General features: G+C 43.5%; 1 protein-coding gene and 1 long non-coding RNA gene across 3 annotated transcripts; both read right to left on the bottom strand.

Annotated features, from left to right (window-relative positions):
- Positions 1-12,582: 12,582 nt before the first annotated feature.
- On the bottom strand, positions 12,583-27,327 carry BMP3 (bone morphogenetic protein 3). The gene is made up of 3 exons (XM_061348286.1): positions 26,803-27,327; positions 17,412-18,322; positions 12,583-15,838 (listed from the first exon to the last, which is right to left on the bottom strand). Exons 1-3 carry the CDS (start codon positions 27,134-27,136, stop codon positions 15,647-15,649), a joined length of 1,437 nt encoding a protein of 478 aa, XP_061204270.1. The 5' UTR covers positions 27,137-27,327; the 3' UTR covers positions 12,583-15,646.
- Positions 27,328-40,586: 13,259 nt separating this feature from the next.
- LOC133209588 (uncharacterized) lies at positions 40,587-94,311 on the bottom strand. Of its 2 annotated transcripts, XR_009724685.1 has the most exons (5): positions 94,256-94,311; positions 65,504-65,599; positions 60,207-60,306; positions 50,477-50,577; positions 40,587-40,996 (listed from the first exon to the last, which is right to left on the bottom strand). It is a non-coding gene; the product is annotated as an uncharacterized LOC133209588 (long non-coding RNA). The 2 variants fall into 2 exon arrangements; XR_009724686.1 differs by lacking the exon at positions 50,477-50,577.
- Positions 94,312-126,791: the final 32,480 nt, after the last annotated feature.

Below are 126,791 nucleotides of genomic sequence, written 5' to 3'. Positions count from 1 at the left end.
TGAGATCGACCGTCAAGAAGCGCTACGGCGACAAGATACTGAAATGCTGCGCGGCGGAGCCCAGGGGGTGCTGCCGTGTTAGCGGTGCGGGTAGCGCGCGGCGGCGGCGGGCTCGGAGCGGGAACCCCTCTCGGCCCTGCCGTGCCCTCTCCGGGGCCTCCGGGCTGCCAGACCAGGGGCGTGCGCTTTGAGTGCCCGGCAGCGGTTTCTTGGGGGGGTGCCCGTAGGGGCAGCACTGACCGGGTGTGTTGTCCGCGCTGCCTGGCTGGGGTGGGGGAGCCACTGCTGCCGTGCCCGGGCCGAAGGAGTGAGCTGCCGCCTCGGGGCCCTGCCGGGGACCCAGCTATGCAGGGATTAACCTTCCCTCTCTGCAGAGAGCCGGCCAGGCAGAGAACCCGTGAGCCGTGTCTATGTGTTTTCTAGACGTGATCGTGTTTGCCCAGACCCGGCTTGCACGAATCTGTGGAAGGGTTGCCATGCGGAGCTGTGCTGAGGCTGAAGCTCTCCCCATCTCAGCCTTCCAGCTGCACCGGCAACAGTGGGAAAACCTCCGGAAAGGTGTCCCGATTGTCAGTGCTTCCCGGGGAACATAGGGGTGAACCTCGTTAGCGGGTCCCGCCCAGATCCTGCCTCCGAAACGGGTTTTTCTGCCTACAGGGACTTAACGAGGAAGGAGCGCAGAAGTCCCAGCTGCCGACAACAGCCTCTGCGCAGCCAAGGTTGAGGATGGCCAGGGGGCCAGAGTGGGGATGTCGCCGAACATCAGGAGAATAAAACTCCTTAACACCAATGTAACTTTAACAAGCAGGCACTTCCTTATTGCAGCACCAGATGGCTAGGTGGAATTTCCAAAAATCAATGCCGATTTCATTCTTACATTTATATGCAAAATTTACAAGGTAGTACACTCCCAGTTACAATGATTGGTTAGTGATTTGCACATAATTATATCTGCAGTGATACTCTCTTCTGCTATTATGCTTGCATGGGTCTTCACTTGGTCAAGAGTCTTCTTGATCTGTGGGTGTTTTTTTTTTTTTGTATTATAATGAAGGCAGTTTACTTCAGGTCACCTTAAAAGTAAGTTTTGCCAAGTTGGCCAGCTAGATTTCTACCTTGCCGGGTTATCAAATAACTCATCCTATATATAATAGACCCTAGATGCTTTGGTTATGCTCTAGAGAGTAAGGACTAAGGTTAGCATGTCACAGAGAACAGGGGTTTCAAGTAACACAGCATCCTGTGCTCGCATTAAGGCAAACTTCTTAGACCAAGATATTCCTATAGATAACTTCCACAAACACAAAAGGGAAAGATTCAGTAAAACTTCAGATAATCTTCAACAGCGATACACTGACTGGGCTCCTCGCCCTTCCAATCCCTGCAGTGATTCAAGGGCATTCACACCAGGCTTTCCTGGCAACAGGGCAAACCAAGAGGCTGTCTGCCTCTTGGCTGTGGTGTGGGCTGGGAGCCCCTGCTCTAAGCCTCCTCTTGGCCTGTGACACTGCGGCCACTTCCTCATGATGGGCTTTGCAGTGCAGGCAATGGCACAGGGGAGGAGCAGAGCAGCAGAAGGGCTCAGCCTGGGCTAAGGCGAGGAGCCACGGCCCTGACATGGGCAGCACCAGGGAACACCGATATGGCAGGAAGTGTGTGGTGAGTGCTCTGAAGCAGGTGGCTGGCCATGCTGTGCTCTGGGGGCATCTGTCAGGGTCAGGCAGGTGGGAACATCCCAAACACAGGTAAGCCCAAGATGTGCCTGGCAGTGCTTTAGGAGGAAAACGTGCTATGCTTGTGGCTACTGGCATTGGTACCATCCTGTTGTAGGCAGTCTGGGAGCAGCAGGGTCGGGCCTGTGAGTGCATCCCATATCTCTGCTGTGCCTGGCGGTTGCCTGGGATAATGTGTTGTTTCTGGTTGTGTTGAGTGCACTGCAGGTTACCTGACATTAGCAGGATGTGAAGCACAGCCTGCAGATGCTTCAGCCCCACTCCAGGGCAGGGTGGCAGGGGAATGCTATGTCAGCGAGACCTCAGGCATTGATTGCTCAATGGTGTTTGGTGCCTGAAATGCTCCTCCCTGAGCAGAGGGGTTTGGGCAAGCTGTGCATTCTCACCTGCTGTATGGGGGAGAAATGTGTTTTTTCCAGGTGAGCCTTGAGCTCTTCCGTTGCTGCTTCTGCCTCCCCATGTCAGTGCTGTGCAGCCTCTGCCAAAAGCAAGGGGCAGGAGGGAGGGAACGGTTGCCCTTGCCCTGGACAGGGGTAGGTATCTCCCATGGGTTATGTGGGGCCATGCTGTGCACCCCAGGAGCTCTGAGCAGTTTTGCTCACCTTTCACAGGTACAGAGAAGATGGCCACACTGCCATGCCCATACCCACCTGCCTGCTGCAGATCTGTCCTTGGGAATGAAACTAGAAAAGAGCTCTCTGCAGAGAGAGGCACTTGGCATGGATTTAATCCCTGAGGGAAGAGAGAGGGCTCCCTGCTGCTCAGAGCTCCTTGTTGAGGACAGTTCTGCCTGCAACTGCCTTGGAGTACAGGTCTGGCAGATGGACACCTCAGCTCCTTACAGTTCCAGGTAATTTCAACTCCAGCCATGGGATGTTCCTGCTAATAGTCACTCCTTCCTGTTACAGGTCAGCTTGGCTCTCCCTCGTGGAGGCTACATAGAGCAGATGCTGTCCTGTTCAACCTGTGCTAGGTGTGCACTCCTGGCTGACGGTTATCACAACCCCAGCTGTAGGGCTGGTCCAATGACTGAGCACTCCAGATAAGAGATGTTCCTCCTTTCTTACAGCTCCAGCTGACAGGCTGTCCAGCATGTTACTGCTCAGGGGATTTGAAGCCCCAGGTAAAAGCAATTCCTGCTGCTTGTTCTGGTACAGCTTTTTGAAACTCCTTTTCTGGCTACACAATGCTCCTGCTGATGGACACTCCCACTGGGGAAATGAAACTGCTTCTTGTTGCCAGCTTTGACTTAATAAATTCACCTTCTTGTTACAAGCCAGTTAAAGCTCCAGCTGATTGCAGCAATCTGGGCTCTTGGCCAGGTTGTAAATCAGTCACTATCATAACTTGTATATGACTGTAAACTGTCATACTTGTATGTTGTCTATTATTGAGTAACTGTTCTAGTGGTTGTACATGCCTTGAATAAAGAGTTGGGCATGTGAAGTGAGGGAGAAAAGGTGCTTTTACCTCAAAGACTATCTGTCTTGGACATTGAATTCGGTCTGGTGCATGCCAGTGTCCGCAACTTTGGGAGCCAGTGTGACCAGACCCCCACTAGATGTGAGGGTCCATGCACCTGCCTACACCCTTCCCAAATACACAGATCCATATACCCTCCCTCCACCCCTTTTTTCCCCACCTACCCAAAATTTCCACTGAGCTTCTGTTTTGGAGGTTGAAAACAGCCAACAGCCTCTGTTTTCAAGTCCCAAAAACGCAGCACTTAAGCACCACAAGGATTTAGCCTGCATTTTTGAATGCTGAAAACGCATGACTGACTTAGGTGTGGGTTTTGTTGTTTTGGGTTGCTTGGGGTTTTTTTTGGGTTTGTTTGGTTGTTTTTTGTTTGTTTGTTTTTTGGGTTTTTTTTTTTTTGGTAGGTTTTTTTATTCCTCTGACCTGCAGAAACACAGGGCTCTGCTGCGGAGGCCCAAAACTGCATCACTCAGTCCATTCTCCAAAGATGAAAACATGGGACTTAGACACCGTTTTCAACTACTGAAAATGCATAACTTTGAAGACCTTCAACCCCTGAGAGCCTGAATGCTGCACTTTGGAGCTCATAAAAGGACTGTTTTCTGTTCCCCTATGTGATGTGACGGGGAGATGGAGAGTGTAGCCCACCCCCAGCCCGGGGGCCCCAGCTGCAATTTTGGGAAGTGCTTGGGAACTGGGGTGAAGGCACCCTCCTTGCCGGGAGGGTCCCATCCTGTGTCCCTGTAGGGCAGCATCAGCAGATATAGGGATTCACTTTACTGTGCTTTATTTCACCAGGAACACCGGCCCTGCTCCGTGGGGCACAGCAGCTGGCAGACCCCGCATGGAGCCTTGCCCGGGCATGCCGGGAGCACAGCCCGGCCAGACTGGGAAGGATACAGCCCCTTCCAGAGGAACGTACCCCCCTCACCTCCTCCAGGGGGAACCTACTCCCGGGGAACCCCCAGCGGCAGCAGCCGGAGCCCTTTCCCGCCCTTGCGGGCTCCGGGACCGCCCGGCGCCGCAGGAGCCCCCACAGGCCGCAGCTGCTTGAAACACGGCGGAGCGTCAGCGACCGCTCGGCCGCAGCAGAGGGCAACCGGGGAAGGGACGGGGCTGCTTCGCTCCTCCCGCGACTCCCTCGGGTCAGTGCTCCGTCCGGAGCCTCTACGGTCTCCACCGCCCGGGGAGGCTCCGACCACCGGACGAGGCCCCTGCCCAGGAACATGCTCGCAGCCCCTCACCGGCGCGGAGCTGAACACAGACACACGTGCGGCCGCTGCCGCTGCTCCTCCGGCCTCGCGCAGGAGCCCCCGTCCCGGTACCGACACCGCCCTCGCACTGGCACGGTACCGGTGCCATAGCAGTCAGCCCTGCTCCCCCAGCTGGGACGCTGTAGGGGCGCCTGAGCCCGGCCCCTCCGGTGGCTTCCGCAGCCGATCCCGCTCCAGGCACCCCAGATGGGACCCTGACCCTCCCCACGGAAGCGCACAGCCCAGAGTCCTGAACCTGCACCGCCCTTAGCCCTCCCTCCCTGCCGCACAAAAAAAAGGGGGCCGGCAGCCTCGTCCCGAAGCCGCCTCCTGGGGCTCGTACACAGTCGGGATGCGCACAGCCCTGAGGGGAGCCTGGGGGTCACCCGCGGCAGTCCTGGCTGCCGTGTCTTCTGCAGCCCCGGCCGCTGCCCACCAACGCGTGTGCACAGCACCAGCTCCAGTGTTCCCGTGGAAACTCGGCAGGGCAGGGAGAGAACAAAGTGAGAGAAGGCGTTAATTAGGTATTCAGAGGAAGATGCATCTTAGCTAGAACTGGGAAAGCTCAGCCAGTTGGGGAATGTTCATTCACAATCTCACCCAGGGAGTAGCCAGGTCCCTCTGAAATGGCACAGCCCTGGCCTCATGCCTGAGGACAAGCAAACTGGCTTTCCCACCCGTTTTCAAGCCTCACACTTGCTGGCTACACTAGCAAGATTGTGATAAGAGTGGTCAGAGGCCACCCCCAGGTCTTCTCCCTGAGAAATGGTGCTTCAGCAGGGTTATCAATAAGAGCCAATCTCATTTTAAAACGTAAATCTATAAATTTGCTAAATCGAGCAAGCGATAGCAGATAAAAAAACCAGTGCTGGGTGCACCGAGGAGCCCAAGACGTGCAAGTGGGGTCCTTGGGAGGCTGTCCTTTATATTTTTCGGTTCAAGGCTTCAGCCAATCCCGCTGCTTCTTTTCGCTGGGATGCTGATGTGGCTCTTTTCCATTGCTTCCCTTTGGTGCTGGGGTCTCATCGTCGAGAAGTTTCAAAAAGTTTCCAGAGATTTTGAGAAACGCCCATTACCAGTGCTTCAGCATCTTTTTTCCCGCCCCTTTTTCTTCTCATAATCTTGTGTAATAATGCAACTGACTTCCCTTTATAACTCACTAAGTACAATAGTTACGAAAAAGGAATATATTTCCAGTTACAGAGAGTTTATTAGAGTGTAGCAAGCAATATTTCCCTTTAAACCTTTTGATGAACAAACCCCACACATTACAAGCAGGGCAAGAGTCCTGGAGAAAGCCATGTGAAGGGGTGTCCCCTATGCTAGTCACAGGCAGCCAGAGCAGGAATCACCTCACAGTGGTCAGAGCACCCTGCAGGTCCTCTGTACTAGGCCCACATGTGAGAAAGACTGGCACTCATGCCTTGTGAGGCTGAGAATGACCTGGGCAGTCTCTCCTCATCACAGCCCAGGGATGAGGGAGCTCGACCACAGCACATCTGGGGACATAGTGATGCGGAGAAAACTCCAGGAACAAACTCGCCAACAGAGTTTCAAGTTGACAAGCAGGTATTCTTTATTGCAGCGCAGGCAGACACTGAAGATAGCTCCTCCTAACGTGTGTCTTCGTACTGCTACACAAGCCATCCTTTTATAATTACTGGACATAGGTATTCATTACGTAGATACATGCATATTCATGAGGCTGCATATGAATTACATTATTTTCCAGAAAGTTTCCCCACATGCATACAAAAATGTGGTGATGGTCTCTGAGGATCGTTTACTTCTTCCAACAGTCTTCATCACTTCTGGCAGCCTTCGAAGCACACACAGCAGATAATGCTTACACAAGCTTAATTGGTTTGGTAACACTGCAGACATAGCAATCAAACTGTCCTTCTACTTATCAGTTAGTTTAGCTGCAGGCCGTCCTGGACACCTGCTAATCCCAGATACAACCCATCCACAAATCCTGTTTTTCTATCCTGTTTTTCTTACACTTATTTTTGTACTAAGGTCATAAGGACCTAAAACTATGTCAGCTACAAGGGCTTATCTTATACAAGAATTCTCGGTGTTTTCTCTAGCTGCGAAACATGCACCTCAGTTAGGCTCAACAAGCCATCAAACTTAATGTTACTTAAAATTGATTCTACTTACTTACAAAGGTTTGTATTTCATTTTGTGATTTTATTCCTTCTTGTCTCAACAGGGCTGGTCCGCAACACCTAAAATCCTGAAACTGGGATCTCCTAGAGACCCATGAGCAACAGAAACCAAAGCAACCATCAAGCTAACACTAACAAAAGAAGACATACAAACAGACAGATACAAACCACAGTAAACAAAGGCTAGAAGTAAAAACATCTCTTCAGACTAAACAAATCAGTGTTTGGCCCCATGGAAATACTGCCTTCCCAGTGCCTCAGCTGCACCAGTTGAATTACCTCAGCCTCATGAGCAGTCCACAGCTGCCTCCATGTTAAGGGAGCATGGCAGGGCCACCTGCAAGGGCCTTCTGCAGTGGGCACCAGGAGGGGCAGGCAGGGTACCTGGCAGAGAGGAGACATGGGAGGCAAGGCCACAGCAGGTAACAGTTGCGATCTGGGCAACTACATCCTCCTGGAGGAACAAAGTTTCTCCATGAAAAAAATAGAAGTAAACCCAACCAGAGCATTCTGTCCCTCCAGGAGATGAAAGACAGAATGAGGGAAATGAGGAGGCTGAAGAGCTGCCTCAGTACCATAAGCAAATGTGACCTGGGCCTGGGCAATGAGGCGCAGAGCAGGTGCCCATGCTGTTTGCTCCACCTGCAGGGATGTCTGTCACTTGTGTGTCCCTCAAGAAAACAGCTTTCCCCAGGGCTGAGATGGAGGACTGGTAGCCAATCAAAGACTGACAGCCTCCAGACTCTGCTCCGTGAACACCACCGCCAAGGTGGCACAGGTGACCTAAAGAAAACACTCGGTAAAAACTGTCAGTGAAACTAAGGCCTTTCACACCAGCTCCTCTCTGCCTGTGTGGCTTTTGCTGTTTGCTGTTCATTCTTGTGCAACAGCCCGGCAGGCTACGAGCTACAAACTGGCTTAGAGGGAAGGAAAATAAAATCAGGTTTTGGCTAAGTGGGTGAAGAGGAGCATAAGACTTTGAAAACTTTTTCCTTTTTCACAATCCTGAGTTTGTCATTACAAAACCTTCAGATATCCACATCCTCAGATGGAAAAACAATGCCTTCCATTGTAACATACAAATTTCATTTTCAAATTAGTTTTCTGCTTCTAAACATTATTGGAGTAATCAGTCAGCCAAAACCTGAAGTCATAATTTTGTCTAGGATTTGGATAAACATAAAAAATGTCCCTTACAGTTGGCATATTAGAAATGTAAAGACAGTCTGAGTTTTGAAATTGCTATATTTATTGAACTAACCTCCCACTGTTAAACTAAGCTGATCAGTTATGTCATCAGATTTCTACATAGGGCCCTTCAGGCTAGAATATCACGGAATGAAAATATTTTGAACATGTTTCTGTTATTACTTCTTTCTCTTCCATCCATTAGGTGTTAAAATGAGACTTCTTAGCTGGTTTAAGCAGGCAGTTATGCTGCAAGATGATCTGCTTGGCTGGCCACAGGGATTCTACCAGGAAGGATCCTACTCCAGCTACAGAAAAGACCAGTGATCTGTTAGAGTGCATCACTGGTGAGACAAGATGTAAAAACCTGTTGAGCCTTATTAACATATTTTATCCTTTGAAGTCTTAGCAAGCATGCTGTGACATTTTGTGCCTTACAGGTATGGCTCTCAACAACAAACTTGGTTCTTTAATTGACAGAACTGTTTCTCACAGCAATTACCGTTTCTATTTTCTCCCTTTTCAGATGGCTGTGTTGATGAGTATCATAGGCTGACACAGGTTATTTTTCAAAGACTTCACAACTGCCATGCTATTTTGACATGATTCCCACCTATCTTTTATGATACCAAACTTCTAAGTTTACCCATGTAATATTATACACTTCGACCTAAATGACTGGCACTTTGGGTCAGAAAGGTATGTCTTAATAGTATTAAAAAACATTCTGAACTTCGTACCATCATAGACTTATTCAGGCTCAACTACCACTGACTTCTCATATAAGCTGTAACTCGAATGTAGTCGCTACTATACTGTCTTTAGATGTGTCTTTAGAGGCATCTCTGTAGAGTTCCAAGAGCTAAGCTATCTACTACAGTACTGGCATGGAGCTATGAAAGGCTCACGTCCTGCATGGCAGAGGCTGTAAGGTGCATACCTCCTAACGAGGGACTACCACTGTCACACTGAAATGTACAATAACTGCTGCTACTCAGAAACGATGACACAAGCCTGTCTGCATTTATTTTTTATATTTCAAAATAATTTCTTGCTTTACATTTATTTGACCAAGTGTTTTGTTTATAAATATTGATTAAATACCAATTTTGAAAAAATAATTGGTTTTAGGTTCTCACTCATATTGATTTCCCTAACTTGTCTCCCTGACAGTCTTCCCATCCAGAACCACAATATATTGCATATGAACTAAGCTTCACATTGCTTAGCAGGTCTAAAGTATTGCCATAAAACAACATTTTCTGTCTTCAGTCACTGAACAAGCAAACAAACATTTCTATATTGTATCCTGTAAAAGTTTTGCAGAAAACGCCTCTTAGGAATAAAGAGAGCTACTAAAGAATAAGCAAATGGCTTCAGAACAAGTCTGAATGTGTCTTATTTCTTCACAGGCTAAGTCTGCAGGGTTTGTTTTATTTTTAAAGGCATAGTCATTTAAGTAATGTATTTTATAGGCTTTTATACTTATTGCCTTTCCCTTGCAAATAGACTTCTCCTGTCTATGGTCTTCTTGATCACTATAGGGGTGAATTAGTTTCTCCCATTTTGGAAGAAAATCCTGCAACTTTGAAACCAGCTACTCCAACAACTCACTTGTATCTCTAAAATCCAAGTATTACACAGTGTCATACCAACACCTTCTCGTGTTGTTCAGACTACTGTATAGGTTGGTGTGGCACAAGGAAGATCTGTGTTGCCAAGTGCTGCCTACTGCCTAATTTCATGAACGCTGACAATTTACCAGGTGAGAGAGAGCTGGCTGGGAAGCTGTTCTTAAAAACGGTGCTATAGGCAGAATAATAAAACATCTTTTGGGGACTGAAGCTGAAATACAATTATCTCTGAGGAAGTGAAATACAGAAGAACATCTTCCAAATATTTAAATAAGTTAGAAAATTTTGAGATCTAACTAGAGAGCTCGGAATTCATTGTCATTTACTTATCATTATGTCAAAGATCTGTGTACGTTAAAGACTGACACACTTTTTGTCTTTTTTTTTTCATGAAAAAGGTTAAAGTTGAATGGTGGTCTCCTGAGTGCCACTTTTGTGAATATGCAATGTTTAACAGAGTTTAACAATATGGCACACACAGACATTTGAAATGTAATTAATCTCTTGACATTTGACTTATAGTCAAAGCAGTGGACCACAAGATGAGTAAGGATACTTCATCCATGCAGGCTGATCTGTCTTTCATGAGGTGCAAAGGAGTTATCATCTCACTACAAAATTTATTGCAGATCTCTTCCTTTTTAATAACTGCCCCTGCTTTAAGCACCTAGCATGCCTTCTTAATATGACATTGAATATAACAACTGCTGTCGCTCACATTCTACATTTCCATCAAACTTCCTTCCTTAGCAACCTCAGTTTTCACACAATCTACTTGAGTCTCATGCACTATTAATAGCTATTGTGTTTTTACACAATTCCAAGACTATTTTATTTTTATTGTTCTAAACTCCACAATTTCACTTCTACTTTAGCTCCTGAGATTTCAATCGCACTAACCAAAAGGTATAAAGTTTGGGATTTGCTGTACCATACAATGGAAACTGGGTTTAAAACATTCAGATAAGCATCTCTGCTTACACTGCTAGTGGTGGTTACTTCAGGACAGTAGCCAAAACCAGGAATGCAGCAGTAAAGCCTGAAAAAGGTCATTTAGTGCATAGAATCATAAAATGGTTAGGGCTGGAAAGGATCTTAAGACCAACTAGTTCCAACCCCCCCTGCCATGGGCAGGGACACCTCACACTAGACCATGTCGCCCAAGGCTCCGTCCAGCGTGGACTTTAACATGGACAGGGATGGAGCATTCACCACTTCTTTGGACAACCTGTTCCAACACTGAACTTTATATATAAATAATCTCCTCAGAAAATTATTTCCATTATGAAAAGAAAGGAACTGATAAACAATTTAAGAAGTATATAATAAGATTTTAAAAAAGCTGAAAATGTAAACTCATTTGTAAGTAATGCTAGGCAACAAGTTAATAGATTAGTTTTGAATTACAGTGAATATCTTTCCTAAAGACAGAATTACTGGGAGTTACTTTTTATACATACTTAAGATAGCTAGCAGGCACAAAATGAAACAATGACTAGGGTCTCTTAATAATCTGTCTGCAAAAAAACCTGCTTCCTGGCAGTTGAAGAGAGGTGGGAAGAAATCCTCCCTGCTAACATCTGGACTCTTGGAAAAAAAACAAACCTTGACAGTACTGACCCCCTAATCTGGATTCCTTATAACGTTTAGTAAGCATTTAAAGTTTAATTTTTAAAGCTCCATATATACATGAATTATCACACTATAATGGAAAAATATGATGAATTGATGACCCATAATATTCTGTCTTTAGCCTTTTGTTTTTAAGACAGTGTAATAGTTCATGAATATGTAATGCTTTCGTTAACAGTATGGACAGAGAGTGTTAACAGGATGGAATAAGATGCACCTTCAGCAAGTTTCCAGCTGACACTAAAATGAGGCAAGCAGTTGATGTGGTGAAGGTCTGAGCTAACATTCAGAAAGAGCTCAAGAAGCAGAAGAGCTAAACATAATGGGTTGCCACAAACCTTTTCTAGTCTGACAAAGGCAAATATAAAGTTCTGCACTTGGGAAGAGATAAATTGATGAAATAGTATAGGCAGAGGCTAAAAATATACACACCATGTGGTTCAGCCTCCTAAACATCTTGGCTGCCCTCCTCTGGACTTGTTCCTGTCTGTCAATGTCTATGTTATAGTTTGAAGCTCTGAACTAGGCATTGTACTCTAGATGAAATCTCACAAGTGCCCAGTAGAGAAGAATAATCACTTTTCTCCCTATTCCTGTCACTTTTTCTTATTGCAGCCTTCTTTGCGTTTATTCCTGCAAGGGCACACTGCTGTCTCATGTTCAACATTTCTATTTGGACTTCAGGATTCTTTTCCGCAAAATGAAGCTTACTTTCCACTTCAGTAGATCATGTTCTTCTCCATCACACAAAAATTATCCAGAAAGGACAAGGTGAATATCAAAGACAGTGGCAGAGGAGGTTTAAGCTATGGTGTAATGAACACCATAGATTTATGTTGGCAATGGAAAGGATAAAATGCCCTTTATTTTGTATGGAACAACTTTTCTCCCTGTTCATTAAAAGAAAAGCTTACCGTCTATAATTACAAGATTACAGTTACAACACCTTCATAACAATTCCTGCAAACCAAACTTCAGAAGTTCTTAACTTGACACTTGAGCCCTTAATCAACAAACCACTGGCCAAAATCCAGGTTTCCAGTACTCTGAAGATTAGCCAAGGGGAAAAACGGATGAGAGTCTTACTTGAGATTTATTTTCGGCTGTTTACTCTTTTTCCTAGTCATGATACTGAAGTTCTATGAGCCCAAGTCTGTGTTACTTAATCACTAACAGTCTGACAATATTATTGGAGCGATATATAAAATAGCACAACCTTTATAAAAATTAACAAACTTGAATAATGTTTATAACCCATTTCCTTAATTTGGAAACTAGGATGATAGAAGTAGCACACACATCTAAACTGCAAGAACTCTCAAGCAGTTCTAAGTGTGATAGGCAGTTTGCTGAGAAATAATCAAAGAATCAGAATCCTGTGAACCATCCCTTGCCAATTCAGACATATTTCCTCTTTTTTCTTTTCTTCTGGCCCTATTCTCATACCACTAATTTCAGAGTGAATCTGTTTGAAACCGAGGAGAGGTTTCCATTAGATTCCAAATTCAGCCTCCAAGGGTGGGATTTTCAAGAGCTTTCTGCAGCAGCCTCCTATGGTCTGATCCTCATTGGGGACTTCGCTCCCCAAAGAGCCTATCTGAAGAGAGACCATGCATAGTTCGAGACATTCTCCTGCCCATCTTATGAGCCAGCCATTAAAATAACATGCAGGCATCAGATACCATGTAATTAGATGGGAAGCAGAGCCATTTATTGAGGAACAGTATTTCAAACAGCAGAACATGTGGGAAAAGCTTCCCCCACCCCCTGTGCTGATTTGAGATGAAAATGGTGATTAACAACACGAGTTGGGAATTGTTTTGAAGTCCCTACTAGTATAAAGTTGCATACACTACCTGTATTTAGTTAGTGCCTCTGCTCCAGAGATCAGAAGTTGGGAAGCTTGGTTGAAAACACCCTGTTCTGGTCTGAGGAACTCCACTACTATCCAAGCGGTGGGCCAGGGCACATCTGAACTCCACATTTTCCTCTGAGGAGCTCTGTTCCTGGCACTGCTCATGCCAGACAGCATTCACGGACTGAGGTGGGCTTGGCTCAATACCCATCTTCTGCTCAAGAGCCAGCTGCTCCAATTCATCCACAGCGAGTGGGAAGCTCCTTACCTTGCAGGGTCCATGTTCCCCAGCTTTTTCCTGGGGGGCCAACTATCCTTCTCTGAAGCACCATTGTCATCTGCAGTGATGAGGTGTCTGAAGCCCTCCCATGGGGAGTCACAAAGCCACCTTCTCTGGCTGTGCTGCACTGGTGAAGGTGGAGTCCGGTGCTACTCTAAAGGAAGGACCATTTTGTAATCCTAGCACTGGGTGATGCGGGGAGAAATCCAGACCTTGAGGGCTACCAAGCAGTTCCCACGTTTCTACTCAGGACACCTCAGGAGCCTCAAAAACACTGAAGGAAACGATTTTGGCAGTAACAGCTACTTACCACCAACCAGCCAGCTCACCATGAGCAAAGAAACACAACATATTGCACAAAGGTGAGGTTGCCTTGTCAAGCTCTGTAAAACCTGGTTTGCCACAAGCTCTCTACAAACTGAAAATTAGGCTTAGCTGGTTTACTGTTGAAGCTTCTGTGTTTTAAAAGCAGCCATTCTCATGCTGAACTGTTAAAAATGATGGACTTATCTGTGTATCTCTCACAAAGAACAGCTATTGGAAACTGCTGCCTCTGGTTTTGCTTGCAAGGCCTAATGACTATTGAAAATCCTGTCCTGCTTCCAGGTTAGCCAGTGGCACAGGGTAGCCCATGGTGTGCATCACTTCTTTTGCCTGTTGTTAAAGACAGCGGCTCACGTAGCCCTGCACCAGATAGGCAAGCAGGTTCTTTTCCATTACCAAGACACAGCTATGAAAAGCTCGTGGTTGTCTGCAACTGCCTGCTTAGCCAGGAGAAAAACACAGATTTTTTTTCCCTCCTGTTTTTAAGTCTATTTGCAAAGATTTAAGTCAATTTGCACAGAGAATATGACTCTTCTCCTGCATATGGAAGTGGATCAAATGAACCTACACAGCTTCACACTTAGTGCTTGGTTTTGCACATGCCTATTATATTACTCAGGTTGGTAAACACGACAACACCAGTGACCACATACAGAAATCAATGACCAAGTGCTTAAGCCAGCCTCCAATAGCAGTGAAGATGCAAAAAGGTATTTCCTGTTGTCATTTTCAATCTACTGAGGAATTGCTCACTCCCAAGTAGAGAATTTAACTCTCGTGGTGATGGAGAATTAATTTATTCCCTTTGAATATTTGCCCTCTAAACACACTATTTCAGAGAGTCCATTATGATGGTAACTTAAGAAAACGTTGGTTAACATTTACTCATTGCAAACTGAAACATTGCTCTCACCAGCCAAAAGTGCTTTCAAAAGCAGATCTTGCTGCTGGAAAGAGAACTGGGGTTCTGTCTAAAGTACTTCTGTGAGCATTTACTCTGCAACAGAACAAACTCTTTGCAGCAGTGCCTGAGATCGATTAGATGTTTTCATTCCTGGTTGTAGTTTCTCAAATGAAGTTTTAGAAGAAAACCTTAAATTGACAGTATAAGTATGTACCATTTGATTTTCAGAGAAGTGAACTGAGATAAGGAAAAAAGAAAAAAAAAGATTACTGATTCATATAACCATCAAAACAGAGGCAATTTTGGTCAAATAACCGTAGCTAAGGCCTACAGATAAGAATTACTGACCAAATAATTTCACATCAGGAATTGCCTGCTGTGATTTACTGAATGATTATTTGCAACTGTGTTCTAGAACAAGTCCCTTGGCCACTTCACTGAGTGGGATATATTCACACCCTTGGCATGCTGCTTCCACAGCAGCATGGAAGACAATTCTGGTTTCTGGAAGATGTGGTGCTTTTGAGATACCCCAATTCTGCAGGCAGCCATAATGCATTTTATGTTCTTCCGACCAGGGCCAACGAGATCTAACAGGCTGAACTAGGAAAATGAATACACACATTTAGTCAGTGTATATTCATTCGAATACATGTCTTAAGCTGTATACCTAAGGCTCTTAGGATATCGGATTTGTTTTTCCTCCTTGCTGCACTACTCAATAACCTAAGGCAGAAAGCTTAGCTTTAAAATGCATACCAGTGTATTTTGAATTTCCCTCCCATTTAGTCATCGTAAGAACAGAGACAAAAATCAACAGCTACTGCTGCTGCTTCCAGCACCTTGTATAAAAATAAATCAAGATGTCTTTCTGACAGTCTCAAAAATCTTGAAGAGTCTTCTGCAAATTCCTTTTCCATCTTTTGATTTCAACAGAAACAGTAAGTTCCCATTCCCAAAACTCGTGTCTTGGTCAAATTCAAGATGAATGAAGTCTGTGTTCTCTTTCCTGGGAACTGCCATTCCATTTCCATCCTCAGTGTCTGGATTTCCTTACATTGTTTTTCTCTTTGTCCAAACAAAATGCACTGGCAGCAAACAAAAAGTACATACTGCGAAACACTTCCCAGCACATCCTGCCCTCCCCAACAGCAAGTGATCCTCCCAGCATTTCAAAAGAGTCTCCTGAGGTGTTATCTGCATGCACAGGACTCCACTGTCATGTTGGGGTACACCTTAAGAACCACATTTTTATTTTCATCAAAGAATAAGATACTAAGAGAAGACATTTTGTCGGGAATGCAGCAAGGCTCAGGAATGCCTGGGATGACACCAACGGCTCTCACTATGCTCTGGATGGTGGCATGGTTGGATGGCTTCAAGGCCTGCAAGAGAAAAATAGGACAGAAAATGTAACTACTACAGCCACAGGCTTAGTTTATAGCAATCGCACCTCCTGCTTCATGTCAAAGTCATTTAAATTCTGCACTGTATTTGCTGCTGTTTATTTGCTGTTTATTTCTCACCTTTTTTCTACTATCAGCTTTTTCCAGAGCAGAGACCACTTCTGGTAGCATGTACATGCCTACCCCAGGCAGAGCAGAGGGATGAAGAAGGAGGAAGAGCACTCCTTTGGGACTGCCAGACTTAGCTACCATAAGAGTAGCCAATAGCACAGGTGTACTTATCTGAGAAACTGGAGCTAAATCGCAGTATCTTGGGCACTGAGATACTTTACCTGCAGGAAAGCAGAACCCAAATTTGGCAGAACGTAAATTGGTCTTTTCCAAACTAGTTCATTCTATGATTCTACGAACTAAACTTTAGTTTGCCTCTTCAGAACCACCGGTACTAAACTCATCTCAGAACTTTTTACTCACAGGAACATTTGCATCACTCATTGTGCTTTTCTCCAGAGGTTTGACGGAAGTCTGGGAGTTAGGCCATGACGTTGTGGAGCACACTACCAGTGGAATCATAGAATCAACTATGTTGGAAGAGACCATTACCCCAGGACTGCCAAGTCCACCACAAAGCCATGTCACTACCTAGGAATGGTAGGCTTGCAAAGCCTCTGTGAAAGGAATAGCAACCTTGTTATCACAGTGCTTTTTCATCATTACTTTAGGTTTCTGAAAGCTTCTTTATCTCCACAAAGATACATGATGCTTTTTGCTGCTGGAGAAGCTGTGTTCTCAAAGTCTCACCTGGACTCTCGAAGAGAGACTTGCTTTCTGACTAAAGTTTGTTCTCTCCTATTTTGACAGGATTAGATCGCAGTCGAAGCAAGGGCTTCTAAAACCACTACACCCAAAACTGCTTTTGAGAAACCCTTGTTTGCTCTCGAGCATGCTCGTTATTGAGCAACCAGTCTGCATCAGGTACTGGTTAACCCTGCAGATACATGCTATGTATTGCCTATTAAAAGAGAACTTTTCTGCCTCAGGAGCACATCACCCCCTTTCTTTACCCACATGTAACCACCTAACACTCACAGGGTATTTCACAAGTCAGCTGGCCAGCATCCACTGCTTTTGGAGCCACTTGTTCCATCAAAGAAGCAATTCATCATTGGAGTCTTTTGCTTACATTTGAGCATCCCAGATGACCGCTCGCTATTCAGGAAGTATTTTTGGCAATTTTGAATCATAGACTCCTAGAATAGCTAGGATTGGAAAGGACCTTAAGACCATCTAGTTCTAACCCCAATGGCATCGACGGGGACACCCTAAATTTGGGGACTGGACAAAAAAAATAACATGCAATATTTTTGTTTTAATTACCTTTACAAGTCTGTCTTTTTACTAGCTCTTCTAACCACTACTCCTTGCAGCATGACACAAAGATACCACTTACTACATTTGAACATGTAATGCGTGACCAACCACCTTCTACTGACCCAAGAAAGAAAATGCACAGTTTGTGGTAACAGCGCAAATGAAGCAATAAAGATCATACCTTTGGAATTGGGAACTGGCATTCCCCTGAGCAGTAATAGGCATCAAACGATTTGGGGGAAATAATCCACTCGTTCCAGCCAATGTCTGCAAAATCCACATTGAGATAACGCCGGGTGCAATACCGGGGCTCATTCCACTGCTTCCTCCTCGCCTTCTTCAGCGTTTGCTCATTGAATTGAAGCGCCTGGCTCTTCTGGTGAGGATTCTTCCTCTGCTTTTTCTTCCTCTTAGCCCTGTCTGACAGCCGTGGCTGGAGGCTTTTGTAGGGTTTTCTATCCTCCCATCTCTCATCTTCGTTGTACTGGTACTCGGCTCCTGGAAGCTCATTATTCTGCAACGGCAAGAGGATGTTTGTGGAGCGTTTTTGCCGCCGCTTCCCGAGGCTGCTCCTCACGTGGTTTTCTGGCCTGGGAAGGACCCTTGCCAGAGGATGACGGTGCCCTTGCAAATTAGAGATGACACTCTCTGGCTCTGAAATTGCAGAATCGTTGGCATAAATCAGAATGTAGGGTTCATAGAGAGAAGGCGCTCGTTCCCAGGGGCGATGGCTGCTCAGATCCATTTTGACACCTATCAGTAGTTCATTGTTTTGTTTTGCTCCATGCAGGAACTGAGTGATATCCTTCCTCTGCCAGGAAAGGGTGTCCTGGTGACCTATGGAGACATTGATGAGGAAATGTCCTAGGGTCCAAGTCCTGTTCCCCACAGAAGGTAAGGTCCAGACTGAAAGATGTATCTGAATTTCAGGTTTCCTGTGCCTGTGATGAGAACAGTCTCTGGACTCAGAACAGTTCCACTTCATGTGCAGCAAATCACCAATATAATAATATACTGAAGCTGACAAGATGTTTTCAGACTCTGTGAGGGATGTCAAGTTAAAAACATACATCTTCTGGCTTTCAGGGCTCCCTAAAAGGGGAAATACTTGTATAAGAATATAGGCATTTCACAACATTACAGTGGAGAAAGGACTGTGAAGTTCACAGCACATTTTCACACAGTGCTGGGGGAATGGGTTTAGGCTGTTATTCAGAAAAATAACCAAGCTGGTAAACTGGTGACTGTAAATAAAGCACTTTCCATCCAATTTCCTTGCAATACTTATCTCCATCCAGAAATGCTCACACATTTCCTACTGGTCCTCTGACTTCAGGAAACCAAGTTGGCCACAGATCTAGAAAAGTGTCATTTAAGTACAGATCTTTCAAAGAGTTTGACAGCTTCATGTTCTGGGTGACATTCTGTGCTTCCAGCCTGTGACATCCCAACTGTTAACACCAGTAAAGTCCAGCAAAAGAGTATATTCTCCCTCTACCTCTCCATCCTCACCCCAGCAATCAAGAGTAGCCTCTTATAAATATTTTTTTCTAACAGATACATTAAAAAGACAGGAATCATCTCTGGAACGACAGCACCCTTCCCAGCAGATCACATGCACTGCTTCATGAAATTAGGGAACATTAGGGAACAACATATACTTTCGTCAGCCAAACAGGCAAAAAAAAAAAAAAAAAGGCCAAATAATTTACAGATGACACCCTCATTCACACATTCAGCCCAACCTATATGAGTGGATCATATAGGTAAGTTCCCAATAGCTGAAAGCTATGGTACCACACCCACCTAATTTCTATCTATTACTTATGCCTGGGGAACTAGATTCCCTTTGAATTCGATCCTGCTTTCAATTCCTTAAGCCAAAATCAGCTGTTTATTACATTTGTACTAAGGACACACGAGGACTTGACCTCTGCTTGGTTTGTAATTGCTAATATAATAAAGTTAATATGTAATTTGGCAGAGCACTAAGTACATCAGACTTAGGAATCAGAATTTATGCCATCTCATGAATGCCTGTTAAAGAAATTATTATGTGAATCACTGTTGTATGTTAAAATACAAGTTTGGATTTTATTTTTTAATAAGAATTGCACTTAACAAATACTGCCTGTTCTAAATTGGCATATTGTAGTGGAACAGAAAACAAGCTGTTTTGGTTTATAAAGAAACCCTAGATGGTGTGAAGCGGGGGGAATATATAGTTTTGAATGAAAGCAAAACTCAAAAAGCCACCCTTGGCATTTAACTCTACACCCAAACCTAAGAACTTGCAGCAGGTGGTGCTATTTTCTCACTAAATTATCACACTCAACCATCTCTCAAGTTTTCACATCATTCAAGCTGCAAAATCAGCTTGAAACCAGTGACTAGTGGCTGGCACAGATGTCTACAGATTTGCTAACTTCCGGCTTGGAAAAACCCAACTGTGTGGCCTGGGTTTGTGTCACAGCTTAGGAACACTGTGTCAAACACATCTATTGTGTGACAGTAATACCTGACTCCCAGATGTGAGCAATGCACTGAAATAAGTGTTCCTGCAGCATAAGCATTAAAAATGACAGACACAAAGCTTTAAAATACCTACAAATGCACCTTTTCCTCAGGAAAATTTAACTCCCCTTAAATTAAACTTTGTCCTTAAACCCAGAGGACAGAAACTGCTGAAAACCTGTCTCCACTATAATGCCATTAAGCTGTTAGCCCAGGTTAGGAGCAGAGTTGAAACTTCTCACCATTGCCAGGAGGTATCCAGTGGCATCTAAATAAATTTCCTTATTATGTGGGAAACTTTCAGTGAATCTCATCCAGCTACTGACACCAGTGAAGTTTTACTGAGTGATGTGAGATGAGGCTTTAGTCTTTAAAATTACTTTAATAATTCCTCTCATACAGACTGTTCCATTGATTGATTCCCCCCCCCCTCTAATCCCAAAGAACCCTAAACAAAACCCCAAGTCAAGTCTAAGTGGGGCTTTAATTCCAACACCTTGTCAATGTTCAGTAAATGGTATTCCTAGGATGCTGCCATCACTAGCTCCATGTTCAGTGGAAAGGAAGAGGTATGCAAACTGCAGGGTCAAGTCCATCAACAACTGCTCATTAGCCAGTAGGAAGAGGCAGACTGACTAAGCACAGACAAGGCCTCTGGCCAGGTTGCCCTCTAAGCCAAGACCACCTGTAGGGTCTTAAAGGCAACCAGACCTCCTTGCAAGAAAGTCCTCTATTGATCTAGAAGGTCAAAATCAACGTTGCAGGTGAAACACAAGCTCAGAAACTGACACCCTAGAAGATCACTTTATCAGAATAGCTTTTTTTCTTAAGTTTTCAATATCAAACCAACTCAGTGAAGACAGCAGCTTTGCAGCAGCTTTCTTGATGCTGTCTTTCAGAGGGGTGCTGGACAGAAGGTCCCTATCTGCCGGGGCTGGCTCTTATGATGCAGCAGCGGTGGGAAGACCAGAGGAGCCCTGGGTGTCCCTGCACTGCAGGCAACTCATAGCCAGGTGGAACACCTTGTCAATGTTCAGCAAATGGTATTCCTAGGATGCTGCTATCACCTTGCTGTCTGGCAAGATTCTGTCTGCAACCTGTGAGCAGCTGTGCTTAGTAAACCTTGCACTCATCTGCAGCAGTATACAATGCATTTCAGTGACAACTTAGTATTATATGAGCAGCAGTAACTTCCCTAGCCCATTTCCTACACTTTCCAAAACTGCAAGCAGCAGACCGCTATCAGAGTAGCCCTACTTGAGCTATGTCTTTTAGTTCTTCCTTTAATGAGTTCTGCTATCTCAGTTTTGATCTTTTGTAGTACAGAATAGGAAGCACAGAAGACTTCTCAACAACAAAGTGTGAGAGAAGACTGAAGGGGAAATGAGCAAAGGAAATATATGTGTAACAGAGCTATATGCAAGTAATACCTTCCACATACTCTGAGCCTGGATTTCAACAGCAACCTCTGCTTCCCTTTGAGAAAGCACTGTATGTTGCTGCCAGCCCAATGAGGAATTTTACAGACCAAACTCTGTACACAAGAGCTCTTTTGAATTGCAGTGGGGAAGACATCACATCACTACACTATCAGTATCACTTGCTCCTACAGACTAGAGCTTTGGAGGTACATGCAGTTGAAAGCATAAGCTAGATATTTATTGGCCTCCTTGGCCCATATGCAAGTCATTATTCAGCTGCCTTCACTCTCTCATGTGAATGGAACCCAGATCCCAGTAGCACCATAGCAAAGTTTACCATGTTGTCTATGAGAGATGCCAGCTCATTTACTGATAGCTCAGACCAGAAAGCCACTCAGCTCATAGCTCTACAGCCAAAGTACTTGTACCCACTGAATGTCTTCAGAGGCATGACCTGTGCTTCCTCACCTCCCTGCAATAGCCCACAGCTGCATGGAATGCCTGTTATGGCATTAAAAAGGTATTTGAAGAAAAAGCATTAAGTCTGTGGAGACTGGCATCACCAGCGTAAACATATTCATGTTACAAGGGGCAATTCCAGGCATCAATAAGCTAGAACAAGTCTGCTAACAAGTGGTATGTTTACCTTTATAGAGGATGCACTGACTTTTTTATGGACTGCCAAATCTATCCCATGGGTGAAAAAGGATGCAATAACGAGGACTGTATAACTGTTTAGTTATACAGTCGTCATTAGTCATAATTTAAATGAGACATTTAATATTTTATAAACTGTGCCCTTGTGCCAGTGCACAGTTAAGAATGTATCAGTGTTTCCATTGTAAAACTTGTTTGCATGGGTTCATAGCCCAGCTACAGAAGTTTGCTCAGACCGGGAAATTTGAACAAGTTCCAGAACAGGAACACAAATTTGGAAATCAGATTTCTTGTTTTCTCCTACCTTTGCTCAAAACTGATTGCTGCTTTCCCCTTATCAATTTGAGTATTTTGCAAAAGGAAAATACAGGATCTGGTTCTCTCTTTTTAAAGAGCCATAGGACATGATGTCAAATTGGGTTTATTAATTATTTAGCAAAGCAGATAAGGTTACACCAGCTAGTAATTTGATATAAAAAAGTAAAAAGTACACTAAGCTGCTTAAAGCTATCAGTTACTAAAATAATTTCAAGAAGCAGCAATTAGTGCATGCTTAGGATCGAATCTATATGTGGATTTTATGATATAAAAACCATAAATATGCACACTGCATATCATAAATGTGGCTGCACACTGGGAAAAATATCTCTTTTCTATATATTTTAAGCAGAAAGACCATAGCAGGTCTGAAAACTAAACATAATATTGAACTTGAAGTTAGCATAAGTTAAGCAGCTAAAGTACACAATAAATCAATAAAGCGCATCAATAAAGTACACAAATCCAGGAAGGAGAAAACAAAAAGCCAACTCTAGTCCTTCTCACCATCCTCGTGAATTCCACTTCAGCTAGTGGCAGTAGGTCACACTGTGCAGTGTGTCCCCTTCAGGTCAGAACACTTCACATGTAAAGTGCCATGCTCTAGACACTGCGTGGGGACTGTGAGCACTGATCACTCACATGCGTGACAGAACAGTGAAGCAGGGAATAACACAAGCCAGAAAATCCAGATTCTGGATTGGGTCCTGAGGGGCCAAACCTACAGATCCTGCCAATTTTCCTTAGAGGAGGCTTGCAGATTCGGGCCTAGGCTACACAAATTCCAGCTTAATGCTTTACAAGTTCCCTTTGCCTAAAAATTACCAGGATGCTGCCTGCATTTTATTTCTAAGGGTACAGCAACAAAAAAAAAAAAAAACAAACCCAAACCCCAAAAGCCACAAAATCTTCCTGTCTCCTGCCTGTATGTTTTTAAGTCTTGTTACAGAAGACCCTTAATGTTACCAGAGCTTAGAGAGGCTAGAACACAGCCCATACTGGTTTTTGCAGGCCGGTGACAAGCTTTCCTTCTGCAGAGCTCAGTTTCCCCTGTTTGGGTAGGCACTTAATACCACAACAAAGGAAAGTAAGTCGTTTTGAAAAGGAGGAGAGCATAGTTCTGAAACCACAAGAATCGGCCTAGGGGCAGGTGTAATACCTGAAATTACTTGAAATTCAGTCAATTAAAAAAGAGTTTAAAGTAATTTCTAACTGTATAGCTTTACTATAATATCATTAGAGGGACCCTCCAATTAAAGTGGATTTTTTTTTAAATGACTCATTTGCAAGACATGTTCTATGATTAAAAGCACTTTCAAAAGCAAACTGAAAGTCTTGCATTTGAGGCTTTTAACTTTCTGCTCTTTCTGATTTATTCCATGCTGTATCTTTCCTCCAGCTCCTGAGCCTCAGAAGTTGCAGATCAGCACACCTCTAGGGGAAGCACTCAAAGCAAACAGATTCCTGACATCTGGACATCTGGTCATTCAGTGGTTCTGCTAACTGGCAGGAGATAAAATGTTTGTGTGCAGAAGGTGAAGCACAGACTCAACCACAGCTTAAGAGAAAGTGTTCAGTTCTAACTTGCAAATCACCCAGCTTCTCTCCCAGCTATGTTTGTAGAGTCCCAAGGGATGGAAAACCATTCACTGTTGTGGTACCCACAGGTAAAGATCCAGAAAAGGCTTTGTCTTGAGATTTTTCCTAAAGCAGAGCCTGGCCCGACTAAGACCTGGCCTGAGTAAGACAAAGGCTGCTGGTGCCACCTCAGAAATCTGAGAAAACCGCCACAGAAATCACAGGTTGAACATCCTTTGATCCAAATACGTAGGCATAAAATAAGAGCAGTGAAGTCAACAAGAGAGAATGGTGCAGGAATGTCACTTGATCCACTGTGAATGACAGACATCCTTACCTCACTGAAACGGATCTGGGGCTGACGTTTCTTTTGGCTTTGTCATGGGCATCACAGGTTCCTTTTTTGAGTGACTCAAACCGAACAACTATATTTTGAGATAATTTAGCAAGATTAACGGAAAAGAGATTTGCCTGAATATAAGATCAGATGAACATTCATCAAAACTAATGACCAACCCCCCCCATCCCAATTAACAAACCATTAATAATCCATCCTACTTGTGGAATCTGGTGTGCAAGAGAATTCAGGGCAGCACAGGATGGGAACTTCAGAGGTAGCCACACAGGGCTGAAGCTCTCATCCTAGCCCCTCAGAGAACTGAGCCACAGAAAGAGAAACTTGCATTTAACAGATGGTAGGATGTTTCTTTTGATTAATCACATCTTAGTTCTTTCTTCTTGGCTGTCAAGCACAAGACCACAGCTGCTACGTGGAACAACACTTTTCTTCCACTAGAAATGAGGACAAGTCTCAACAAATGCTACCAGTTGTTGGTCTCATCACACAACCTGTCTTAAAGAGTCTCAATGATTTGTCTGGCAGGTTACCAGTGAAATCTCTGAGAGGCCTTTCCTGTGTACCACGGAAAAGCCAGAGCCCGCCAGGGGAAAAGTGAGGACTGAAAGGATTCACAGCCTCCCTGAGAGCTGTGTTTCAGAAAATAAACTGTTCTTTCTCCTGAAAATGTACAATTAAATTGAAAAATATATGGTTAAACTGAAAATCAAATCACTAAAGATTGTCTTCAAGACCTTTTGCTGTAGATGTAGGAAAACAGGCAGATTTTTAGGGGAAGTTCTGCTCATCACAAACAAAAAGCTGTCTCCTGAAGGGGCTGCCAGCAAGGATGGTAAAATCTGCTCAAGAAGAAACAACAGAAACAGTAATTTAACTAATGCAGCCACATTATAAGGACTACAGGAAGCCTGTGGGAGACTGAAATGTGCAGTCAAGGAAGGCAACAGTTGGAGCAGAGGATTTGGAAACAAACTACCTCGAAAGGGAGATGCTGTGGATGTACCATTTCCTTCAAAGTGCTGGCCGGGCAGTTGGGCACAGGGAAAATGACAGAAAGGAGAAAAAGCCTTTTTGCTCCCCCCATTGCCCCAAGGAAAATTTGACCTGAGGTTTTTCTGGAAAATTGCTTTACTGCCATCAGTAACTATACAACATGAGCTGCTGCTACGTGTGGTGAGAAAGAGACAATGGCTAACCGGTTAAAGGGTTTGCATTAATACTTATAAAAGTGTCAAAAACCTTACAATTACATCCAATTTATTGCTTTGGCACTTGAACCGGGGAAGTATTGGAGGAGGCAGAAAGAGATTACTCAATAGTGTGTTTATAGGACTGCTGCCACCCAATGTCAAGTGAGAGTATAAATATAATCAGAAAGACCAGACAGATGGGATTTCAACCAAAGGCCTTCTAAGGTTTAGAACAATAAATATATTTAATCAGATAGGTTTAAAGGAGCAAATATCACTCTGCTGGGATTATATACCCTCCCCCTTTTTTAGTATTATACCTTTCCCTCTTTCAGCAAGGGAACTGTTATTTTAGAGCAAAGCAATATACATTAGACATTACCTTGCAAAAAGTGGTCATGTCAGAAAAACAAGAGAGTTCCTCTGCAGGAATGACAGCTCAGGAGTCCCAGCCCTCTGTCCTCCAAACCCAGGGTATTTATACCTCTAAAACCTCTCCTGTGGACAGAAATACTTGCAGCAACATATGATGGAGAGCATTTATAGAGCTGAATCCTAAAACACCAAAAGCCATTCAATTATTTATAGTACTTGATCTCTGTGCAGAGGTATCCCATAAGAGACACTGTTGCTTTTGAAGAATCAGAAGTAATGACTTCCAAAGAAACCTAAGGCAAATCTGGCACCCAGCTCTCAGTTTTCTGGGAGAGGAAAGAATCAGTGTGGGTCCCTGAAACTCTCAGATAACACTGACTTTTACCAATAGATGCTTGCCCATGAAAAAGATGGTGGGTCAATCCACTAGTGCAATGAAAAATAGGAGACTGGCAAATTGGGCCGCTATGTACAGCATGACAGTTATCATACAAACAGCCAGTCTGGGGGATGCTGTGGATTTAAGAAGCATATCCAATGAGGGTCAGAGCCAAGATAGCGCCATCCTCCATTTTTGCTGGGATGCTGCAATGTTATATTCGTATCTCTCCTTATGAAAAATGACTTTACATTTTCATAAATCTACCTGTGCATGACAGTCTGTAATCTCAGAGACAGCTAAGCTCCACTGCCAAAGATGTTGAGATGCAGTATTCACCATGCGCAAATGATGCTTCAACTAAACTCATTTGATACTGCCCCTAATTGCCAGTACTGTCACCAGTGTCAACAAATGAGGACACTGTAGATGGTATAAAGGATCACCTAACCACATTTCTGCTCTACCACATGCAACTCAGACCTTGGTTTCAGCAGAAGCTATACGTGCAAAACACTGATAAGAAAAGGCTCCAGAGAGGATATGTTAATGACTCCACTTCCCTCATGGTGCTCAGCTATCGTATGGCAGACATGGCATATGGAGTTGAAGAGATAAACCAGTGATTAAAATATATGAGGCAATATAAACATTATATAAACATAAAATACACGACTGTGGCTGCAGGAAGCGTAACTTTGCCAATCCGTTTCTCATCTCCTTCCCTACATCCAGTTCCCCGGCGCTAAAGCGGACACACTCATTCCAACAGCTGGACTTACCTGCGGGCAGCGGGCGGAAGCCTCGTACCGTGTTGCCGTGGCGGAGGGGAAGACCCAGCATGTGCTGGGGCTGCTCCACCGCCCGTCCTGCGCTGTACTGGTGGTAGAGCCTCAGCATGTGCTCCGAGACCTTGTCCCGCGGCTGCAGCTGCTCCTCTGCGTGCCGTGGGCCACAGTCACCTGCAGCGGCTCTGGCCCGGCCGCGCCGCACAGCTCCCAGGGCTGTGCGCCGCCTCAGCCCGACCCAGCGATCCTTCAGGGCATCCCCCAGCGCCAGGCACAGGCAGCCCCAGCCCAGGCACAGGCACAGCACCCAGCGGATAGACGCCTCCATCCTGCCCCTCCGAGCTGGCCAGGTAGGCTCCGGCGTCCCCTGAGTCCTGGCCAGCAGGCAGGAATAAGACAGGGACCCCAGCGCAGCTTGCTTCGGCCAGGAGAGACTCCGGCAGCAAGGCGTGCAGACTAGGCTGTGCTAAAGAAACACAGGAGGGCTTTCCTCTTTCTGGGGGGCAAAATAAAGAAGGGAAAAAAGAAAATAAAAAGGAAAAAAAAAGTGAGGCGGAGGAAATTAACCGTCCGTTCTCCCCGGCGCTGGCACTGAAGGCGTTTATTCCCCTTGCTGCGCAGGTTGGTTCTTGACGAGAAGCGAAGGTGCTGCTCCCGATGCTCAGTCCTCGCCTGGACTGGTGCAGGCGCAGCGCGGGTGAAGTTTTTTGTGGGGTGTGCGTGTGCGAGTGAGTGCGAGACCCGGCGCTGGGGCTGATCTGTGCAATCTGTAGCCAATCACACCACCCGCTGCTCGCTCGCCTGCGAACAAGAGGAAAGGCAAAGGGGAAACCACGACCCGAAGGAAAGCGCACACAGAGGCAGACGCAGAGGGAGACTCAGATACGGAAATCCAATCACTGGCACTGACTGCGTCCCTGAGGGCAGCCGGGAAATAGGGTGGTCCCCTTCCCACCTCCACCCCGCCTCTTCCAAAGGCAGTAAAATATAACATGACTGCAATAAAACACGAATAACAAGTCAAACCGCACTCAGCTTGCTCCCCGGGGAAGCCTCGAGGCTTGGCTGGACTCAGAGCACAGCCCATGGCAGGCAGGTGAAAGGGACGCTGTCCAGGTTGTGCTGGGTTCAGGGCATCTCTCCCAAAGAGCTTCCATGCTCGGTGGCACTTCGCTCCCTCCTCTATCAACCTGCAACCCTACCAGGGCTGGCAGCAGTGTCCCCCAGGCAGCCCAGAGCCCATGGGAAGGGAAGTGCACTGTGCCCAGGTAAAAGGAAGAGAAGCCGTCTCAGGCAACAGCCCTTCAACATAGTGAGCTGCATGGCATCCACCAGGGAAATCCTGCACCTCAGGACTCCTCCACCCACGGCAGGGCACAGCAAGGTACTTCTTGCTTGACTGAGAGCATTTCATGAGCCTCCTGACTTTGCTGTTTTTCACTACCAAAAGGATAGAAATGTCTCGGCCTCCTTGCTAGCACCACAGCACCAGACAATGTGTCCCTTCCACAATATACTTTGCAACATAAAGAGAGGTGGAAGAGAAGCCTCTGCTCTGTTTTCAGAATTTATAAAGACACTGATTCCCAAACTTCATTCCTAACCTGAAGGGGGGAAATTAGAAAGTTGGCTTGCAGATTAGTATGTGGAGCTTAGCACACATCATTTCCCTCATGCGGAATTCACATTTTTCAACAGGCTAGAGGAACTGTATCATTATCAAACACTAAATATAACACTAAAATACATCATGTATTGGAGGGTGAACTTGCCTTTCAAATCCTATGGAGTTTGGGATCAGTAACAAATGTTGTATGCAGTTTTAATAAGTTCATCAGCAACTACAAGAGGCCAGTGTCTGCTGGCAAGGTAGGAAGCAAAGAGAACCTTTTCAAAGGCAGAATAATGATTTCTATTTGCTTCTCTATCTGAGTGCTCAAATACAACCCATGCCAGTGTCTCGGTTTCAAACAGTTCTGAGGCATCATCACATTTGCAATACACAACTCAAAATGTTATCCATAGATGTACAAACACACCCCATTCCAATATTAATGCCAATAGTAACATTAGCTATACTTTTCACTTCTCTAGGTAAGAAACTTACATTACTGCAATAAAATATGAACTGTACCAATAAACGTACATAATTAAAACATTAAGGCATGATCAAGGTTTTAGACACAAATAATAAAACCAGTGAAGGAAGAAAACACAACGATTTGAACTGATAGCTAGAAAGTTCAGCACAAGCAGCTATCTCTGGCTTACATCGACAGCAGAACTGTCAATCCCAGAGAAGGATCTCTGGGCAACTGGAATACTGGAATTGTCATTTCAACTTCAGTCATGTTACTGGCGAGAAATTTGATCTAAAAAGCAAAAGCCAGCAACGCACCACAGCTCTTTAAATAAAACAAACCTAAAAGAATCCTCTTTTAAACCTACAGTGTGCAATAACTGCCTGTAAGAATGTGATGCTTTGCATAGCCAACACATCTTCCAAACTACGGCCTGATTCTTGAGATTGGACCACTCTACATTGGGAATGACTTCAGTAAAAGAAAGGTAATTAAAATACTCAGAGACATCTAACACCATACTCAAGCAAAGGAGGATTAGACTAGAACTAACTGAAGTTCAACATAGAAGCTCATGCACCCTATTGCTAAGCTTTTATCTTAAACCTTTTACGTGTTGGCAAAAAGCCCTGTTTATGCAAAATCAATTCAGAATTTGGCTCCCAAAGCCTTGCCCTACCACTTGGCTATGGTTATTCAAGTTAAGTGTCTAGAAAGTTCGCCCTACACAATCCTGTTACAGCCAGGAAGAAAAAAGAAGACACTCAGTGTGAGGAAGGAGAAAGTGACTTCTTGGGGCATTAGGTGCCTTCTCTGAACCCCCCTATTAGGCAGGTGCTGCAGTTCTTTTAAGGGTGCTGCAGAAGAATATGCTGGGTTTCAAATACACCCTCCTTTATGGATTGTCCCTGTGACATGGTGGGATGCTTGTTACATGCACTTCTGCAGTTCCAAATATCCATAGCTCGAACTGGGCATAAGACTTTCAAACTCCAGAGCACTGTGACTATACAAACCAAACCAGCACATACAAGGAGTTACTCCTCATTAGTAAATAATACCTGTAAAGATCTCAGACCCGACTTCTAAGATAACAGTGCTTTTGCACTTCCCTATTCTTTCATTTCCATTTCTTCCATTCAAGTGCTACAAATCACTAGCAAGTTAAGCACTGTTCAGAAAACCCAACTTCGACCATGCCCCAGAGAGCTGATAATTTAACCCATGGGTTTCAGAAGATTTGCACTGATTCCCAAGAGAAGAAAGAGGTACCAGGCACAATGGTGAAGCTGTGAGTCTAGCCTGGATGGAGGGGCACGGTGCTTCCATTATAAATACCATGGAGGCAGAGGTACCCACAGGCTCACCCTCAAAACAACCATTCGAACAGATAGCCTTGCTAACTGCAAGCATCACTGACTGCCACTGAAATTGCCCCTTCGTCTTCCAGATGCAGTTATTTCCAACCAGGAGGCATGCTCTGTTTTTGGCTTTGGTAAAAGAATCTGAAAGAGCAAGTTCAATGGATTATTTAGGTAACAGCCAGATTCCAGCTGCTTCTATAGGCCTATAATAATGTGTTGGCATGCAGTATTCATGGGACAGGACAGAAAGTAGAAAGAAGTAATTCACAAGTGGACTGGGACAGCAATGTAATGTGAAAAGGACATGCTGTGATAAATGTCCACACTGCCTAGCTCACACTGCATGGTGACCTAGGGACCCAATGCCCAACTGAAAGGCCTGTGCCACCAGTACTGCCAAATGTGAGTTTGTTACATCAGTGCCCTACCCAATCTCAGTACGAATGAGAGTGAAAAGGACCAAAACCACTCAAAACAGAATCACAGAATGGTTTGGGTTGGAAGTGACCTTAAGATCATCCAGTTCCAACCCCCTGCCATGAGCAGGGACACCTCACACTAGACCATGTTGCCCAATGCTCTGTCCAGCCTGGCCTTGAACACTGGCAGGGATGGATCAAGAACATCAAGAATGAGACAATGACTTCCATTTAATCTTTCTCTAAATGCTCTGTTTATGAGTGACATCTTAATGACTTGTTATCTCTGCACTTTTTTGGTGGGGATCCAAGCACATGTGACATTGCTTTGTCTCCTGCAGTGATGTACCACTCCTAGCTTGCAGTGAGACAGGCCCTGAGTCAGTGTTAGCTTGCTGGGACCACAGTAGAAGGGAAGTGGTCTATAAACTCTTCAGCTTCCCACAGCCACCCCAGGGAACCATGCAGACAGCAGGAAAGTTCCTTTTGGTACCCTGCAAACAGGGCCAGGGCTGCTCCCTCCACGTTTGCGGCACAGAGCTCTGCCCCTGCAGGTAATCCTCCACCTCTTGACATTGCCTTGGGACACTGAGGGGCAGAGGATCTGAGGAATCTGCCCTTATTCTGCTCTTCAGTGATTGTTTTCACAGCAGATGAGATACACCCTTGTGCAATGATGATAAGGATGATAAGGGGGCTGGAGTACCTCCTGTATGAAGACAGGCTGAGAAAATTGGAGCTGTTCATCCTGGAGAAGAGAAGCTGCATGGAGACCTCAGAGCAGCCTTCCAGTGTCTGAAGGGGGCCTACAGGGATGCCAGAGAGGGACTTTTCATCAGGGACTGTAGCAACAGGACAAGAGGTAATGGGTTGAAACTGAAACAGAGGAAGTTCAGGTGAGAGATAAGAAAGAAGTTCCTTACTGCGAGGGGGTGAGGCACTGGAACAGGCTGCCCAGAGAAGTGGTGAATGCTCCATCCCTGGCAGTGTTCAAGGCCAGGTTGGACAGAGCCTTGGGTGACATGGTCCAGTGTGAGCCATCCCTGCCCATGGAAAGAGGTTGGAACTAGATCATCTTAAGGATCTTTCCAACCCAAACCATTCTATGATTCTATGATAATATTCCTGTCCCATGAAACCCAGTAGGGTGGTTTAACACATCAGTATAAACAAAGTCCAAGCTTGTAATTCCATTCTGATACCTCACACATGCTAAAATTACTCCACAATTCTACTACTGCTAAATATCAGGCTTACCATGCAGCACTTCAGCAATGTGTTACGCAAAACCAGAGCTTACCCTAAATTGAAAGGGCTATGCATCTTTTTTGATGATTTAATCTTCATGACCCCTCTTTTTTGTAAAAGATTTCTGCTGTGGCTGACCAAAAAGAAGCCAGTTTACCCCAGCTGTTGTGGTCACTGTGCTGGTATGACTGTCACAGAACAAGTGAACCTAATTTTGGCAGGGAAAAATTGTGCTTAATTGAAACTAAGCAGATGAAACTCTCCAGATTAGCACCTGCTTTTGAAAATATAGATCTTGGCACACAAACAGCAGTCTGCATTTGAAAGCAGGATCTGAATTTGCCCTTTGTGGGGAGAAAAATCTTCTTTCATCAACTGATGAATATTCATCGCTACTGGTTGCACACTTAATGTCCTTTGCTGAGTTGGCAGAAGCAACTCTGCTATCCTGTCAGCCTTGATTTGTTTTCTTTCTATCTATCAATGTTTATTGCTGAGATAGGGATATATTAAAACACTGAGAGGGAAGGCAAGGGGATTTGGCAAAGGGAGAAAATGGTTTCATTTTAAATGAAATATTCTGATTGAAATACATTGTGGTTGGTTAGTTTGCATTCTGACTACAACCCCATCTGAAATTCTCCATGGGCATCTTTTCAGCTCAGTCTTTTTAACATTTTACAAATAGCAGTGAGAGCTATGGAAAGAACCTGTGGTTTGGTTTTCAGCAGATATTTTGACACTGGCACTACTTCCAAAATGGAAATGTAGTTCTGCAGGGTTTTTTAATATACTTTGTGGCCCAAGTCCTGCTCCAAGCAAAGCAGATGGGTGTTTTAGCCTGGTTGCATTGGATGGCCATATTTCATACGGCCAATATAGTTAACAAAATGAGGGCAGCGTTTGCTGACATATTTTAGTGCTGCACTTCATTTTCTGACAAAACTAATATGAAACTTTAACTGAGGCAGCAGTTTCATGTCTAGATCTTGGTTAAAAAAGTAAATTAGTATTACATCAGTGATTTAAGCTGACTTTCTTCATGTAAGCTTTTGACCTAGGAAAAAAATTGTTAGTAACAGTTCTGAAATCTAACATCTCAGCTTTCCGGCTGTCAGTAGAAGAGATCCCAATTCTGCCTAAAGAGAAATTCAAAGGAATGAAACACCTGAACTCCTTCCTGAATGTGTGTCCCTCTGGTGACAGTGGCCTGCAGGAAGATTGGATTCATAAGTCTTCTACTGCTAAAAGAAGAACAACTCATTTAAAAGGCTGAGAAGGATTAAAGAATGTGTCGAGCACTAATATTGATGCAACAGCAGTACAAATTATTTCTGCGGGATGAGATCTAGCCTGAACTTGGTTAAGAAACAATCTACATATTTTACATTTTTAATGGAGATGATTAAATGTGGCATTCATTTCTTATTATTATTCTCCCTGCCCCTTTTTTCTGTCTTGGTTTGCTAAACGTAGCAGCTCAATGGCATAACTATCAAAGTGAACATGGAGTAAAAGCTTACCTGTCTTTTCTGTGTTTATAAAAACAAGGCAAACATTTCAGGATGATATACTGACAGGCTCCGCATCTCAAAACACTGTCCAACTTCCTAAATAATTTCTTTGGAAGATCCATATAAACTCATCTGCCTTTCATGCAGCATACAAATCACACTGGTCCACATGTACGAATCAGGTCTTGGTCAGTTTGGAGGGCAGGTCTCTGCACAAAACAGCTGCAGGGTCATGAAAAGCTCCAAAACACAAAGACCAACAAAAAGAATCATCACCACCACCACCATATGAGACTGCCTGTGTGCACACCAGTGCGATTATGGAGCAACTCCTTCCTATCCAGTGCAGTAAGCCTAGATTTCCATTTGCAGAGCTGAGAAAACAATTTGGATTGCTACAGACTAAGCTGTAATTTTTAACTTTTATTTTCTCCCTGCCCTCCCCTCCCCTTCTGTTTAGAAACAAGAAAAATGCAAAGTCAAACAATGCTGCTTTAGAAGCAGGCACAAAACTTCAGCTGGTGCATGCTTGCCAATATGTGTGTGTCTACAGATGCTCTTGCAAGTATTTGAAGCAAAACCAAACTACCTCACATTCTGGCTATGTGTAAGACAGCCCAACTGTCTTTCTCCCCTTTAATAACACAAAAGTTACTTGCCTTACCATTGGCCAGGCCTGGACTTTCCAAGCTGATCACCCACCTATTCTTATTCTACCACAGTACTATAGAAAGAGGGTCAGCAAGAATAGGTGATCCACAAACACCATCCCTCTGAGCTACAGCCAGCAAAGTTTCAGGCAGGTCTGCAGGTCCTGCTGAGTCCCAGCAGATCCTTGCTAGTTCAACTCCATCCTAATCCACCACAGAGACTCTGGTTTGTGAAGCAACCTAGCCTTTTTATTCATTAGCCCCGGGCACATAGGAAGCTTCAATCTTAATTAAGTTTATTTAAATGATGAACAATTCCTGTGCCATTGTGAGAGACAGATTTACTACCTTCTAGCAGCCCCTTTCCAAAGTGCTAACTAACGCCTTCACCAAAAACTTCCAAGTTTCCACTTTTTCTGAGCGTTGTCATGTAATGCACATACCTGGTAAACTTCACAGTTATTTGTTCCCTTCATGCAGGCATTTGGAAGTCCTGGGTAAGAGGAAACCACAAACACTCCTCTGGGGGATATGAAATAATTACATATTTGCATAACAAAGTGATATTAGTAAAATCTGTTCAGCATGTGAAGGCCAATCCCACACTTGTGCTTATTTAGCTGCTCAGGCATTCCAAGATTTACTTACAAAAGCAATCTCTGCTGTGGTGGCTCCTACATCCCACTCTCCTTGCTGTCATCTGGCAAACCCTGTCCTCCAGCCCAGCCTCACCTCGGCTGGCTCACACCAGCCCTCTGCACCATCTGTCTGCCCGTCTCATGTGGGCTTCTGTGTATTTTGCTCTGAACAGCCAGTGACACCGGCTTTGCTCCCAGCAGCACATTTCCAACAACACCGTCACCCCTACTCATACGAGACCCATAATCTCTGGCTAAGGTGTGCCATTACCCTCTGCAGAAGCCGTTGATCCAGAGAAACCTTGTCTCTCCTCACAGGATTTGGTCTCATGACCCTGTCAGCAGAATGGTAGAATGGTTTGGGTTGGAAAGGATCTTAAGATCATCCAGTTGCAATCCCCTGCCATGGGCAGGGACACCTCACACTAAACCATGTTGCCCAAGGCTCTGTCCAGCCTGGCCTTGAACACTGCCAGGGATGGAGCATTCACCACTTCTTTGGGCACCCCACTCCAGTGCCTCACCACCCTCACAGTAAGGAACTTCTTCCTTGTATCTAACCCGAACTTCCCCTGTTTCAGTTTCAACCTCTTGTCCTGTTGCTACAGTCCCTGATGAAGAGTCCCTCTCTGGCATTCCTGTAGGCCCCCTTCAGATACTGGAAGGCTGCTCTGAGGTCTCCACACAGCTTCTCTTCTCCAGGCTGACCAGCCCCAACTTTCTCAGCCTGTCTTCATACAGGAGGTGCTCCAGCCCATGATCATCCCTGTAGCCTCCTCTGGACTTGCTCCAACAGCTCCATGTCCTTATGTTGAGGATATGCTTGATGAAAACACACACAACCTGGGGTACTGGGGATCCTTTGCAAGGATGCTCTTCCCCATTACTGCCTACCTGACAGCAGTGTGTAAACCTGTACTTGCAGTCAATGTCACAAGCAGCGAAGACACTAGAGCCTTTCTTCTGAACAGAATGAAAAAATTCCCTTTCACCTTCTGTTTCTAGCAGGCAATTATTTCTGGCTGGCCAGTTTGCATTTGGTTCTGCTAAAAAGTCCCAGAGCCCAAGAACACCCACAGAAAGCTTTCATGAGGTTATCAGTCCTTGGAAAACCTCCATTCTGATCATCACTTGTTTTGCACATTCACTTCACCTTGTGTCTACCCAGGGCTAAATAGCAACAAGATGTTGGTAAAAACCAGCGGTGGTATTTTAGAAAAATTCAGTGTAATAGCACTTACTTGGTTTTAGGCACTATCCTGTTCATCTAAGCAAATTACTCTTTTCTTTAAAATGCAAGATTACAGGAGTGTTTGGAGACAGATTTTCACTCACAGCAGAGGCTAGAGTTTCTTTCAACTAGGATTGTCAAAAACTGTAACATGTTAACTTGGGAGCTTTCATTTATGAAAAGGCTCTGGGGTCCTAGGTTTTGAATGTCAAAACAGTCAGAACACCAGACTGGCTCCCAGGCAAGCATGGGTGAGAAGGAATCAGATGAGTTTACCATGCAGCCAGTAATTCTGTGACTTACTCAGTGAATACCATACTTTCCATCACAGATTCTGTCACAAATGATGTTTATCGCCCAAGTCAGAAACAGCATGAAATGACAGTTCCATAGGAGGTCAGCATCAATTGCAAAAGATGAGGCTTCCTACATTTACAGCCTGTCAGTTACCTGTCTTTAGAGATACACAGTGCACTGATCTGAAAGCACATAAAGACCACTTAGATCCAAATTTCCTGTTGTTTTCCTGCAGATGCAGACACAGGATTCTCCTAGACTTCCTGCTGTTCTTTCCAATCAAGGTTGTTCATTAATAAGATGAAAACAAATGAAGCTGAATTAATGGAAATAACTTCTAACATTGAAAATTTACTTCTACTAAATTCTACTTCATGATATTTATTACAGTTCTGAGATAACATTCTTCAAATTCAAGGGACCTCTTTCCAACTTTGTTTTTTTTTTTTTAAACATTACTATAAAATCTGATTGAGAAAGAAAAATGACTATTCATTTGCTGAGAGAAATGAAAAATATAATTCATACCCTTTCCATCAGATTTCCTTCCTACCAGCCTTCACAATGAGGATTTCTCCCTCTCCAGTGCCTGAGAGAGGCAAAACCTAACGTTTGTAAAACGGCTCAGGAGCTTAGATTTTTCTGTGGGTAAAAATGTATCCTAAAGGCTAAGTTTCACTATAAAGGCAATTCTGCTTTAAGGCCATAAAAATCCTTGTCAGACAGTATCTAGCCCTTGATCGGTGCTCTTGCCGGCATCTGCTCCGTCCACACTAGAGGGCTCTGCCTACCCGGCTATTGTGGGGACTAGGCCCCAGACCTTGAGCAGCATGGCTATGCTCTGGGTGCTTCCTCCACAACCTGGCTGCCCATCAGGGACCCACCACCCGACCTCCAGCTTGCCAACCTGCTGCAGAAGTGTCAGGGTGCTTGGGGACCAAGTGCTCGATATAAAAGCAAGATGTCACAGCAAAAGATTTTATTGTATTTTGGAAATGGCAGAACTTCACAACAATGAAATGTTTTATGGGAAAGAAAGCAAGGCTTCTCTCCCAAATTACTGCAGCTTTGAAGTAACAACTTTCACGTTGTGATTGTTGGAACACCCCCAGCTTCTTGCAGTAAAGGGATCTTTAATGCGCCAACTGCTAAGGTCAAGGATATTGGGCCTTTCCAAAGGGAACATGCTTGTGATGAGGCTGGCAGATAAACCCCACCCTATGGTGAGCCCAGCAGCGCTGCTACCATTGTTTCTCTTGTCTGAGTTGCCTTACTTGTCCTTTTCGCAAATGCATGGTACCGAGTCCAGAAAAGATCATTTAATATCACCCCATTCCTTCAAAAAACAAGGTCCAAGAAATTTTATCCAGGCCCTTTCTGCCTATGCTTCCTCCGCCTTCATCTTCACGCCCTTTACCTTTCCTTTGTAATGACTGCTTCTGTTTCCTGCTGGTTTTTCTGCTGCATAGTTTTGTATGGCTTTCCAGTTCTCCAGTCAGTAGACAGCTCCACTGGTGGTTATACTGGCTGGGTCATGTAGGTACAGGCAAATCCCCCAGCGGCCTCAGGAACAGAAGGAAGTCCCTTGGGCCATTTCGTTGCTTGCCTGAATTTCTGGCAAGTTGCTACCAGAACAGCATCAAGAGCGGGAATGGATGAAAAGTGGCCTTCAAGGAACCACTCATGCAATTGAAATGCTGCAGACTGCTTTACATTTACTGGTCTATTTGGTACAACTTCTTCCTGATACCCTGTGAATGGCTTGGTCCATCTTACCTGGTGTTAGCTGCTCAACAGAGGTCCAGGCCTACCTGAAAAAAAATCTCCCAGGAAGATTTTAGAACATCGTGTTGCTGAGGAACTATGTGACAGTAGTTTCTTTACTCTGGGAAAGAAAGCAGCACCTCTGTCCCAGCCGCCCTGATGCCCAAGGAGTAGTGGGAAAAGATGAGTCCAAACTTCCCATCTTCTCTTTAGGCACTGTGGCAAATCCCATAACATATAGACTTTAAAAAGGACAGACAAAGCCCCAGATACACGGACTCTACAGCTAGCGTGGGGTCTTCTTTCCACTTCCCTCAAGGAGAGAGGCACAACTAACTCTAAACCAGTATATAAATCTCCGTTCTTACCACTGAACACAAGGTAAAGATCTTCCAACTGTTTATTTTTCTTCCAGAAGACTTTAAAATAGCTGAAGAAATCACTGGGAGAAGAGCCACATAGATATACCCTAGGTCCCGCTTCTGATGACACAGTCATAAGTAACAACAAAGATCTGTTCCAACATGTTGTGTTGTTCCCTGGCTAGGCCTGAAACATAGAATATTACAGATACCCAGTCAGGAGAAAGAAAAGACATGGGTTTTAATGTCACAAATTTTCTTCTTCTTCTTCACATGGAACATAAAGTGACAAATGCAATTACCTCTGAGGGTAGGAATTTTTCAGTACAGATTCGTGTCCTGGCACCAGGCAGTTTCTTTCTCCTGCAATGCTTTTAGGAGATGCAAGGACAGCGATTGAGTTCTTTTAGCTAAGTACAGCTGGAAACCAGTAGACTGGATGATCATGTGGCTGTGACTAAGTCCTCTCAAGCTGAACTGCATGAGAAAGAACTTAGGCCAATTTCAGTTCGGGCTACAGTAAGCACTTCTCAAAAGCTGCTTCTCTATGAGTGGGTGTTACAGAAGACAAAGACAGATGGATCTCATGGGGCTCTACCCTGCAACTTGTGGAGGGACTCAACGTACACGCACAAATGCTTGTTGGTGTGGCTTTTGACACATGAGGATCTTTCACATAGTGGCTCAAGGGCTGGTTATTTGTAGCAGATGCTGTGCAGCAGCAGGAAGTTGGACTGGTGGCCTACTTTCAGTGCAACCAAACACAATTTTAGGTATGCATTTTTGAATTTCCAATAAACCAATGCCCTTATTTTGAAATGCATATAATTTGATATTTTGTACTACTACTATTAATATGCAACCATCTTTTCTTGGGAAGCACATCAAACAAACCATCATCCTAGATCAGTTCTGTACAAACCCAAAGAAATTATTGCCCAGCTTAGTTCATGTTGGTTTTGAGAGTAACCAAAGCCTGGGTGTGTTTGTCACATCCAATCTATAGTCCAAGGACTTCAGTTGTAAAGTTTAGGGATGTGCGTTTGGCACCAGAGGAGCACCAGAGATTGGTTTATTACAGAGGGAAGCTGCCTGTAATGTTATTACCCATTCAGCTCTCAACATAAATGAGAAAATACGCATGGCAATTTAATCAGGTTTCATCTATGGCTGAAAACGGGATGCCTGGGTATGAGTTGAGCATTTACTCTCTTTGGCTTTAACTGCTACAATGTAAAGAAATGATAGAGACTGATCAATGTGAGCAAGGATAGGATTAGAGCCATTTTCAGGTGAAGCAAGCATACATTTGGGCTCTTAATCATTTATGAGAGAAACAGAGTCCACGAAATTCATCCACTTCATAACACTGCTGAGGCACAAGCATTTTCTTTTCTTTTATTTCATTGTAAATCCTTCTGAACCATTTACTGTGTCCTGTAGAAACACACACTAGAAGATGCATGTAGCGTCAAATGTCTCTTTTGAGAGGGGTCAGGTTAAAATTCAACCTGTCTGGCACTGACAATCACAACCTGCTACAAGAACTAGACGACCTTCATGGAGCAGCCTTCCTCAGAACCTCTCAAATCTTTTGTATTCAGGAGGAATAATAAGGATTGCATATGGCTGGGAAAGGAATTCTGCCAGTTCCAGTTCACTGCTGATGAAGTGCTGGGGTAGAAGATGGCTTATGCTTCACATGCAGGAACTGATTCTGCTTTGTGGATTTCCTGGTGTTCAACAGGCCATGCCAGGATTTGAGACATTACAGTTCCTGCAAGTTGCAGCTCTTATTTCAAAGAAGCTTAATAGTTATTTATTTTAATCCAATATTTATTTCTTTTTATCCACCTGCAGGCATGTTTCATCATAATAATTTGATTTTTAAGAATACAGGGATCAGACCACCATCCCCGGGATGTGTGGCCATCAGTTTACCAATTCTTCCTTTTAGCTAGAGGCACATACGTTATCCTCTGAGTAAAACACGGTGTCTTTCCAAACTAGATGTACTTCTCCCATGCTTCACTCATCACATCTTGAAGTAAGTCCTGCTTTCCCACTCGGCCCATATCCTCTCCCAAGCTTCCCTTTCCTTAGCACTTCTCAGCAAACCAATTAATAGGACAGAGCTTAGCCTGTAGCCTATCTTGGCAGGAACAGCACCAGTTGGAATAAAGAAAGGCAAGGAAAGTGTTAGGGTTAGAAGTGAAACCCTGCTTTGGAAATCTTTCAGGTTCATCAGTCAGTTCAGCTTCTGATTTTTCTCACCACAAGGGAAAGGCCTTGACACACTCAGTCATAAACAAGGTAGGCTAAGTTTATCCTGACAGCTGTGTGAACAAGGGGAATAGCACATCTGAGTAAGCCTGAAATGTTAGGTGTGTACTGGTAAAGACAATGCTTACAATTGGACTCAACAGTTTAGCAGTCAAGCTCTGTTGCATAAAGGCAATTCAGAATTTTGAAAAAACTCTCCACATTTAGCTTGGAATCCACATTTACTATTTTCCTATGACTTTTGCTCTTGAAGAATAGTCCACAGGCATTTTCTGCAATCACTTGGCAATTTGGGCTGGAATTTGAGGTGCTCACATTTATGTTCCAGTTGTAAAAGCTGTGAAAACGTGAAACAGAAATGCTTTATTTTTAATAGATGTTATTCTTTCAGCTTAGAGGGCAGATTCTGACTTCCTGATTAATGCTGAGTAGTTCCCAATTCCACAACAGCCCCTCTGAAAACCATACATATTCACTGAGGTGCAGAAGTCTACTAAATATCAGAAAATCTGGCTAAATGTGGTCCTACATAGCTCATGTCTGTCAAACCAAAACCGAGGCCTCAAGCCATCTCCCCATCCATTCAGTACTTAACACAGAGCCCAGGTTATAACTAGGGGTAAGTGATAGTGCTCAAGAACTACTTAGCCCTGTGATGGAAAGAGCTCTGAAGACCACCTGGAAGTGCTTACTGGACCACCATAGATCTGCAAACCAGATGTGGGAATAAACAGTTTTCCCCTAGGATCTCACCGGAACTCTCTTACTGCCTTACTGTTTTCCTTGCTCTTGTTTTTAATACAATACTGGTAGTAAGGAGTTTGTGGATGTCTGCCCATGGGCAAGATACAGCAGGGGGGGCTGAACTCCCTAAAGGAAAATCCCAGCTCTCTGGGGAGCTGTAGGCATCAGCCTGGGATTCATTCTGGAGCAAACCATTGGATTGGGCTAACTGTATTTGCTAGTTTCCACAGTGTCCAGTGCTAAACAAATGCCAGAATGAATCAGCCAGCTAGCTGAAATACAGAATGGCCACAGAAGTGTTTCTGTAGATGATCATCCTAACCCATAGGATGGTTAGGGCTGGAAAGGACTTTAAGATAATCTCAGTCTTTCTCCCAGATTAGAGGTGCTGGAACTCCCCGAGCCTTCTCACACTTCTCACACTTCTGGTTTTTAACTTCCCAAACCTTTTATCACCTGACCTCATCCCTTTTGGGCTTTTTACTTGCCATGCAACCAACTAAACAGGCTGTCATTTGAATGCTCATTGCTAGTACTTGTTCAGAAACCTTTTCAGCTCAGATGTAACTATATTTTGCACAATGCCATTTGAAGACAGGCTGAGAAAACTGTGGCTCTTCAGCCTTAAGAAGAGAAGCTGCATGGAGACCTCATAGCAGCCTTCCAGCGTCTGAAGAGCCCTACAAGGATGTCAGAGAGGGACTTTTCATCAGGGACAAGATGACAAGATGACAAGCAAGAGGACAAGGGGTGATGGATTCAAACTTAGACAGGGGAAGTTCAGGTTAGATATAAGGATGAAGTTCTTTACTGTTAGGGTAGTGAGGCACTGGCACAGGTTGCCCAGAGAAGTGGTAAATGCACCATGCCTGGCAGTGTTCAAGGCCAGGTTGGACAGAACCTTTGGGCTTCTTCCTTAAGGTCCTTTCCAACCCAAACCATTCTGTGATTCTATGATTCTCTGTGTTTTAAAGTGCCTTGAGTTCTTCCTCACTTTGAAAGAGTTAAAAAAAAAATCAACCAGGCCTCACTGTTATGTACTTTAAACCTCCTGAATCACTCTGGTAGGAATGGAGCAACATGTAATGACTTGGAGACCAATTTACAATGTGCTTACACAATTCATCTTGGCATCACTGAAGTCAGTGGATGATTTGCCACTGAGGCCTACAGCCTTCAGTTACAGCCACCTACTGTACAATGCTGTGTTCATCATAAAGTGACATCTTCAAGCGAGTTGGCACAAGTAGAAGCTGCCCTCTTCCTAGTGCTTACATGCCTGTGGGCAATGAATGAAAGGCGGGTGGACACCATGCATCTGGCCTAGTAGTAATGACTGCTTTGCTTTGATATAATTACTGGTCACATTAATTTGTTGTCTACGGAACTATTTAATGCTTCTGAGTACCCACCTTAAGTAGTAACCAGAACATTTTTTCATTCACTATTTAAATCTAAGAAGATGGAAAACTTATATGCAAATTAAATACACAGATTCTTTTAGCTCTCTACTCAGTAATCTTGTTTCATCCATACAGCTTTTCCCTGCCTCCCAGGACACAACTCGGTTAATGAGGCCAACTGCACAGACATGTTTTCTCCTGGAAAACCACTACTGGTTTAGGAAGAAATTACTCAACTTTATCTTGGGAGGGGGAGCAAGTCTCTTTGCAAAGACTTCCCCACACTCATTAAAGAGAAATTAAACATCTAAAGGTAGAAATAGTCAATTAACTGTCAGATAATAACTTTCTGCATTTTGCCAAGTTCCCAAACCCACTTCTACCATATGGCCCCATTTGAGCCAACAAAAATGAAGGTCACAGTCCAGCCAGCCTTTCTGCTGGGAAATCAAAGTCTAGAGCAAACAGCTTTGCTATGGACTCTTTCACTCCATGACAGACTAGATTCCATCATGTGTGAGATACGATCTCCAAGTCCACCAGCAAAACAAAGTGAGTCTCTTTGAACCCTGTACTGAGGGCTAAGAGACACCCCCCCCCTCGGCACTCTCCAGCTGCCTTTCCCACATATAAGCTTCAAGCTTCTTGGCATTCCTGTGTTCTGTAAAACAAAGACCAGCAGACAGCGGACACTTTGAGGAAGCCTAGATGTCTGGCCATGGAAGAAATTTTCCCCTGCATACCTTTATTCATGTTCATCACTGAAAACTGATGATCTAAGGAGATTTAAGTAAGCCTCATGCTCACCTTCAGCAGGTACAATGAGAAGGGCTGCTGCAGCTAGACCCCAGTGTTAGTGGAAGGACAAAGTAATATATGATTGCAGGAAAGAATTTTAATACTGCCTAAACAGGCAAGAGGTCAGAAGAGATTCAGAGCAGCCCTGTGGAGAAGGACTTGGGTGTGTTTGTTGATTAGAAAATGAACATGAGCCAGCAGTGTACGCTCACAGCCCAGAAAGCCAACTGTATGCTGGGCTGCATCAAAAGGAGTGTGACCAGCAGGTCGAAGGAGGTGATCCTGCCCCTCTACTCTGCTCTTGTGAGACCTCACTTGGAGTATTGTGTGCAGTTCTGGTGTCCTCAGCATAAAAAGGAACATGGAACTGTTGGAACAAGTCCAGAGAAGGGCCACGAGGATGATGAGGGGACTGGAGCACCTCCCATATGAAGATAGGCTAGAAAGTTAGGGCTGGTCAGCCTGGAGAAGAGAAGCTGCGTGGAGACCTCATGGCAGCCTTCCAGTATCTGAAGGGGGCCTATAGGGATGATGGGGAGGGACTCTTCATCAGGGAATGTAGTGATAAGACAAGGGATAATGGGTTCAAACTTAAATAAAGGAAATTTAGATTAGACATAAGGAAGAAGTTCTTTACTGTCAGGGTGGTGAGGCACTGGAATGGGTTGCCCAAGGAAGTGGTGGATGCTCCATCCCTGGCGATGTTCAAGGCTGGGCTGGACAGAGCCTTGGGTGACATGGTTTAGTGCACGGTTTCCCTGCCCATGGCAGGGGGTTGGAACTAGATGGTCTTAAGGTCCTTTCCAACCCTAACTATTCTATCATTCTATGATCCTAAGAACATTTCAGCATTGCAGAAGAAAACTGAATTGGAGCAACAGGCTGGAGCAAGCTTCTCTGGAGCAGTGTCTCCCCTGCCTTTTAATGTCAAGGTGAAACTTCCTTGCTGTCATCACGGCATTTTACCACAAGGCTGCTGCAAGAAAAGGGGGCTGGACATCAGGACCTAGGGAATCCCATCAAATCTGTGTTTATTTCTCTACAAGAAATACTAAACTACACTTCAGCAGTAAACGCTATTCAGGATTTACTACAATCCCAACCTAATCTAATACATTTTTGTCAGCAGAATTCTGTGTGGCTTTAAATATTTAAATTATCCTGAGAGTGTTCAAGGCCAGGCTGAATAGAGCCTCAGGTGATATGGTCTAGTGTGAGGTGTCCCTGCCTATGGCAGGGGGCTGGAAGTGGATGATCTTAAGGTTCTTTCTAACTCTAACTATTCTATATTTCTATGAGATGAAAACATGCTCTCAGATAAACATGATCAAATGCTAAAAAATAAAAATTCAGTTTACTTTTTTCTATTATTATTTTGCTTCATTACCATGTGCTTTGGAATAAATTTAACATCTTTCAGCACTACACTTAAGAATGTGCAGTACGAAAGACTGAGCAGTGCCCACAGGCCAGCCGTAGAGAAGAACACATATTGCTGTTTTTTTATTAAGGTAATGACTTGTTGGTGGAGTGCTATATAACAAGTAGCACAATGTGTTTGGGAATACAGCCTAAAACATGTGAGACAGGGTGTTTTTCTCATTCATCAGCTAATTCTGGTCTGAGCAGGTTTTTATTCTGCAGGCAGGCAGATGCCCTCCCAGAACTCAGGAGTCTGAATACAGGGTTTGGTTCCTTAAAGTTATCCTTTGGGTACCAAGATGGCAGCACATCAAACCACATGGTGCTTACAGAATGTCTAATTCCAAAATCTCTGGATCCTTTTGTAAACATGCATTAAACCACTTGACATTCTTGTGAGATGTAAGGCAGATGTTATTCCAGCTCATCAGTGGCTGGGGAAGCCAGGACACAAAAAATGTTGGAGATTTTTCCCTAGGATATGTGGGCTGGTGACAGAGAAGCAAAGAGTCCCAACTGCTGGCCCCAGCCTTTGGTTGGAGTCCTGTGGCCACTCGCATCTCAAATTCAGGGAGTTGGATAACCATTTTCCCAGAGTGAAATTCCATGGCTTGGTTACGCGCTGGATTTTGATGCCTCAGTATGTGATTGTCCCCATTTCTCCCGTAATCTGCTGTGGAATGAGCTGTGATGACGAACTTCTGACACAGCTTGTTGCGGTGGTTGAAATGCCACAGTGCATCAGGCCCAGGACAGCGCTTCAGACATGGAACAACCTGAGGGTTGCCAATCAACATCTGACCATCTGAGAAGAAGGCATGCATCTGCAGGCTAAAAGTTTTGCTGCCCCAACTTACTATTTACTATTTAAATAAGCAAACTCAGGGAGACAGAACATCCTGTAAAGGTGTTTACGTCTGTGTTGGCCCCACCTTTGATCCCATGGGGTTAGAGTATACTACCCTATTCTTTCTTCCCCTCAGGATAAGGATTGGTTCCCTGATGCAGTTCTCTACTTTTCTCTTCCCACCCACACATACACAGAGATAAAACCATTCCCTATAGCAGACTGGGACTTCAGTCAAAACCTAATTATAAACAATGATGGCTCAACGGCTTTTTTCAGTTTGTGGTTCTATGGATTTGCTATGCAAACTATCTGGCTTCAGACACCCACCCCCCCACCACCCCCCCCCCCCCCCACCCCCCGGAATTTACACACCAGCTTGCCTCAGTTGGGAAGTAGCAGAAGGTAGCAGACAAGGGGTACATGGGCATGCAGTACAACAAAGGGGACTAGAACCGAGAAATAAAAAGCAGCCCCAGCTCCTTTATGCTGGTGTTCTCCTTCTTTCTGCCCTCTGGTAGGAGTGTGCTGGCAGTCGTTCTAATGGGAGAGAGAAAATTGGCATTCTGCATGTGCTTGTCAAATATGATGAAGGAGCGACATACTTGGATGGGATTTGGCCTGTCAGTCCCTCCACAGCCTTCTGGTGTAAACCTCAGTGGGACAGGACACAAGGTAATGCAGCATATGTGTCTGACTCCACACCAGCCACTGCTTCACAATGAGGTGTATGTCAGGCACCTCTGGTTAAACAAGAACAGGCTACTTTTTCCACATAAGAAACTTAAAGATGCTGAGTTTTGCTGTTTGTTTTAATTTTGACTGGAATAATTATATCAAATGATTGCCAGGGTAGGGCAAGATATATTACAGTATTTCAGAAAACAAGGCAATTTGATTTGTCCACAGCTACTGTGCACAGTAGCTGTTTTGGTGATATCTTCCTCTTTACTGGTGCTACATTGTCACTGCTGGATTAAACCCTTACAGCATTTAGCTAAACTCACTGATTATCTTGCAAAGCAGTTGTAAATCAGGAGTAACTCCAATGAAGTCTTGTATAAAAGTGGTAGAAATTAGTTTCTAGCTAATACGATCAGTTCCTGACTTGGTTTCCTAGCAGTGGTGGAAGATCTCAGCCCTGCCTGCTGCACATGCAGTTACAAAGCAGGAGTCACCGCAGCAGACAGCGTCTGACACATCCTCTTTATATTACTTTAGTGGCACTTTGAGCAATGGGGATCTCTGCCTCTGATCTGTGGCCACGCTGCTGTCCTCAGAACTAGCATGGATGGGAAAATACAGCACTACAGGCAAAGATAATCTTTAAGACTGTTTTGGCAGTGCCTTTGCCATTCAGCTCACGTGTGCTTTACTGCCTCTTATTACTGACCATGGGAAGCAGCTCCACCAGCACTGGGTGCAGTGGTGCCATTTCATCGTATTTCAAGACACTTTGAGGGATGACCCTGCAGTCAGAATGCTGCAGTGATTCAGCTTCTCCCTCATTCTCACATCTGGACAGCTCCTGCAGCAGCACCAGCACCTTCACTGTGCAGCTCCTGAACATAGTCTTTCCTCTGTATCTCTCCCAAGCAACAGCAGAACCCCTGAAATTTGGCTCTAAACTGAACAGTGACAAAGCTGCTACTACAAGAAAGACACTGAGGTACTGGAGCAGGTGTAGTGAAGAGCAACAGAGCTGTTGAAGGCTCTGGAGCACAAGTCTGATGGGGAACAGCTGAGGGACCTGTGGGGGTTAGTCTGGAGAAGACTGGGGGGGACCTTATCTCTCTCTCCAACTACCTGAAAGGAGGCTGTAGTGAGGTGGGGTCGGTCTCTTCTGCCAAGTAACAAACCATAGGACAGGAGGTAATTACCTCAAGCTGCACCAGGGGAGGTTTAGACTGGAGATTAGAAACCATTTCTTCCCCAAGGGGATGATCAGGCATTGATTGGAACAGGCTGCCCAGGGAAGGGTGGAATCATTGTCCTTGGAAGTGTTCACAAACCATGTAGATGAGGCCCTTATGAGATGGTTTAATGGTCTTGGCAATGCTGGGGGAATGGTTGGACTTGATGATTTTAAAGGTGTTTACCCAGCAGAGTGTATGATTCTATGGTTGCAGGAGGGCTGACACACAATATGTTCAACAAGCACACAGCAAGAACTAACACATCACTGCTAGGCATTGGGACTAACAGCTGCTCCATGAAAATGAAGCTTATGAACAGCAAGAATTTGAAATACCTCCCCGAGCTGTTGCCTCCCTGCCTTTTTGCATGGCTTTAAAAACAAATACTTTTTTTTTCTTTCCCCTTCCTTTGTCTTTTTCTGTTAAAAAAACACAGGCCTCTAAGTCAGGTCTTGTGATTTTCTGATGACTGTGAGAGTGGTGAGGCACTGGAACAGGTTGCCCAAAGAAGTGATAAATGCTCCATCCCTGGCAGTGTGCAAGGCCAGGTTGAACAGAGCCTTGGGTGACATGGTCTAGTGTGAGGCATTCCTGCCTATGGCAGGGGGGTTGGAACTGGATGATCTTAAGGTCCTTTCTATGATTCTATAGCATGAAGGGCAACAAACTGAAAGGAGGTGAAGATACATGCAAGGTGCCTGATGGAGTGGTATGCTAGCAATGAGCTTCACTGAACTGTAAACCCACAGTGTCTGGGAAACATACATCTAGACTGGACAAGAGCATAATCCAAACCTCAGTCCTATGATGTAGGCTGGAAGTGCTTCAAGACGCTGGATGTCTAAAGCTTTTCTATGATACACAGCTCTTAGCAGAGCATGAACTAAATGGTGCATTTGAAGTTTCTCATGACTTGGAATACTTCTCAGTCAGAACAGAAGCAACACAAAAAGGACTTGGAGAGCAATTCTGTTACACAAGAGAGCTCTGGAATTCACGCAGCCAAAAGATGCTTATCATCTTGCGATTCTCTTTTTCAGCCTTTTTTCTTGGCAGAAAAATAAGAATCTCTAATCTTCATATAAAATAGTCATTTTTATACTGGAAAAACTGAGTTCTGTGTTCTTGGGTACTGCCATTGCACACCTCTCCTGCCTGTCCCCATGACGAGCTGCTATGTCGTTCATATTACTCTGTCTAAATCTAACCATCTAAAATGGTTAATTTTCTTCCTCTGTTTCACACGTATGCACAGAGAACCGTTGAACAACTTTTTTCAACAGAGCTTACTCACCAAATAATTGCCATGAATTATCTATGATTCAAAGATGACTTCAAATGCATGTAACACAAGCACACATTATATATCTATCTACATACACACCCCCACATGGCTATTCTGCAGGCAGCAGTGGAAACCAGATGATCACCCTAAACATCTCTGTGCTATCTCACCAACTGGCCACTCTCCTGTCTCACCATCCTGTTATATCACAAGCCATTGCACCCTGTCTTTTGTCAAAGCTGAAGGACTTCAGTTGTATGTGTTTCAGTCCTCATAACCTAAGTGTGTGCCTGAAGTTTGCTGTCTTAGAAGGATGTCATTAAAATCACCAAACCTGTTACTGCTACATTAAGTTTCCCTTTTCGCTTGCAAAGTCTAGGATTCTTCCTTCTTTGGGTAATGGGGACTGTGGTCAGTTCATCAGATGCTCTTTCTGCTGCTCCTTCCTCCTCAGGGGAGGACTCCTCACACTTCCCTGCTCCAAAGAGGGGTACCCCCAAAAGAACTGAGTCAGACAATAGGATTAATGAATGGACTGTTAAAGACACTGTTGAGAGCATTGGGAAATGGGTCATGAAAGTGCTGGGACACCAGAGGATCTTCTCACTCTCCTGGTCCTGACCAAATGAAACCCCTAAAAACTGTGGGAGAAGAGCCCTGTAGTGCATATAAGAGACAGGCTGGGGAAGTGATGTGGATTGCTCTTCCCATGGGAAAGGCTTCCTTCACACAAGGACCTGGTTGTACTCGGTGGGTAATGTGCAAGGATGAGGACATCTGGTTTGTGCCTTAGGGAGATTTAACTCTGGGAGGGAAATCATCTGTGATGCCAGTTGTATGTTGTAGGAAAAAAACCCCTACAAATCCTTCTGCAACATGCCATCATGGAGAGACTATGTCACTGCCTGTCTGTGATGGCCCATGTAATTCAGGTGCTTCAGAATTCAGGAACTGTGGTTTCTTCAAACTCTGGCAGAACTTTCTATGATAACTGCTGCTGCCTAAATTTCTACCAGATCTCCAGACACTAGACTGCTGCTGTCCACACTGTCCACTGGAGTTTAAAACTGCTGTTTACCCCTGCTATATACTGCTGTGTGCTTCTATGGAAATAGGTAGAGAATCACAGACTCACAGTCTGGTTTGGGCTGAAAAGGACCTTAAGATCATTTAGTTCCAACCCCCTGCCATGGGCAGGGACACCTCACACTAGACCACAACACTCAAGGCTCTGTCCAACCTGGCCTTGAATACTGCCAGGGATGGAGCATTCACCAATTCTTTGGGCAGCCTGTTTCAGTGACTGGAATTATCTGGGGGTCATTCCTAGCAAGGCCAACCTAGAAATGAAGAAAGGCGCCACAGTAGAGCATTTTTCTGGTTGTCGCATAGGTTCACTTACTGGTTTTCATCTTCCATTAACGAAAAGCCAGACCTCTGCTCAGTACGCCCAGCATTGTTTGAACTTCGGTAGGGTGCCTTTTTTGCATTTCAGGATAAAGTCTAAGATTAATAAGAAAAAGAGAAGAAATTAAAGCAATAAAAGGAAAAGAAATAAAGTCCTCAGGGTTGATCCCAAGAAATTACGAAACTGTCAGGCTCCACAAGTTGTGCAGTAATCACTCAGAATGGATTATCTTATTAGTTGTCTACATCATTAAAGTATAAAACAACCCAACACATCAGGATTTATGGCCAATGAGAAGGAAAAGGTTTGTCTTGAAGCTACAAAGAAAAAGATAAAAGAGAGGCATATAATTGTTGAATGAACAACAGGATGAGCAGCTTATACATATTGTGCAATTAATAATCACTGAAGGCCTGTTGGGAGTTGCATATATCTGATAGATCAACCTACAAACCCAGAGTCCTGTTCTTTTGTGCAAAGGTATGCGGTCATTGCAGAGCAGTCAGCCAAGCAAGCAAGTAATTTTTTTTCCCTAATATGCCTTAAAAAAATGTTTTCAGATGGAAGCCTCCCCCAGAATCACCCTATAAAACTAAAAGTCTCAGTCATTAAAACTTCCTTCCTAGATAGGCCTCGGATGTTGACACAAAGCAAACCCAACCAACCAAAGCATTTACAAGAACATGCATACAGTGTCCCTCTGTCCCTGCTCCACATCAAGTGGTGTGGCCAGCTAAGGTTCTGAACAATGGTCTCTGCAGAACAGGGCACCTCAAGTTCATTCACTGTGGATTTACTGAAACCAGTTCCTCATCACAGCAGACAAAGGAGTATATAATGATCAGCAGTGAGACGGGAGATGAGATCACTGAATCTTCCTCGAAAATAATCAAGTATTAGGGAAAGATTTATTAACTGTTTATAGAATCACAGAATGGTTTGGGTTGGAAAGGACCTTAAGATCACCCAGTTCCAACCCCATGCCATGGGCAGGGACACCTCACACTCGACCATTTTGCCCAAGGCTCTGTCCAACCTGGCCTTGAAGACTGCCAGGGATGGAGCATTCACCACTTCTTTGGGCAACCTGTTTCAGTGACTGGAATTATCTGGGGGGAATTTCTAGCAAAGGCCAACCTAGAAATGAAGAAAGGCGCCACAGTAGAGCATTCTTCTGGTTGTCACATAGGTTCACTTACTAGCTTTACTCTTACATTCACGAAAAGCCAGACGATGATGAACAACTGCAGCCCTAATTGCTTCAGGTGCCAAAGAGAGAGGTTAAGTGAAAAGACACATTTCCAAAGCCTGATGGCTTCTTGTAGTAGGTGGGATGCATTGCAAGGAGCTTTCAAAATCCTCCTGGGCACATGCTTAAACCTTTATCACTTTTTTAAAACGTAACCTTTGGATGTGCAGAACTAGCATCGAAAACAACACTTATGTGCTTTGATGGATTGGAGTCACAGAAAGACATGATGATCAGGAAGACCTGGAGGAACTACAAGTCAACTGACAAGTAGGCAACCTAGTACAGGAAATGTCAAACTATTGTTGCATATCCATTTGGATGTGTGTGTTTGTGTGGCTGGGCCAGCTTCTCCGACATCTTCCCTTCTGAAGGAAGTGGGGTTAGCATCTATGAATAAATTAGCCTCTTGATCAAAGTTTGATTAAAGATCTGAGATGAAACGATGGATTGTTAAGGCATGTGTTCAAAGCATGCTTAATGTATGCATGGATCTCTCTGTTTTTCTTCCTGTGGTTTCTTTCAAAGGGTCTTCTTCCTTTCCAACTGTAATCTCTTTACAGCAAAGACTGGAGTCCAGAAAGGATTAATCTATAAAGCCATGTGCTAGAATGTTCCAATTATCAGCTGAACTGATGAAAAAGAATACTTCTATGAAAAATGAACACTTCTTTTCCTCATTATTTTAGTTAAGTTGTGTGAGGTAAAAACAGGGGAGACATAACCGTCAAGGTTTCTTTCCTTCTTCCCAAACCTCAATTAATGCAAATCCTTTGAGATCCTAACAGCTGAGGCACTGAGGGAATCCTCACAGTAACCAATGTGCTATATGAATAAGGCTGCAATTTCCAAGCAACCTGGTGATATTTAGATACATCTTTCCCACTGGAAATGGGAAAAGGTATGTCATTCCCCTTATACCTTAGCCTAGGGGCGCTGGCCTGCTTTGTTGTTTTCAGCAAACTGCATTTTCAGTAAGCTGCATTAGCAAGTCTTATATTCTCCAAGCTTTGCCAGCTATACAAACATTTAGAAATAACATCTTAAATACTTAGGCACTGTTGTGGTTTAACCCCAACCGGTAACTCAGAACCATGCACCGCGTGCTCACTCCCCTTCTTCGCCCCTGCTCCCAGGGGGATGGGGAGGAGAATTGAAAGAATGCAACTCCCATGGGTTGAGGTAAGAACAGTCCAGTAACTAAGGTATAAAACAAACCCCTGCTGCTACCACCAATAATACTAATGATAAGGGAAATAACAAGGGAAGAGAATACAATTGCTAACCACCTGTTGACCAACAACCCGAGCAGAGATCTGGGCCTTCCAGGTTTATACAGTGGGCATGATGTGCTGTGGTATGGAATACCTGTTTGGCTAGGTTGGGTCAGGTGTCCTGTCTCTGCTTCCTCCCAGCTTCCCCTCTTCCCTGGCAGAGCATGAGACTCAGAAAGTCCTTGGTCAAAGTAAACATTACTGAGCAACAACTAAAAACACCAGAGTGTCATTAGCACTGTTCTCAGACTAAAGTCAAAGACATAGCAGTGCACCAGCTACTAAGAAGGAGAAAAATGACTGCTACTGCTGAACACAGGGCAGGCACATATTCAAAATATTGGTCTAAAACTCCCTCCTGCCTCCCTCTAATTCCCCATTTCTGCAATATGTTCAAGATCTTATCTATATCACAGTGACCTCAGCTCTTAAATACACAGGAGCAGAAGAGATGAGGGTGCATAATGAGTTCCCATCTCAAACAACTTAACTGCCCTTCAAGTGGCAAAAATACCAGCTATTTAGGAAAGGACTACCTTGTCTTGATGTCCTGGGTTCAGCAGTAGCAGTCATTTTTCTCCTTCTTAGCAGCTGGTGCAGTGCTTTTTGTCTTTCAGCCTGGGAACAACGCTGGTAACACCGATGTTTTCAGTTGTTGCTAAGTAACATTGACTCTGACCAAGGACTTTCTGAGTCTCATGCTCTGCCAGGGAGGAGGGGAAGCCAGGAAGAAGCACAGGACACCTGACCCAAACTGACCAGAGAGGTATTTCATACTACAGCATGCCATGCCCATTATATAAACTGGGGCAGTTACCCAGAAGGGCTACACTGCTGCTCAGGTCAGGCTAGGTATCGGTCTGCAGGTGGTAAGCGGTTGTATTCTCTTCTCTTGCTATTTACCTTATCATTAGTATTATTGGTGGCAGCAGTACTGATTTGTGTTATACCTTAGCTACTGAACTGCTCTTATCTCAGTCTGTGGGAGTTACATTCTTTTGATTCTCCTCCCCATCTCTCCAGGTGCAGAGTGAGGGAGGAGGCGGTGGGCGTGAGCAAACGGCTGAGTGGTTCTGAGTTAGAGCCTGGGTTTAAACTATGACACTTGAGGAAAAAGATCTTTGGCAGAGTCGCTCCTAAGCTGATTAGATTTGAGGGACTATGGTAAAACACATCCTCAGAAAACCTCTGGATTACAAACTCTGGGTTCAGGATGTAAAATTTTCTGCAAAATGGCCTTTGCAGTTTTCATCTTGCCAATACTAGTTGAGAAAAAAATGTGTTTTGCTAGGATTTGGTGGGATCAAAGCAACCAGGAGACTGCTAAGGCTGGGGAGAATTACTAAAAGCCAGTAGTTTAAAACCAAAATCTTCAAAAGTAACATAGTTACTGAAAAACCAGCAGGTTTAATTTCAGGCACCACACCTTGCAAACACTGGCCTTGGCATAATCCATTAGTTTCTTAGGGCTGAATGCTTGGTACAGGAAAAGGCAGTGCCTATTCTCTGTTTTTACAAACTTGATCTAACCCATTACTACGCCCATTTCAACTCTTGGTGTGACACACAGCAACATGTAGCTTGAATGGCTCAAATCAACGTAACTATTGCAGACAGATTGGGTTTGTAACGCTGTCAAATCACATATTATCGATCTGGGAGACTGATAGACCTAATTTAAATGTATGTTTAGCAGCAGAGCTGAGAGATAACAGGGCATCAGGCAGGCAACTTTTCTATTTGAATCCAAACAAGGTGAGAGAGCTGGGATGTTAATGAAGCAAATGGCATGCAGATTATTCACATTCCTTATCTTTTCTCTACTACAGATTTATAGTTTATAATCTGACTGCAAATCTTACGCACATGAGACACACAGGTGTAACTAGGGAGTCAAACTCTGTCATCTACTTGCACATTAAAATAAGAAACAGTTTATAACCAGAATCCCTTTGAAATCTGTTAGGATAAAATGTATGGAGGCTCCAGTTTCTCAGACTACACAGAATACATTGAATACAACAGGACTACACAGTGTACTGAAAGTAAGTTTTTAAGAATACCACTCTCCCTGTTTGTCTTCAATATGCAGACATCAAGAGGGTATTAACTGCTTACTACAGACAACCATAAACTGAAACAACCCCCTCAGCAAGCTGCAACTTAAGAAGCAACTGGTACAGATGGCAATGAATGCAGAGGAAACAGCCAAAGCAATTCAACCAGTGGGTATGGCAGAATTTTATCTGTGCTATGAGCAAACTGTGTCTGTCTTATCTGTCTGAGACACTGTGGGGTGTCAAACAACATCAGTGCTGTTGGGAAAATAGATCTGACAAAACGTAGATGCAAGTGCAATAATGAAAAATCAGAGGCTGTCACTCCACCCCCCCCACCCCCCCCAAATCATGTTTTGGGTTTTTTTTTAATTCTCTCTTCACTAACATAGAGATGACTTTCAAGGTCAAAAGATCATTTTTAGCATTAGTTCCAAACAAAAGCATTTTAAATGGAGAGTATCAAGCCAACAGCTTGCACTTGTCTGAACCATAGCAAGAAAAAATACAGAATAATTACTAGGGAAAACATTAGCCCACTAATAAGGAGAAGTAAATGTCCTGTAAAGCCTGAAGTGCATATGAAGGCTTCCTGGAAAATGGTTAAGTGCCCTCATCAGTTTCATATTTAAAAACTGTGGTTTTGAACACATTTATCATTTTCCATGGTTGAAGAAATACTTTATAGGACAAAGGGGATTTTGCAGTATTCCGAGAACTACAGTGGATCCCTTCTTTAGTGCATCCTCCAAGACTTAAAATGCTTCAATGTCTGAAAAAGAACATGACTCTAAGAGAAAGAACAAATTGAATAGCCTTGATCTCAGGCAGATCCAGGACAAAGCTTCAGTAAGAGCAGCCTCCCGTGCCTTTTATGTTGGAACTTGATGATCTTAAGGTCCTTTCCAACCCTAACTATTCTATGATTCTATGATTCTATATTACACATGAATAAAACCCTATTGCAGAGGTGAATGCAAAAACTCCCTTTCATCCAAATCCGCTGTTGTTTCTGAAACAAGGCTATTCAGAATCCTCATTTACAGATCCTGGGAAGTTCTCTGTCATTTAGGAGCAATGTAGGAACAAATCCCATGTCAGTACGTGTAACATTTCACAGCATAAAACCAGAGAGAGCAAAGTTTTTGCCATCCTTTGCAAAAGAACGTACCCATAAAGTTCCTTGAGAGCTACAGTAAGATTATTATGATTTTAACTAATCAGTTGTAAAACTGTAAGAAAATGCAACAATGGAGCAATCATCAGGGGAAAAAAACAAAAAGCAAAAACACCACAAGGATGGGGAACGCCCACCTGCCAGGCAGCACGGACAGAAATGCTACAAACCACCATGGATAAAAGAGGGACCAGAACTTGGCAGAACAATTACATAAAAGGCTTTCAAGAAACATCTGTCTTTGAAGACAGTGTATGTGGAGCGTACACAAGAAAAAAAACAAAGATCGCTTCCCAAAACACTGGGATAGCACAATGTTTAAAAATGGGAACATTTCACTTAGAGCAGACTAATCACTTTCTAGCAGTTTGGAACTAAAAAGCATATAAGTTGTTCCTCTCCCTAATGTTTTGAGTTAGATTCTCAAATATTATGATTTATAACTGATGTAATAATTTTTTTTTCCACATCTGATTAATGTATTTGAATGTTTTAGAGTACTGGAAATATGATATATACGCTGTATACAGAACAGAATACTGCCATGTCTAGCAGTGAAAAAGGGATACTCTCAACCACAAGTTGAGAAAACTTACCAGTTCCTATATATCCGACTAGAGCTATATGTTACCACAACTCCTGCCTCCTATACAATTGTTTTAAAATCTGTCAACTGTGGTCTTCAAGACATAATTCCCAAAGTATGGAACACAACATAATTCGTGTTATACTGCAGTATTTTATGTAAAGTTGTCATTTTGCAAGAAACACAAACATCAAAAGGCATCTGTAGGCACGTATCAGCGTGGAAATGTAAGCATAGTGGAAAATCATGGTAGAATTCCATCAGGAAGCCTATCAACACCCATCTATTAAACACATTCAAACCTGCAGACATCCTGGCAAATAATAGCCAGTAACAGCCCTGAGCTCCCCCCATAACCCAACGGCTGTCGTGGTTGGAAGCCACGGGCTGTTCCTCAGCCCTGCATATGAGGGAAGGGGCTTCCAGAGGAGGGAAGATGAAGGAAGAGGATTCCACAGAAAAGACAGTTCCTATTTCCTTGTTTATTTTAGCAGAAGTGACAGGTCTGATTAATAATTTGTATGTTTTTCATGAAAAATGTTGTGAAAATTCTGACCTCTGCATCAGTTTGGGGTTGAAATGGTTGCGATTATATCCTGTACTATTTTATGATATACATGGGATGTGAGAATGTGAGAATGGATGATGTGAGAAATAAGTTGAACATTCGAGCCCCCCCCCCCCAAAAAAAAAGCATCTCTCCTTGCTAACTGTAGTACGGGCTTTAAATGGTACCATTAGACAGACTGAGAAAATTGGGACTGTTCAGCCTGGAGAAGAGAAGCTTCATAGAGACCTCAGAGCAGCCTTTCGGTATCTGAAGGGGACCTACCAGTATCTGAAGGATGCTAGAGAGGGACGCTGCATCAGGGACTGCAGTGACAGGACAAGGGGTGATGGGTTTAAACTTAAACAGGGGAAGTTCAGATTAAACGTAAGGAAGAAGTTCTTCACTGTGAGGGGGAGTGAGTTGCTGGAACAAGCTGCCCAGAGAAGTGGTAAATGCTCCATCCCTGGCAGTGCTCAAGGCCAGGTTAGACAAAGTCCTGGACAACATGGTCTAGTGTGAGGCGTCCCTGCCCATGGCAGGGGGTTGGAACTGAATGATCTGAAGGTTCTTTACAACCCAAACCATTCTATGATTATGTGGTTTTACTAAGGACAGAAGAATTATCTTTCCTTTCCCACCTGTTGTGCTTTAAACCCAACCAGTAACTTAGAACCATGGAGCCACTCGCTCACTCCTCCCTTCCCCCCACCTTGCTGCTGGAGGGTTGGGGAGGAGAATCTAAAGAATGTAACTCCCACGGGCTGAGATAAGAAGAGCCCAGTAACTAAGGTATAACACAAACCACTACTGCTGCCACCAATAATAATAATGATAAGGGAAATAACAAGGGAAGAGAATATAAAATTAAAGGTGGAAAAGGAAAAGAATATAAACACAAGTGATGCACAATACAATTGCTCACCACCCGAAGAATGATACCTGGCCTGACTAGCAATCTGGGCCTTCCAGGTACATCCCCCCAGTTTATATAACGGGCATGATGTGCTGTGGTATGGAATAACCCTTTGGCTAGTTTAGGTCAGGTGTCCCATCTTTCCTTCCTCCTGACTTCCCGTGCCCCCCCTCACTGGCAGAGTCCGAGACTGAGAAAGTCCTTGATTGAAGTAAACATTACTTAGCAATAACTGAAAACATTGGTGTGTTATCAACACTGTTCTCAGAGTAAAGTTGAAGAAACATCACTGCACCAGCTATTAAGAAGGAGAAAAACTCTGCTACAGCTGGAACCAGGGCACTACCTTAAATACTGTCCCATTTTTCTCCCACCACTTCTGCTGTTCTTCAGGAAATATTTTCAGTGGTTACATGTGCAATCTGCCTGCACGCAGAAGACCATAAATCCTTATTCCCAACTATTTCCCCGAGCTTCTGAACATCTCAGAGAGCATGGTATCAGTATTCCACAAACCTCAGTGGACCAGATACCGTGGCACTGCAGAGACTGTTTGCTCTGGGTTGTAAACAAGAAGCAGGAGTGGGGAAAGGTTTCGCTCAGCAGCAGCTCCAGCGTGTAGGTGCAGGTGCACTACCCAGACGGTACTTAAACAATGCATTTCTGGCACAGCCAGGACTCCAGCTTGGCTCAGCACGCAGCAGCTTCCACATCCAAACCTTGTTACTAGATCAGCCTGGAATATCCTTCTAAATCCATGGCCCCCAGGCATTACTCCAGAAAGGGGGCCAGCTGGAGGGATGATAGCCTATAGCAGAGGAAAAACATACCCTCCCAAAATGTCCTATCAGTGAAAGGGATTAAGCCACTTTCCTAGCTTGTGGTCATTTTTGGAGATGTAATAAAAATAGCCTGTGGGACCCATAGAGTACTTGCAGTTAAGTTGTCATCACCTGCAGATGTATGGTCTTTACTGCTGCAGTGAATTACATTATTCCCTTAAATTGGGCTCATACTTCAGCCCCTGGAAAGGCACCAGAAGAATTTAGTGGGACTGAGAGATTCGGATTGCACTCAACAAGCCCCGCTGGGCTCACCTGGAGGAGCTTGGGAACTCCCTGCCACTCAGCCACTGAGCCTGGTATAAAAGGGAGAATGAAAAGCTCCGGGAGTTGTGCTGAACAGCTGCAGTGACTCGATGGGGAGCATTGAGAGCTCCATGAGAGAGCTGTGTCACCCTCTGTCCCTGTGCCACTGTCACACCACAGGCTGACATCGGGGCTGTTACCGTGAGAGATCCTTGTTTCCATTAAAAACACAAAAAATTGTGAAAAGGCTTCCCAGAGGAACGGCCAACTTTCTCAGCTCTCTGTGAGTGAGAAGGGAAAAGGAGGCAGGGGGAGTTAAGGAAAGCCAGAGACCAAGAAAATCAGGAAAAGATTTAAAACAAAACTAAAGATTAGGAAAACAAAGTCATACCTTTTTTCATGGAGGAAGAGAAGGGACATATATGTTGAGGAAGGGATATATATGTTGATGGCAAGGGGGGAAAAAAAGACAAAAGAACATGATGAAGTTTTTAACATTCTCAGTACTTTACTTTTGCTTGGCATATCCTCTGTTGGCATGAAACACAGCCCTCAGGCTTCCTCCTGAAGGCTTGCTTACTGACTCCCCAGCCAGACTTCCCTCTGTTCTCCATAAGAATGGGTGCCCTCAGGATATTTCGATATTAAAATCACTATTGTGCATCATCTAAAGATTTTCACAAACATGAATATGGACTCTGCAGTGCAAGCAAAAAAAAGATTGTGTATGCCCCCCCCCCCTTTTTTTTTTAGCAACCAACATAAGCACAGAGCAAGATATTATTATCCAGGCAGATCTCTGCTAGAGGCCAGGAGTCTGCTTTTGTTACCTTCTTAATACCCCTCAAGAGATGCAGATTTAAAGTTTCTAAGTACTGAGATACAGTGGCATGAAGAAATGATACAGCATTATGCAGGCATCACAGTAATCTGAAAATAAGGGAAAACATGGTGATACTGAACACAAACTTTTAACTGGAAATACTTTTCTTGTACACCATCAAATTACTTGCAGACCTCTGCTGCAGCAGCACAGGAGACAGGCACATTCAGTTCAGGGGTACTGAGGAATTTTTCAACCAAATGTTTATTTCAAGACCCTTATTGCTGAGACCTCACCAGGGATGTGGGAAACACAGCTGTACATCCAGCCTTCACTGGACCTGTAATTATTGCCATAGCTCAGACAGGAGAGCTTGAAAAATGCAGCCACAAAACCCAGTAAGTACTGAGTTATCCTGAGCTCACTAGCGGTTGTTTGTCTTTCCCTGCTCCTTTCCCCCCTCCCCAAACATTTTTAAGATGCTACAACTTTTCCAAACAATAGTTTTGGAAGTTTTAGGGAAAGTTTTCCTAAGGAGTTAAACCAGATCCCTCCTTCAGTATTAATTCTCCTTCCTGCAAGTTAATAATCATCAAGAAACAACCCTTGGCCAGGTGCAGATACGGGCTGTCGATTACAGGGGCTGGGGCTTCACCCTGCTCAGCATTAGAGAGAAAACCTGTTTATGGCAAGTTGTGGTGATTCTCCAGTTAAACTTTGTCTGCCCCAAACACACAGTTCAGCAATACCCAGCACAGCTCTACAGTAATGGCACAGCAATGCCATTAGTTACCAGCGGAACAAGCAGAATTTTGCCATCATTTTCACTAGGATGTAGCTGCCAACTGAAGAAAGTCCTACTTATTTCATACAACCATCCATTAAAAAATGTGGACATACTGACTGTATTCACAGCTATTTCCTGGTCTAACTGGAAGGAAAAAGTGGTTTCTTAGGCACCTGTGTGTGTGGTAGGAATCACAGGCTGCCACGGGATCAGCACACAGTGCTCTGGCTGATGTTTGTGTGTCCAAACAACAAAGCAAAAGTACTCGCAAAGCTGTGGGACACTACAGTTTCACTACAAAGCTTGAGTACAAACCTAGAGCTACAGGGACACTACAGCTTCAATACAAATCTTCCTCTGATGTCCATTACAGAGATGGCAGAGTTACTTAATGCCTTCTTTGTCTCTGTCTACTCTGCCGGAGGCCGTCCTGAAGAGCCCTGTACTGCTGAGACCTCAGATGAAGATAGGTCAACGGAGCGGTCTGCCTTAGTCGATGAGGAATGGGTTAAAGACCAGTTGAGCAATCTGGACATCCATAAATCCATGGGTCCAGATGGGATGCACCCGCGGGTGCTGAGGGAACTGGCGGAGGTCATTGCTAGACCACTCTCCATCTTTACCAAGTTTTGGGAAACGGGGAGGTGCCTGAGGAGTGGAGGAAAGCAAATGTCACTCCCGTCTTCAAAAAGGGCCAGAAGGAGGACCCAGGTAACTATAGACCGGTCAGCCTCACCTCCATTCCTGGGAAAGTGATGGAACACCTTATCCTTGGTGCCATCTTAAGGCATATCAAGGACAAGAGGGTTATGAGGAGCAGTCAACATGGCTTCACCAAGGGGAAGTCATGCTTGACCAATCTCGTAGCCTTTTATGAGGAAATAACACGGTGGATGGATGATGGCAGAGCGGTGGATGTGGTCTACCTTGACTTCAGCAAAGCGTTTGACACGGTCTCCCACAGCATCCTTGCAGCTAAATTGAGGAAGTGTGGTCTGGATGATCGGGTAGTGAGGTGGACTGTGAACTGGCTGAAGGAGAGAAGCCAGAGAGTTGTAGTCTATGGGGCGGAGTCTACTTGGAGGCCTGTATCTAGTGGAGTGCCTCAAGGGTCGGTACTGGGACCAGTATTATTTAATATATTCATCAATGATTTAGATGAGGGAATTGAGTGTACTATCAGCAAGTTTGCTGATGACACTAAGCTGGGAGGAGTGGCTGACACGCCAGAAGGCTGTGCTGCCATTCAGCGAGACCTGGACAGGCTGGAGAGTTGGGCAGGGAATAACTTGATGAAATATAACAAGGGAAAGTGTAGAGTCCTGCATCTGGGCAGGAACAACCCCAGGTTCCAGTATAGGTTGGGGAACGACCTGTTAGAGAGCAGTGTAGGGGAGAGGGACCTGGGGGTCCTGGTGGACAACAGGGTGACCATGAGCCGACACTGTGCCCTTGTGGCCAAGAAGGCCAATGGCATCCTGGGTTGTATTAGAAGGGGGGTGGTTAGTAGGTCGAGAGAGGTCCTCCTTCCCCTCTACTCAGCCCTGGTGAGACCTCATCTGGAATACTGTGTCCAGTTCTGGGCCCCTCAGTTTAAGAAGGACAGGGACCTGCTAGAGAGAGTCCAGCGCAGGGCAACTAAGATGATTAAGGGAGTGGAGCATCTCCCTTATGAGGAAAGACTGAGGGAGCTGGGTCTCTATAGTTTGGAGAAGAGGAGACTGAGGGGTGACCTTATTAGTGTATATAAATATATAAAGGGGGAGTGTCACGAGGATGGAGCCAGGCTCTTCTCAGTGGCAAACAATGATAGGACAAGGGGAAATGGGTACAAACTGGAACACAAGAGGTTCCACTTAAACTTGAGAAGAAACTTCTTCTCAGTGAGGGTGACGGAACACTGGAACAGGCTGCCCAGGGAGGTTGTGGAGTCTCCTTCTTTGGAGACATTCAAAACCCGCCTGGACACGCTCCTGTGTAACCTTATGTAGGTGTTCCTGCTCCGGCAGGGGGATTGGACTAGATGATCTTTTGAGGTCCCTTCCAATCTCTAACATACTGTGATACTGTGATACTGTGATACTCATGAACAACACCCAGGTTGGCCACCACAGTGACAGCTGAAATGCTGCTTGCTGAGTCAGAGCAGACACGTTGAGGGTGCACAGTGCACGGCCATGCTATGTTTGGCTCTGTGCTGCCTCAACGCCTCTCCCTCCGTGCTTCATACACTCATTCCTTCATTGTGCAGTGTGTTTTAACTTGCATTCTTCTTACGATTTTGTGTGCAGATACATTCTGTAATTAATGCCCCAATTCAGGGTCCTGATTCAGTTCCCTGGCCTGGAAAAGCATGTAAACATAGGCTTTAAGTGCTTCTCTGAATACAGAATTAGTGAATGGAATGACTAAGTAGGCCCCTTGTTTGGGACCTCACCCATTAGCTGTTCTCGTTTCTAATATTATTAATGACAATACAGCCATACCAGGAAGCCATTAAAGGCTTTAACACTGCAGCTTGAGAGTATTCAGCACATCCTCCACGCGTGAGAGTTGCTAGGTTTGCAGCACGTGGACTGACAGCTCTAACACAAACAACAGGATGATTCAGAAAAGCTTGATAAAAACCAGCCTGACAGCACTGGCACATAACTACTGTCAGCATTGCAGAGATAAATTCAGTATCATTTCTGGTCCACATTAAGTGAGAACTGAGGCTGGTAGGAAACTACGTGGCTACCTGGTGAAGCAGGATGTATAGGATTTGATCTCATGGCCTGCAGAGCTCCCTTGGAACGCATGAATGCACAGGAAAACACTGCAAAACTGTTCCCTTTGTTTTCAGTCAATTAGCAAGAGGAAAAAGAGCTGTTGCATTTAGGTCCCGCTGCCGAATGCATCTGTCTGTGCATCATAACACTGTCTTCACACGTAAAAAGCCGTGAATCATTTATGATTCTCAGATTGCACTCAGAAGCCTTAACCCAAATCACATTCCAGACAAGTTCCAGGACAATTTCTGTTTTCTGAGAGGCTTTTCCTACTGTTCTCCTTCGTTCTGTCCAGTGATAGTTCAACTGCACTGACAAGGAGCAAAAAATAGCTTTTTCCTTACATTACAATTTTTCCTCTCCTAAGATTTTAGCATTTTGTAGTTTCCATTTCTCTGTTCAAAAGCATACAGCCAGTTTGCTCAAAACTGTCAAAAGCCAATCTTTTCTCTTGGAAGACTTTATCTTTCGTACAAGATTGAAGTCTTAATTATAAAAAAAAAAGAGAGAGAAATTAAAAGTAATATTTGCTGTACTTAAATACAAGCCGGATGTAGAATCATACATCTCCAAATGAAACATCTACTAAGTTGGCAACAATGGAATCTTCTCCTCACACATGCAGATGTCAAGCCTGAATGTATTCCTCTCTCTACCTGCCCTCACTCTCCATTGCCCTACACACCTAAGTGGTGGTGAAGAACAATCCCCTGGATTCTGCAGACCTTCTCCTCCTGTCAGCACATGGCTTCACTTCATCTCCAAAAGATTTAAAGACTATGACAAGAAATCCTGGATGCCCAACATGAGAAATCAACCTGCATAAGTGGAACCTAGCAGGTGACTACGCCATAAATACCACTGAAAGTAACAGTATCAGAGGTACAGAAAATCTTCCAAACTTGGGCCCTCCTGTCTGTGAATATGACACCAAGGCTCATATATGATGAATGGTGACCCCCACAGCAAGGGGTTGGAACTAGATGATCCTAAGGTCCTTTCCAATCCAAACCATTCTATGATTCTATGAACACCATTATACAAGGAAGGACTCTGGAGTCACAGATAAACAGCAAGGACATTTGCCCCACAATATGGCTAGAGAAGGACTCCAGCCAACATAACTGGGGCAACACCAGCCTTCACTGGCATCTTCTCACCTGGGTTCCCTGGTTTCACACCCTTCAGCTACCACTGCACCAAAGTCTCAGCAGCAACTGGCTTGGTATTATTTGGGTATTGGTCAACAAACACAGAACATTGTTGTAACCAAAGACAGTTTAGTATTGCCCTTGTCAAACTGCTTGAAACCAGCATCCTTTTTCAAAGAGATCCAATGAAACCTACTCTATTAGCCATGGCAAAGTCCTTATGAAACTGGGATGTTGAGAAGCTTTTGAGGGTGTCAAGGCACTGGAATTGGCTGCCCAGAGAAGTGGTAAATGCTCCATCTCTAGCAGCGTTCAAGGCCAGGTTGGACAGAGCCTTGGGCAAAATGGTCGAGTGTGAGGCATCCCTGCCCATGGCAGGTGGTTGGAACAGGATGATCTTACGGTCCTTTCTAACCCAAACCATTCTCCATTCTGTGATTCTATGTTGTTTTGTGTTTTTTTTTCTCAACCCTGGATTCTTTTACACTGTAATATTACTAGCAGCATGGTAATCCCTGCAAATGAGGGGGTGGAGTCTGCCTAATCCTTTCCAAGGTTGGAGATTACACATTTTAGAAACTCAGGATGTTCCTACATTTCTCCTGAAATTGAGTTTCAACTTGTAGTCCTCTCAGCTCTTGCCTGGGAATGTGCGGTAGGGGCAGGGCTGCTCTGTAAACTGCTTGCAGGTCTGTGGGATACAGCAGGGAAGGGAGAAGTTTCCTCATGCTCCATGCTTGGGAACATATTGCTGGCCACAATTTGGCCTACAGGTCTTTATAGATTAACACATGGTATCTTAGAATGTACCAGACAATAAAATGGGAGGGAATTCCAACCCCAGTTACTGAATGACTGCCAAGTGCTGCTCCCACTTGCAGCCAGAACAGACCACAGCTGAACTACAAGTGGAGAAGGGCAGAACCTGATGGGATGGTTCTTGCCAATATACAACATGCTGTATCTGAAAATATCCAATGTGTCATGATGCCCTTCTGTTGCAGATGAGGTGCATCACCACAAACACTGAATGTTGGACCTCCCCTGCTCAGACTGTTGCATGCCAAGGCCAAAACCAAGGGAGTTTTGCTGCTTCCAAGACAGTAATTTCAGCCCCTTAGTTCAGTGGAAAATCTAGGACACCTGTTCTACAGCAAATGGCTCCTTCCCTGCCTCTGTTTTATAGAAGAATGTGCACAACTAGTAAGATGAATTGAAACCCCATCAACAACAAGCCAAGCATAAGTATGGAAGGCTACAGTGTACAGTATCAAAACCATCATGTCTAGCATACTGCCACACTGCTAATGAAAACACAGGGCAGGAGCTCATACAAAATTGAAACAGTACAACTCTACTGCAAGATGTTAATTACATCCTCTTTCACTAGGCTGATCAGACAGAAGGGAGCCCAACCTCCCCTTCTGCAGTGGTTCTTCCTTCAGAGAACTTTTCTGGTATGGTGTCATAGAGTGAACATTCTCCATTTTCTTTGAACAAATTGTGTTACACTTCTTTCTTATCAGAGTACATAAACTAGATGAGAGGGAATGGATTCAATTACAATCCAGATTCCAGACCTCTCAAGAACTGACTGCCTGACACATTCCTTTCATTTAAAACAGGAACTGAATGAGTATTATATCACATAAATAATGCTCCCTTGATAGGGCAATTCAATAAAATGGCAAAAAACCTCAGACAAACCATGTAGATAAAATATGAGAGCCTCTGATATTACCTACCAGATTTAAAGTACAAACATTTTTACTTCACATTGTGAACAAGAATCTGATTCAGAGAGTCCTTTAAGAGCAAGTTTAGTACCTTCTGACTGCCTCAGAAAAACAGGAAGGACAGCTGAGGAAAAAAAGTGTACTGGAGCAAAGTACAGGTTTCCATATTTGAAAGAAGAGATTGAAGCATACATCAAATGAAACTTTTTCAACTCAGAATAACCAGGACGAAGCACACCTACTGGATACAGCAGTGACATTTCCTATTAGATATGATGACAATAATTGAAAAAGGCTTATATATGAGTCACTAATAAAATCCTAATATGTAGAAAGGCCATCATATGCAAAGCAGGCACAATGTTGTGTTCAGTCCTGTTCTTAATTTGATCATAAACAGACACTGTCTGATCCATGCCGGCAACTGAAAAGCAGAAAATCAGGCGTGTTACTTCCCACCTCAGGCAGTGCTGAGAGGCTTCAGTATCTCTGCCTCATTGCTGACATCTGCTGTCCTGTGAACGAATCATGCAAAACCTTCACCAGCCCACTTGTCCCTTCCAACAAACATTTCTGCTTTCTCCCTCTAGAACACATGCCAGAATTTGTCTCAACACTATTTGGAGTGATTTGCATTACTGAAAACCACTCTTAGAAGACAGACAAAAGGCATTAACTCCCTTGTACTGGCATCTTTCCACCGGGAGATAGTGACTGCACATGACGCTGCTGCTAGTTATTGACACTTCTTCCCTTCTAAGATGTGTACCATCTCCTTCCTCCTCCTGAATAGCACCTGCCTGCAGTAGTACACACTGCTTTAGCACCAAGCACGGTCCTAGGCCTCACTCAGACTGCAAGATTGGCTGCATCAAGCCTCTTCAATTTGGCCTTCACCAAAATAAGTGCACACATCTCTCAGACTCAGGCACAGGATGAATTTTAAGGAAAACAAATTATTCAGGAAGAAGCACATCAATGATGTTTCCCATTAGTCACAGGTAACACACAATCTTACATGCCACCGGAAGACTTTTGCAGGTGGCCCACTTTCAAAGCAAAGCATCCTCCACGGACTCTGTGGAGAGCAGGCCAATTGCTGCCTTCAGCAATGTGACCGATGGCACTCAGGAAGCATGCTAGCACTGATCAGAGCATGTCCCAGAATCATAGAATGGTTTGGGTTGGAAAGGATACTGGAACATGCTGCCCTAGGCCCTGTTCAGCCTGACACTGAACGGCAGCAGGGATGGAGCATTCACTCTTCTCTGAGCAACCTGTTCCAGTTCCTCACCACCCTCACAGTAAAGAACTTCTTCCTTATATCTAACCTGAACTTCCCTTGTTTCAGTTTCAACCTCTTGTCCTGTCGCTACAGTCCCTGATGAAGAGTCCCTCTCTGGCATCCATATTGCTACTTACAGACTCCTCAGGGTAATGAGAGATGCAGAGAGAGGCAATGGTTGTAATGTCCTTGTTAAGTTTTATGCTCTGAACCAAATAAATATGACAGAGACCCTTCTTAAAGCTGTTCTGTACAACTAATTCTGATCTGTTATGTTTGTCTTTCAGTGAAAACCACTTCCATAAGCTACCTCCATACATAAAAAAAAATTATATTTTTCTTGATAGATCACCTACATGCAAATAAATGAAAACAAAGTCAAGATAAATACCTCAGGTCAGTTTTCTGAGGGAAAGGTCTTTTCTTCCCACTGAAGCAGACTTCCAAGTCATCTGCTGTCAGTTTGTGCACAGAGTCAATGTGTGCAGACACCTCCTGGCAATGAGTATTTCCAAAACAAAGGAAGATTTGTGAATTTTTTTGTGTGTGTCTTTGTGAAAATGGAAAGGACACCTCTGTGAAAACACAAAGGTGGCCACAAATGAAGAACAGAAACACAGATATGTGTGCTGATTTCGGTATAGAAACAAATTTAGAGACTATATAAACATTTTCAACTTTACCTGGACCAGGCTTCTGTTAGGATTTAAGACACCTAAATTGTGGCATATTAAGGCATGTTCTTAACACAAGCTTGGCAGCATTGCAGCAAAAATATATACAAACGCAGTGTGAATGCAATATGCCCTTGTGTATTCCCCATGTCTCCTGCTGCCACTTGGGAAGGGTCTTCCTGCAGGTCCTCCGCCATCTCTTCCAGCCCCACACACAATCCTGAAGCTGTTGGACACCTAGTTTGTGCAAGGGTGGCTCTGTCTGGCCATTCTGCAATGCTACTGTCCGTGCAGTAATCACTAGACACAAAAAGGAAGAGTGACAATGCTATTAGATTTGGGATGCACCTCTACAGCCAAACTAAAACTTATTCAACTTAATATTCACAGCAGATTTTGAGCTGTTTGGAAAGATGACAACTGGAAAATGGTTACTATACACCTCTCTGCTCTGTGCTAGGACTAGAGAGCCAAGCAGACTGCACTAGCCCTCTCTCTTGCCAGACAACCCCTGTATTGTTTCGTTCCTAACAGCCAATGAGTTGCAGAACAAAAATCTGATCATTTAAATACAAGCAAACAAACAGCAGAACAAAAATCTGTGCCTAGAACTAAAGCTGACTAAAATAGTGTGACTTCTACATCACTTGCTGCTGAGAAACCTTGATTTTTACTCTCATTTGCTCTTTACTCCTCCTCTGTTCCTTTACCATTTGTTTGCTTTATATTCCAACTGAACAGACCATGGGTTCATAGGAGGCAATTGTTTTTTACAGCCTACCACAACACAAAAGCAAAAAGAACGAGTGGGATGAGTGTGGACTTGCAAGACAGAAAGGTTCTTGCATCCTGGGATCCATGTGAGAAAAAATAAATGCTGAGTGTAGAGGTTATTAGGTACGTGACATGCAAGAATTTGTAAGCTGTACATGCTTATTTTTTACCAACTGAAATCAAGTGATACTCCTTTTTGGATGTGGGGGAAATGGAAACAACACCATCTGGAACTCTTTCAGAAAACATCCTTTATTTTAGCAGCATCAGATTTCTGGAGTGTAAAGGTTTATCTGGCAAGCCTTTATTATACATGATATATGGTTTCTTTTCCAATTTCATATTTAATTCCGTCAAAGAACACGTTACTCATTTGGTAATTCTGTACCATCAACGCTGATGACAGAAGAGCCAGGAGAGTCTCCTGTGATACATAGGACAATCTCCTCTCCAACCCCAGCACCCTCTGGTTTGAACATCTGATTTGTATGCCTAGAGAGACAGGTAAGGATAGAGATGAGGCAACTGGAACAGCAAGACTGTCCCCAACATACAGCAAGAGCAAGGCAACTGTATACTTAGAAATGAGTAGGTCTATGTCCTGGGTCTTGAACAGGGATTCATCGTTCTTCAGAACAGCCGGTTTAAAATGAAACTTGAATACAGCACCTTGACTTGTGCTGTATGACGTAATTATTTAAAAAAGATGGCAGATGTTCCAGTATTATTTGCAATGTTAACCAGAGGGCTACCTTGCAAAGCTCTTCTGCTTATAAAATGAATTTTCTAGCAAAACATTCATCTATTATCAGCTATGAATCAACATATAACTACAGATAAGCATAGAGACTACAGTCAAAATTGCTTTACTAACTTCAAGAGAGCAACCAGAATATGTAAAAAAAACCCCACTTCTGTGTTAAAGGTACATTTTTGAGGCCTCTCTCAAAACTAAAGGCCTTTGATCCTTCTCATCCATCCACATTGTTTGCCTTTTTCCTCATCCTGCATTCGTTTCATACCATCTCTAAGCATTCACTCATTAAACTTGCATCAGCTTGAATTTTCTTAAGTTATTCTAAAATTCTTAGCTGTGCCGTAGCTTTTTGCCCCTGAGAAGAATGGAGCATTTGCACAAATCTGTTCCCATTACCGTTTCATTTTCAGCGAGCAGCCCTACCATTCCAGGAAGTGTGTTTCTCCCATAAGCAAGCATCAAAATAAGTGAAATTTACACTGGCTTCACTCAACCCAAAACTGTGTCCTATGCTATTATAGAATGGTTTGCGTTGGAAAGGACCTTAAGATCATCCAGTTCCAACCCCCTGACATGGGCAGGGACACCTCACACTAAACCATGTCACCCAAGGCCCTGTTCAACCTAGCCTTGAACACTGCCAGGGATGGAGCATTCCCCCCTTCTTTTCTTTGGGCAACCTTGCCAGTCCCTCACCAACCTCAGAGTAAAGAACTTGCTCCTTATATCTAACCTGAACTTCTGCTGTTTCAGTTTACACCCATCGGTTAGAAACATTGGAAGGAGGACAGTTAGATGGGGACAAACATGGAACAAAGATACTTCCAGCAGAGGTGAAACTCGGACGCACTGAGCTGTTTGAATGCTTGTTTTTATTTTTTTTTTCCTCAAAAATTACTAGAAGTTCAGGTAATTTGGATCCCTGGCAGTGTTCAAGGCCAGGTTGGACAGAGTCTTGCACAACATGGTCTAGTACAAGGCATCTCTGCCGATGGCAGGAGTTTGGAACTGGATGATCTTAACATCCTTTACAACCGAAACCATTCTATGATTCTAAAGTGTACAGCAAGGATTCACATTGTAAGACCAATTGGCATCCCTGGGAGGGGGAAAATTCAACAGGTACTTTCTAAGGATTAAAAAGTACATGTGTTATCGTATGAGAACTGCCAGCTCTCCTGAACTTTCCTCTCTCCTTAACTGAGAACATTCCTACCCTGGACGAAAATGTTTTAATACAGGCGTTTCCCTCACCACCTCCTCATCAGTTTGTAGGCAAGCCCCACACACTAATTACAGATGTTTTATAACTTCATCCAAAGGGCGTAGCTGCACTGGGGCCTACAAGATGGCAAATCATAGAAACGTAGAATTAACCAGGTTGGAAAACACCTTTAAGATGATCAAGTCCAACCATTACCCCAGCACTGACAAGACCACCACTAAAACATGACACTAAGGGCCTCATCTACACAGTTTGTGAACACTTCCAGGAATGATGACTCTCACTGCCCTGGGCAGCCTGTTCCAAAGTCTGACTACACTTTTGGTGAAGAAATTCTTCATAATATCTAACCAAAACCTTCACTGGTGCAAATTCAGGCCATTACCTCTTGTCCTGTCACTTGTTACTTGGGAGAAGAGACTGACTGAAATGATTGCAATGAAGATGTGTCCAAGTGCAGTCGAGCTGAAGAGAGAGAATATATAAAGAGGCCAGCCTTGCTGTCTAGTGAAACAGTCTTGAAACAACTTTCACAGCATGCCAGACTGGGGGTCGACAATGGGAAAGCAAAGACAGACAATATTTAGAAGTCAGTCACTAATTCACTGAGGAAGCTCTTCATATGGCCGGTATCACAGGTGGGGACTCAGAGGAACAAGCACAGCTGGGCTGAAAGGGACAGGCATCAGATACATTACCAGTTGAAATATATTTTTAATGAGTAGGAATTTATTTCTGCTGTTCAATTTTTGGCCTTATTTGCCACCTGTAGATCATGTTACATCTAATAGAAATACCAGTGGACAATGGTAGTCAGAGAAAGGACCTCACGTCTCTATCTTGAAACCAGATGCTATTACCATCTCTGCTTTACAAGCAAGAACAAATTGCTGCCCTGTTCTTCTGGCTATATGGGTGTGAAAATAGCATACAACACCCACAGGCTTGCAGGTTGGGATTTACCTTTTTCACCCTTTGATTTGGGGTGAAGAAGGCAAGGTACAGCAGAAATACATCATCCTCTCAGTAGAGAGATAGAACCCTCAGTAAAGCAAGCATACAACATGCTCTGCACACACTCCTGTATTTTCATCTGGAAACACCATTCTCTTTCTTATGCTAACTTTGAGACATTCCTAAAACTTGGAATATGTCTGAAATAACTCCAGTTTCCTTCTCAGGGAAGGGAAAGAAACCCAACTTTTACCTTTTTTTACCTTTAACTGTTTCCCACTACTGAACAAAAGAGGAAAACAAAAGAAGAGGACTTAGAGAACAAGTACAGAGGATCACATCAGCCTTTACTCTGCTTTCTTCTCATCTCTCCGAAAGAAGCAGGATGCGGTGTAAAGGTAAATGCAAATGAAAAAAAACAACCCAGAAGACAAGAGATCCTTACACACACTCATGCAAACACAAAATTTATGTTTACCTTGGGTTTTTTTCCTTCCTTCAAGTATCTTCAAGCTCTGACCACAGGAGTTAGATAGCATCTCCATATGCTTTCCCAGCTCAGACCTAAATGCTGGATTCCAGCCACTGAGAGCGCTGCTGGATACTAACCTGGGACACCAGAGCATGCACAAATTTGGTTTGGTTTTGTTTTTTTCCCCACAGACTGTTGCACTTTGAGGATGTAAGAAAAGCAGCCCTCTTACTACAATGATTTAAACAAGCAACCAAGCTACAGAAAATGCCTGGGGGGCACATCCCAGGTCCACAGTGGAGTCTGACTTGTTCAACAGCTCCCTGTGTGCCCTGTACACGGGCCTGGGCAGGCAGGCATCAAGAGGCATGCACACGCAGTAACCTAACTGAGCTGGTTTGAACCTGGGAAGCAGTGTTTGTGGGAAAGAATGGCTGGCCAAGAGGCATATGTTCCATGTTTCAGCTCTTCAGAAAGGGAAAAAATAAATCCGATTCCCCTTCAGAAGAAGCAATGTGTTGTGAAACGTGCTTCCCAGTCCCTCACTGTTCACTGACTGGAAGCTCTGCAGACTGTGAATTTGCTTATCTATGTAAACAGGGTGTTGCCTCAGTTTGAAAACAATATTCTGGCTGAGAACAGCCTGCTGAGAGTGGGAGTTTAGATTCATTCTGCTAGCATGAAAATAAAGGAGCTTACAGAAATGTGCACAGAACCTAAAATTTGTTCAGACAGATGAAAGGAGTCAGCATTAGCAGCAAGAAGGTAGCCATAGCCTTTAGATTTTGCTCACATGGAAGAGGGTATGTTTTCCTGGGGTCAGTGAGGGGCAGGTACTGCAGGTAATGCTCTCAGCAGAACCAAGAGACCTCAGAACCACAAGGAGAAAAGAAGCAGAAGAATAAAGGCAGTTGTCTGCATGTATATATGTATAGATATAAGGAAGAAGTTCTTTACTGTGAGGGTGGTGAGGCACTGGCACAGGTTGCCCAAAGAAGTGGCGAATGCTCCATCCCTGGCAGTTTTTAAGGACAGGTTGGACAGAGCCTTGGGCAACGTGGTCCAGTGTGAGGCATCCCTGCCCATGGCAGGGAGTTAGAACTAGATGGTCTTTTCTAACCCAAACCAGTCTGTGATTCTGTGTACGAAAAGGTGCAGGAGAAGAAGAGAAGGAAAGAAACAAGAAAGAAAAGGAAAAAAAAAACCGCAAAAAACCCAACAAAAAATCCAGTGCAGGACCCCTCATCCCACCTGAACTGAAGTGTAGGATTAAGGAGAGGGGTGGTTGCTTTTTAATGAAGACCTATCAAAAAAGAGAATGCAGATGGTTGCTGAAACCTTTTGGGAAGACAGCTTTTTTTTAAAAGCTCCTGAAGAGCTACAAGCCTTTTAATAAGTTCAGAAGCCAAAACTCAGAACATGAGGAGAGAAAGCCAAAGGAAGAGCACTCAGGAATGCCCAAAGAGCCAAATTCTTGGAGGGTTTTACCATTTTTTTAGTATCTGTCCCACTTCTGAGTGGCACTGAAAGAAACCAGAAGGAAAAAAAGCACCACCAGCTTCTCCTGTTATTGCACTGCAAATACATCAGCTCATGTCAGTAGCAGCTAGTGGCTCTTGCATGTCAACAGATACATACACATACACACACACATATATTCCAAATCATCATTAACAGCTGATGCTTTACCAAAGTAACTGAGGCAGGAAAGGCATCTTTTGTGGATCAAGACTACTGTGGCCACACGACATGTTCACTTACAGCAGAGAAAGGATCTTGCTTTGTATCATGTCTATATAGAATCCCAAAGAACCAAGTGCATCCTAGGAAGTCTTTACAAGAGCTACAGTCCTTCCGTAACAAGGACACACAAAGGCAAAACACCACTTGTTAGAGAGGATTTGTTGGCTGATGGTAAAGATAGTGGTCTGATTCTGCGAAAGATCTGTCCTTGGGTCACAAAACAATAAAACAGCAGACTCAAGTCCACCAAAATCTGCTCCTGTACCTGAAAGGACTAACAGTAGATGTCTGGCAAAATAGCAATGGGGTTGGTGCATAAAGCTGCTTCCTCAACACAGTATCCTGAACCACACCAGCCTGCAGCTCAAGCATCTCCTAAACTAGGATTTTTTAAAGCTAGGCTTTGAAGTTTTTGGATTAACACTTCCCTGTGAGCTAAAGGATTTGTTGTGGGTCAGAGAGCAGAAGCTATTGCAAGTACAGCTTAAGAGATGGTCAGTTCTGAGACTGCAGAAAGAAACCCAGGTTCCGCACTCATCCACAGTACCATAGGAGATGAACGTGCAGAAAGAAATGTGGAAATACAAGTTGTTTTCCTAGGTGATTCACTGAAAACATACATTTCTATTTATCCTGCTAAAACATACAAAAGCTGTGTAATTATTAGACAGGTAAACCATTAGATAAACTATCAAAAGCTTTCAGCCTGGAAAATGAAAAGCTTTCAGCCTGGAAATTAAAAAGGAAAGCAGCCTTTTTTGCCCCCAAGTATCTCAATTTTCAAAAGTCCATAAATATTGCTCAAAAGGTTTTGGGGTGGTGATTTTTTTTTGCAGCTCACTCTCCTGTACCTGCACCATCAGAAGGGCATGAAAGTATTTTCTCTGGCAAACACCTAATTTATGAATAAATAAGAAGTGAGGCATGAGAACTAGAATAATAACAGTATGCCTTAAAGTCAGTGAAAGGAACTGCTCAAAGCCTGTGCAAATGGGTCAGGGAAAGCAAAATAAATCCTGTGCAGTGGGAATCTTTAGGGGCTGGGTTTTGTTGGCCTCATTCCTCTTGAGGTGCTACTTCAAAATTTCTGCTTGTTTGCCTTGGAAGTGGCTCCGTATGATTGGGGCAGAGGGAGATAGGTGGTGCGGGAACCCAGACCTCCTGTCTGACTACAGGTCAGATCTGAGGAACGCTTCCTCTCACCAGTTCTGAGTAACTTTCTTCTTTACAGGAGTTGTTTTCCAGTGGAGAAAAAGAGACTGTAAAAATAATAAAGAATTAATTTGCATGTCTCTGAACTCGGGGGGGGGGGGGGGGGAGAGTTGTGTGCAAGTGTTTATGTTATTTTGTTTTCTTTTGACAAAAAAAAAAAAGAGAATCATAGAATGGTTTGGGTTGGAAAGGACCTTAAGATCATTCAGTTCCAATCCCCTTGACATGGGCAAGGACTCCTCACACTAGACCGTGTCAGTCTGAGGCTCTGTTCAACCTGGCCTTGAAAAGGAAAGGCCTCTTACAATTACATAGAAAAATACAAGCAAATAACTTCCCAAATTCCAAATATTTTCCTATTTTCCACTGACCTAACAGTAAAACACAATCTGTCACCCCTTGGGCACTGATAATGGTTGCAGAACCTCTTGGTGTTAAATTTGTTTTCTTGGGGGGATTATAAAACAGGACTCACATGTAGCTTTGGGATTAGATGAACAGCTTGATTTTGAGATATGTTCAAAGCTGCTTTTTGAGCATGCTGGCAGCGAGAACGGAGCAGGTCACACAGCTTGCCCATCAGAAACAGCCTGGGAATGTAAATGAGGAAAACATCCTTCCTTGCTGCTGGAAGAGAGGAGGTGTCTGACTGGGCACTGCACAGGGCTCTGATGGGGGGTCCCCACCCAGCAGGGTGATCCAAGCTGCCTGTCCCGCACCGGAGCTATGTCCCACAAGATGTGGAGTCTGGCTTGGCCGGCAAATCTACAGAACTCAGCATTATATTGTGCTCAGCAGATAGAAACCTGTGCTCACCCCAGCATATCCCAGTGCCTTGGCAATCATTATGTTTTGACAGCTTGCAGCTCCTGTCATTGAGACAAACCATGGGTCCAGGGCTACGTCAGACTTCTGCTCCTGGGCAACAACCTTCTGGAAGGATTTATCTGAAGTGACTCTGCTACCTAGATAAGTTCTCCCCACAGCAGATACATACACACAATTCACTGTGATAGCACAATGTCCTTGCTCTGTATGAGAATCCCTAGCTACATGGGACTCAACAAACTCCTCAAAAAAGCAACAAGTTGCATGGAATTTCACAGCCTTCCCCTGGAACAGCAAGGACTGACTGGATACTTCACCTTCCGTGCTCTGGGGTCATCTTTACTTCCATAATAACATCTTCAAGGCAGTGATCTTGCTGACATAAGCAAGTGTTTGCTTTTCTGAAGCCTCCTCCTGCTACTCCCTAGCCTTTTGGGCAGCTGGAAAAGGAGTTATGCTTAGCAGGTGCAGAGTGGCCAACCGGCACTAGCATCTTCAGCCGCTTCCTGCTGCAAAGGGAGCAGAACAAGCTCTCTTCCTGAATTTGTTCAGACCAAGGTACAAACAGGCATGGTTCACTAAAGCTGATGTCACTTCTCTTGATGCTGGTTCTGATGAAACTATCAGACAAGAAAGGCAAAAGAGAGATCCAGCAGAAATCACAAACCACAGGAGTAACACACTCTGAGGCATAAACCCCAGGAGGGTTGAACTCCACGTACTATGACAGCAGCTTCTAGTAGTTGCTGTGGGGTTTGTGAACATTTCATGGGTGATCACATACACACTTCAACTCTCCTTAAGTTATGAGACCTGAAGGACCACTGCAGAAATTCCAGCCAGACAGAATAAGCATTCATCAATGGGTCAAGGTTTATATAATAAAAAACAGCTTTGCTGAAGTCAATCCAAAACAAATCTAAGATCCCTAGCCCTAGACAGCTTCACTGAACTTAAAAACCAGCTCAAACATCCACCAAAGTCCTCAAGCCTCCACAAAGGGTGAACCCCCCCCCCCCAAACCCAAAAATGAACTAAAAGGAGAAACATAGCATAGGGGCAAAGCAAAAGCATCTTTCTTTTAATGTATGAAAGCTTAGATGGTTTTGATCATATAGAAGCATACTGAGTTTTTTCTGCCAGAGGGCATAGAAGATGGTTGATTTTGAAATCATAATCAAAAATAGGGTTAGATGTACGTCTGCCTGACTCTGGATGATTTGCTCAGGGTGTAAAACTTCTCAAAGGCACCTCTGATTCAAGATGAAGGCTAACTGTGATGCATGCTCCCAACCCCTTCCCGCACACCCATCTGCAGCTCTTCCCTTACAACTTCCAACCACTTCTCCAAGACAAGAGAAGGATTTGCATCCTAACAGCTTTCCCCTCCTTTTTTTTTTTTTTTTTTTTTGTGGTAAGCAGTGACCTTTTGAAGCAACCCACTTGTTCAAAGAATACTCCTTCCTGGTATTTGCCAAGGACATCTGACCAGGTTTGACTGCAACAAATGTCATGCCTCAGCTGCTGAAGTGAACTAGTAATTCTGAGACTTGCTTTTCTTTCTTTTTTTTTTTTTCCAAAATGCTGTTTATTGAAACGTTCCTAAAATCGACCTGGCAGCCCCAGGACTTCAACCTCATCTGTATGCTCTATGTGTACTTAACACTGGCAGCGATGCAAGAGGCCAGGGAGAGATTTGCACTTTTCCATAGGATCTCTTACAGACTCAGTAGCCAGGGGGACAGGCTGAGGTCTGTGAGGAGATATGTGGCAGTGAAAGGCTCTGAAAGGACTTGGAAGTTTGCAAACTCCTCAGGGTCAGGAGCTTTTCCTAACACCTAACACACTATTGGTGCATTGTAGAAGTTGTTCATGGACTAGACTGAAACTGGGGAAGTTTAGGTTAAACCTAAGGAAGAAGTTCTTTACTGTGAGGATGGTGAGGCACTGGCACAGGTTGTCCAAAAAAAGTGGTAAATGCCCCATCCCTGGCAGTGCTCAAAGCCAGGTTGAACAGAGACCTGGGTGACATGGTCTAGTGTAAGGCATCCCGGCCCATGGCAGGGGGTTGGAACTGGATGATCTTAAGGCCCTCTCTAACCCAAACCATTCTATGATTCTGTGATCCCTCCCACCACACTCACAACACCCACTGAGTACATTCTCTGGCACAATCACAGGCTGGAGATCCCTCCCCATGTAATTACAGGGTGGTGCCACTGTGCAGATGTCTTCATGCAAAACTTAGCAGCCCACAATTAAATGGAAGAATCCTGCAGCAAATGTGGTTGGAAGGAAAAAATAGACAAGTTTACATTTGACAGAACTGCCTATAAATAGTTATAGGGTTTTGTCTAGCACACCTTTGCTGTAATATCTCCTAAAATATTATGTCAGTGGGATTTAGTCCCACGTGTATATTTTCTCTAAGAAAATGGCCTCGTTAATACATCTCAAAGATGTCTCTGCCTAACATCTGGAAGGTATGCATATGGATTTCTAAGGCTTATGTGAGGCATAAATCAGCAGTTAATCTATCTGATTGTATACCATGTGACTATGTACTGTGACCACATGAAAACTGCCATCAATAAAAAAAACCCCAAAACTACAGCTAACCTATAATTTTGGTGGACTGAATCAAGCCTATTCCATGGACTCACATGCATTTATAGACTCAGACAAAGAAGATGCTCGACAGTCACATCTTTAATGACTTCCATGTGCAGCTCCTGGGGCTGGAGACTTTTCTCCCGTCAATTATTGTTTACTTGACAAAATGAGAATAGAGAAAACTGAACACTGGCATCATGAAGGGTACTGAAGCGTGAGAGGTGACTTATCACAGCTGCAGGCTTAAGAGCACTGGAAATAAGGGTAAGGCTTAAATATCTTTGGCAAATTTTTTATGTTATTTATCCTGAGATATCTGCCACAAACATTTCCTGCCCCCATCCAAATTTTAACACTCCACCTCCCCAAAGCATGTACTTGTAGGCAAGCTACAATCAAAAACTGCAGCATGTGTTGTGCTGCCAACTGGTTTCACTGCAGAAATGGAAAGAAAATCCTTTCTGGAAGGGCAGTGAGGAAGCCAGTGGGAAGTCCTCTCCAGAGGACTGGTTCTGAGGTTTTCTCCTTCACATCTCTTCGATTAACACAGAGGTTCTTCCAAAGACAGCAGTTCTTCAACATCAAAGCTGAAGAAAACTGCTCTGCTGTGCTTCTGTTTGGCTCCTTCATTCAGAGCACAGCGCAACAGAATACCCAAAGCCTCATGTTAATTAAACATAAATGTCACCAGGACAGAAGCACTACCTAAGACTCTATTTATGGAACACTGCTTTGTCTCCATGAAAAAGATGCATGACTGGACAAGGAATAATGAAGGGAAGGAGCAGAGACAAATGCTACCATATATTAGTCCTATATGGAAACATATCTTAAATTGATTAAGTCTCCCCCCACCAAGTATCTAGCCTTTATTAGCTGTGAAGAGAAGGTTTCTTAGGGGAAATCTAAAGCCCCAAAGAAGTGGTAAATACTCCATCCCTGTCAGTGTTCAAGGTCAGGTTGGACAGAGCCTTGGGCAGTATGCTCTAGTGTGAGGTGACCCTGCCCATGGCAAGGGTTTGGAACTAGATGATCCTAAGGTCTTTTCCAACCCAAACCAGTCTGTGACTCTATGATTCTATGAAAAAAGCTTTCAAATACACAAGGAAACAGACCCACATCGCCTCCTCACACAAGGACACTTGAAAACTTGAACTGATGTCAGGGACTCAGCGGTCAACAGCTAAATGACAATTACGGAACCTGTCCTTACCAACTTCCATTCACATGCCTCATCCCTTCAGCATGCACCAACTCCACACACTTGATGTCTTCTTAAGTTGTCTTGCGTGGTCTATCCCTTACACAGTAAAAAAAGCATACACAGACCATAAATCTGCTTGATAAAATGATCTATCTGCATTTCAGTAGCAATTCCACTGAAGTCTCCTTGTCGGCAGGATTGCCAATGCATACCCCGCCTGCTTCTACCTGTAAAACTCCTCAGCCAATCACTTCTGCATGAAATACAGCTTAAAATAAAAGCTCTTGTCGTGGTTTAAGCCCAGTCAGTAACTCAGAACCACACAGCTGCTCGCCCACTCCCTCCATTCTTCTTCCCCTCACTCCCAGAGGGATGGGGAGGAGAATCGAAAGAATGTAACTCCCATGGGTTGAGATAAGAACAGTCCAGTAACTAAGGTATAACACAAACCCACTACTGCTAGCGCCTATGATAATGATGATAAGGGAAATAACAAGGGATGAGAATACAATACCAGCTGCCGACCAATACACAGTCTGACCAGAGCAGCAATCAGCCCTTTCAGGTAACCACCCCCTGTTTATCCCCGTTTATATACTGGGCATGATGTGCTGTGGTATGGAATACACCTTTGGCTAATTTGGATCAAGTGTCCTCTCTCTGCTTCCTCCTGGCTTCCCTTCCTCCCTGGCAGAGCATGAGACTCAGAAAGTCCTTGGTCAGAGTAAACATTACTTAACAACAACTAAAAACATCGGTGTTTCTGTGCTGCTCCCAGGCTGAAAGTCAAAAACACAGCAGTGCACCAGCTACTAAGAAGGAGAAAAATGACTGCTACTGATGAAAGCAGGACAACTCTACATCTGAAAAGACAAGCAGATAGCCAAAGCATTCTTAGCTCCAGTTTAAAAAGCAATGATTCAATCAGAAATGCTTCCAAATGTCCAACGGCTCATAGAAACACATCTGAAACTATACAGTAACTTTCCACATGTCTCTTTCCTTTCATGTCACTAACACCATTAGTTCCTGATGGATTATTCTGACTTTGCTTTGCTTTCACTTGTCTGCCTCCACAGTAAAATCCACAGTACACAAATTTTAGCAGCTGCTTTTTGTGTCAGGAGCTCCACAGAATAAGCCAAGAGGCATGAGAGATTATAAAATTATATTGCACCCAAACACTGGTGGATGCTGCTGAAAGTGCTGGCATTTCGGGTGGTTGTACTTACCAAGGGAAGATAGGCAGCATGGCTCATCCCTCTCACAGCTCTCCAGGCCCCTGGGAGGATGTGTCTGTGAATGGACAAGGCATGGACAAATTCTCACTCCTCACCCACTGCCTTGCAGTGGAGATCCAACAGGGCAGATGCAGTAATGGGGATGAGAGGATATGATATATATATATCTGATGTCCTTGGAGGCTCAACAAGATGGTGAGGCAGGGTCTGGATTTCCAGGGTCAAAACTGCTTGACAGTAACCACAGGGATCTTCACAGGAATGCAGCTTGCTTCTCGGATTTAATATAAACAAGAAGAGTCTGCCTGGATATAGAATTATAGATTGGTTTGGGTTGGAAAGGACCTTAAAGTTCCACTCCCCTGCCATGGGCAGGGATGCCTCACACTAGACCATGTCACCCAAGGCTCTGCCCAACCTGGCCTTCAACACTGCCAGGGATGGAGCATTCACCGCTTTTCTAGGCAACCTGTGCCAGTGTCTCATCACCCTTACAGTAAAGAACTTGTTTCTTATATTGAACCTGAACTTCCCCACAGTTCCTGATGAAGAGTCCCTCTCTAGCATCCTTGTAGGCCCCTTTTAGATATTGGAAGGCTGCTCTGAGGTCTCCATGCAGTTTTTCTTCTCCAGGCTGAACAGCCCAAATTTTCGCAGCTGCTGCAAAGTTGCAATGGGACTGCAAGCACCCAAGTAAGTTCCTTTCTCATGCTTTTTTCATGCATTCATAAGTACACATGTGGACCTTTAGGGTGTTTCGCGCCAGGCTTGAGCACAGGTTCTCATACTGTAATGGCTGTGCTCTTGTGTAAAGGGCACTTGTTCAACACTGAACTGCCACTGCAACACAAATACTGTAGGGAGAAGAGGAAGCATCCAAATAAACAGCAGGGCTCAAATCAAAATATACCAAACCAGTGCTATCAGATCCTGAGTGCTTCTCAAAACTGTCTTATTTAGGAAGTTCCATTTTCTGATTGAAAATTGGTGCCAAGCTGATCCTAACAGAGCTAGCTGAGACCAACTGACCTGATTCTAGTCTCCTTTTTTTTTAAGAATCATTTCAGCTGTACCATGCCAGGCATTCCCTGCAGTACAACAGACAAAGTGTAATCTCATGAAGCAACAGCAGGAAATGCCTCCTGTGGAATTACACATTGGGATGTTCTTGAAGATATTTTCTGACAGTGCCCTAGCACCTTCTGAATAGATTTTCACATCAAAGAATTAATATAAACATACTTTGGTTTATACTGCTCCTCAAAAATCAGTGTTCAACATCTAAACTTGTACAAATCACACTGATCACAACTTCTGCAACTTCTCACCCATCTGGATTCCAAGTTGAGAATTCAAAACACTTTCTCCGATTCTAGTTAAATTGCTAACGCTTTAGTCAATGTAATGATCCAGCTGACGAGCTGCTGAAGTTATTAAAAAGAGTGCTACAATAGCTTTAATAGAATTTTAGGGAAGAAAATGCCCAGCAGTTCACCACTGATAGGAGTCCTGTAGAGCAAAACTAGAATAAGTACTCTTCATCTGTGAACAAGATCAAGTGCATTTGTTTTAAAAATACTATGTCTAAATAAATTGTGTATTAATAAGAAAAAAACCTTGTGATGCAGCCTGGGCAGGGACACATAACTTTCTAAAACACAGACACAAAAACCAGGAAATAAAACCAATGCTTCTACCTCTCCACACTAACATGATAGCTCACACACTGTGACCCAACATTGCTCCTGAAGACATCATTTTCTTCCTCAACTATTATTCTGATGTTGGAGTTGCTTGCATTGACAAAAGGCAAAATGCTGGAACGTTGGGAGAACATCACTTGTGAGGGAGGAACTGAAAGTACTGGAGTCATGATGTAATTTGGGTAATAAACACTAAATAAAGTAATAATATCACTAAATAATACTAAATAATGTCAGCAATGACACTAAATGATTTCAGTAATATATGCTCCTGAGGGTTAAAACTGAAACAAATGCATCATTTCTATATGAAGCCAGCAAACGGGAATCAAACTGAAGTGTGCACAGGCTAAAGTGAGAGCACAGGTCAAGTATCTAACAACAGACTGCAGCATGGCTTCTAACAGACCAAGACAAAACCATAAAACCAGTGCTGGAATACTTCTATTGACACTTCATCTTCGAGACTGATTTCAGTCAGCTGATCCTAAATTTGTAACCTAAACAAGCAATTGTAGGTACTAGTGCTTCTACATTTATTATTTGGATAGAACACAAATCTTTATAACCTGAGCTGGCCCTTTCTGCCACATGTGTACGGGTGAGATGCTGCATTGATCAGCTTGTAAAAAAAAAAAAAAAAAAAAAAGAAACCCTAAGAATTTGCTCTAATATACAAAAGAATTTGAAATGTCAGTTAAAGACCCCCCAAAATGCATTTTTTTCCATGAAACCATGAATATTAATGCACAGTCATAAAAAATTCTGTCAAACATCCATTCTCAAACAATGAAGGAATAAAACACAAAATCCCTAAAGCAGCTCTGGTTCTGGCTGTAGTTCTTGTGCTGCTCAATCATGACCAAACTCCTTATTGCAAGTAAAAAGTGGGTTCCTCAGTTCCTACTAAGTTGTGTGGTAATCCTAATGAGCAGTATCTTCTAAGTAATTATACTCTTAGAATAATAATGTTAATAAAAACAACAAATAAGAGGACACCTGGGATAGTTCTCTCATATGTCTGTTGAAATTCTGGTAAAAGCTTCTGGAATTCATACCAGCAGGCAGATGAATCAAGGCAATCTTATTCCCCTGAAGTCTGATTCACTGCCAGTTGATGCAAATGAGCATTAGCTGAGTGTGAGTGAATACCTATGTGCAATTCAGCACTGGTGCCAAAATCATACATGATAAAACTTGTTTATGATGATTCTATGATTCTACATGGGTCATCACAAAAATATTTGCTGCTTGTTCGTAAGAATAACACAATTATTAATCTCCCAGAAAAAGTCATCTATTAAAAGGTTTCTTATAAACTATGATAGCTGGTATACAGAATTTAATTCATTCCAACTTTCCTTATCCACACACGTCACCATTAGACAAAAGATCTAGCACCACAGGTTTTTTAGGAAACACCGCAACTTATTAAGGTGAAAATCACATCAACCATTCACAGTTTCATCATCAGGAGCATCTTTTACTCCTTTTGAACTCAAGTCCTCAACTGGCTCAACCTTTCAGTTTGGCAGCCCTCTAAAGAAAAGTGATTTGGGGCTACCTTGACAGGCTCCAATTTTCCTTTAACCAGTTTTCAGGGAAGCATATTTCTTTTCAGTATTCTCTCAAACTTGCTCCAGAACACCCCAAATATAGATTGCCATCTTCCCTTCCTTTCTGTTTCTTTTTTTAAGAGTCAAAACCAGTCCTCTCCAGTGTGGACACTGAGCACCATTTGCCCTGTGATCCCCCAAAGAAGCCAAAGCCACATGCTTCCTCCTTCCTGGGAATACACCTAATGTAACAGAGGTCTTAATATTCTAGAAATTCTCCTTATTGTTTGACTAGTCCAAAACTGCACTTACGATTGCAACAAAATCCTTTGATAAGACTTAAGTCATATCAAAGAGGCAGAGGTACTGCCTCTGTGCATGCGATCCTGTGCATCAGTAGCCGCATGCTTGTTCTTTCTCACATCAGAAGCAGCCCATGCATGCCGTTCCTCAGGTCCTTCACTCCAAATATAAAGTGATAGCAGTTCTGCTCCCACCCAGTCATGTGAATCATGGGCTGACCCAGCTGCAGATGCTGTGCCTGCCCCTGGCCTCCATTCCCACCACTTACCCGGAGAAAACATACAAGAACCGGCAAGTCAGAGGCCCTACCCAAAAGATAAGGTGAGGAGACTGAGGCACCTCTTTCGCATGCTTCACCTAAGTGTGCTGATGCCTGAGAAGTGGGAGCCAGCTCCCCCTGGGGTCCAGGTGAGGCTGTTCCCAGCCAATGGAGCAAGAGGCAGCAGCTATGGGACACAGTGTCAGTACTAGACAAGGGCAAATGCAAGACAACTGGTACAAAAGGGCAGGGTTGAGGGAGAGAGTAACTAGATCTTCCTCCACACACAGAGCATTTACACAGAGAACCAGTTCCCGCAGAGCCCAGATGGCCTGTGACTGTGACTTTGAAAACTCAGTACAGAGAGAGAGAGATATCTCTCTCTCTTGTCCCTCCCATCCTTTTGCTCTTCCACATGCCCTCTCAGCTTGTTGTGCCTGTGCATTCACAGTGGTTGTGCAGCTCACGTACCTAGAACCTCATTGCTTGGTCTTTTCAGCAGTGAAGTCTGGGGACTCTGAATATACCTGGCAATAGCTGTGGCAGGAAGGAAGGGGTTAAGGATGGAGTTTGTTCCCTGTTCTAATTGTCCCATGTTCCATTGGCCTATTGACCATAACAGTGAACCTACCATGACAAATCTTTAAAATCAGAAACATCTGAAATGCCTCTCACCTGCTCAATGTTTTTGTACAGTTTTACTATGTGACAAATGATCCTTCTCTACAGGTTCAGCAAAGCTTCTGAAAATAGCTTCAGAGCCCAGCTAAGATGAGGATATGCTATTAACCATGGCTATGACCCTGGCCCAACCCTATGCACAGGTTCTTTTGTCTCTACCACCTATGCAGAGCAAAGCTGTATCTGCACATGTATCTGTAGCAACAGCTACAGATTTTGTATTTGCCCGTTTTAAGCACTACCAAACATTTCTATGTGAGTCTTGCCAACCTTCAGTAAAGAGCAGCTGCCAAAATGTATTGTACAATATACCAGCAGACCTCCTCCACACTGCTGCTATAATTAGGTGTTGGGTTTTTTTTATGTTGGCTTTAAAGCAGCTTGCAGAGAATATAATTTTCAGTTTGACTAAATAAAACATCCAGAGCACATCAGGTCCATCATTATATTTCAATCTGAGAAGAATGTGTTCAGTTTAAAAGAAAGCAAGCAGCAGAATTGGTGGTAATTTATTTTACCTTTCACAGTTTCTGAAAGCCATACCCCTAGAGTAACTACAGGTCACAAAGTATGCGGGAATTTGGGACCTCCTTCCAAAGTGAGCTCAGCATCCACATGTCCCTTTCAGGGCAGCACTTCACAGGTAGAAGCTCTGAAGCTCTTTTACCCCTCAAGCCTCTGGGGTTACTTTCTTGACTTTTTTCCCAAGCCCATTTATTGAAACAATTTTTCAGAAACAATGAGTAACCTTGAAAATACACACAAGAATCTGTCTCAAAGGGCCTATATGTATTTATAAACATCTTAAAGCAGACCACAGCTACTCTGAACCTCAGCCTGATCCTACATAATACATCAGCACCTCCTGCCAGTTAGATGGTTGTATTTTTATGCTGACAAATCTCCTGCTAATAATCTTCATATTTAATGAGACCATTTTCTCCTTCATTTCTTCAGTTTATTTTTCCTTTGGCATTAAAAAACCCCTTGCATTCATGCTTCAGCTCTTCTGAACTATTCCTACTCTTTCACTAGGCAAAGCAGACTATCAGTAACATACCAAGTAGGAGCCTGTTATTCCCCACTGCCTTCTTATTGAGAGCAAGTGTGAATCCCTCCTAAGCCAAGACTCCAAATACCTCTGTGACCCACTCAAAAATGCAGTGTTAGTTACCACGGCTATGTTGTATGAAGATATCATTTTGATCTTTCCTTGGATTCATTACATGTTTAGTCACTTCTTTCTGTCAGTAGTACTGCATACCCTCAATACTTGTATGTAGAAATCAAACAATTTTTATAATAGAGATTTTTAACTGGAGCTGTGTCACAAATTACCCAACATTTTGTCTGCAGCCTGGTAATTGTGCTACATTTCTATTACTGCTCATGCAATTTACTTTTCAATTACAAGCTTTCTTTTAGGTGTAAAGACAGCAAATATTTGCTCACTGGTATCAACAGGGAGAGAAAAATGGTGCTGGGACTCTTCATCAGGGACTGTAGTGATAGGACAAGGGTTGATGAATTAAAATTAAAATTAAATAGAAGTTCAGGTTAGATCTAAGGAAGAAGTTATTTACTGGTGAGGTGGTGAGGCACTGGCACAGGCTGCCCAAAGAAGTGGTGAATGCTCCATCCCTGGCAGTGTTCAAGGCCAGGTTGGACGGAGCCTTGGGTGACATGGTCTAATGTGAGGTGTCCCTGCTGATGGCAGGGGGGTTGGAACTGGATAATCTTAAGGTCCTTTCCAACCCAAACCATTCAGTGATTCTATGACTTATTCCATGGGTGAACACAGAGGATGTGTAGTGCATGAAAATAACAAGATTGGCATAATTCAGTACCCCATCCCTAGGACTGATAATCTGAAGGCTGCATCCCCTGGGGAAACAGCACATGCAGCACAGACAAGGTGCCCTGGATCAGAGGAATAGATGAGTTTGCAAAATAACTATGGATTGAGCACTAAAGTTTTAATCAAGGTGCACTGAACCTAATGAGAGATTTCCTTTAATAATAAGAAAACTCAAATGCCTTAGTGTTGGCACGTGGATGTGACTCCCCCACCTCACCATACACGTGCACCGTGGCCAGTCCTTGTGCTCCATGACCTGTGGGTGACTAAGCACAATGTGGGGGCACCGTATGGCACAGGCACCAGCAGGAGGAGGCACAGGTCTCCTTGAGCTCAAGAGAGCACTGTCACACCAGGATCAGCTGTAGGATTGAAATTAGTTGATAATCTGCAGTTACCAAGCATGAAGTCACATCTCCACACTTCAGCTATTACAAGGATTTTAGTCGGGTCTGGGTAGGAGTGGTCAACATCAGCTTCACATACCATTTACATGCCAAATTCACTCTTTTAGCATTCCAGTAACTTTACTGTAGCTACGAAGCACAAATTACTTTGGTTCACTGAATTCCACAGATGCATGAAATAAAATGGGGTTTTATGCAAATGATGCCAATCGTGCCCTTTGTCTGCTCTGAGCATTTTCCAAACCCAGGAGGCCAGGAAGACATAGCAAAGTCTGCAAAGAGCATTGCTAATCACGCATGCAGCAGAACACCCTGCCAGCTCTCATCTGCCCACAGCTAGAGCAGCAAAGGGAGGCCAGGAAGCTCAAAGCAGGGAAGCAAGAGAGGCTTCTGGGGAACGGCTTCCTTCAGGCTGCCGTTCCTGCTCACTAAAAGGGAGATGAATCACACGTCATCTATTGCAGCAACATCTCATCCTCCCAGCTTCCCCAAGGACTCACCTGCTGCACCACAAGCAGAGCAGGGAGAGGATCCATCTGCCCTCTGCCAGTCCTGCTCCAAGGAGCACAGAGAGCTGCCATCCCCCAAAAGAGCAGGAGTCCTCTATTCTTCTTTAAAACAACACATAGATCCAATCTTACCTGCAAAAAACAGCTTACTAAAGGCAAGGACAAATCACCTTACATAGGCTGAGTATGTGCTTCTGCTCTTAAGAGGGGAAGAACCATATCTGTTACTGCTACAAAATGCTTGGTTTGAATGACACCAAACTCAAGTTACAGGCACAGGGTTGGTGTCTATGTCCACATGCCACTGGAAACAATCATGTAAGCAAACAAATCAACAAACCCCAACAAACATCTGCTATTTTTTTTATAGAATTATGGAACAGTTTGTGTTGGAAAGAACCTTAAGATCATCCAGTTCCAAACATCTGCCATGGGCAGGGATGCCTCACACTAGACCATGTCACCCAAGGCTCTGTCCAACCTGGTCTTGAACACTGCCAGGGATGGAGCATTCACCACTTCTTTGTGCAGCCTGTGCCAGTGCCTCACCACCTCACCAGTAAATAACTTCTTTCTTAGATCTAACCTGAACTTCTGTTTAATTTTAATTCATCAACCCTTGTACTATTGTTACAGTCCCTGATGAAGAGTCCCTCTCCAGCATCCTTGTAGGCCCCCTTCAGATACTGGAAGGCTGCTATGAGCTCTCCATGCAGCCTTCTCTTCTCCAGGCTGAACAGCCCCAACTTTCTCAGCCTGTCTTCATATGGGAGGTGTTCCAGCCCCTGAACATGCTCGCAGCCTCCTCTGGACTTGCTCCAATAGCTCCATGTCCTTCTTATGTTGAGAACATAAGAGTAGAGGAGAAAAAAATAAAAACCTCTCATTTAGAATCATAGAATCAAAGAATTTGCATATTCAAGGTGAAGCAGAGGTAAGAAGTGAGCTGGGCTAGAAGCAACTCTATTGCTGTTTGCAGATCTAAATGAAGTCTGGAGACAGACTTCCTTTTTTATAAGGGCAGATTTGCTGTTCAAACTTTTATTCACAAAGTCACCCATTACCAAGCCTATCCTTTACATTCTGTAAAGTTATAAAACCCATCAATCTAGAACTGAATCTTCACTTCTTGAAGATAACTAGTCTATGGATTGAAGTTACTGTTCCTGTCAATCTCTAAGGTGCTGTACCCACAGCTCATAGTACAGCTGCTCGACAGGAACATCTGCCATGGGGAATTGCCATATACTTTCTATTAGTGGTTATCATTTCATGACAGGAGGGTTGGGGTTACGCTCCATAGTAATTGATGTTTCTAAATGCCTAACTGTATGGTGCACAGTTAAATACTTCGAATGTCTGCACTTACTGTATGTGCACAGGCCATTAAAGTTATGTACTCTGGAGGAGACGAATGAATAACTGCTGAAAGATCACATCAAAAGAAAGGAATTCTCAATCTTCCCAATGAGAGCAGATGGAGAAAAGTGCTTTGGCAGATCTCTTTCACAGGCAGCTTGGTGCTGAGCAAGAGCTCAGATCGTGAAAACACATCAAAAGTGGTAAAACACAACCCCAGTCAAGGGCAGGCATTTAATCCCAACCCATTCTTCTCTCAGCTTCCCAGTCTGAACTCATTCAGGATGCAGTGATATGGCAGCTGCAGTCTTTGTTCCCTACAGACACTGTGGTATTCAATCTATGGCACCAATAAGAGACAAAGAAGCAGTAGTATAAAAATAGAGTTGGTTCATATCTGCAATTAGTTCAAGTTTTAACTTTTGAAGCCTTGTAAGAAATGATCTAACATCATGCCCTGAAATGAGATGATCACAGCTTACGTGAGGTGTATTGCATGCTCCAAACCAGGCATAAGGTCAAATTGATCTCAACCTTTTGAAGACACGACATCAATGTCATCTATGAGCATCTCTCTATCCCACTACATTATCAGGGACAACTGCATTTCAAAGCAGAGTAGCACCTCGAAAAATGGATTCCACCTCCACGGGTCCAGCTCTGAGATTTGGAACCCCTAAACCAAAACAGGAACCAGGGGTGTTCCTGCTACGGCACTCAGTAAGAGTGGATCTGAAAGGACTCATCAACACTTCAACTATTTTAAAACCAAACAGTAAATGCCATTATGGAATGTGGTTTGGCAAACTTCAAGCACCAATATTTAGGCAGGTTTGGTTCTTATTAGAACCATTCACATGGCACTGGCCCAAACCAGCGTCTGAGTCTGGGGGCATTGTCACAGATTTGCACTGCAGCATCACTTTGTTTGCAGAGATACTTGAGGTGGAGCAAGCATGGATGGATGCAGCAGCAGCATCTTTTAGGATGACAGCACAAGGAACAGCGTTGGTTGTTTGGCCCTGAAACAAAACTGGACTCTGCTTATCTTGACAGAAATGAAGTAGGGAATGATAAAAAGCAAAATGCATAACGAAGCTTTTCATGGATTTCCTCTCGGTATTAAAGGATTTAAGACATGGTGCTTGCTATCTGTGCTCAAATTCGGAGCTCTCAGGCCTCACAAGATGCACGCTTCCCCCTTTCTCAAAGCAGAGTTTTTATTTCTGTGTTGAAACATATCCCAAATTGTAACAACAGATCAATTTCCTTGGGCTGACCACAGGAAGAGATGGACGACTGCAGTGAGACAGTTCAAACATCTTAATTGCAAACAGGATTCTATTGTATTCTCATTTATATAGGACAGCTCCCACTATATACCCCACTGTATAAAAACACCTATTAAGGATAGTGACCACCCAGAAGCAAAGAACTGAATTCCAAGAGGCTGCGGGAGGAACACAGCCTAGCTACACACGTGTTCTTATCTAGTTTAACCTGTCATCACAGAAGCCAAGAACTTCTTATTCCTTAACTTTTTATTATCAAAGGAGTAGGTAAAAACCCACCTAATGCAGAGACAGGCTATGAATGTCTCATATTACAGATTAGGAGAACAGAACATAGCCTGGCCTAATATTCCTAAGCCTTTTACCCAGCCTGTCATTATCTGACACAAAATACTGGAGAGGAAGCTTCAGTGCTTTGAAAAGGTAGGAAATGAAAATTTCAGAAGGAAATTTACATTCAGAAGGAACACACTAGTTTCTAGGCAGTGTTAGTGTGGTAAATGCTGTGTATTCTCCAAGATTCTGGCAGAGTGGCTCAGCAATTCTTAGCACACCACAAGACTGGTAATCATAGAATCATAGAATAGTTAGGGTTGGAAAGGACCTTAAGTTTATCTAGGTGTTCATCTGGAATTACCTGTGGATGCTCACCTTTGCCTCAGCAACCTTCCTCTTTCACTCAGCTCCTCTCCCTCAAGCATTTCTATCTTGCTTGCTTACATAGTAAGCCTGTCAACTGGTTAATCCAGCCCAGTGTGTCAAGAGTTCTGTTTGGTTTGAGCATGGATTCTTCCTCTTGGCCACACAAACCCAAGTTTTTACAACACACAGATCTCAAGAGCCCTGGCCCTTGATGGGGTGCCACAGAAATACAAACAAGAAATAAGACACCAGCATTACGGACCCGAAACAGAAACCCAGCCTGTGATGCTGTCCAAACATTCATGCACTTGTCCCGTGTCAGCAGAAACGGCCTTCACCTACAAACCAGCACTGTCATGACAGCATGTGGGATGCACATTCCTTTGCAGCAGTTCATCAAATGCTGCTGTAAGGGCATTTGATATCACAACCATGGCACCAGGCCTGCAGGAGACTGCAGTGGGTCAGCAGGTACATACACAGCTCCTCACTGATGCTCAAAGCAGAGCACAGCAAGGTGGTTCTAATCCTACATCCAGGCAACATTCCCATTGATGTCAAACATAAATATCTGAGAGCTCAGGTGTGTAAGCCTTCCACAGTGTTGCAAACAAGTATATTTTCAATACTTAAATGCTTGGCATGTTCTTAAAGAGAGTTGAGATGAAGCCTTGAAGGCAGATCCATCCAAACAAGAACTTGCCACTGCACCAACCTTTCAGCTGAACAATGTTCCTGCCTATGGCAAAACACTGGAGCACTGGGCCAGGGCACCCTCAGCCCCTCATCAATCACATAATCACAGAATCATAGAATCGTTTGGGTTGGAAAGGACCTTAAACATCCATTCCCAACCCCCTGCCATGGGTAGGGATGCTTCAAACTAGACCAGGTCACCAAAGGCTCTGTCCAAGCTGACCTTGAACACTGCCAGGGATGGAGCATTCACCACTTCTCTGCGCAGCCTGTGCCAGTGCCTCACCACCCTCACAGTAAAGAACTTCTTCCTTAGATCCAACCTGAACTTCCCCCGTTTAAGTTTAAACCCATTACACCTTGTCCTGTCACTACAGACCCTGATGAAGAATCCCTCTCCAGCATCCTTGTAAGCCCTTTTCAGATACTGGAAGGCTGCTATGAGATCTCCATACAGCTGAACAGCCTCAACCTTCTCAGCCTGTCTTTGTATGGGAGGTGCTCCAGCCCCTGATCATCCCCGTGGCCTCCTCTGGACTTGCTCCAACAGTTCCATGGCACACAGCAAAGCAGCAACTCCATGTGAAGGCACTGCACGTATAATACCAGAACATTTTGGGTGCTCCCTAATGGGTTATCCCTCTGTGTTCCATAGAAGACTCATGACCACCTGTTTCTCTTCCATTGTTTGCATCAACTGTCAGAGATTCTTACATGTCAGGGAATAAAATGCAGTCATCAACAGAATAGACATCTTTGTGTTTGTCTGTTCCAGCTAGGGGAGTTTATATTTATTAGTGCAGAAGTGTAAAAATATTTGGTGGTAAAATGAACCCAGCGGATGTTTTTGCTGGCAGGAACCTGGGAGTCACAACTGTGCTACTGGTTGTGAAAGAGTAACAGCTGAGCATGTGTTGGAGTTGCTTTTGCACTGACAAGGAGGCATCCAGTGCTCTGTGGTTAATTGGATTACAGGGGCTTTCCACTTCCCACTCAGATCAATTAGCATTCTAGGTTACTCACTATCACCCTGGAGGATGTAAAGGCTGAAGTTAGTAACTTCCATCACAGTTCTTTTGCAAGAGTTTAAAAGACTTCTCCCCTCAGCCCCTGCTTCTGGCTCATTTCTTTGCTGCTTTACACCTTGCTCAACTACAGCATTCTTTTTTTGGCAAAACAATCAATTCACATGACAAAATCAAACACTGAGACATTATATAGGTGTCCCTGCCCATGGGGATGGAACTAGATGATCTTCACAGTCTCTTCCAACACAAACCATTCTATGATTCTAAATTTAGTATAACTTCCCTCCCCCCACCCCCCGAGATAAAGCAAAGAAAACATCTGCAACTTTGTTTTACATGAAATCAGAAGGAACATGGCCCACGATACCAACCTTCAGTGAATCTTGAAGCAGCGTGAAGAGCAAGTCCATGCCACAAGATCCATCTACCAAGCAGCCTTCCTGAACAGATGTTATTCTGCACTGATGGGGTGTTTCTTATGCAGTTTCAAATTAATAGTCAGTAAATGCTTTGATCTTTCTTTTGGCTTTTTGTAAGAACTATGTGATGATTTTCAATAAATTGATGTCCTTGTAACTCCCTGGTCTCTACATCACAGTTTGGTACATCTGCCAGCATTTGAGAGGGCACAGATGTAAAGGGGGAGGTCACAGACAGATACTCCTAGAGAGTCAAGACAGTTTCCAGAGGGCACATCAGAGGTCCAGGGAAAGAACACAGCACTTACCATCACATATCCTTATGAACAGAACTTGGCCTGTGGCATCTGCAGACCTCTAATGTCCAGGCAGGGTGGGTTTGGCATTTCTCAGAGCACAAAGAAAGCTTCTTTGCCTCCCAGAACCCCTCGTGTGGAAGCCAGGAGGGAAATGAGCACTTTGCTCAGAGGGTTGATAAAACAGATACTGGTGCTTCAGCACAATGAAACATGACTGAAGTAAATAAGGAGTTACTACATTTTCACTTTTAAATACAAAGTCACTTCTCCCCTCCCACCCAAAGATCAAGGAAACAGAAGGATAAAGTGAGAATGAAGACACAGTACGGGGTAATCTAAGGAAACAAAGCGCTTACTACCAAAATATTCATCAAGAAGGCAAATCATATTCTGTACCTTTTACAGCACAAAGCTGTAAAACATACAGTTACCAAGGCACCGACTATGAAAACTACAACAAAACTAGGCTATTCATTGCAGTGAATAAAAGATTTTTTTTTTTTCTGGTATAAATTATACACATGGAACACATGCAATAGCTGTATTAAAAGCTGTAATTATGAATAGTCCTTTCTATATATATGAACACCTGTTACACATTCCCCATTTGCTTGAGATATCTTTCTGTAATAGAAACCTGGACTCCAGGTTTCAAGGTAATTGCATGTAGCAATGTATTTGACCCGCCAGCAATTTTCCTTATACAGTATTTTTATTCCCTCAAGACACTGATTTATAACCTTCGGCTTGTAAATTTTCATCTCAAAATCCTGATTGCTTTTCTTCCACAAATAAGAAACCTTGTTACATGGATGTGTAGATTTACCTCTGAACACATGTGAGGAGAGGCCATAACAAGAGCTGAATGCTTAAGCTATTTTGGATGCTGGAGAGGGACTCTTCATCAGGGATTGTAGCAATAGGGCAAGGGGTGATAGGTTTAAATTTAAACAGGGGAAGTTCAGGTTAGATATAAGGAAGAAGTCCTTTCCTTTGAGGGTGATGAGGCACTGGAACAGGTTGCCCAAAGAAGCTGTGGCTGTCTGCATGGATTCAGCAGCAGCAGTCATTTTTCTCCTTCTTAGCAGATGGTGCACTGCTGCGTTTTTGACTTTCAGCCTGGGGACAGAAGAGATAACACCGATGTTTTTAGTTGTTGCTAAGTAATGTTTACTCTGACCAAAGACTTTTCTGAGTCCCATGCTCTGCCAGGGAGGAGGGGAAGCCGGAGGAAGCAGAGACAGGACACCTGACCCAAACTAGCCAAAGAGGTATTCCACACCACAACGCGTCATGCCCAGGACGTAGAACTGGGGCAGTTATCTGGAAGAGCGAGATCACTGCGCAGTCGGGCTGTGTATTGCTGGGTGGTGAGCAGTTGTATTCTCTTCCCTTGTTATTTCCCTTAGCAATATTATTACTGGTGGTAGCAGTAGTGGTTTGTTTTATACCTTAGTTACTGGGCTGTTCTTATCTCAACCCATGGGAGTTACATTCTTTCGATTCTCCTCCCCACCCCTCTGGGAGTGGGGGAGGAAAGGGGTGAGGAGCAAGTGAGCAGCTGTGTGGTTCTGAATTACCGGCTGGGCTTAAACCACAACACTGTCCAATCCCTGGCAGTGTTCAAGGTCAGGTTGGACAGAGCGTTGGGCAATATGGTCTAGTGTGAGGTGTCCCTGCCCATGGCAGGGGGTTGGAACTGGATGATCTTAAGGTTCTTTCCAACCCAAAACATTCTGCGAAATGTTGCACTGCTCAAAACAAGCAATAATCCTGTTTAGGAAGGACCTGATAATTTGCAAGGATGTCCACGGCTTCAGCTCAGTAAAAATATCACCACTTCACTGAGCAGCTCTAATCTCTTATACAATATATTCCTTTGTTATATCATGAAAAGCCATCTAATATGTGATCAGACAGCCATCGAACAGACACTGCAGGGCATTAACTACCCTTGTAGCTTATCAATTGTTAAGAAATGTCTGAGGTTACGGTAGCACAAGGTCTGGCACTTCTCTTCCATGGCCTCACTGAGTCCTGCTCAGCTGCATTCAGTAAAAAACATCCACTCTCTGGTGTAATTTTTAAGAATTTAATTAAATATCCATGAAAGCTTAAGGAAGTCAAGTTTTGTGCTGAGTCCTGCATGAGATTCCTCGGCTGGCAGCGAAATCAGCTTCCCTCCTGACATCTCCCAGGCCCCTTTCCACTATGGAGCAGGGTTCCTCACTTTGAGAAGCATTGCCATTCACAGGTTTTTATGAGCATAAAAGTGCCAGTTATAGCGATTTCTCTACAAAGAGAAGTCTTGGAAATCTCCATCCAAAAAGCCCCACAAATGTTCTGGAAAAAAAACCTAGACAAACTCTCCCAGAAACACACTTTGATGATTTTGAAGTGCAATATTTAATACAAACATTCAAACCAAACCATAAACTTTATGGGACACAAAGTCCTTCTGAGTTATTACAGCAGGCATATCAGTTGCTACAATCCAACACAAGAGACAATAGCTACTTTTCTCTAAGCACTTTCTTGTTTGCTGTTGCAGAATTTAATGTAGTACTGATAATATGAAACCTACTCAGACCATAAAAACTTGATAAAAAAGTGTCTGCTTTGCCACCTTTCCAGCAGGAAGGCTGTGTCCTATTCCCACCTGGCAAGCCTGTGTCACAAGGACAGTCTGCAGCCAGATCCCACCATGCATACATGGTGGGCAGCAAGGACCACTCCTCTGAGTGGATGGAGACTGGAAGCCGGAAGAAGCTCTTTTCCTACTTTCCTCACAGTGATGGTGTTTAAAGTTTGGGCTTCATGATTTTAAATGTCTTTGCCAACCTAGTTGATTCTATGATTCCATGGTATCTCACTGGCTGCTGCAGTCAGCTTGGGCATCAATGCTAGCTGCAAGACGAGCAGCCCAGTGCCAGGCTCTAGCTAGTGGAGACCCAGCTAGTACCGACAGCAAGCCCCAGAGTACCGACAGCAAGCACCAGCCCCTGCTGCAACATATGGGACTTCACAATATGGAATAACAATATGGAATAACAATAATAATAATGATCTGTTTTCCCTCCTGATCAACTATGGAGATTTTAGAAGTTTCAGAGTCTTTTCACATGTGGTCCTGATTATTCCCTTAAGACAGACTGACAGATGTTATCTCACCTTTCTATTATCTGAATGAATCATAATGTTCCTTTCATATATTTGCAAGACACAGGTACGAACTGGTGATGTTTCACAGGAAGCACATGGATGCTCAAAGGCACAGAGGACTCTACACAGGCAGTGCTGAAGGTCCACAGAAACAAAGAATTTGCCTTTCAAGTACCACCACTTGCCATCTTCCCTGGCAGTGTTCAATGCTAGGCTGGACAGAGCTGTGGGAAATATGGTCCAGTGTGAGGCATCCTTCCCATGGCAGGGGATTGGAACTAGATGATCTTGAGGTCCTTTCCAACCTAAAACATTGTGTGATTCTACGAAAAAAACCCCGAACAGATTAGTCAGGAAAAACCTTAAGCCTAAAGACCTTTAAGTTGAGGAATGGTGCACAGTTCCTGAGCTAGGATCACTGAAGTCTGAAAGCCATATTTTATACGCCACCGCCTTTTAAGTTTTATACACATCTTGATACCCTGAGACACAGTCAAGTGCAGGCCAACATTCAGCTTATGTTGACTTTTTTCTTGTTGTCATTTGTGAGAATTTCTAGTGGTCATGTTCCTTTCTTCAGCTGCCTTAACTGCATTTCCCCCTGTAACACAGGTTTTCACAACCAGGGCTATTAAATATTACTTAAAGTACTGTACAGTAAACAGAGTTGAATTATTAAGCCAGGGCTACAACAAACATGGATTTTCATGAGGAAAGTAACAGGTATTTTTCCACATATATAAAAAAAGGGTGCATCTCTTTAAAGAGCAGGTAATTGTGAGGAAAGGCTGACAGATTGTAAAGGCAAAATTAGACCAATCTAAGATAAAAATAGAAGGAAATTATGAAGCTGGAAAACTTCTGCAAGCTGCAATAAAGTGTGTACAGTTAATTTCATACAGGGAATGCATTTTTCTTGCTGAGTGGGATGAATCATATTGTTATTGCTGATAAATGCTGTAAAACACATTACCTATAACATGGCTTTATATGGAAGTGGAGTTTTCCAGAAGCTGAGTACCTGCCACTGGTCACCAGTACAAGCTTCCCTTTCTAATATTCATCCAACCATGATACTGAACTGGAATGTAGCTTGACTCAATGCACATTGAGGCTTTTCTTTCTCTCGCACTTGTCTGTCTGGTTTTGACGAGACAATAGAAAATAAAATCTATGAATCCCAACTAAGCTAACTAAGCAGATGGTAAATTTTGAGAGCAAACCATCTCAAAGACATCTGCAGTTCTGTCTGTCCTTCCTATCCAAGCTTCAAGTAAGTCCAACAGGCAGTCCCTTCAGGTTTGGACCAACATGCAAACTTGCATTTAGGCTATGTGAACAACCCTGCGGGCTGCACTCCCAACTAGAAACAGAGAAGGGCTCATGTCCCACAGCATGGACAGAGAGAGACAGAAAACAATCATCCAGTGTGGAAAGGGAACAAAATCATCAGGGAACATGTCCATGAAGTGAAGACATTTTGACTGAATGGTACGCAGTCTAGTTTCAAGGCTCCATTATCTATCCTCAAGCAGACACTGTTGTGTTTCTCCTGAGCTCTTCCTCTTGCCTAAGAGAAACTTCCTCTGTTCTCTCATAGGCCTTTACAAAACTCAACGTTGGTTGATGCCTTTGAGTTTCCAGGTACCCCCCTTCTTCCAGCATTCATCCTTTGCTATGCTCATGAGGTATTTTTGAGAGAGGGTAGAGATGATTTTTCTCCATTATTGAGCAAAATAGACTCTTTGTCATTAGCTTCATGGAAAGACCAATAAATAAAATATGACATAACAAATGCTGTGAGTAAATGGGGGCAGGTGGGTGTAAGGAACCCTCAAAGAGATGAGGAAAAGCTGCTTTCAGAAGACTCCTCAAAACAATGCCAATACTGTTACTTCAACAATATCCACACAATCTCCCAGGAAAATAGAACGTTGAGAAAAGCTCTGAACAAGTCACAGCTAAGGGCATCATGTGCAGTACATTTTTGCAGTTGAAGAGGATGGGGAAGGACTGACTTATCAACAGTCTCACAAACATGTACATCAGATCCTGTAGTATTTTCATGGAGCAAGTGAACACAGAAGGAGTAAGGCTGTTATCAGAGTGAGCTGGGTCCCCCTTACTGAAGATTTCAACAAATTCTTTGTACCTCTACAGGAGAAAAACTCTCATCACCATAAAGCTAAAACCAGAGGTGAACAATGTCTCTATTATGTTCAGTTTAGCAGCAATGCACAGATGTCTTTGAAGATATCTAGGCTGATTCTTTTTTTAACTAACAGTCAGGATTGAAACAAAGTTGATCATTAACAAGGGTGCTGTACCTACAAAATAAAGTTGAAAACATTCATGCCCTAATCTCAGCTGATCAGGACATCTTCAAAACATCTGCAAATCTTGGTGCAGTGTCCAGCAATTATAATTATTTCTGAGGAGAAGAAACTGAGACTTATTGAGTAAGACATGGCCATACCTGGAAAATTCCAAATCTTACAGAAGATCTGCTATTGCTAATAGCATTTCAAAACTTGATGAGAGTCAGCTCTATGGAATGGTGAATTTCAGGCCTATTTTTAATGATGTTCTTGATTATACCCATTTAAAAGAATCAGCTGTCAACAGTGATCATTTCCTTTTGTATAATTCATAAAGTAGCTCATTTCAGAAGCAAAAATATTATGGCTTTGAGTAACTGGCTGCTGAAGCACAGCAGGTACTACGTCTCCACATCTGGTGACTGGGAGCATGTGCTTTGCCTGCTCCAGGCTGGCTCATGAATGCACTATGTGAATGAATGTGCTTCCACAGGCAGGCTTCCTGCCTGCAGCAGGAGGAAAGAACACCTTCCCAGGAAGCACAGGGGCCTCACAGTCAATACACTGCTCAGGCACAGTGAGCGTGATGGCCCTGTCCTGCTCTGAAGGCAATAGTCCCTTCAGCTCGGAGCAGAGCACACCAGGAAATTGTGCCACAGGAACTTTGTGTGCAGGAACAAAACTACCTGCACATACATTACAGTGCTCAGGGTTACACCATGCCATCCAAATGCAATAATGCTCTGTCAGTAGTGTCAATCAGCCCCAAATCACCACAGTTTTATGCTGTTACACGGTCCATAAACTTAGACCTGTGGTTCCCGAGGCACCCATTTGCAACTTTTTCTGTTCCTGACCATGTAAACATTTCCCCAGGAGAGATAGGAAAGTCTGACAAACAAGTTTCCATCCCCATGATGTGGTTTGCAGCCTTCACCCCAAGGTCTCATGCAAGCCACAGACATGGTGACAGGTGTGATTAGGCCTCACACCGCAGCATGGTGACAAAGACACATCCCAGTAGCTTAGCCAAAAGCAGTGGCCACCAGCCTCCCAGCCCTCTTGCCTTATCTTGGCAACGACACACAGAGATATCTCAACAATGAGCCTACTGTTAACTATGCCCTGTTTGTGCTATGAGAACATACTGAAACACTGATTCTTAACAAATATGCTTAATAAAACTTTGATGTGGTTGTGTTACTTGGTATTCCTGCCAAATAGCTGGTCTATGTTCTGATGTTTGCAAGAATTTCTGATCTCAAGTTCTGAAGGCTAATGCAGCCAGAGATATACCTATACACAGATGATAGCTGGTCTGTTTTACCCTGACTTGCTAGTGGCATACGACACTGGAAGTCAGAAACAGAGAACACATGAAGAACACATGAAGAACACACGAAGAATGCAGGGGAGCATTTAAGAGTAATTTTAAAATAAACTTTGTGAGTATGTGCTTGGAAAATGGTTTCTGTAATCACAGTAATTTGATAAATAAAGTTGTAAAGTGATTAGTTGTGGCCTTCCATTACATTTGTGTTTGTTCCATCATAATGAGAAACACATGGCTGAATTGTAACCACAACAAATCACTACAGTTTAATAAAAATCATCACTCCTATACTACTCCACATGTTAAAAATAAAGGTCAGAAATTCCAACTTCCAAATTTCTATGTGTTCATATAAGTATTACAGAAAGGACTGCATTGGTCTTCTCCTAAATCCCTATCTGCTAATAATTAATCAAGGACAACTCTTCCTAGGAAAAGCACATATTTTCTAGCACAGCAATGGATCTTGCAACTTTGGCATGAATTCTTGCTCTCACATTTTCCATTTTTTGGTGGGCACTTGTAAAATAAGCCCATTTCCTAAACGCCACCCCTGCCTGTGTCTGGTGAAATCTGACAATCAAACTGGGCCCATTTCATTGATCACAAGCAACAAAAGCAAAGAAACCGAAGACTGCTCTGTGCAATTTCAATTGCTTTGGATGGATGGCTGGGATTAAGAGTAGAAGTTTGTCTTCCAAATGTAATTTAGTTAACAGTTCAGCTGGAGATCCAAGATATAGAGGATTTTCTGAATCATTTTCTCACAGAATTACAAAGGAGCACTTTAAAACTTATTTCAGTTCTGGCATGAAACAGATGGAACCCCAAGTTTTTTCCTATGAACCATGAAAAGAAATTTGTGCTTCTTAAAGTGCTTCCAGAATGCAAACGTGATACTTGACTTGACCTCCAGACTCTGTTAGGCTCCTCGCATACCGTACTTAATTCGTTAGCACTTGTGCACTGCCCTCAAGTTCCTACCTTAAGCCTAACCTTTTAAGTATTTCACTCCACAAATAGAAAGGCACCTTTCCTAGAAGGAACTCCGTGGGTGAGAGGGAGGTAGCTGCTGCTTCTGTCAGATGGCTTAACGTCAATACACATACATCTCTTCCAACTTCAAACAGTATCACATCAAATCACTGGGGAAGCTATCTACAATTTTCAGTGAGATGATTCTGTTCTGAAACTCGTATGCTTTCAGGTAACTTTCTAACACTTATCTTTTCCCGTCTCTTTAAGTACACTGTAACTTTACATTTTATAGTACAGGCAGTAGTGTACACATTCAGTAGGGTAAGTCCCAGCAGCATTACTTAGAGGGACTATTTGGAGGCCACTGTGTTACCTAGTGCTCCTGCTCTATAAAGCACAGCATGAGGCTTTCACTGGGCAGGGGGTCATACCTGGGCTTCACTTCATACCCTCAAGGGAGCCACTCTGCTCACTTTAGTGGGCATTAATACTGGTCACGTTACACCCATTAACATAGATCATTACATACTTTCATAGCACCAAAGTGTAGCTATTTTAAGCAACAGAACCATCTAGTCATGCATTCCTGACTACTTTTTTAATACTGAGTAGATCAAAATTGGTCACAACTATTCACAAATATCTCACCTGTCCCTATACCCATTTCTGGTGTTTCTCAGCCAATCTTCTTCCTATCCTTCATAAGTTTAATTCTTCCTTTTATCCTTAAATTGGTCTTTTAAAAAAACCTCTGAACATTCCATTGTTTTCTAAGCCAACAGAGTGATTTGTAGCAGTAGGATAAGGGGCAATGGGTTCAAACTTAAACAGGGGAAGTTCAGGTTAGGTATAAGGAGGAAGCTCTTTACTGTGAGGGTGGTGAGGCACTGGCACAGGTTGCCCAAAGAAGTGGTGATGCTCCATCCCTGGCAGTGTTCAAGGCCAGGCTGGACAGAGCCTTGGGCAACATGGTCTAGTGTGAGGCATCCCTGCCCATGGCAGGGTGCTTGGAACCGAATGATCTTAAGGTCCTTTCCAATTCAAATCAGTCTGTGATTCTACGATTTACAGGAAGTTTTCAGGAGAAGCGGGGAAGGGAAGGAAATCTGAGATTTTCAGTCTTACAAGTCAGCAAACAAACAGGATGAACCTCATGAAGAGCAAGCAAAAGTTAGGGCCCAGGCAGCCCCAGCCATAAATTATACTGAGTCAATCCACTGCCAGGAAAGCATTTTAATTTGTCAGCCAGAGTGACGGCAGAGGAAACCACCCCCCAAAAATGCATCAGAGCAGACATCAATACTTATCCCACAGTAGCTCTCAGAGGAGAGGGGAGCTCTGAAAAAACACAATTTCCAGCAGGGCCTCAGCAGGTTTTCAAAGACTTGTCACTCACTTTGTGCAACTCCTCTGTGCAACTCCTTAAGCCAGCAGCACAGTGGGTCGGGGAGAAGTGTGATCCCCTTCTGCAGGTGCAATTTTGCTTCTAGAAAATTAACTCCAGATGCAGACCAGTACTTGTACATCTTTATAATGCAAACCTGCCATTTTCCTGATATTTGCTTGCTGAAATTCCCACCTGCAGTTCAACGGGGGGTTAAAAATGGGGGAAGACCTCTCCTGAAAGTCTGTTTCAATCTATCTTTGTTCTGTCCCATTGTAACATATATAGTGATACACCATGGCTTGAAGAAATAAACGTACAGCCTGACCTTATGCAGACTATTTTTGGCATATAACTCATGTATGCCAATTATTTGTGGTAGATGAAAATATTTTTTTAATTATACATTAAATTTAAAGGGAAGAAAAACATCTAGAAAGGTCTTTTGTGTATTTGCAAATATGGAATTTGAAAAAAGCATGAAGGCTTGGGGACATCAAACTGTTTTAAATTCTTGATAAATCACATTTCCAGTTACATTTTTTTCCCCTTGGTACGCACAACACCGGAATCTAAGGAAAGCTCAAGATACACAACTTTCATAGATGTCACTGAATGTCACAGCTGGCTCTGAAACCGTGCAGCAAGCCACAGAAATCCTCAATTTCTGTCTAGGATCATTTAAATTAGTTTACATCATTAGTAGACACCTAACACATTCTGAATCAACACCTGCCAAGAGAAATGGGATCTCAGTGTAGCCACACACTGAGCCATCTCAGGTGTGCACATCCTCTGAGGCTGGGTTAACTCTATCTCAGCCCTGGGACACAGCTCCAGGGAGTTTCCAAGGAAAGCTCCATGCTCACCCATGGGAGCTTGGACAATCATTTTCTCTAACAGTCTCAAAATTTCCCTTTAATTTATCACAAGATGAAGTGGTGACAAAAATGCATAACTAGCACTCGTTACTGCAACAGTGTTTTATTTTACATATGGAAGGCTTCCAAAAAGAGGTAAATTGCTACAAAAAAGGTCTTTATTTGCCACTGTGTGAAAAGGAATGGCTCATGGCAGCAATAATTCCCTGTAGTTTGTTAAGCTTAGAATCACAGAATCAACTGTGTTGAAAAAGACCTTTAAGATCACAAGTCCAACCACAACCCCAGCAGTGCCAAGGCTACCACTAAACCATATCACTAAGGGCCTCATCCACATGGTTTGTGAACACTTCCAGGGACATTCTATACTTCTAAGATTCACTGGCCGTATTCTCTAGTGCTTCAGTCCAGTTGTTTTTGAGAGCAGAGGGATGCTCCACAGGGAGCCACAAGCATCTGCTCTGCAAAGAAGGAAAGCTACAGTCTCAGTCACCAAATCTCCATATTTGCTATGTGCCAAGAACCACAGCAAGTGAGAAGAGCAGCTAAAGCATCTCCAACTCTACTACATTGCTCAGGCTGTGCTCTACTGCAGCTTCTCAGCTTGTACAGACTCACACTGGTGGTCAGTAACACATCCAAACTCCAATGCTCAGCCCTATCTTGCAGGGGCTGTGTGAAGCAACTGAGGCAACAGGAAAAAAGGACAAATGGAGAAGAGAATCAATTTCTTAGATTGAAAAGTCTAAAAAGGAGGAAAAGGGCTAGCAAGCTAGAATAACACTCAGGCTATGAAAATATGTAATACAGAGAAATAGATCATGAGGTACCCACCTCATGATGGTGCTTCTTCTGCAGGCAAGTTCTACTCTGAGCATGGTAAGGAGGAAGACAGTCGGACAACCATTTTTGTCCATATCTCCTCCTGCCTGTTTAGATGTGCTTCTGTCACAGCACATCTCAGTCCAGCTATGTCTGACTACCTTCCAGCTACAGAACAGTACACCTTTAGGGAAACAGATCCTGGAAACAGACAAAGCACAGAAGAGTTATTCTACCTGATGGCAGCAGGTATCAGGCACACTGACAACCCGGGTTAAACACACTGATTAGAGCAGTATCTTACAGAGGAGTACACTGGTTATTCTCATTATATATCAGGGACCTGGAAAAGCTGCAGCTCAGGCTTGGTGCACTGGGATCTCAGCAGGACTTAAATGCATGCTTTCCACCAAAACACAGCCTAGCCAAAACGAATGTGGAAGAAAGGAGGTGTGTATTTGAATTATAGAGGCCTTTGAGCCCCACAACCGTGCTTCAAGTAAGAGGTTTCTACTAACAATTACACCCTCCATTAACCGCATAGTTTTTTGTGGACAAAAGGAAGCTGCATCAGCAAATCTGTTTCCTGGCTTAATTGTGTGCAGATACAACAGGTCCACAAGTAACAGCATACCACTTGGCATTTTACAACCAGCAGCAAGGGTTCTCCTAAAGCTATCAAAAAACATTGTTAACTCAAACAGCTTCAAGAACCAAAGTAACTCTTCTTATTTGTCTAAATTGATTAGAAATCCCCCAGTACAGTGACAAAGAATCCATTTAAATGACAGCTTCAGGGCTGGCTGCAGCAGTGCTGTGATGCTAGAGAAAGCCAAGAGAGAAGGAGCAGGAGGTGCTTGCACTCATCAGTAGATGCTCTCCCATGCAAACAGGTAAATTACTACTGAGTGATGCCAATGAGGATAATGGAGAGCTACAGCGTATCACCCAAAGAGACCAGGGGGAGCCCAAGGGTACTGCCAGCATGATCAGAGCATGTGGTGGCTGCACAGTCTTGTAAAGACCAGGTAATGTTTCCTCCATAACCAAAAGAGAAGCCACAATCCTAACACAATCCGTATTTATACACAGGAGACTAGTGCTGCAATCTCCCTGACCCTGACATGTAGGTTAGCAATGGCTGCGGCTAAAGGGAAAGCTCTGCTGCTCCAAAGTGCAGCTACATTCTTTCCAAAGAGCATCCAGACAATTAAAAGCAAATTCCAAAAAATTCCTAGCCCTATTTCTGGTTTTTTTAAAAAAAAGGAAAGATCAACACATGAAGCCAATCTTCGATTGACAGTAACAGAATCAAGGTAGACCCCTGAGCTGTCACAGTCAGTGACAGCAGAGCTCAGGCCCACATAGACAGAAGTAAATTAGCAACTCTCAGCAATTGCAGTAAATTCTTCTTAAAACAGAGCAGACTTGCAAGCTTTTAAGGCTGTCAATTCAGAATAACAAGCCCTTGTCTTTAGATAAGGGGAGACAAAGTACTGTTAGAGCAAAGCCAGTGTTGGAAAGTTGGGTGATTATTTTTAATACTCTGTAACTCTAAAATAACAGGAGCATTTTAAGACATATAATTTGCTTTAAGTGTAGCAATTGTCAAGCCAAATCAATTTCTCAAGCTGAAGTTCTAGAAATGTTGACTGGGGGCACCTTCAGCCTGGAGAACTACTGCTTGTCATGTTACGCACATCTGATTTCAGTGCGCAGTCACTTTCTGCTCATTGCCTCTTGCTCTGCAAGACAGCCTGACCCTATTTTCTGTTCAAGTGTCCTTGCTGCTTTTGGAAAGCACTTATTTTCTGGCAAGTTTTCCCTACGCATGCATTTAAATCCACCTTGGCAAATGTCTCATATAAAATCTGCTAACAAAGCAGCTCCCATAGAGTGGAATTCAACAGGGTAACCCGTGAAATCCAGACCTGGCCTCACCCTCCCGCTCCACCATGGCTCACCTCAGAACATCTCCTTGAAGGTCAGGGGTTTGCAGCCTCTGTGTACTAGCAGCTCACAGGTAACAACACAGCTCCACCACAACTCACTTGAAGTAAAAGCATATTTTTGGTGAAGACTTGTTTAGTATCAAGTGCTTTCATACTTGATATGGCTTAAATCATGACAAAGAGAAAACAAGGTCTCTCAGGAGGAGAAAAGTCTGTCTGCTGCAACAGGAAGCTTCTCAGCAGTAGGTCTGTTCACACAGTGAACATAATTGCCTGTTCACACAGTGAACATAACTGCCTTTTATTTGAAGTGAGTTTAATGAAGATGCAAACCAACAATGTACACAGCTGTCACCTGGGAATGGCAATGCCAGGCTGAAGAGGAAAACCAAACCTCAGCTTTTCCATCTGAAGCTTTGACACATCCCTCCTGCCCTGCCTGCTTCATCTCCTGCCATCACCCCACAGCCTGAGGAGCTGCTAGATGTTCAAACCCGCAGCAATCTGCACGTTAGGGATGAGTACTCAGTTACAAAACAGAATTTCATGTGATTTGAGACTGTGGATTAGAACATGATCTGTGTATTTTATTGGGTTTTTTTCCCTTTAGTGTATTTCAGAGATGAGTTCTCTATGCACGATGTGTAAACACAGTATAGTTTTCAAATTCCTTACACAATTGTGTAATTGTTTGTTTCCAACACTAAACATCATGCCGTCCAGTAGAATTTGTTTCTTTCAGGAGCAGTTTATATACTACTTTGAGAGAAAGGAGTTCAAGAGGAAACTAAATGAATCCTACCACTTCTACCTCTCAAAGCTAAAGAAAGCAGAAGCACACTGCATATTCAGATGAAGATACTAGAAACAGCACCCAAATTCACATCTGAGAGCTGTTTCCACCAGGTATACAGACACAGCAGCCACAACACAGATTTCTTCCCCTCCCCATGGGGAAAACAATATGCAAGAACTCTTCAGAGATGATACAATGTGGCACATCATCCCTTCCAGTAAACTTCATGTTATCTGATACACCCGGACTGCTCTTGCTGAGGTCTCACCCATACAGCACATGTGGGGCTGGGTGCTGTCAAAGGGCATGGACAGAGGAAAAGGGAGCTCAGCAGAACACCACATAATGCTTGGGGCTCTGAGCCACACATTCCTTCTGCTTCCAGGAGAAATGGGTGTGGCTAGTGCCAGATGAGCTTTTTTTGTCTCTCTTCACCCCAGACATGAAATGAAGTGATAACTTGCAGGATGAGAAGTCCCATGGGCTGCAAGGCAGTCACAGGGATTGACCTGCTGCAGCTCAGAGCACCATGTCCCTCAGCATAGCTGCACAGCAGTCCTGCCCTGGACCTGAAGAGAAATCCCAGCATCCCAGGAAGAACTCGCTGCTTCTCTGGGCTCCTAGGGAGTGACAAGACCAAACATTTCTTAACTTAGAACTGATGGTAGCCATCTTGTTGGGAATTCATCTCCTCTCCAATCTCTCTCCCCATCGGTCACGAATTCTGGCATAAGCACATTTTAAACCTGTATTTTTTTCATTTTTTTAAAGAATTCAGCATTTGATGAAATGCTCTGCTATATAAACACAAGAATTACCCCTGGCTGTTAAAAGTCAAGTCCCTTGTTTTGTTAAAGAAATACCCAAGCCAAATACCCAGTCCCCAGACATGTCTGGAGGATGCTCAAATTGAAGTGATCAACCCCTTTGTCAGACTTCCCTGACCTCCAAGATAAATCAGATGGATTTGCAAGCATTTCCTCAGACGTTCTAGCAATACTAATGGTCTGTTCTCACCTGCAGGAGTGGGGTTCTGTGTCTGTCCTGGGACATGGGCAGGTCAATAAAAATGTGCAGCCAGGAAAAAAGAATGGGTTTCAGCCTTAGAAAAGTCATACCACTGCTGTCTATGTTACTCACCTGCTACAGACAACAACCTATTTTACAAGCAACTTTTTAAGATGAGCTAGAAGCAAACACTGGCTGCAGTTCCCAGTCCAGCTCTCAGCATGGTCGTTCTGAAATGTTGCAGAGAAAAGGGATTATTCAGGAAATATGAAAGTCCTCAGAAACTGAACATAAAGACTCCAAATCCTTCCCCAAAAACAAATACTGCAAAGCATGTAGGAGAGAAATCCTGGATGCTCCCTCTGGAGAAAGACCTGCTGAAAACTGTAAACTGCATTTTTGATTGAGGGAACACTCCAAAGCATATGACAGTGATATCTTCAAGCTAAATCCAAATGGAATCTAAACCGCAGATCTTGGCAGATAAAAGGAAAGGGGGACCCACACACTCAGACAATATGAATCACCACAGCTTCTGGGCAACAGTGTACAGTTTTAAGTATATGGCAGATTTTGACCCAATTTCCTGGTATGTGTGCACAACTGAAATTGCAGAACTGTGCATGCAGTTATATCCTGACTGGAAATGGCTCTCATAAGCCACAGGTGACATCCAGCCAGTGGCACTGCCCAACAGCTACATCCATCACCAACAGCCAATGCACAGACCAATGGGCAGCTCTGCTTCTGCTTGTGGTAATAGCCAGGCAACACATAACTTACATCTGGACAACAGAATTACAGAATGGGTTGGGTTAGAAAGGACCTTGAGATCATCCAGTTCCAACCCCCTGCCATGGGCAGGGACACCTCACACTAGACCATGTCGCCCAAGTCTCTGTTCAACCTGGCCTTGAACACTGCCAGGGATGGAGCATTCACCACTTCTTGGGCAACCTGTGCCAGTGCCTCACCACCCTGACAGGAGATGACTTCTTCCTTAGATATAACCTGAACTTCCCCTGTTTCAGTTTAAACCCATTATCCTTCATCCTATCACTACAGTCCCTGACTAAAGAGTCTCTTTCAAGTTTCCCTATAGGCCCCCTTCAGATACTGGAAGGCTGCTATGAGGTCTCCATGCAGCCTTCTCTTCTCCAGGCTGAACAGCCCCAACTTTCTCAGCCGATCTTCATATGGGAGGTGCTCCAGCCCCTGATCATCCTTGTGGCCTCCTCTGGACCTGCTCTAACAGTTCGATGTGGCAGCTTAAAGGAGCTGCTGATTAAAAGGGATTGGGAAAAGTTTGCTGTCCTTGAAGATCAGTTCTGCTTCTGGCATCTGGCAAAAGCAGATGATCTAAAGTGATCCTGAAAGAAAATCCAGCAAAAGCTGCACTGCCTTCAGTGAGAGCTCACCCTGGCCTTGCGAATTTAAAATCTGTCCCACAGTATGTAAACAACCTCTATACCCTGCAGTGTAACAACATCATCAGGTACTGTAAAAGGCCTGCATTGTCTACCACCAATCACTATTGATAGTCCAGATTTGGGGGCTACATTGCTCTCCTTAAGAGGCTGACATTAGTGAGATCATCCCCAAAAAACAACAGAGCTGCACACCCTGCCATTGACAATCAGTGCTGGAAAAGAAATCATTCTGTTGCAGGGCTGCAGCAATCTGTTCACCAGCTTTGAACCCATGGCTCTGCTGAACAAATTTCTCCACGTTAACAAGTTCTCTGCTCTTGCCTTGGTGACTGTGAAACCCTCAGGGGCCTTGCTAATGCCATTTAAACTTGTGATATTTAACAAGTCTTAAATACACAAATAAATAAACCCAAAAGCTACATCCCAAGAGTGAGGCAGAACCAGGAAAACAGACTGAGCACTAACACGCAAGGCTTGTGATCACCCTTTGAGAAAGGATAGGAGTTTATGTCCTCTGGGACTGGACATTATACAGCCATTTCAAAAGAAGTGCAGACAAACTGACATTTTCACTTAGCTCCATCCAGGCTTGTTAAGGTGCAGGAGGCCACTTCCAGCCCTTGGCCTGAGGAAACCTTACAGCTGCTCTGAAGGAACTGTACTGAGAATGGTTTGTCCAAAGAGAAATCACAAGACATTCATTAGTTTCAGAGGAACTAAGACAGATCTGAGATGAGGGACGATACCTCCCTTTCCCCTTCTTTTCTAAATAACATATCCTCTCTCAATAGGCTGAACATACACACAGTCACATATAGGTCTGAGAATATAGTAACCTCAAACTGTCTGCACAAGCAGTTGACCTGTTTGAAGGCAGTAACTTTGGGACTTCTTCCATAACATTAGTGTGCAGGAGGTGCAATTTCATATTCTGGCAATATAACCTGCTTAGCGCAAATGTCTGGTCTCTATGAGAACAGTGTAGACAAAAAAGAAGTTTGGCTCCCAAATCAGACTTCAGCTCAACAGTAGTCAAATCATACAAACCCCAAAAGGCTCCACAGTCAAGAGTATGGAAATCTGGCTTTTGTGTCTGCTCAGACTTCTAAATTAAAGAATGCTTGCAGATCAGCCATGGTAGAACTACACAAGGAGTGTTTTTTACCCAAATAGGAACAGTTACTCAAAGGGGGTAGGGGAGTTTAAAAGACAGAGATCTGAAGTCAAGACATGAGGGATGATATGGAAACCGTATTTCTGAAGTAACACATTTCTTATCATTCCAGGCAGCTGAGAGTAACTTCCAAGGAAGGCATTCTCTTCTCTCTAGTGACCACATGGAAATACCAGCAACCAAACTGCAATTGCTAAGAGGTGAACCTTGTGCTCAGCTTGCTATTAGTCATTTCTGAAAATATCAATTAAATCCCATTCTCATTTTGCAAAGGCTCATTTACTCTCCTGGCCAGCAAGCAGAAACTGGCAATGACACTGTACACCTGCTATTATGCATTACAATGAAATTAAAATATTTGGAGAATTTGGCAAGTCTATGCTACTAAAGCTATGCTGGTAGTTGTAACTCCTTCTTGCTAGAAAAATAGTGATGCATAAAAAACTTTTGGTGGCCAACAGCTGGCCTTTCAAGATCAGTACCCAAAACATGCACTCAGTGACACTGGGTCAGCTGGCATGGGTGCCAAGACCGTTGTTATCCGCAGAAGCAGCAGGGACAAAGCCCGGGAATGGCCCCTCACAAGTCACAGGCACTGACCTCCATGGGAAAGTGTTGCAGAGCACTATTTATTCAGGTGCAATAATACAAATCTTTGTGGGTTGTTCCGCACTGATAAAACAAAGAGGATTCCAAGGAATGTTCTCCATGTGTGACTTCCCCTGCTCAAATGTAAGCACACCCTATTTGCTGTATCAAGTGACATCCAGAAGCAGAATTATTGGCGTTTGGGGCTGCTGAGTGCAGAACTTGAGCAGCTTTTCAAAACAGAAAAGTTTTATGGTGCTGCTGAGTGTAACTGGGATGTGGAAAATAACAGAGGGGCGCGATGGAGTCGGGCTTGTTTCTCCCTCAAGCACTTATTTCAGCTGTCCTAACCTTTTCATGGGAAAATAAACAGGACAAGCTGGTGATAAAAGGCAATTTATACGCACTATACTTTTGTCTCCGTGAGGTTTCTGCTCTATTAGAGCACAGGAAACTGTGTGCATCCAAGCACTCAGTGACCACAGCTTGTGTCATTAATGACAAGTTTTTTTTTAGGATCAGAGAATTTATGCTCAATATAAACCACCATGAGCATACACGGAGGTTGAATCTAGTACATCCAGAAATGCATCTCTCATCATAAATAAGAGACACCAGTGCAGAAACCTCAGCACTAGTAACACCCTACACCTAAAAATCAGTCTGAACATAAGCTTAAAGCATCATATGAACATACCTGATGCTACCTTTACGTCATCCTTTATTCTTCTGTTTCTGAAAGGACCTAACAACAGCCCTTTCCAGCATTATTAGGTTATTTCAACCTCACCCTCAGGCTGAATAACATCCATGTTATTCAGGGTTTTGAAAAGAGAAGACCTTACAGACCTGTGGCTTCTCGAGAACACAGTGGTTGTATCATAAAGAATATGGAAATTGAATCTGCATTGATAATTTTCCCAGAAAATTATATTCAATCATCTTCCTTAGGCAGTTCTTCTAGAAACAGACCAGAGATACAGATACTGGATGTGGGTGAGCTGTTATCCTGCCCTTTCAAGAGGATGGAGAACGAGACAAGCTGATCTCAAGCCAGCTCCGGGTACCCTCACCATGCCCACCCAAGCACATCTCTCTGGGGGCTTCCACTGTGATTTGCAGCCTTGGAAGCTGTCCATCTCTGGTTTCTTACATGTGTGACAATTCTGCTCTTTCTGCCTATGTCATATCTTCAGTGGACCCCTTGCACCAGACCTGTTGTGAAATCAAGCTCTAGTTGACAGTTAAGAGAAACAGTTCAAGCCAGGTATGGAACAGAAGCTGTGTAACTCACAGAAAAAGGAGATAGGGACTGAATTAACAAGGTACATTAAAGGTAGACATTAAAGGACCCCTACTTGGAGCATACCAGCATTTCTGCAACACCTGGATTCCTCTGCTTTCACAGCTACACATCTAAAACTATTCAAGATTGATACCAGCAGGAAATACTATCCCTGCTGTTTCCTGACCCTAGGAGTTTGGGATGCCATCTGGCACATTAGCACTTTTGTTAAGGATTCAGTTAACAGTAATTTTTACATGCTGCTGGGAACACCTGACTGAGTCCTTCAGGTCACAGCTTTTCCCACACAAGTCAGGTGCTTCTGTCAACATCGTACTCTCCTGACTCTTTCTCTGCAGGACACTTGTCCCCCCTGCAACAGTGACATACACCTCTGCCTCAGTAGGCATTCTCAGGCTTCCTCAGAGTCTCCTGCTTTTAACATCTCTATGCACAAGACCTACATAAGATTCTCAGGCCCAATAAAGGTATTTATCTAAGATGAGCAGGAAAGACTCACTGTCAAGCTAAGACAATACTTGCAGAGACACTCACTACTTACAGAGACAAAAAGGGGAACTTCATGTTTCATGCTCTGTTTATCTTCTGGACATGCACGCACGTCCTAACCTAGAAGTCACTTCAATCATTTCTTCAGTCCAACCACACAAAGCGCAAGAAATATCTAATTCTCAATATGAGTATCTGATTCTTTCCACTCCTGCTAAGAATAGGATGGAGAGACATCCTCAGGTGAAGGAAAGATCAGAGATCAGAACAGTATTTCTTACAAGTTTAAAAGACATAGTTAAACTGGGAGTCTTTTTTGGTTCATTTAAAGGGTTAGAAACAGATGCCTGTGATCCTCAAAAGTTTCAGGAACAACAGATAAACTATTTTCTGCCATCAACATCTCCTTCAGCAGAGGGAGAAATTCAGGCCAAAGGCATCCTAAGCTATGTTTGAGTCAGAGAAAACTCCTTAAAGACTATACGTGAGTATTTACCCATTCCCAACTGTAACAAACACCAGTCAATTATCCTGCCATTCAAAAACAGAGAACAGGCTTGTGCTTTATACCACATCTTCTCCAGCTCTGTGCCTCAAGTATGGCGCAGAAAAATCCAGCTGAGAGAGGCTTCTCCCTTTTGGGGAAAAGAGATCATTCCACCTCTGACTTTACTTTCTATATGTGAGAGCAAACTGGAAGCAAAGGAGGAGCTGGTCCTGTGATACCCTGTGCATCCTCCTCAACTAAGCTCAGTGACAAACTCAGCTCTAAGCAAGAAAGCAAGCACACCTCCTTGGAAACCAGCAGGGAAGGATGCTGTCCCTGTTTGGATAATGCATTAGTATTTTGGAACTGAACAAGTAGATCTGAGAAGAAAAATACAGAAGACATTTTCTTACGCTTTGTTATTGCTGCTTTACAGGTAATGTGGTTTAAACGTGGGAAATATGCAAAACAGAAACCTGCTCCTCAAGGCCACGGGGTCATTTGGCTTATTTGAGTTTAATGATAACACTGATGGGCAGCTGCAAGCACAGATCCACCAACCAGCTCCAGGGGATGCAGAAGGGAAGAACCAACACCACAACCCAAGATCTTTGGGACTAAGTGCTTTGGGCCAACACCTGGTTTTCTAGAAATGCTACATAGTAAAGCTAGTAAGTTATACATACCTTCACTCTACAAGATATTTACCCCAGGCATCTCAACTCACTTTTGCAGATTCCCCATCTCCCCCTGCCCCCTGCCCTCCCTTTTTCTTTTACACAGGTCCCATTTCTTCGTTTTTTCCTTTCAAACTCTGGACTGCACTGGGCAGCTTCTTGTTTCTACATTCGTTGCACTTAGTTGTGGAGAGCTGTATAAGATTTTTGCATAGATGGGGCTGCCCCATCCCTAGATTTAAAAACAGATGTTGTTTTCATAATATGTAGTCATATTTTTGCAATAGTTTGAAGTTGTCTTATAAACAGTGTACATCCTAAGGCATCTTGGTAGACTGTATTAGCTGCTGTTAGAGCTCTCCCAGTCTCCTGCTGCTAGCGAGAGGGGGTTTGCAGGCATCAACAGCCACACTCGTCCAATGGCAGTCCGGAGTCCAGGAGCTTGCTTAGAACTTGCTTAGAACAGATTTCAAGGTAAGGTTAGAATACATTAAATAAAGGGAAAGCAGCATAGTTAGCTGCAGTAATTTTGAATACAGCTATTTCTTGAACAACATCCTGAATATACAGACCTCAGTAAAATCAGGTTGCCATCCTGAAGAAAAAAAGTAAAATAAATACTAGTATATATATATTAAAAACCCTATGTAAAAATATTCATAAAAAAACCACTTTCCTGTTTGTCTGTGTGAATCTGCCTTTTGCCTCTCAGCAGCAGATCTACTGCATTTCTGAGTGGAGTTCAGGCACATCCGTCTATCCTAATGAGAAAGAAAACTGAAGAGACATGGGACACAGCAGGGCACCTTGGTGCCGGTTTTGAGACGGAGTAGGAAAGCTGTCAGATTAACTGGGTGTTCTTTTTCAAAGTTGAGAGGCCCCAGTACTGGGAACGTGTGTTGCCAGCTGGAAGCTTTTAAGAAAACATAAGCCTTCTCCTGCCTCATCTTCTTGATGGCTATCAGAAGGGCATTTGAAGGAAAGTCCGGAGGATCCCTCTGCTCATATCCAGTATCAGGAATTTGTCAAGGAATCCATGTCTCTTCCATCAAGAAGTTTTCTAATCTTACTTACTCCACTGTCAGTCTAGATCAGGAACACTAATGTAGGTAAGTACCATGAGCATGGAGCTTGAGAGGTAGCATTCTGTGAGAAATGTTCCTGAGGTATTCCTCAGGCACAAGGCTTCGAAAATTATACCTGTGCTGTTCCTGCTGGAATCTACATTAAGCCACCAAATTCTTGTCTGTCCTTGTCCAAAAGATTCAAACAAAAAAAAGCAGAGGTAACAGAAGTCAGTGAGTTTCAAAATACATTTTTACCAGTTTCAACTAATTCCTTCTAATAAAACAAGACACCTCTTAAAAACACAAATCACTGTTTTCCATGGCTTTTTTTTTCATTGGGGAAGAAGAAGGAGAGGCTCAAACTCCACTTCTATAGTGGTAAAAAAATCCTAGAGTAACAAGACTGAAACACAACCCTTGACTGAATGGTCAACTGGATGAGGAATAAGTTCATCATCAAATCATCATTCAGACACAATGTGTATGCACACCTGAGGGCATTCATCACAATAAACTCTGCTAAAAAAGGCCCACAACAAAGCAGGCTTGGAAAGAGAAGAAACTGTGAACATCTCCTTGCATAAATCATACTGGCACTTGGAAAAACTGACTGGAGTTGTTTGATTTGCATCCAAGATTCAGACATTTTAATGATGCTGTTTGGTAAAAGTTTACTTGACCACTACATAGGCATTTAGACTTTATTTCTTTCAACTCTAGTGTGTTTAGGAGGATTATTCTATAGATCAAGAAAGCAACAGGGCTGGCAGAATTCGAAGACTGGTTATTATAGCTTGATTGCGCTATCGGCCTATGTGGAAAGTGCTTTCTCTACATCTGGATATATAAGCAGAAGCAAATAACAAAGCTAACATACCTTCTCATTGCTGGTTTGAATAAGCACAACTAACATCAAGCTGAACACATATTCTGTCTTCATTAAGTTTATTGGCTTACGTGTAAGTTACCAATTACAGAAAATTAAAAGCACTTGCACTGACAGCTCCCACCACATCATTCAGCTTTTGGGTCTTTCAGTAATCACACTGAGCACATTTGACAGGAATAAAACTAGAGATTCCACCCTATTAAAAGGAATTCCTTTTGCCCATGGAAATGACAGCTTCTGTGGAGTGGCTCATCTTCACTGAAAGGAAACAAAAAGGGCAAATTACTGTCAGCAGAACAAACTCTGCTACTGTCCGTAGCTGCCTCCTTGCAATTGTCCAAGCAGAAAGTCTGATTCCAAGGAACTGAAGAAAAATACAGCTTACATTTCAAGCTCACTGTTTCATACTTAACTGCTGGTAACAGACACATCCCTGGGATGTGATTAAAAACTGCCTCTTGGATAATACAGACCTAATCTCCTAAAATAAGATGACCTGCTTAGTGGATGAGGGAAAGCCTGTGGATGTTGTCTATCCACACTTCAGTAGCGCTTTTGACACCCCTTCCACAGCACTGTCCTGAAGTAACTGGCTGCTCACAGCTTGGAAGAGTGTACTAGACAAAAAGCTGGCTGGACGGCCGAGCCCAAAGAGTGGAGGTGGATGAAGTTCAATCCAGTTGGCAGCTGGTCACAAGTGGTGTTTCATTGAGGAGAGTTCTGTTTAATGTCTCTATCAATGATCTGGGTGAGGGAATTGAGGCACCCTCAGTCAGTTTGCATTGGACACCAAGTTGGGTGGGAGCGTTGATCTGCTGGAGGGCAGGAGGCTCCGCAGGGGGATCTGGACAGGCTGGATCCATGGGCTGTGCCCAATGGTATGAGGTTCAACAAGGCAAAGTGTCAGGTCCTGCACCACAACCCCACGCAACACTGCAGGCTTGAGGAAGAGTGGCTGGGAACCTGCTCATGGAAAAGCACCTGGGATGTTAGTTGACGGCAGCTGAGCATGAGCTGACTGGTGGAGTTGACAGTGCTGGTTCAACAGTTGGACCTATATTAAAGGTCTTTTTCCAACATACATTATTCTATTAGTACATTAGGGCAACTAAGATGATTAAGGGAGTGGAGCATCTCCCTTATGAGGAAAGACTGAGGGAGCTGGGTCTCTATAGTTTGGAGAAGAGGAGATTGAGGGGTGACCTTATTAGTGTATATAAATATATAAAGGGGGAGTGTCACGAGGATAGAGCCAGGCTCTTCTCAGTAGCAAACAATGAAAGGACAAGGGGTAATGGGTACAAATTGGAGCACAAGAGGTTCCACTTAAACCTGAGAAGAAACTTCTTCTCAGTGAGGGTGACGGAACACTGGAACAGGCTGCCCAGGGAGGTTGTGGAATCTCCTTCTTTGGAGACATTCAAAACCCGCCTGGACACGTTCCTGTGTAACCTTATTTAGGTGTTCCTGCTCCGGCAGGGGGATTGGACTAGATGATCTTTTGAGGTCCCTTCCAATCTCTAACATACTGTGATACTGTGATACTGTGATTAATTGAGAATTGTATGCTTCTCTTGACTATCCTTGTGACAAAAAAGATACTCAACACCAATTCTGCAAGAATGAGTTTCCAGTCCTGCCTGGATCCCAAATTCAGAAGAAAAGCTGTGACACTGCAGAGTGATTAAGAGCCCAGACAGACAATGAAACAACCTCTAGAAGGTAAAAAGGAGGTTGAACCAGAGAAAGTGCAAAGCAGAAAGCGAAACTTGGTACTTCTGTCAAAAATTGGTATCTGAATATGTTAGCTACTTAATTTAAAAGAACTGCAGAAAGGTATTCACATCCTCACAAGCACCAATCTGTAATTCATAATGCTGCATTCATTATATTGAAGTAACTATTTCAGACAAAATACCAAGATGGCTTCTTTTTCTAACTTATCATTAATTTTGGCACCACACAGGGCCTTCACATCTTGTCACATACACTTGACACTGAATTCCCAATGCATATTTCAAACATTTTATTCCAGCGACCCATTTCTTCAAGCCTATCTTGCATTTCAATACTCCAGCTCCAAGCTGACTCGCTTTGTATCATCACAGCAATGCTACTGCTACCTCCTGGTGAAACCAATTTTCATACCACAGGGTAAAATCATAACTATTTTCAACAAGTCTTTACATCTGCCTATGATTTTGCTAAATGCACTAACAACAGCTCAGTTCATACTATATTAACTGCTGTAGCTCTGCTGATTTGGTCAATTCAGACTCATTTTGGAAAGCAACCTTGCTCTTTTTAATGATTCCAAGCCCCACAGCAGTCTCCCAGATGAGCACTGAAAAGGGATCAGTGAAGTTTTGTGCAAGCATTAGGGTAGTTCTAGCTATTATGCCACATAGCAACATCAAAAGAATATCCCTAGAATGCGGAAATATTATGGAGTAGAAGGAAAAGAAAAGATGAGCAGAAACCCACAAGAAGCAAAGCACTCTACTGATTTTGAGATGAGAACATTCATGTACTGTGTGCAGTTCTGGTGTCCTCAACATAAGAAAGACATGGAGTTGTTGGAGCAAGTTCAGAGGAGGGCCACAAGGATGATGAGGGGCTGGAGCACCTCCCAGACGAAGACATGCTGAAAAAATTGGGGCTGTTCAGCCTGGAGAAGAGAAGGTGTGTAGAGAACTCAGAGCAGCCCTCCAGTATCTGAAGAGGCCTACAAAGATGCTGGAGAGGGACTCTTCATCAGGGAATATAGCAATAGGCCAAGGGGTGATGGGTTCAATCTGAAACAAGGGAAGTTCAGGTTATATCTAAGGAAGAAGTTCTTTACTGTGAGACTGGTGAGGCACTGGCACAGGTTGCCCGGAGAAGCGGTGAATGCTCCAACCCTGGCAGTGTTCAAGTCCAGGCTGGTCGGAGCCTTGGGCAACATGGTCAAGTGTGAGGTAACCTTGCCCATGGCAGGGGGTTGGAACTGGATGATCTTAAGGTCCTTTCCAACCCAAACCATTCTGTGAGTCTATGAAGGGTACAAATACCACTTAAGGAGGTTGAAACTCATGAGCATGAAAAACATCTTAACCTGTCATTAAGCCAAACCATAACACAGTCCACTCAGGCTCCACATGTGAAAACATTGTTCAGAACAGTCCTGGTGAAGTCTTCCCCCAGAATTTCTGTCAATGATCGATCTCCAGGTTGAACATTTTAATTCTCCCACTGCCCCAGGGAAGGATAGAATTAAGCAAACAAAAACAAACCATAAACTTGATTCAGAACAAATATACCAACCTGCACAAGGCCTTACAGGCCACCAAGAAGCATTTTTATTGTGAAGCTTGCAACCTCTCCTGCTCCTCTGGCATCATTATTATCACACCTTTAATACTCTGATGTCCAAGTCACCCCAAGTTCACCAGAGGTAATGGATCACTCAGTGCCATATTACAGCACTGAAAGATCCAACTGCAGTATAGGAAATATAACCTTGAATGTGTGGAAGTTGGTCTTCTCCCCATTACTTCAGTGAATGTGGACTGGCTGCCCCTGCAAACCAAAAGCCATGTGCATTTAGTACCAATTCAACCTCTCCCAACAAAATTTTCTCAAAGAAAATACTCTCAAAAGGGCTTCTGATTTCTGGAAAAAATGAAGATAGTTTTTGAGCAAAACTGAAGTAAAAAAATCAAGCAATATAATAGATGGCTGTCTAAATACTTCAGTAAATAAAGATTAATCTAAAACTAGACTCCTTCCAGCCCCCAAGAAATGCAAGGCTATCATTTCAAACCTTGGCTTTGGCGTCATGCACATATGGTTCAAATTAGCACCTGCATACCTCAGTTATTAAACAAAACCAGCTCTCTCTGCATGACCTGCAGAGTTCTTGTGTACAAGAACTTATTCAAGAGCATTATGTCTTCCCCTGTATCAGATGTGTGTGGTATGGCATAATGAATGCAGCACTGCAGCACAACTGGCACTAGTTTAATTCCCAACCATTGGGCCACATTTCCCATCACATTGTTTTCAAGTGCACACTATGGGCTTAGTGGCTAATGGATGGAGCCCTGTAATTTTACCTCAGATCCTCCAAATTTAGCCTAAGTCTGACAAACTAAATTCAATCCCTAGGGAAAAATGCATCTGTCAAAACCACTGCTTGCAGCACACGGCTGAATCGAGAGGTAGGCACCAGCAATTTTTATCTTGAGTTGCTGCCCATAAGTTGGCTGCTGTGCAAGGAGGATTTCAAATTAAAAGTTGCTGTTCTAGGTATTTTTCCAAAATTCTTGGGGATTTAGATGGTGGAAAACAAATTGGTTTATTGTTAAAGCACATATCTTGGTGTTAAGGGGACCTTGTTTCTATTTCAGACTTTCCCAAGTGTATCACGTGAGCCAACACAATCGCTTTAATACCAACCATAGGTCTCACCCTTAACCTACCAGACACAAAAACAACTGCATCAACTGAGGATAAACCTGTCGATTTCTCACTGCTTTTGCATACAAACAACCCTTGGCTTAATAACATACAGCCATATTCACTCACAACTGTCAGCAGCTTCAAGAACTTGGAAAGTTCTTCAGGTGATGCACCTGTCACCAGCAACTTGAGACTCACGCTGCTGCCTCTGGGCACAGGCCAAGCCTTCTGCAGTCCTTTAAATAGCAGTCAAAAAATAACTGCTCCATAGGGAAACATACTTCAGTGAAAACAGTCTTTACTGAAGGGTGGTGAGAATATATCTGAGCATTTTTTGTTCAATATAGCAGAAACTCTTGGGGCAATGATATACAAGACCACAACATAGTATATATTTAGACATTTAGTTGCCTATTAAAGCATTCTTAGTCCTGTTCTGAAATAATTGTTCCTTTTTCATACATACATAGGCTACTGCCTGACAGATTTCCCTACAGACCAGTGCTATTTATCAAAGAGAGAGCTGTGAAAGTATATTCCCACACAGGCACCTCCTTGTATTCTGCAGACCTGGCAGTGACCATCCCAAGCAGACATAACTGAGCAGATTAAAAGGAACCATGTCACAATGATTTACAGGAACCCAAATGACTATCTGCTGGCTGTATCTCAAGCTGACACAAGCCAGACTCAGGCTCCAGTATAGAGCTGTGAACTCACTTCCACTCAGATCTGAACTTCCTTCATGTCTCCATGCAGGCTTGATTTGTCAGCTTGACCTATCATAAAAACTTTAGATCTAGCTCTCACGATGCTGATGTCCTGCTCTAAACCACTGTTTAACAACAAGTTCAAGCAGCTCAGAGCTTAATTCAGGGGAGTGGAGTTCCTCAGCTTGATATTGAGATGCAGTTCTGAATAACAATGTATTTTTTCCTAGTCTCTGTAGTCTATGGTAAACGGCTCTGCAGAATATGCCTGCAAAGCTCCCTAGCAGTAATGGCTCTCAAAAGGTCAGTCAGTGCCAAACCAGAACATGAATTTGTTCTGCACTTGCTCAAAGAGTGCAGAAAACTTTCAAGTGCAAACACTAAGACATCCAAGATTAGATTAAGTGTCTCCCTTTTCATCTCAGTTTAACACTGGCCAGTAAATACTCTAAATGATGTTGGACAGCTTTGTGCAGCTGTTCATTAGAGCAGACAAGAGGAAATCATTAAAGATAGAAACTTCCCAGCCACTTGACTTCCACACCAAAATAGAAGAAGCAAGTGGACACATCCATGACCTGACCTGCATGCTCACAAGCACATGGACTAGCCTTGTAACATAAATGAGAATGTTTCTCCAATGTAATTGAGAGCTTTCCAGTCCTGTTCTCCCAGGCTCCCACGATTACAAATCCAGTAGCTGGAATTTACATCATTGCAATTTTGCTTTGCAAATATTGTTGGGTGCTTTTTACTCCTGATTTTCTCAACAGCTGCTTTTTGGAGTTCAAGTTTTTACTAATTAATTCAAACATTTCACAGAATAATGAAAACCTCACTTGATACAATTATCATACTAAAACAAGGAAAAATTCTCATGGTCTGGAAGATGAAGGGACTAAATGATTTTGTGTTTTTCTCCCCTTTTTGTTCTCCTCTACTCTTTAAGAACAGCACATGCACAACATTTGTGAAGCCAACACAGCTACAGGGCCCACTCACCAGACCAGTGCTGTCTACTCAGTATCCTTTCTAGCTTTATATAGATACAACTTAGAAACACCATGAAATTTATTTTCTGCAATAATGATCCCCAAATATTTTCTCTAAAAGTCAAAGTTCAGCAGAACTCTCCCAAGAATGTGGTGTTAGGCATTTACATTGTATTAACTTAGTCTTTCCCATTCAGGTTCCTTCACTGTTCGCTCTTCGGGGCTTTATTTTGCTTGTCTCAGCCACTGCAGTCTTCAAGTACTGGCTGGCACAAACATTTGGAATAATTTCTTCCTTGAGAGTGTGCTCAGGCATTGGAACAGGCTTGTCATGGAATGGTAGTCACCATCCCTGGAAGTGTTCACAAACCCTGTGGATGAGGCCCTTAGTGACATGATTTAGTGGAAGCTTTGGCAGTGCTGGGGTAATGGTAGAACTTAACGATCTTAAAAGTCTTTTCCAACCTGGTTGATTCTGTTTCTATCTCCATGCACAGTTTACTGAGAACCTGCACTGGGCAAAGGGCACTACACATATGGGCTCAGAGACTCTTCCAAAATTCTCTCTATCCTACCATAAATATCTGGGCAGAGCTCATTTTCCTCTTCTGTATTTGCTTCAGGCTGCTCCTATTCTCCATGTCTGCATTTTCATTTTCACCTCAAGATGAACCTCTAGAAGCCATTATGAAGTAAATATTATTATTTTATGCTAATAAAATATAAGCTCTCCTGGTCTGCATACACAATCCATTCCAACACACTGATATAATTTCCTTACACAGCACTTCTAACAATTGTTCAGATTTCCTTCCATAACAGCAATCCTCTTCACAGTGGCACAGATACAAGCAATACATGTCTAGCCACACCAGGCTCTAGACTCTGCCGTTCCCTCTGATGGTACTAGAAAGGTGACACAGATAAAAGCCTAGGATGTATGGTTCCAGAAGCTGGAAGAAGCATCATAGTATTTCTTCGGGTTCCCAGATAAGTCTAAGCTAGGGTTAGGGGTCTGTTTAATAAAATAATGAAAGTCTCAATGTTTTTGTGTTACCTTCTCTTCATGTTTGACCAAGATACTTGGATTTGTTTCTCTAAAAGACGCATACAGCCATCATTTGCCCACATAGTCAGCACCAAAGTTTGAAGCCATACACCCTTGTAAAAAGAGGCCATTCCACCGGGGCAGTGCAGGATCCTGGTGTAGCCCACTACCTGCTTTCCCAAATTCCTTCTCGACTGAGGCCATCTGGGATGTTTGATGTGAAGGAGGAGGAAGAGGTTTTTTTCTACTGTGATTTACATTATCTGCTGATGCTTAAGACCTGCAGTGAAAGGTGATTTGTCATTTCTGCCTGTTTTTCTATTCTTACCCTATTCAGTTCCCATTTTAGACAATGGTTGCTATAAATTTACTCTCAAAATTTTAGTGTGACAGTAATGCCTATGCCTGTGATATGTAAAAAAAAAACCAAAACCCTGGTAATTTGTACAAGTGATTTCAGAACTGGAATTTGCAAGTGTTCATCTAAGTCTCTCAGTTTATTATTCTTGTTTCTATTGGCATCTTCCTAGGAACCTCTGGGGAAAAGCAGCCACTAAGTCTAGTATGTCAGAAATATTTGCTAGATGGAATGAACAACTCTTAGCACCCGAGTTTATAAACCTAAGAATGTTTATACTCCTGACCTGTGTTTTGATCTGTGTGGCATCCTGCTCTGCCTTGATCTTCTGTGCCACGGAAGTGACTGATGCATTTGGGACCTCAAATTGTGTTCATCATTCGTTCAACCCAAGGTTATTGAGCTGAATGATCTTCAGCGTTCTGCCACATAGGAGACTTCAATTAGGTGGTGGTTCCCACAGGCAATACGCCCAGAGCACGTTCACCCATCAGCAGCACTGACTATCTAACCCAGCAGCTTTTGTGTTAAGTACTTGACCTCAGGCTGCACTGGCTGCTAGACTTACCCAAGCTGGGTAGGAAAGAAGGGAACAGAACACACAAGGTCAAGGAATAAGCATAACCCAGTTCAAGGGGCACAACTTGCTAGTCTTTGCTTAACATCCGAGTCAATACAATTCACTAAGGCATTATCTACTATTCCCATTTATAACTGCGAAGTTTCTGCTGTGCTCAGAGCCAAAAGAAAGGGAATTAGCTATGAGGATGAAAATGAGTGACCAAAGAAATAACAGATCTAATTTCATGTGTCAAGTAAAAGATAAAATCAGGTTTATTTTATCCCACATTATTTTGACTCTAGCTGCTAACACTAATATTTTTTTAGATTGACTGGCTGCAAGGGCCAGCTGAAGAAAAAACAAACTTAAATCCTAAATAACTGTTACAGTTCTGCATAGAAAGCAGAACCTGCTTTGTTTGCAATACTATCATTTCACTACTGATCACTAAGAGTCTCTTTCCGACACATTTACAATGTAATTCCTGTAGTTGAACAAAAGGGGACAGTTACCAGGAGCAGATGCATTTTGGGAACCCCCTCTGCACAAAGGCAATGGGAGAGCCTCAGAGGGAGGCACCTGAAGGCCAGCACTGCTGCTGAAGGTCAGTCCTCTGCCTGGAACTCTGCATAGGCGAGGGTAACGGACTGCACTGTTACTGCTCTTCATGTTTCCTACTATCATCTTCCTTCATCTTGTTCTCCATGAGTAATTACCTAGAGTAATTAACTGATGTGAGAGTAGAGTAAGTCACAACTAGTTAGCAATTTGAACACAGGTGGGAGGGATAGTTACTGAGCGCTGAATCCATGCTGGGAACATTTCCAAACTGACTATCTCATCTAATCTCATCTAATACATTTCATCTGTATGAAACATAACAAATCCTCTCTTTTTCCTTTTATTTCACAAATATTGCACAGGATGAAGGAATGTCAGGGCTGAATGCTCCAGTACAGATGTAGAACACATGTATTTGCATCAGTTTAAAGCAATATTACAGATGCTAGAAAGCAGTTGTGGTTCTGCACTACAAATCCTCCATTTTAATTAAGTTATGGTCCAAATGATTACAAGAAAGTCTTTCTCATGTTGCAGGAGTAGGGTTACTTCTATGAGGACAGGTTTTCACACAGGAAACTGTGATAAATGATTACCTGAACTCAACAGACTAAGTATAAGACACTGAATGAACTCCAAAGAGTTCCACAGCTTATGCCAGCAATAATCCCAAAGCTATGTGTGTGACTGAAGCCCAGGGCATATTACCTACGACCTGCAGACCACCATCAGGTGTGCTTCC

Source organism: Neopsephotus bourkii, unplaced genomic scaffold (assembly GCF_033783945.1).
Source record: "Neopsephotus bourkii isolate Nb327-2 ecotype Australia unplaced genomic scaffold, CSIRO-AGI_Nbou_v1 NB_348, whole genome shotgun sequence".
Lineage (NCBI taxonomy): Eukaryota > Metazoa > Chordata > Aves > Psittaciformes > Psittacidae > Neopsephotus > Neopsephotus bourkii.
This window is presented reverse-complemented; position numbering and strand designations above follow the sequence as displayed.

Bases quoted from the DNA above. Each gene is read 5' to 3' on its own strand.
- BMP3 (XM_061348286.1), bottom strand. From the start codon at position 27,136: ATGGAGGCGTCTATCCGCTGGGTGCTGTGCCTGTGCCTGGGCTGGGGC. The intron at 18,323-26,802 runs GTAAGTCCAGCT...TTCCCCTTTTAG, and splicing joins CTTCCGCCCGCTGCCCGCAG to GGAGCCCTGAAAGCCAGAAG. The intron at 15,839-17,411 runs GTATGATCTTTA...TTTCTCTTGCAG, and splicing joins GCCAGTTCCCAATTCCAAAG to GCCTTGAAGCCATCCAACCA.